At 40.7% G+C, this 141,651-nt stretch overlaps 11 protein-coding genes across 32 annotated transcripts in view; 5 read left to right on the top strand and 6 right to left on the bottom strand.

The window, feature by feature from the left end:
* Nucleotides 1-60,018: 60,018 nt before the first annotated feature.
* pnn (pinin, desmosome associated protein) lies at nt 60,019-64,760 on the bottom strand. Its single transcript, XM_026999937.3, has 9 exons — nt 64,601-64,760; nt 63,813-63,884; nt 63,656-63,724; nt 63,422-63,497; nt 62,833-62,927; nt 62,646-62,721; nt 62,332-62,487; nt 62,025-62,163; nt 60,019-61,874 (listed from the first exon to the last, which is right to left on the bottom strand). Exons 1-9 carry the CDS (start codon nt 64,711-64,713, stop codon nt 60,646-60,648), a joined length of 2,025 nt encoding a protein of 674 aa, XP_026855738.3. The 5' UTR covers nt 64,714-64,760; the 3' UTR covers nt 60,019-60,645.
* Nucleotides 64,761-65,148: 388 nt separating this feature from the next.
* Nucleotides 65,149-67,930, bottom strand: gemin2 (gem (nuclear organelle) associated protein 2). Of its 2 annotated transcripts, none has more exons than XM_081722324.1 (10): nt 67,653-67,930; nt 67,391-67,475; nt 67,226-67,315; nt 66,862-66,921; nt 66,660-66,773; nt 66,446-66,490; nt 66,284-66,352; nt 66,094-66,204; nt 65,528-65,586; nt 65,149-65,225 (listed from the first exon to the last, which is right to left on the bottom strand). In XM_081722324.1, the coding sequence occupies exons 1-10, from the start codon at nt 67,769-67,771 to the stop codon at nt 65,216-65,218; spliced, it is 762 nt and encodes a 253-aa protein (XP_081578450.1). In that variant the 5' UTR covers nt 67,772-67,930; the 3' UTR covers nt 65,149-65,215. The 2 variants fall into 2 exon arrangements, with proteins under 2 accessions (XP_081578450.1, XP_026855717.2); XM_026999916.3 differs by having other exon boundaries at nt 65,149-65,430; nt 67,653-67,928.
* An 854-nt stretch (nt 67,931-68,784) lies between these two features.
* Nucleotides 68,785-90,042, top strand: mia2 (MIA SH3 domain ER export factor 2). 3 transcript variants are annotated; one of them, XM_081721729.1, is made up of 29 exons: nt 68,785-68,991; nt 69,423-69,556; nt 69,712-69,804; nt 69,913-73,246; nt 73,460-73,786; nt 74,065-74,165; nt 75,692-75,823; nt 75,967-75,988; nt 76,079-76,167; nt 76,268-76,339; nt 76,470-76,580; nt 76,757-76,828; nt 76,935-77,039; nt 77,138-77,260; nt 77,416-77,518; nt 77,604-77,650; nt 77,735-77,825; nt 79,755-79,893; nt 80,160-80,261; nt 80,459-80,519; nt 80,638-80,673; nt 81,075-81,142; nt 81,279-81,361; nt 81,975-82,109; nt 84,244-84,366; nt 85,365-85,478; nt 85,719-85,768; nt 85,889-86,078; nt 89,375-90,042. In XM_081721729.1, exons 1-29 carry the CDS (start codon nt 68,886-68,888, stop codon nt 89,587-89,589), a joined length of 6,378 nt encoding a protein of 2,125 aa, XP_081577855.1. In that variant the 5' UTR covers nt 68,785-68,885; the 3' UTR covers nt 89,590-90,042. The 3 variants fall into 3 exon arrangements, with proteins under 3 accessions (XP_081577855.1, XP_081577854.1, XP_081577856.1); XM_081721728.1 differs by having other exon boundaries at nt 85,719-85,774; XM_081721730.1 differs by having other exon boundaries at nt 68,796-68,991; nt 69,913-70,015; nt 85,719-85,774.
* On the bottom strand, nt 77,611-97,527 carry fbxo33 (F-box protein 33). Of its 4 annotated transcripts, XR_004776783.2 has the most exons (5): nt 97,025-97,527; nt 96,121-96,228; nt 95,160-95,827; nt 94,206-94,950; nt 77,611-77,746 (listed from the first exon to the last, which is right to left on the bottom strand). XR_004776783.2 is itself a non-coding variant. In XM_081721732.1 (4 exons), the coding sequence occupies exons 1-4, from the start codon at nt 97,414-97,416 to the stop codon at nt 77,655-77,657; spliced, it is 1,260 nt and encodes a 419-aa protein (XP_081577858.1). In that variant the 5' UTR covers nt 97,417-97,527; the 3' UTR covers nt 77,612-77,654. The 4 variants fall into 4 exon arrangements, 3 of the variants coding, with proteins under 3 accessions (XP_081577858.1, XP_026855684.2, XP_081577857.1); XM_081721732.1 differs by lacking the exon at nt 94,206-94,950 and having other exon boundaries at nt 77,612-77,746; XM_026999883.3 differs by lacking the exon at nt 77,611-77,746 and having other exon boundaries at nt 90,392-94,950.
* A 674-nt stretch (nt 97,528-98,201) lies between these two features.
* fam177a1 (family with sequence similarity 177 member A1) lies at nt 98,202-101,049 on the top strand. The gene is made up of 5 exons (XM_026999885.3): nt 98,202-98,342; nt 98,836-99,018; nt 99,109-99,175; nt 99,757-99,854; nt 99,995-101,049. Exons 1-5 carry the CDS (start codon nt 98,274-98,276, stop codon nt 100,193-100,195), a joined length of 618 nt encoding a protein of 205 aa, XP_026855686.1. The 5' UTR covers nt 98,202-98,273; the 3' UTR covers nt 100,196-101,049.
* Nucleotides 100,653-106,234, bottom strand: ppp2r3c (protein phosphatase 2, regulatory subunit B'', gamma). Of its 3 annotated transcripts, none has more exons than XM_081721733.1 (13): nt 106,095-106,234; nt 105,613-105,737; nt 105,279-105,383; nt 104,997-105,109; nt 104,745-104,842; nt 104,498-104,595; nt 104,240-104,372; nt 104,034-104,089; nt 103,811-103,886; nt 103,564-103,700; nt 102,893-103,030; nt 102,512-102,571; nt 100,653-101,300 (listed from the first exon to the last, which is right to left on the bottom strand). In XM_081721733.1, the coding sequence occupies exons 1-13, from the start codon at nt 106,159-106,161 to the stop codon at nt 101,109-101,111; spliced, it is 1,398 nt and encodes a 465-aa protein (XP_081577859.1). In that variant the 5' UTR covers nt 106,162-106,234; the 3' UTR covers nt 100,653-101,108. The 3 variants fall into 3 exon arrangements, with proteins under 3 accessions (XP_081577859.1, XP_026855685.1, XP_081577860.1); XM_026999884.3 differs by having other exon boundaries at nt 104,525-104,595; XM_081721734.1 differs by lacking the exons at nt 103,564-103,700; nt 103,811-103,886.
* A 25-nt stretch (nt 106,235-106,259) lies between these two features.
* On the top strand, nt 106,260-117,075 carry prorp (protein only RNase P catalytic subunit). The gene is made up of 7 exons (XM_026999882.3): nt 106,260-107,675; nt 107,757-107,804; nt 107,903-108,035; nt 113,328-113,435; nt 116,265-116,413; nt 116,564-116,759; nt 116,865-117,075. The coding sequence occupies exons 1-7, from the start codon at nt 106,708-106,710 to the stop codon at nt 116,994-116,996; spliced, it is 1,734 nt and encodes a 577-aa protein (XP_026855683.2). The 5' UTR covers nt 106,260-106,707; the 3' UTR covers nt 116,997-117,075.
* A 3,621-nt stretch (nt 117,076-120,696) lies between these two features.
* Nucleotides 120,697-125,549, top strand: psma6a (proteasome 20S subunit alpha 6a). 2 transcript variants are annotated; one of them, XM_081721736.1, is made up of 7 exons: nt 120,697-120,870; nt 121,657-121,706; nt 121,954-122,035; nt 122,160-122,315; nt 124,696-124,874; nt 124,978-125,072; nt 125,331-125,549. In XM_081721736.1, exons 1-7 carry the CDS (start codon nt 120,795-120,797, stop codon nt 125,386-125,388), a joined length of 696 nt encoding a protein of 231 aa, XP_081577862.1. In that variant the 5' UTR covers nt 120,697-120,794; the 3' UTR covers nt 125,389-125,549. The 2 variants fall into 2 exon arrangements, with proteins under 2 accessions (XP_081577862.1, XP_026855720.1); XM_026999919.3 differs by having other exon boundaries at nt 120,698-120,870; nt 121,612-121,706.
* Nucleotides 125,550-127,170: 1,621 nt separating this feature from the next.
* Nucleotides 127,171-129,654, bottom strand: nfkbiab (nuclear factor of kappa light polypeptide gene enhancer in B-cells inhibitor, alpha b). The gene is made up of 6 exons (XM_026999938.3): nt 129,366-129,654; nt 128,610-128,715; nt 128,308-128,515; nt 128,127-128,215; nt 127,744-128,010; nt 127,171-127,639 (listed from the first exon to the last, which is right to left on the bottom strand). The coding sequence occupies exons 1-6, from the start codon at nt 129,608-129,610 to the stop codon at nt 127,604-127,606; spliced, it is 951 nt and encodes a 316-aa protein (XP_026855739.2). The 5' UTR covers nt 129,611-129,654; the 3' UTR covers nt 127,171-127,603.
* A 6,029-nt stretch (nt 129,655-135,683) lies between these two features.
* insm2 (insulinoma-associated 2) lies at nt 135,684-138,551 on the top strand. Its single transcript, XM_026999931.3, has one exon. It carries the CDS (start codon nt 136,343-136,345, stop codon nt 137,972-137,974), a length of 1,632 nt encoding a protein of 543 aa, XP_026855732.2. The 5' UTR covers nt 135,684-136,342; the 3' UTR covers nt 137,975-138,551.
* A 1,991-nt stretch (nt 138,552-140,542) lies between these two features.
* Nucleotides 140,543-141,651, bottom strand: part of ralgapa1 (Ral GTPase activating protein catalytic subunit alpha 1) — a 51,989-nt gene continuing 50,880 nt past the window's right edge. For 10 of the 13 annotated variants that reach the window (XM_081721047.1, XM_081721051.1, XM_081721048.1 and 7 more), the window contains one exon: nt 140,543-141,324. In XM_081721047.1, the coding sequence (XP_081577173.1) occupies nt 141,179-141,324 (146 nt within the window). In that variant the 3' untranslated portion in view covers nt 140,543-141,178. The remainder of the gene's footprint in view (nt 141,325-141,651) is intronic. The other 3 variants (XM_081721049.1, XM_035532519.2, XM_035532522.2) reach the window with 1 other exon arrangement.

Raw genomic sequence — 141,651 nt, 5'->3', positions numbered from 1 at the left:
TTTGGGTGAGGGGAATTGGAAGTTCTCCTCCTGTTTAGCTGCCTTCCACTGATTAATGTGGACACCAGCAGAGGTCACACAAAGTATCTTGTGGAATAACTGGTACAATCCAGCAGAGGAATTGCTTACTGGAAAGCAGGAATTGCAATTTGTGTATTATTAGTGTATTATGCTATGGCTTTAACCTAATGTCTATATAGCTCGAAAACAGTGAGAATTAATTATCCGGGCACGGGGGGATATGAGATTGGAGGGGGTCATTGACTCCCCCTGTATATTTCTTTGAGTAACCTGCCACCTCCTGGTCCATGTCAGCCCCCTCTGCAACCACTGATGATAGTTAGCATGAAAGATCCTTCCAAATAGTTTTATGTTCAAGGTCATTATCTGTTTATAAAAACTAACTCTGAAATAAGGCAGGTTAGACCCTTAGACCCAGATGCATATGAAAAGAATATACTTACAGAATGAAGAGTGACAAAGCACACAAGCTTTTCAGTAAACAATCCTTAGTGACTGACACTTAAAAAAAGGCTCCTTAGTGCAAATAGATTTCCTGTACTGAATGACTTGCCTTATTTTTATAACAAGATCTCAGAGAATGAAAAGCAATGTGAAGAATCTGAAGAACACCTATAACTGCTCCACACAATTTCAAAATGATGCCACCTATACTACTCATGCACACCTAAACTACTAAATCATAATTAGATGCTGATGTATTTCTTCCACTTGGTTGTCATGCAGGACCTAAGAGGTTACTGATGTACTTTCATTTTTGATTTATGTTTTGTAAGAGTTGTTCAAACTTATGATGAAATGCTGAGGACTCTCCAGCTCACTGTTATCATCTCATATTTGCACAGTGAAGTGATTCTCAGGATAGAAGTGTGTGGTAATTATTCTGGGTGAGTGGCAATTATTTTTCCATTCTTAGCAAACATTGTCTGCACCACTGCAGATGTGCAAAGAGTGACAGGTAACATCATTCATATGTCTCCTGCTCTTGAACCCATACTGAGTACAGCTATTCTAACCGTTCAGGAGCACATCTTTAAAGGCAGTAGCATTCACCACGTTCACTGCAGTTTCCAATTCATCACAGAGAGAGAGAGAAAACAGCCTGTGTGCTAATTCATCTTTGATGGAAGGCAAGACAAAGACGGGTTTGTAGCACCTCGAAAAGGGCAGCCTCTCTGGCTGGCATTCATACCCATTCTGTCTCCGAGCCCACGCCACATGCACACTTAATTTATGCTACTGAGATTGCGCGCCATTTTGGGAGGCACAGTGAGGTTTTTGTCTCGCAAATCAGCCTGTGTGAGAAGTGACAGGACAGTCAAGACAGACTGACTGGTGGCATGCACAGGAGTATACAGCAAGTGCAGGAGACAGGAAGTGGGCTTCCCCTGATAAGCAGAAAATTCAACCAGAGAAATGTTGCTTTCCAGCAGCTACGGCAGACGTTCATATCTCTGCTAGTCATAAAGATCTGGAAAGCACGCCAAGGGAAAGAGGTTATGCAGCGTCTTTCCTGTTTCTGAAGACTAGGCTGGCTGCTTTCTTGTTTCTGTTCATTCCTGGTATATGATGTCCTAAAGCAAAGCCTAGCCACCATGTCATGAACCTTCTCCTTTTGTTGATCCAGGTTAAGTTGCAAAGTTAATTTTTACAACAGAAGAAAAAAAAAATCAATATCTCAACTGCACGTGAATGATCGATAAATCAGAGGAGAGTAGGAGGCCATGTCAACCAAGAAGAGGTATCCCTGAACCGAGGAGAATGGAGCCTATGACACCACTTATCATGTACTTAAAATGTCATAACATCTCTATGCCAGTAGTTTCTCATCGCTTCACACCACCAAACCTAAATGGCTGTCACATGACCTTAATAAGTTTCACAGGTGTGAATCATCCCCTAAAGTTTAAATGTCAGGGAATATCTCCCCACTTAATTTGAAATGATGACCTTGAGTGGTGAAACATCTTCAATGTCCTTGAGGTTATATTACAAAGTGAGATTTCCTGACTTACTAATAGCAAACATGTCAATTAACTGGATGACTAGTACATTCAGGGACAGATCATATATTTTTGGGTTATTTGATGCTATCACATAAAACCTGCAAAAGTCAGCACTTGCATAATAATGAAATAATAATAATAACAATAATAACAACTGTTTTTAAATTTTCTGAAGGCATAGTCATTATAACAAAGCCTGCTAAATTTACTGTAACACTTTATTGGCTTCCAAATAAAACACCATATTTGGAAATAAGGAACAAATACAAAAATATAGGGGTTTTAAAATGTCACATGAAAATAAACCCATTGTTCTTATGGGAAGCACTTTGAATTCGGATTGTATATGAAAAGGACTACACAAATAAACTTGCCGTGCTTTGACTTATATGAGGACCTGACTTTTTCTTATGGTGTTTCCTGTTTGAGGGCATAACTTAGTTTTAATAGCCATCAGATAGGCTCTTCCTAGCTACAAACAAAGAGCAATGAAAAATACATGGGCAGGTTAAGGCCTTTGTATGTGTTTAAGCAGAGCCCTCGGTTGTGAAGCTCTGACCTCACCCTTGCTAAATCTGATCAACTTCCTTTTTGAACTGTAATATTTTACAGCAGACATAGGTGTTGATAATAGTACAATGTGATGGTACGTAGCCAATATTTCATACCTGCAAAGGTAAAATTCTGCGGGCGCTATACTGCCTCAGCACAAGGTGAATAGCACTGGCACATCCAGGACAATCGCACACCCCCCCCTCCCCCTCCCTCAGTCGCAGCCTGGGGGGGTCTGCTCTCTGTAAACCTGAGAGAACTATTACTCACACTACCTGTATATTGAAGTCTGGGAGGTGATCATGTATGTGCGATAATGAGAAGGCCCCTTTGTGTAGACTCCCTGAAGTCAAGAGAACCATACCTAAGACGGCTATAGAGGCAGATCTCATTGTAAAATCCTTGTATTAAATCTTTAATATGAGATTACTCATGTGGATAATGAAATTAGCTTTTAAAGCTTTGTTGTTTGGGAAGTTTTAAAGGGTAACCAGACACAGAATGAACCATAAATTAATTCTTTTTAATTTAATGTAACAAAGGATGGTTAATAAAATGCCCTGGTGCAACAGAAAAATGTGAAATTGTGAATTATTAAATGGCTTACAGATCATTTTTAATTGTGAATTTTCTTTGTACTTTCTTTCAAGTCACGTGTGAAAGAAAAATTTGGTGTTAGAGCAGTACATTGTCATATATATATATATATCAGAAGAACATTCCAGGTGAGTAAATGTGTAACAGTGTACTGTAGTAAGAGATCTTTAAAAAGGGATGCAGTCTCACCATCCTGGATGATGATGGTCAACAATGCATCTACTCTCTGAACCCTCTGAACTGTAAAACAGGAGCAAAGGCATCATCTATGACTTCCTTAGGAAACCAACAGTTCGGAATTTTTTCACACATTTAAATACTTTTCTGGAGGTTCTAAGACTTCAGTGCATTTGCAGTGACAATGAAGACTTCCTCCACAAAAGTATGAATCCTCCAGGATGATGCAGAGACCACAATCTCTTTAAGGATCCTCCACTTACTTAACTCCTACAGGCAAGACAAAAACATTAAAGGCATGTTCATCAAGAGTAAGATAAATGACCATTTAGATAACAACTGTGGTGCTGTAGCCTGCAAACACTCTGGATGTGCTACATGTACATTTAACACAGCCACTAAAATAACTGGCACAAAAGGTTCAGTTTTAATCACCAGTTCTTCCTCATGCATTACTGCAGGAGTCTGCTGTTTTACTTGCAAGAGATGTAATCAGTTTTACATTGGAGAAACCAAGAGAATGCTTGCTGATTTTTTTAACCTTTGGACCATTGTTTCCAGTGGGAAGGCATTGTAATACTAATGGATACTGCATTAATGACATATCTGTTCGCATTTCAAGTTGTTGCAATGGCAGCAATGAAATTAGGAAATCCAAACAAAAATAACTGATCTATACTCTTGTAACTTTAGAACCCCATGGAACGAATGCTATGATTTAAACATCTACTTTTCATATATAAACTAGTTCGTCCATGGGATGCACTGTTGATCAAAAAACTGATTATGTCAGGTGTCGATTATGTGAAAAAGGTACAGCAAGCAAAAAGCATCAATACAAATGCAAAATTCCTTAACCTCTCAGCTGCTTAATATGGAAAATGTATGACAACATATAAAGGAGGAAAAAGTCAATGTTTAAAGATCACGCATCGCGCATAGCATTGCTATAAATACCGCAATGTTCATAATTCTCTGCCCAAAAGCAAAATTTCTCATGAAAGGCAATATGAAAGAGATACATTAGTAAGGAGGAGAGAATCTCTGAATTTAATGTTTTTTATCAGGGTTTCCAGCCTCTGATGTGTAGTGCATTTTTCTTGAAACTATCAAAGAGATGACCAGTAAATCAAAAAGGACTATTTCATTACGTGTGGTAATAAGAACAAAGGAATTCTTAAATATTCTATTTTGTAGCTTTTAAAAGAATGTACTGTGCTGAGGAAAGATCTTTGAAAACCTTTGTATTTTAATTGTTTTAAATGTATATTTTGCCCAAATATTTCCTCTTGCTTGCATTGCATAAGGCATCCACATTTTGCCATATATACTCATAAAACTCATGAAACAAAACTAATATGGTTGAAACTTTGCTGTTTGCAAAAATTTGTTTTGCTTCAATCATTGCACACAACCATATGTGAACACACACTCCCTGGCAACTGAATTCAAAACTTCCAAACAGTCGCTGATATTAGCTAAGCTTGTCAAGCATGCAGTGCTAATGTTATTTGTCAATCAGTGCAAATGAAGGAGAGAGAGAGAACAGCTGGACATGGAGGACCACCTGCTGCCAAGTCACTTATGGCATATTTAAAGAGTGATCTGTCTTCCATTCAATAACCTACAACCACACATCTTGATGATGTGGGGAGCTGTCTGCAACAAATTAGTGCTGACTGAACCAACCGGGCCTTGGAGGACAGTACACTGCTAAACAGAAGTGCCCTTCTACCTACTACTGGTCATTTTTAAAGAAACAATTTAGTAAATAAGGCAAAGCAGCTAGCCACATCTAATAAATTAATTTCTCAAAACATTTACTGCGTTTATTGTAAAAACTAAGAATATAAAATCATCATCACAACAAACATCTTAGCAAGGTCAACCTTATCAGACTGCAACTGAAGTTATAACAGGGAGTCAGAGCCAAACGACCCAGACAACTGATAGCTCCTCTACAGGAACAGCTGTCTCAAGGAAAGGATTAGCCCCACTAGACTAAAAACTCATTAACACAATTTACAAATTTATCGACTGAACTGACAATATCTAATGATTATTGTAAAAGGTTGGATGGAATTATAGTTTCCCCTGAAAACAAGAATGCACGGTCGAGAGGGTAATTAGAGGTCTCTTTCATCCATTAGCCTAGCACTGCTCCCACATGGGTTTTACATGGTGAGTGTAATTTGCAGAAACCCTTCTGGCAGATAGTTAGGTGAAAGTGGGCCATCACACTACAGCAGGGGAAAAACCTCTATCTACCAAGGTTATGTAGATTTTTGAGGTGGCTTAACTTAGGGTCAAAAACGCATAGATACAAATGGGCCAACCTTGTTCATAACATTTCATAAAAATTGGCTTGTGCATTGGCCTATGAAATAGTGAAGACTTATTTAATGAAGACCATTTGTCTGTGATCAGTAAAATGATATGGATGTCACATATGAGCTCTGACTATGGCATCCTGTCTATTTTTTAAAACCATGTGAGATTATACATACATTAATTATTTTCTCAGTGTGAGAACTGCATGGGATATGTGAGATTACACTAAAACAACCTTTTGTCACTGTCTGTAACCAAATAGAGTTTTATAACATTTCTGGAAGGTGCTTAGAAGGTTACCAGTAAGAATCTCAGACAGGTTAATGGAGAATTTGCTCCATTGCAAATTGTGCTTTATGGATGTTGTACTCATTACAGGCAGCAGGAGGGTAAAGGCTTTAGCTATGAGGGGCCTTGAAGGGGCCGTCTTGCCATTGTCATTGTTCCGGTCATTACCAATGATTTGATCCTTTCATGCAATTCACACCATCTACGTATTTCACAGCTAGTGAACGTGCTTGCAGGGAATAAGATTGTGCCGACTCCTGCAGAGATGCCCTTCTTCATCACGGTGCTGTAACGAAAGCAACCAGCCAGTGCCAAAGCCAGGCACAGCAAGATCATCAAGATATAGACCATCACAAGGTGCCATACGTGAAAGATCAATTGGTGCCTAAGGAGTTGCATGGTATGAATCTATGCATTTCCTCTCTGAAAGCAAACAGTATGAGCTGTACATTGTAACCCCATGGGGGTTCTGAAAATGTGTTGTTTTTGAAATGAAACAGGGTAATTATTTGTAATAAGAGCCCATTCCAATTAGAAGGATACCATGAGCTGCACAGCCCTGCAGGGCACACAGTGCAGATTCATTATCATGCAGTCTTACCAATTAAAGGCAGTTGCTGATTACAACATTTCTGTTAGTTACTCCAGTATGAAGCCCTGTTTTCCACTGTGCCTTGCCCAATATGTTGCTTAACCCAGAACATACACCTTATTGCCAATAGATAATGAGCTCAGGCTCATCCAGCTTCAGCACTGGCTGCCCAGGATCTATTTAACAGACACAGAGGTCAGCAACGAGTGGTGGGGTGATCGCATTGCTATTGCACACCTCATGGCCAGCTGGGAGTATGCCTCCAGAGTGAACTGTCAGTACCACAGTGCCTGTAATGTGGAGCAGTCAGCCTGAGCTGGGATTACACTACAAGCAAACAGGCAGCTCCTTTCCCTCACCGCATGGCGTGAGAGCTATCATCCGCCAACCTACACACTGCCCACAGAGATATTCAGACAGTACAATCCATCTGTGAACCACTATTAGCACTGTTAGAATTAAGAGCAGGATATGTTAACCCTCTGGCCTATGTGCAGGTGTTTTGGCAAATGAATACAGTTATTAATAGTTCTACAAAATTATCAATGGCTTCACACAGCTATTAATATGTCCATAGAGTTGTCAGTAAATCATTACTGTCTGACAGAAATGTTAACAGGCTTCATGTGGATGAATGTTTGTAGATGAAATGAAACATCCAAGTTCGGCACAGGCAGCAGGATTCCAGTGTTGAGGGAGTTTGTTAGGAAGAATCGATGAGGTGTTGTCAAAACAGGCAGCAGCTCAAAAAAACAGGAAAACAAGGTAATCATAGGCATATATCCATATCCAGAACCACCACAGGTGAAAGGTCAGAACCAGCTGGAATAGACAGAACAAGTAAAACCCAACAACATGAACCATCCAAAGTATGTGGATAACCTTGCGAATTATGGAGTTTAGGTGTTTCAGTCACACCCATTGCTAACAGGTCTATAACATCAAGAACATATCCATAACACTGAAATTAGAATGGGCCATACTGAAAAGCAAAATGACTTTAAACATATCAGTTTAATAGGATATCACCTTTGCCACATGTCAGTTTGTGTTTCAGTTCACCCTGCTAATCCAGCCCCAGTCAACTGTAAGTGGTTTTATTGTGAAATGGAAGTGTATAGGAGTATAGCTCAGCCATGAAGTAGTAGACCATGCAAACTCACAGTGCAGGACCATCAAGTGCTGAAGTGTGTAGCAGAAAAAAAATTGCCTGTCCTCTGTTGCATCATTCATTACAGACTTCCAAACTGCCGTAGCAGTATTAGCACATGAACTGTGCACCAAGAGCTTCATGAAATGGGTTTCCATGACTGAGCAGCTGCACACAAGCCTGAGATCACAATGCCATGCGTCGGCTGGAGTGGTGTATAGCACACCGCCACTGGACTCCGGAACAGTGGAAATAAGTTCTCTGGAGTGATGAATCATGATTCTCTAACTGGCAGTCTGATAGACAAAACTGATTTTGGCAGATGCCAGGTGAATGTTAGCTGCTGAAATGCATAGTGCCAATACTAAAGTTTAGCAGAAGAAGGATAATGGTTTGGGGCTATTTTTCTGGGTTTCCTAAGTTCTAGTGAAGGATAATGTTAATGGTACAGCATATAAACACATTATAGACAATAATATGCTTCCACATTTGTGGTATTATATAATATTTTGGGAAGGCCATTTCTAATCAATGACTGTGCTCCTTTGTATAAAATGAGGTCCATAAAGACCTGGTTTGATGAGTGTGTTGTGGAGGACCTCTACACAGAGCCCTGACCTCACGTCCACTGAACACCTTTGAAATGAACTAGAATGCTAATTGTAAGTCAGGCCTTGTAGTGAAATGCTCTTTTGACTGAATGGGCACAAATTCTTATAAATATACTCCACAATCTTGTGAAAAGCTTTCCTTGAAGGTTGTTGAAGGCAACTCAGAACACAACCTCTCCTGTGGGGGACTGGGGTTCCAGCCCCTACCTGAGCAAGTACACTAATATACAAATAAGGCTCCTAGCACTATATAATAAAACATATTAGAGTCCTTCATCAAGACTCCCATTACTATGTACTAAAACAAATAAGAGTCCTTGGGTAAGTCTCCTAACACTATATACTAAAACATCTCTGGCATGATTGAAAGTGTAAGTTGCACTGAACAAGAGTGTCTGTCAAATACAAATGGATATCCTACAAGCTCATATAGGTGTGATGGTCAGATGTGCACATTCTTTTGGCTATATAGTGTAAAAAACACAAACATGCATCATAGTGTGAGAATAAGCAGGTATTACTGAATATAGACAGGAAATACAGAGTATAGTCAGGCACTAATGAGCATTGTTAAGATCATGTCTAGTTAGGGTCTGTGACAGAAAAGAAAGCAACGGTATGAGATCTGCAATCGTGTGGGAATAGTGAATGAGCAAAAGATGAATCAGAACAGACTCAGAGGTGGTATAGTGAACTGTTGTATATAAATCATAATAATGATGAAATATTAGTGTACAAGTAACAGTACAGTGGCAGATGTCATATGGGCCAACACCAAAAAAGAAACCCCACAAACAAATATAAAGAAAACTGACTAACCAAGGTGTCTTTCAAGGAGTACATTACCCATAAGCCCCCTGTTCGTTCCCAATCGCCAGATAATTAGTCTCACCTGTATCCCATCATACTATTGTGTCTGTGTATATAAACCCCCCATTGTTAATTTTGCCTTTGTTAAGTCTTGTTTGCCTGGGTAGCATTTTGGATTATTATCTCATGTTTTCTCTGGTTATGCTGATCCTTGCCTGTATTGTTGAATTACCCTTTTTGCTTGTTCCCCTTCAGATTTTGCCTTATTGGACTGACTTTGGTTGTTTACTACTACCTGTTTTTGACCATGACTTGGATTGCCTTTATCAGATTAAAATACTCTGTTTTTCTGCATTCAACTCTGTCTCTGTTCATCAAATGTTACACAAGGAGAGACTACATAACCTATTTTATAAATCTTTTTTTTTTAAGAGAAAAACCAAAAAATATACACTTCCCTAATTCCATTGCCTCAAAACAAAGATAAACCCAAACTATAAAGCAGCAATCCACCTTACCCAAGGTGTGGAGTAAGAAAAAAGAAACACAATCAACAGACACCAATAACATAAGCAACAGCTCAATGTAGGGCAATCTAAACTCAAAGCCAAAACAGACTAACAGAACACTAACAGAACAATAAAGAGGAGTCAAAAGGATAACACAAGCTTGACTCACAAAAGTGAGAACGAAGCGCCAGCTGACAAAAAGCATCATTGGGATCCTTTATAGTTGCTGTAAGGTGTCGCAGGCGATTGTTGTCATCACTGGTGATAAAAAAAACATCATCACAGGGAAGAGCAGGAGAAGCAGGAGGCTGAAATTGAGGAGAGAAAGAAACACAGACAGGTACTACTGACTATAGACAGGCAGTACTGACTATATACAGGCATTACTGAGTATAGACAAGCAGTAATGAGTATAAACAAGCAGTACTGAATATAGACTGACACTACTGAGTATTACAAGCAGCCCTGGGGGTTGGGGGAGGGCGGGAGAGTTGGGGTGTTGTAGCTTCCCCTAGGATAGCCATAGCTCCGCTTAGCACCCACAAGAATTTTCTGTGGTTTATTTAAAATTTTGAATGTTTAGTGTGTGAATACAATAATTTATCATTAGAAAATATACTAGACTAATATACATAAAGCCAACACAGATGATCTGATTTAGCCAATGGGTGCAGCACGCACTGAACCTTTGAACTTTACTTTCATGTGCTGTTAGCCACAGCACAGTTTTTTGCAGCTCAGCTTGAGCAATATCATAATGGATCGCTTTTTCTTCATAAATGTCCACATTATATTCAGAGTTGTGTTTACGTAGGCTGACTTGTGAACCTTATATTTTATTCTATGAGATGAATATCTCACTTTGTGTTTAACACAGAATGGCATTTTAACTGTCATGGAGCAGTTACATTTCACATTTACATTTTCGGCATTTAGCAGACACTCTTATCCAGAGCGACTTACAAAAGTGCTTTGTCATCTACTCATAGAATGTATCCTAGCCAGTACAGTAGGTTAGAATTCAAAATACTTTTGAATTAGAGTACTGCTGAAATACAGTAATCAATGCTGGTACATAGAAGAAGTGCACAATAAGCACACGCTCTATATCAGTCAACGGTAAGAGCAACAAACAATACCAAACAATAAGTACTAGAGTTTCAGTTGCTCAACACAGATACAGGATCAATGGTCATATAAATATTCCACAAATAGATAAGTCTTCAGTCTGCATTTGAAGACTGCAAGGGACTTTGCTGTTCACACCACCAGTGGAATTTCATTCCACCATCTGGGAGTCAGGACAAAGAATAGTCTCCATGCTTGTCTTCCATGAGATTGAAGCATGGTGTTTCAAGCCAAGCCACACATGAGGTTCGAAGTACTCCAGGTACAGATCAGGCTTTCACCATTGTCATCATGTATGGAGGGACTGGTCCATTTTTGGCTTTGTAGGCGAGCATCAAGGTTTTAAATCTGATGTAGGCAGCTACTGGAAGTTAATGAAGGGAACGCAGAAGTCGGGTGATATGCGTGAACTTTGGAAGATTGAAGACTAGTCGTGCTGCTGCATTCTGAATCAGTTGTAGAGGTCTGATGACCTGTAGAGGAAAACCAGCAAGTAGAGACTTGCAGTAGTCTAGCTTTGAGATGACAAGAGACTGCACAAGTACCTGGATTGCTTCCTGTGAGAGAAAAGGCAAAATCCTTCATATGTCATGAAGTAGAAAGCTGCAACACTGGGTCAGGATTGGAATATGAGTTGAGAATGACAACTGTTTATCTAAAGTTATGCCTAGGCTATGAGTAGTTTCAGCTGGTGATGCTAGAGAGTTCTCAAAAGAAGCTGTGAGAAACTGTGAGAAACTGGTTGCTGCATATGTGCACACATGTGTAGGGGGTGCTGCAATAGACATTAAACTGTAGTGAATGCAACAGGCACATTAATAGGAAACCATATTCAGAGCACCCTTCTGAAAAGTCAAGAAACCCCATATCACCAAATACCTGGCACCGCCCCTGTTCAGAATAGACAGGTACTACTGACTATAGACAGTCAATACATAGTATAGGCAGGTACTACTGAGTATAGAGAGGTACTACTGAGTCCTGAATGGGCAGCAGGTGTGAGAGAAACCAAGCATGGAATTTGTCTCTTTCCCAGAGAACATTCCGTGTGTTCCTAAAAATGTTGCACAATGTAAATAACACAAGCCATATGAACAGAAAAGCACTCAACAGATTTAAACCTAAATTATTCTGGCAAGCCCAAACTCCAGCCCACAGGACCTGACGGTATTACCAATGTGACTGTTCCTTGTTAATGAAATTTCAGCAGGTGGACTTTCTCACCTCAGCCTTAGAAACTGCGCCCAGGATTGGAGGTAATCTACAGGAAAATACCTGCCAGGTACCAGCAAAGTACAAAAGCCATTATTACACGACTTGTTATCATTATCTAAAAGATGGATGCAGGCCCAGTTGTTCAAGGCTATCCTTTCTGTGAGTGACAGAACCCTGCCATTATGAGCTGAATCCCTTTAATAATGAGTGCCTCTTTTTTCAGAATTGGGATTAAAAATGATTTATGACTGTTGCAAAGAGAAAGGTTAAAATATCACAATTAAGGGAGCTGACTTGCAAACGCTAAGGATAGCAATATAGTACTGAAGTGAATGTCTAGACATTTTTACTGACTGTAGCCCCCAAACAAAAATGCAACACCATTTTACTGAACTTTTTGTGGGACCAGCAACAGCAATGCAAAGTGACATATCCAGTTAACATAAAACAACAAAAACCACAACCAAATATGTAACTAACATAAAGAATGGCTCCCAAATAGCAGGACCCAAGTTTGAATCCTAACGATGTAATAGCCATCGTTGCCTAGACGAACTGAAGCACAGCTGGTTCCTGTTCTCAGAGTGGTTCCTGCTCTCTTCCATGTGGACCTCCAGCGGTGCAGTCCAGTTCTGTCAGTGTGGCATGGTGGATCCCCAACACTGGGCAGCACTGCTAGAGGTCCACATGGAGGTCAGAACTCTCTGCTCCATATACAGATAAGGAGAGGGTTGGAGAGGTTGACCACTTACATTTTGGAGATAAGTTGGGAAGAGTCAATGAATAAATAAATACATAAAAGTAAGGATGCTTGGTAATCCTTACACATACTGAGTCATTGATGTTATGGTTCAAAAGTGCTTCAAGGGTTTCAAGAGCTGCACCAACCACACAGAGAGTGCATAATTCTTACCCAGTGCTGTGTGCACCTGTGTAAGTGCTGTCTTGTTAATCAGGTTTAAAAAATGTTTCATCAATATCAAAATGCTTGGCTTACTCTGTATCTCGCCCAATGTTAAGAATGCTACTCGGTCCAGCTTCCACCATCAGTAGGCCACAAAACACTGGTACATTCATCCATGTTCTCCTGAGTGCCAGAGAGTAGCCTGTCCTGATCAAACGAGTGCCTGAGAAAAGTGGAAATTCATTCCTGTGGGCAAGATGGAGGGCCCCTGCTGAGTGCTGCACATCTCTGCATGAAAGGAATTCTGCTGAAGTGAGGAGAGCCTCAGTCACCCAGCAAGGTCAGAATCATTTACGAATCCCCTCCGCGGGACATCTGATTTGTGCATGCTCAATAAACATGCTTTATGCAAAAATGGAAGTCTGTGTGAATGGTGGCATAGGGAAAAGTAAACTGAAAGAATGAGGAAACCGAACCAGTCAAATAATTGTAGCAAATCTAAAACAATAAAGGAATGTAAGTATCTCAGCAAATATGGTCTGGTGAAATATTTAAAAATATTGCGAAATAGAGGTCCGCAGGAATTTACAAAACCTTTTAAAAAGCTTTTTCTCATATTGCTCTTGCTGATAACGTTTTGAAGGCTTGCTGTGACATACATAGCCTATAGCTTGCTGTGATAAACTGCTGCAAATACAAGAAACAGTCACATTCATTTTTATCTTTAGCACTTCTACATGTTCATTCCACCTCTCCCTGGGCATACTAATGCTCCTTGTTTATTGATGTATAGATGCATTCTGTTCCTATGTGCATATAAGCACATAATATAAATGCCCATTTTTATTGCTTATATGTACATCTATGGGGATCCAGGACACACAGGAAGCTGGACAGTTTTTTTTTTCTTTTTTTCTTTTCATAGCTTGCTGTGAGGATGTTTCATAAAGACAATGCCTCTCACTCTCTAATCTTGTTTCCTGTGTGAGAGAGAAAAATTTCAATCAGCTCTACTCCCAATTTCCCTCCATGTTGAATGCGCACCTGCAACTGCTTTGAAATACATGAGCATACATGATGTACGTATTAACCAAAGAAAAAGGAATGCATGTCCATGTGTGTGTGTTTGTGTGTGTGTGCCAAAATGTGGGGTTTACTTGCCTGTGAGCATGATGTACTGCTGTTAAAACAATCCTGCGGACTTTGCTGTACCCAGCAGTACATTTCATAAACTGTGTAGAGCAGTAAAGTCAGAGGTTGCGTGATATAATGTTGTTCTACATTCTTCCTCTGTTGAGTTTGTTCTTGTGAAAGGGAAGTCGTCGCAAAGCCACTCTATGTGCAGGCTCAAAACGAGCTCGATTTGCACACTGTCATCTCTCCTGGAAAACAGGAATAAATTATTCAAAATTAGTCACTTCTTCAAGAAGTGGTATGTCCTTGAGCTTCACGTTTTGAAGGGTTTCCTTGTTTGGATTTTTAAAGACAATTAGATGTGATTTTCAATAATTAATGTCTACGAAAACAACATCTCCCATTACATCTCAGCGTCATAGCCCTCACCTCCAGTCTTGCGCAGTTAGATGAGTCAATTCCAGCCCACAGATATTAATGCAAACCACATATGCAGAGAGAAAAACAAAAATATAAGAGAAGCAACAGAAAAAGCAGAGATCTGTAGTAAAACAGTCCTAACAAACAAGCAGGAACTCTCTAAATCCACAGCCTCCCACAGAGATCGGTCAATAAACCTGTGGTATTTAAACAATTATAATGTCCTTGAGGGCCACAAGAAACACGTTCAATGCCGATGGTATTGATTATGCCAAACATTATAACAGAGATGGAGGCTGCGTGCCTGATGGGTTTATAGCTACGTATATCTCTTCCCTCTGGGGAGGTGCATGATCTGAATGTGGGGGGAGAGGAATCCAGTGAAATCCTCCAGCCCTCTCTGGATTGTCTTTTCTAATGAACAGAAGATCACCCAGATCTTTGCAATGCATCCTTGGACTGTGGAGAAAATTGAGATCTTATAATTATGGTTTATACCACCTACTGAGGGCAGTCATCCTGTGTTAGCATGACTCAGGGTAACCGTGAAAATATGTTTACGGTATCAAAACTACATGTGCTGCTTAAGATGTGTCATACTTGTGTTGTCACATAATGATTTTGGTGCCATGTGAGTCATTTCCAGGTCATCAGAAGAGAGCAATCTGCCATTAGACATTACTGAGTGATTCATGGTAAGTTCATTACTAATAAAAGGCTGTTCATCTACTGTACACTTAGAACTACCAGACATCGCAGTTACACACTGATCATCTTAAATACATTACTTAATTTTCAATCTATTATTTTTTAGAACCAAATTGTTATGAGTATGGCAACAAACCATACATTTTCAGGGGTATAAGGGGGTATAAGGGAGTAAGAACTGATATTAGGGGGTAGAAGGGGCAGAAGGAGCAGAAGGGATACACGGGGCAGATGAGGCAGAAGGGTTAGATAGAGTAGAAGGAGTAGAAAGGGTAGTAAAAGGAGTAGCTGTGGTAGAGGGTTTAAAATGGGCAGATAGGATAGAAGTGTGTAAGAAGGGCAAACGGGGTAGAAGTGTGTAAGAAGGGGCAGGAGCGGTAAAAAGGGCAGAAGGGATAGAAGGCGTACAAGGATCTTTAAAGCATTAATGTTGGTCATCAGCACTGTAACACATAAACTGCCATTAATATGTTATTTTATCCATGCATTTGTTTAGATACTGTTCACTGGGTTACAGTTTCGATAAGAGCTTTTGATACCTTTTATTAGCTTTATTTACCTGATACTTTTATTCAAAGCAGTTTACAATCATGACTAAGTACAACTTGAGCAACAGAGTGCTAAGGGGTCCAACAATGGCAACTAAGCAGTGGTAAGGCTTGAACCCACAACCTTCCAATTACAAGTAAAGGACCTTAACCACTGAGCTATAACTGCTGAAACAAAAACAAGGTATTTAAAACTCTTATTGTGCAATCTTCTTTTATTACACTTATTACACTACTTTATTCCAATCCAGTGGCTTCATTTAATACAAATAATTTGCTGTTGCTTCCCAAGGGCACTGCTATGGTGATCTCTCACCCCTCAAGTAGTGGCTCTCTCTCATGCTGACTCACTCTATTAATGGACAGCCAGGAACTCCCAGATATTATCACAGGATGAGAGATTTCACTATATGCATGTTTTCTCTATATTTCTAACCCAACTAATATTTTAATGTGGTAGTCAGTTTGATATCAGCACATAGTAAAGTTTCAGGATTCAAAATTGATTTGGTGCCCATCAAATATCTCACAAAAAAATCCCATTTCTCCATTTAGAACAGGGTAGACAATCTATTTTATGCTAATTACCTAATAAAAAAAAGAATAAATCAGGACTTCTGTGATTAGTCTCCTCTGTCTTGGTTAGAATAAGTGTCATAAAAATAAATGTATGTACATAGATTAATTCACCACTTCTCACCCACACTCATCTAGACCAGACCTTCTTAAAAGGTTAAATACCTACATTAGCATTAAATATGTATTTATGAAATAAATAAATAAACTCTTTAATTTCACAACTCAACAAACTAAAGACGATCATCTAATTTGCAGTTTGAAAACATGCTCATGCAAGTACATTAAACATAACCTACAAATCACTGAAGATAAATATCACTGAGGACTTATTTCCATTGTGACCCTCATAGTTTATTATTGGTCAGCCAATTAAATTAAGTAAATGACTCTGTAAAGGCATGACGTCTTTATTGATTGTTACTGAATTCTCTACTTTCAGAATACTAATCTTTTGAAATAGCTCATATCAGGCAAACCTGCTTTATTTACCAAGGTAACCACATTTTCATGTCATGAAATAAAAATTTTAATTTCACACTGACGTGAATAATTTTCACATTGAAGAAAAACCTGAACCGATTCAGGTATGTTCACGATAAGAACCTCAGGTAGAAAATAATACCACCTATTCAAGTTATGGTTTATCGTGTTATAACTGGTCTGAGAACAAGACATGTGAAAAAAGCCTGGGCATGGCACATTTCAGCACAATGAGTGCATGCTGTTCCCTGAAAGCACCTCCTTCACCACCTCCATCAGCACCTTCATCAACACCTCCAACAGCACCTCCATCACCATCCACATACAGGAACAAAACCATTCCCCCTAGCATACATATATTTGGTATTCATCAGATCTCTCAAGATATGCCACTAATGTGCTTTAAATGCAAAATCTCTCCCAGGGTGCAGAGATACAAGTCTGTTTAAGAAACGTGCATGCTGTTACTAAAATCTGAAGTAGGACTCTAATTGTCAATGTCAGTCCTTAACTGAACTAAATGCTAGAATGTACCAGGCTAAGAAAAAGTATGCTCTGCTCTGGTCATTCCCAGAGGTTTTTGACATGTGGGCAGGGACATCTGCTCTCTTACCCTTTAAAAAATCTACATACCAGGGCCAAACTGACTCACTGATAAAGAGGGGGGTCATTTATCTTTGCCTTTTATGCATCTTGCAAAATCACTACCGTTTCCTTTATAATGGGGTAAAGGTTCCTATCATTCAACACATGCTTTTGTGAATATTTGCAATTCTGAAAAGCAATAATAATATATCTAAAGCTGTCACAGGAAGTAGAAGGTAAATTAAGAAAATTGTGGATGAAGGTCTTAAAGTGATGATCCCAAACTTAACACAGCTCTTACAAGAAGTTAACTTAACACAGCTCTTACAAGAAGTTAAATCATCTAAAGAAATTGGGGAAAATTAATTAATTAATTATGTAAACTACATAATGTTTAAAACCTAATACTTATTTAGTTCAGTGAGTAGAGCTGACTATGCTCCACATGTATGCAAATAGTGTCACGGTACGGCCCCTGCCCCCTGAAACGTATCTGTGTGTGTGTGTGTGTGTGTGTGTGTGTGTGTGTGTGTGTGTGTGTGTGTGTGTGTGTGTGTGTGCGCGTGTGTGTGTGTGTGTGTGTGTTCGTCTGGGTCCACTGGGTCCGCTGGGTCCTTCGACCCCTACCTGGAATAATATAAGGGCTACATGGAGTATGGGAAGCATAGCAACGTCAGTCTGCGGTCAGACAAGGGGTCCGATTGTGAGGAGGACCCTGCAATAGAAGTGGAGGAGGTCCCTCATGGGGATCTTCTCTCTCAAAGCGATATTACAGGTTCCAAGAATGATGAGCCCCCAGCACCCAAGGCTCTGCCCAGGGCATGCCACCCCGGAGCAAGCAAGCTGCTCCAGGTGACTTGGAAGGAGGTATCGTTGCGAGAGGAGGTCACTCCTCCCCCTAAGGCGAACAGCCCCAGGGCGCATGCGCCTACACCTAAGCCTCGTAGAGGCAAAAAGGCAGCAGCACCAGTGCCTGCTCCAGAAAAGGACAATAAATCCGGTGCACTTCCCGAGACGCATGCGCCAAAACCAGAACAGCCGCCGCTACCCAAGAGGGCGAAGGACAATCCCCCCGAGGCTAGTCGGTCTCCAGCTGATGACTGGGGGACTGGTGTTAAATGTGATTTAGATTGACATTAGATTGCCAGCAGTTTTCTCTATGGAAATTTGATCTAATCAAGCTACAACTTGTGCTTGTTAATGGATTCCGTCGGTTTTGTGAAAGCACCCTTTTTTCTGTGGCTCTGTTTTCAGGACAATGAAGAAACAGAAGACAATGCAGGAAACCGGGAAGTAGACTTCGGACGTATCTCCGCACCCTCAGCAGTGAGATGTCCTTATAAAGAAAAAGAGAGTGCTACTGCCACACACTAGGAGTCTGCAGGTCAGTCTCCCTGTGGCGTGGGTTAACTCTCTGACCTTTCTGCCACAACAAAGTCATTATACATACCACTTTTCAGTAAATAAGCACTCCCTACGAAGCAATTGTGAAGACCAGACAATAAGCATACAGCTGTAAGATGTCTTAGATTTACTTTTTTGTGCTTTTTCCTCACACTTTTATAACACTGAACTGAATCTATACCTCACTGCTTCCATTAAAATCCCTTCACTTGTATTAATTTCACTGGCCCATATTTATCATCAGCTCAATGAGCATCTCAGTTGTACTCATGTAAACAGGATGTACTCATTTAAACAGAAAATAGGAACTGAATCAGAATGTAGCCTAGAATAAAGATCTCAGAAAAAGCCATGAAACTTTCTAAAGTTCCGTAATGCTGAACCTGCCTCATTTGTCATAGGTTTAATGTTCAGATGACCTAGTTTATGGTTTAACCTAGTAAATGTGAGCAGATTGGATACTTTAGTCTTGGAAATCTATAACACTATAGCTGATTCTTCACTTTGGGTAGTGAGTACTGAAGCATTATTCACACTGAGTAAATCTAAAAAGTTGAGACTCTTATGAGTCTAAGGTAACACAGAATTTATTAGAATGATTCCATCCAATCAATTACACATTACATTTGTTTAGATTTTGTAATGAGGCAATACACATCATATTGGAAATAACAGACATGCAGACTAGAAAAAATGTGAATGTTACATAATAGACAGAGAGAGAGAAAGAGAGAGAGAGAGAGAGAGAGAGAGAGAGAGAGAGAGAGAGAGAGAGAGAGAGAGTAAGCCCAAGGGAGAGGTTTCTCCAAACCTAAGTCCTCAGTCCACCAGCTCTGTACTAGCTCCAGTCTCAGCTTCACTCCAACTGTCCTCCAAAGCCCTTCACCTCATCATGAGAACCAAGACTTCTTAGAGCAGAGTTTATATTTATTTATACACTTATATTTATCCATGTTCCCCTGAAAGCAGACAAAAGGTCACAGTAGACTATAACTAATTATTCAGAACTAACTGTTTTATAACAGCACATTGTGTGCAGAGAAGACAACTGCAGATGTGCACACAACCACAAAGCAATACAGTAGTCTTTTATGGTTTTTGAAATGATTAATAAAGACAATAACTAAAGAAGATAACAAATCCAATCTTATTGTATTCTGTGTCTCCAAAGAACTTAATGGTTTTTATTCAAGTGAGTATGAAGCCTGTGGTGTCATATTCAAATGCCTCAGTGGGAGGACTATGAATAAAATCCAACAGTGGCCGCAGCATTTAACAAGGCATTTCAATTTTGTTTTTCAGAAGCATTATTAAATTACATACATTTCTGCCTAGTTGGACATTCAGGCTCCAAATTATATGATCCACTGATATGTTTGTTATTAGTTTTAACTTCGCTCCAGGTGTATTGGTTTGTTTGGGTTTTTTATGTGATTGTCCCTTTGTGTCGCCCTGCCTGTAATTTCCGTCTTTTTCCATGCTAATCTGAGCATGAGGAATGTCTGCAGGGGAGACTGAGAGTTTTGCTGCCTTGTCTCAAAAAAACACCCCCAGTCTGATATCTGTCATTCATTAAAAGTCAGTTTTTGTAAATGTTACGGGTGAAGTAGGAAGTTTGGTTGAGGGGTTGCAGGAGGGAGCGTTGGAGATGAGTAATGGAGAGGTGACAGCAATGGCTGTATGGTATGACCCGCTTTTGACCTGTTAAGGTCCTCTTCACCTGCCACCATCTCTGCTCATTGTAAAGCAATGCAAACTATCAACTTTTCCCAAACAAAACTTCCTTCAGCTGCCGCTTCGTGCAGAAAATCACCTGCTGGGCCTCTTTTTCTGCTTGAGGAATTTCTCTGGCAAAGACATTTAGGGGTTTTCAGCAGTTAGAATCCTTGGTGAATACATGATGTGCAGGCTGGTGATGGTATCGAGAGAGACAGCTCCGTCACTGGACAGCGTCAGCTCTGTTCGGTAGAACAGCTGCCAGGAGATGCACAGTTTGCCTTATCATTTCTAAATCAGCATTTTTTCTCCATAACATGCTCAGGAAGCCTTGATTCACTCTGTTACACACTTTATAAATGTGGCTTGCCAAATGTTTTGCAAACAGGCCATTAAAAAGTATTTCAAAATCCCAGTAAAGATCACTGAAAACATTAACACGCTTTTTGGTATAACAAAGAATTAGAACTATCATTGCCATGGTGGAAATGCATCTTGCTTTGGAACCAATGAGGCAAACATTCCAATGAATCAAATGCATTAATTTACCTTCCCATCTTATATACTGTTTTATTTACTGTCTGAGAGTGAGAATATTCGGGTCATGAAGACCTACTGTATCGTATGGTATGTGTGGTGTCACTTCCTCATGCTGGGATTAATACCCTGTAGTGTTATAAATTCTTGCTAATCAAAACAGGTCAGCTTCATAACTGTGGTTGCCAAAGACTTAAAAACAAAAGCATTAACTCTTAGATGTGTTTAGTCAGTATAGTCCAGCTAATTTCTGTTTTACATTAAATTCCAAATAATCTAACATGATGTCATTTAACTCAAAATCATGTCTTACAAACAGCTTTAAAATGTCTTTCAAAAATATTTGTCTATTTGTCTAAATATATCTGTCTATTTTCAAATGGTGCCTCTCAAACATGCTTTCAAACAAGCTAACAAATGAACATTGCATATGAGCTGTCAGAGTGATAGCATCTGCTGTGCGTTAGTGGGGCTTTAAATAATATAGTGCCTGCCAGGAGCCAGGGGAACTGAAACCTGTCACTGGATGGAAACAGTAGAACATTAACTAGCTCTGATTTTTATTCTCAGTTCTCTCTGAATGTAATGGAGAGGTCCCACCCGGGTGCCTTCGGAAGCGCAACATGCTTTTCTCAACAAAGAGTACTTCATTTCTGCATCTACTTTTTGTTCTTGTTTCCTTAACCTTCAGCTTGTCTGGTTAAGCAAACAGTTAAATTGGAATTGAAGCTGTGAGGGGCTTGTATAACTTACCATAGTCCTTATACATGTTATTACAGAGACTGCTACTGTGAAATGGTGCTCTACTTATGCGTAAAATTGCATCGCTGTACTGCATGGAATATGAGCATAATGGTTTGATAGTGGGCCAGTTTGTGTATATTTGTGTCTCATTTATTAAATAGTACAAAATATTAAGATTAAATAGTAGATCAACGGCTGAAGCCTAATCCTCCTCCCCTGACTGACAGCACAGACTTGATACAATAAACAGTGGAGGCAAGAAGCAAAGGCTGAGTAGAGGGAATTTTATTGAGGGCAAATCTAGATACATAGTTCGTAGAACGGTCTACAGTCAAAAAGACACAGTCAAAGAAACAGAACCGGAAAAATACTACACAAAAATACTAAGCAGGATAACAGGCAGGGAACACTGTAACACTGGGAGATAGAAGATAACGCGGAAACATGGAGCAATTTAACGTGCAACAATGAACAGCAACAATGACCAGAAAAGAAAAGGTATAAATACACAAAGGAATTACAAGACAACAAGGAACTGCTGGGCACAATCAAGGTGGGGCAATACACTGAAAAAGAAAGCAGAACCAGGAGCTAAACATAAACAAAGGCCACAAGGTAAACCATGATGCCAGGGAAGGGGAATCGTGACAATTGTATCTTAAAGAATAGCAGTTTCGAGGTCTATGTGAATAGCAGTTTCGAGGTCCATGTCAAATTTGCAGGTAATATTTCATCATCTCCAGAAATGCTCAAAGTAAAATTCATTGGAATAATTTGACTGTAAACAAATTTTAGTAAAGTAGTAAAGTTTCACTGACACAATCAAAGTGGATATCCTTAATATCACAGTGTTTTCTCTTCAGTAGGAGCTCAAAGCACATATATGTTCAGGGATGGGGCAAGAAGCCTAACACAACAGCACAGTGTCAGAGCCACCCAATGTACTCTCACTTTTTCTCATATAATTTCTGTTATTTCTGGAATATTTCAGTAAAATTAGCCATGATCTCTTTGATGGTGGTAGAAATACTGAAATGGACAGCAGTAAGAGATACGGATAAAATGTCAGCAGTCGGCTCTGTTTCACTGGTTAGAATTTATTCCTCGTGGCCTCTTAAAGGAATAGTCTGAATAGTCATTTCAACTAAAGGTGTTAGCAAAATTATGTAATTTGCAAAATACTAATTGGTGACCATTCACTTTCAACAATTTTTTAGCAACATTGTTATGTTTGCAATCAATTCCCTTAATACTTTTGAATATAGCAATTCTACCCCTTTCCTAATTATATGTACAGACCTATGGTTGACCAACTGACTGTCATTAATCTTTTTGTCTACAGTATTGTGACACTGAATTAGGTTAATTAGGCAATAGCAGACCATAAAGACTGAGTGTAATAAGACTAAAGCAATTGTAATAATAAAATGAAATCTGCTATATGCTGTAAATAATAATACTGTAAAGAGTGAACAAGTGTAATAAAAGACCATAAATACTGAGTGTAATAAAAGACTGTAAAGAGTGAGTGTAATAAAAGACCATAAATACTGAGTGTAATAAAAAACTGTAAAGGGTGAGTGTAATAAAATGAAATCTGCTAAATGTTGCAAATAATAAAAGACTGTAAAGAATATGTGTAATAATAGATTGTAAAGAGTAAGTGTAATAATAAAAGACTGTAAAGAGTAAATGTAATAATAAAAGACTGTAAAGAGTGAGTGTAATAATAAAAGACTGTAAAGAGTGAGTGTATATTTTGGTCCACTAGACAGGTCAGAGGAGCAGTGAGGTATCTGTGTATGACTGTGATTTTATGTGATGACTCTAGACAGCCCAAGACTCTTCAGTCATGGTTCAGAGGACACTGCTCAAGAAAAATGCTCTTCTACACTAGCATCTGTTGGTGTAAGCTATTGCACCAAGTGCAGCTATGTGTGCCTGTGTTGTATGAGAAGTGGGGTGGTGTTTTCCTTAGAATATCTGATGTGGCTACGTCCCCTCACAGGTCTCCAAGCCCTTGGATTCTGTACAAGTCTAACAGTGCACGGTATACATCAGACAATGCTCGGCATCATAATGTTATCAGGGAATGTTAAATGTAAAAAGGTTGGTTTTGATTAGATGCAAAATGCTTCAGGACTGGTTTGTGCCAATCATTTAATCAGTCAGTTTTGTTGATGTCGACATCGAACAAATCACTCAAGTTATGATTTTAAACTACATATTTACACATAACATTGGTGGAACATCTTGTCATCACCAAACCTGAAATGAAGCGCCATCTCAGACGTAACTATCAGTAACTTATCAGTCACTGTGTTACTGCATTACACTTGATTATATTACCATTTATTTCAATGGACTGATCTCGGTCAATGTTCATTTCCTCCTGCCAAATCAGTGTAAATAAACTGATCATGTAATTTAATGTTTCAGTGTGCAGCTATTTTTTGAGCAGCGGTTCTGTTTGCTGAGCATGTGAACGTTAAATGCTTTCTTGGGGACCTTTTGACAAACGAATTGTATTCATTTGATAGTTTTTTCACCTTTAACATCGCTCATATATTACTAAGGAACGTTTCCTCATTAGTAGGCAAAAGACATCCAAACACACCCACTTCATAAACCCTCCAGCTACACCACTATATTGTGCTCATCTGGGTATCTTGGTCGTATTGAATCTGAATTCAATCAGCAAGAGTTTCTATTCAAAGAATTGATCTCTCTTTTTTAAATGGTGGACTATGGTGACATAAATGACCCAAACAATAGAGATCGGAAAGAAAGGAAGCAGGTGTAAATAACACATGACACTGAATGGGAAGGGCAAGACCTTGGGTGAATTAAGCATCTCAGCAAAGCAATCGCACACTAATGGGCCCTATTCCCATGACGCCTCTGCTGTTTGGTCTATGTGAACTGAAAGGAATGAATTGATTGGCTGTAATAAATTGCCCCTTAATCTCCTCAGCCCTCCGTGAGTCAGAGGAACTGAGATATGCCGTCATTTCGCTGCAACTCGCACCAAACCAGGATAGCGGCTGGAGGGTTTTGATTGGATGGGATTAGATTAGATTCCTGTGTGAATTAAACTGCCCATCAGTCAATTATATAATACTGGCTGTTTGCTGCCCTTCTTATCTCACCACTTTAGGGCTTGTGGAGGGAAGTAATTGGAATGGCTTTGGGAGTGTGCAGTCATAGCCTCCCCATCTCAAAGTATGCCCCAAAGCCACAGATGCATATCTCATTGGCATTGTTCCCATACATATTTATCAATGGGAAATAATGTCTGCCACATCCACAGCATGGTCACTCTGTGTGGTCTCCTTTCTCAGCCTCAGTTCCATGGTTTAGCCATTTAACGAAAGTGCTCAGTCCTCCTCTTGGACCAGCGCACTGATTGGGGACTGAACAGGAGGCTTTTAATTATGCTTGCTCTGAATATTCATATAAAAAAAAATGTGTTGTTTCTTTTCTGGCAATAAAAGTACTTATATTTCTTTTTCTTTTTTTTTGTGACAGTGGACAATTTGCATTGGAAAGGACAGTTTTGGCCAAAGCCAATTCTGGTCCTCCTTGGAGGTCCTCCTTGGAGGATTTCCATAGAAGCATTCTAGTGCAAACTTTATTTCAATGGCATACTTGCACCGTTTCCCCTTGTGTAAAGTCTGCTCCTAGCATTACTATATTTCATGCAATGAATCCTCATTGTGGAATGTTTTACATTTGAGAACAACTCCTGAAGGTCCACTTTATATTATAGTTTATATTAAGCAGCTGAAAGAATCAAATGAATTAAACGTAGGCGGACGCTCATCTGGGAATGAGCAGGAAGGGAGCTGGAGAACATAGATGAGCTCTTAAATCAGAATCAGATCCATGCCCTTTGGTAACGACAAGTGACGGACGAATCCGCTTGATTCCAGCCCACTTTAGAGGAAGATGCTAGGTGGCCTTCCTGCTGACCCATCTGAAAACAGGAACTGTGTGATGAACTCCATAGTTGTGTAATGAGTGAAAGGAGATTATGTGGATGTATCTGATAATCCAGATTAGAGATCAGGAATTACAAAAATATCCCTAAAACTAATTTGAAATTGGTGTAGCCTTGTAAACCATAGGAACAGTCTATACATCATGAATAATTATGATAAACAGAAGTTGTGAGCTAGGAATCTTAGCTATGTTAAAGATAACAGAAGGACGGCAAGCATTAATCCTAGCCTGGGAGGTTTTGCATGGTTAGTCAGGAAACACAAAGATGTGAAGCGGATGGTGCTTAGAGGACTTGGAAACAAAAAGACTTTCAAGCTAAATATGTATGTAACAAAAGCAGATAAACATTGAGATAAGAGTCCTGAATGGATCGTGTGATGTTCTATCAGGCTAACGAAGGTAGTGTCCTATCACAGTCAGCCTGAAGGATCAGTCAAGGCGCCCACACATTGTTGCCTTTGTAAATAAACAAACAATTATTGGTCATCCTAGGAGGGAGAGGTCCAATCAGATCCCACGATCTTTACAGCTTTCCAAGGCTCTGCCAAGGCAGACGAGAAATACAGAGTGACATGAAGATATTTGACTAACAAATGCGCACACACATACATGTATCGCAGATGGTCTCTCTCGTACCAGATGTGAGAGGTTGGCAAGACAGATGGACAGCAATTTGCAAAGAAGTGTATCTTGGGATATTTTGCGTCTAGTCTTTTCTCATCTTCCTGAAGTGGGATGAAGCTGCAACTCCATGCAGAGCACTGGTCCAGTGTCATGTCTCTAACATTCTGACAGATCTTCCACTTATCACTTATCTCCTCAAAATGTCTCCCAAGTTCTGAAAACAGCCATTCATTCTGGAAGAATTATAGATCTGAGCCCATTAGCCTGCAACTATTTTCTCAGCTTGTTTAGTTGGAGAGGTCAGCTCTGGAGTAAATGGCGATAATTTTAGTGCTGTCCCTCCCGCTCCTGCCGAACTTTTGAGGAGGTGAGACAGCCCTTCATAAAATGTCTTAAACATATGGCTGAATATGTCACCAACAGCCTAAAATATTGACCCAGGTTGAGCCTGCCACTCTTATTAGATGCCGGACATAACTGAGAATGTTCTATTTTTTTATTTCAGAGATGAAAAGGTGACAGAAAAATACCATTATTGATATTTATTATTACTATTACACAGACCTTTGGCTGTTTAGGTGGGTAAACTGATAAATGAAAAACAGCATTGTCCACTTCCTCTGACAGACAGCCATACCATCTCTCACTCTGTCGCATATGTCCCTAATGCAACACCTTAAATGAATCTGCTATTCCCCTCCCTCTGATTTTCTTATTTACTTCACCCTGCTGGATCTCTCCCTTATATTTATAAAGATCGAACAAGCAAACAAGTCAGATGTACGATGATAACCCTAAGGCATATGAGACAGAGGATATCATGGATGCTTTCACATTATACTTTTATGAATTACAGACAGAACACGTAACCAAAACATTGACTTTTCAGCCATACTGGCATATCAGTGAGCTCCAGAGGTTCCAGGCTATTGTCTCAGTTCTGACTGCCCCTAACAGGTGGAGTGCTGAACATGATAAAGGCTGGGTTTTTTTTATCTAATCTGCTCACAAATCATATCTCTGTTTGTGCAATACGGTCAGGCATGACAGGGTTTTTATTTTTAGGTGCTTTCATCACTCTTCCACTGTTTCTCAGTGTTAATTTCTTTTTATGCATTTGCACCAATGCTGAAGGAAATGTGACCTTTATCATTTCTCTAAGACTTGACACAAATACAATATACACTGACATCTCTTCTAACAATGTGGGCCCTAAAAGAAGTCATCGAAAGAAGACAATTGATTCAAGGAGAGATGAGATTGATTGGTGCTGTTTAAAGGTTTTTTTTTTTTACTATACGCTAAAGAAGACATTGGAAAAGGTCCAGTATGATCACTTACACTTTGTGCTTGTGAACTGAACCTTTTATATTTTATGGGTCATTATTATCTGAAAGCTGTGCTATTCTGAATGCCCTTGACCCTGTGAAATGAACCGAAATGACTAAATCAAGGTGTCTATCATCATTAGCTCTCTGCTGTATATATTTTTTTTATTTTTAAAGCTTTTTAGGAAATATTTTAGTATTGATGCAGTATTGCTTTTAGTCACATATGTCCTAGGATATAGTACTGCTGTTAGTCATAAATGTCCAGAGATAGGTAGAATAGCCTAAAACTGTACTCAAGTAAAAGTACTGTTACTTTAAAATAATAATTACTCAAGTAGGAGTAAAAAATAGTCCTTTTAGTTATTACTTAAGCAACAGTAAGAAAGTATCTGTTAAAAAAACTACTCAAGTACTGAGTTAGTTCATCAGAACTCATTTAATAACACCAGGCAGCAATATATATAAAGAGTGAGGCAAGTCCTGCAAAGTCATTTGAATGGGAGGAGTAGGACTCAGGCTATCATCACTTATGCTTTGCCAGTCATCAGATACCCCAATTGCATAATAAGCAAGCTTAAGAAGGAGATAGAAGCAACTGACATCTAGACAAGGAAACTTCTCACAATGCATGGAGGGTTTCATCCCAAAACCAGCACTCTGAGACTGTACGTTAAGAGGACTAGTGAGCATCAGAGCCACTATCCAGGACGAATCAACCAAGATCCAGGAGTACACCAGGATGATGGCCCCAAGTAATGAAGTGCTTAGTGAGAACCTCAGACTGCAGTCTACTGGAAGTGGCCGATATGGAAAAATCTCACCAATAGCTGGAAGAGGCTGGATTGAAAGACAGAATGGAGGCACTGATCATAGAAACACATGAACAAGCTCTAAATACAAGCTCAGTAGAGACAGGGCTCTACCACACAAGGTAGGACCCCAGATGCAGGCTGTGCAAAGATGACCCTGAGACAATCCAGCACATACCAGTGGGATGCAAGATGCTAGCAGGCAGAACATACATGGAACGCCATAACCAAGTGGCTGGTATAGTATACAGAAACGTCTGTGCCAAGTACAGGCTGGAAGTTCTGAGGTCAATGTAGGATACACCCTGAAAGGTAGTGGAGAACGATGCTAAGATCCTGTGGGACTTCCAGATACAGACAGACAAAATGGCAATGGCTAACCAACCAGACATAGTAGTGATGGATAAACAGCACATGAGGGCCATAGTGATAGATGTAGCAAACCCAAGTGATAGCAACATCAGGAACAAGGAACATGAAAAGCTTGAGAAATACCATGAGCTGAAAGAAGAGCTGGAAAAGATGAAGAATGTGAAGGCAACAGTAGTTCCTGAAGCAATTGGAGCATTAGGGGCTGTGACCCGTCAACTGGGATGGCTCCAGCAGATTCCCGGAACAACATCTGAGATCTCTATCCAGAAGAGTGCAGCTAAGATACTACGCAGGATCCTCAATCTCTGTTTTAAAGATATTTCTCTCTAAGCATCGATTTTAAATGAAATTTACAATAACTATATATTACTTATTCATGATTAAGGCTGTTATTACATATAAATTGTGTACAATCTTGCACAGGTTTAAGAATTTCATGAATATTTGGCCTCAGGAGCATCCCTTTTCAGTGTCCAGTAGTAGTCTGCAAACTCAGAGGGGCTCCACATTCCTTGGTAAGGATTTTCCGTAGGCCTACTATACATAATGATAGGTATAATTTGTAATAAACTATTTATTCTAAGTAGACAGCTAAAAGCACTTTGGTAGATCACATCTTCTAAATGTCATACATGCAATTGTAAAATATAATTGTGAAAAAATGTGAAAACATATTTGGATTCAGCATACAAAAATACACAATAGACAGCTGTTTTTTAATTTTTTGCTCTGAGTCTTTATCCTACTTAGTTTGTGTGTTCTGTTTAAGCTACATGAGTTTTTTATATTTGTTAAATATTGTGTGTATAACATTAGCCACAAGCATCACATTGGATTTGGTGATCACTATGTGATTAGTTCAATTAGTGGGAATATTCTGAGCTCTTGCCAAAGGTAACTTACTAGACATTTTACTGTTCTTTCTATTTAACTTGCAATTAGCCAGAGCTTGGAAAATGTGCTTGTTCACTGTTCATTATGTAGATCTACTGTCCAGTTGTCTAACTTGAAGCAAAGTGGTGGCACTCAGTGATGATCTTTACGAATTTCATTAACCATCTCACACTTGACACGTGGTGACATACAAAATGTAAAAATTATTTTTAAACTGTTAACAGGAGGAACGTTGACGAATATATTGCAATAAAAGTACATTTTTGACCTTGCAAAGATACTTGAGTAAGAGTAAAAAGTACCCTCTATTAATACAACTCTTAAAAGTAGCTCAAAAAGTTACTTAAGTAAATGTAATGGAGTAAATGTAATGCATTTCTACCCACCTTTGTATGTGTCCTATTATAAAGCACTGCTGTCAGTCATATTTGTCATACTGCTGTTAGTCCTGAGTCTGTATTGTTGCAATATGGTATTCTGTCAGCTGCAGAAATTACATGACTTTTAAATGTCCAAAAGTTAGAGGATCCTCATAATATTAAATCTTAATCATGAAGACACTACTATATTGTGGAACTAGAATAGCTTTCATTATTATGTCTTGACCAATATGCTAAAATGCCAGGATCTGACTTCGTGTCATGGTGGTATGATGTGTGGATTTTGCAAATGTGATGAAAAAGAACAGAGAGCAGAAAATACCTTCCTTGTGTAGCCAAAAGGTCAAAATGCACCACAGAAAACCTTGGGCTGCCACAGTGGGTAATTATATCAAATGAATCTTTTCACTTGGTTAACAGCGATCCTCTTCTGGGACATGCAGTAGGAGCCTGCTGTGCTCTGGGTATGACTGAAATAAATAGGGTTCTACACTTTTAAAAATTGAAGTAGATTGAAATCTACTTGGTGCATTTGAAAAGAATTAGTATGCTCCTGTCAACCATGAAAGACATCCCATTCATAAATGGGGCATCAGGATGAGCTTACGCCAAGCAAATCTCTCCTACCCCGGAAGACTGGGAAGACTCTGGAGTCTGTGTAGGAGCTTGGAGTCTATGCGTAGTCTTTGAGTTCAAGACTGCAGGCTTGCTGTGTTAAGAGGAGAGTTATACAGCAGGATATACAGTAGAGGGGATCGTAACAGGTCAGTGACCTCTGCTGGACATATTAAGTTGCCCCACAGAAGCCCCCACAGAAGCCATTCTGCCCCCACAGAAGCCATTAACTGACATCAAACTACCTTCACTGACAAGCACAGCTCACAAGTCCTTCTAAGCATCTGGTTTTAATATCTGGATATGGACTATGTAGTCACGTACAATAGTACAATAGACACTGTGTTTTTCTTCATTTTTGTCACCTTGTGATGTGACATAATGAACTGTTTTATGCAGGAAACAATAAAGGCCTCAGTTAACAGAATTAACTTTCCAAGAATGCCCAATAACAAGTGTGTGGCAGAAATTGAATAATGTGAATTTTCTGACTTTAACAAATCCTGACTAATGCAATCAGGGTCACTGTTTAAGTTGCATAATTGCCCTCTCTTTAAATTTTCACATTTTTTACATGACTGTCCTTACATTGGCGAGAGTTTTCACATTCTGCCTTTTATTATTTGCGCATGTGTGTGTGTGTGTGTGGGTGTGTGTGTGTGTGTGTGTGTGTGTGTGTGTGTGTGCACGTGTATATACGGCTGTCAGCAGCATACCTCTGTTCTATATTTGCACTCTCTGTCATTTACACTCCTCAAGGCTGATAATGAGGAAGGGAGCAATGGCCCCATGCTGTCACATGCTCAAAGTAAATAACCCTTTGAGTATGTGTGTGTATATGGTAGGGGAGCTGAAGGCCACATGTGTCATGACGGATGGTCCCAGTCCCTGACAGAACAACAGTCCGCCTGCAGCCCTCCTCTCTGGGTGTAGCTGCTTACCTCGCCAGCGTTTCTGTTATGGATCATTGCGTGCTTCCAAACCTGAGCTGTCCACGTAAGCCCCCAGCTATTGTCCCATGCAATTTCTCTCCAGTTGCAGCAGCAGCACCACCAGTCTTCCTCGTGTGTGTCTCTGACTCAGAGTGTGGTAATACCTATCTAATTATGAAGTTGTTTTGTAATTAATTTGCGGTAAACAGCTCACACAATTAGGCAGGGAGTCTGTCCCTCCAGTCTCAGGGGAGAAACAGAAGCTGAGCTGGCCTGTTTCATGTCTGCTTTCAGATCTGCATCTGCCTGACAGTTTTTCTCTCAGAATGCATTTACTCCTCGTGATTTCTTAGGCACAAGAACATCAAGAATTTAGGGGAAAGTCCAAAATTTGTGTAGTATTGTGATCAATACAAAATCAGTGCAAAATCAATGCAATATCACATCGTGTTATCAGAGTTTCACAAGTTGTGCACCAGCTTCAGGACCATGGACAGTGGTATTGTTTCTGCATCTACTGTAACAGCACCGATTTACTGGCAGAATCATTTGTGCTTTCATATTCAGCTTGAAATACCTTAAGGATTTAAGAAGTTCAACCACCACATATGGTGTGTGGCACTGTAAAAAACTGTAATAGTCCAGTTAAAATAGATATGAATCCATGTCCATTTTATACAACCTGAGTGATGAGTTGAAAAGAATGATTTCTTTCTGAATAACAAGCCAAATGTCAAGACAGTCCAACAGGCTTGACCATTGCATGATTGTTGCCTCAGCATTTGTAGAGATGTATCTGACAAATCTGGCTTTATAACTTCCCACAACCACCTTTTGAAGTCTCTGAGTTTAGTCCAGTCTGTGTATACCCCCTGTCTCCAGTTCCAGGGTCATATTCTCAGCTAGACACTAAAATAAGAATAAAGTGTATTCTTTTAAGTCTTGTTTTGGCTCTCACCACTCCAGTTTATGGATATTGGACTAGTTTTAGTATTCCATCTCCAAAAGCCTTCTGGAGAGAGAGGCCCCCAGCGGGATAAATTACTGTTGAGGCAAATGAGAGAGTTTTCATTATAAAGCCCTACTGTCAGCATGTACTGCCTCTGACAGGAGCCAGCCCCAGACTGTGGGCAGTAAAACAAAACAACAACAAAAAAAAACATAACCATAAACAGGGTGAGAAAAACTCTGCCAACCCAGTGCCCCTCACAACGCCTAGCCAGGCCCTTTATGCTGGCAGCAGAGAAAAAATAAGCATCTTTACAGCAGCTAACGCCCAACCAGCAGATGCACATTGGAACCACTGGCTTTTTTGTATATACAACAATGCATATTTTCCTTAATAAAGCAAAACTTTCTGAAAGAATGTTGTATGGAACAGAAAGGTATGAGATTGATATTTTAATCTAATTAGAGACAGAGAATGCGAGAGAGGGCCCGAAAGGGGGAAAGAGAGTGGGAGAGAGATTAACAGAGCTATTGAACTGAGAAAAAGAAAGTGCAAAGTAGCACGCCAGGCATAATGTGAGCAGAGAGAGGAAAAAGAAAAAGTAAGATACTGAGACAGAGCATAAAATTTAAATAGTGTTGCATACAGTCCCCTTAATAGTAAACCAAGGATCCAAGCTAATAGAGACATTTGTGCCTTTTATGCCAGGGGCTTTCCTCTTCAGCCTGACATGTGCAAGCACGTTTAGATGAGCTGGCAACCCAGCCCTGTCAGTAACAGCCCATTTAAACCAATTTCCATGATAGTGATTGTATGTACAGCACCAGATGAGCATCCCCATTCTATTTGTGTGTGTGTGTGTGTGTGTGTGTGTGTGTGTGTGCTCTGCCTTTGGTTAGAGAAGAGTTTAGGGATATCTTAGCTTTGTTTACCAATTAGAAGACAGTGGAATTGTGTGTGTGTATGGGGGCTATGGCTAGTGAAAATGTTAACAGCCCACATGTCTGGTTTACTGTGTCATCTGTCATCAGTAATCACAGGCATTTCTCCCAGCTTTTATCATCAATCTCGTGCAGAATCAGACTCAGTGCTTCACCGACTCAGTTAGGAAGAGATCAAAGAGAAATATAAAAATTGAGGCAACCTTCACATCTAGTGCTTTTTAGAACTTGCACTAGTTAAAGACTTGCATGCAGTCTTTTAAGATTTGTGTAAATGTTAGTTATTGAGTTGCTTCATGTATTTGACTCTGCCAGAATCAATCATAAATCCCCAAAAATGTTAAATTGTCACACCTTTTGGTCATTAACCTTTGACATGAACTAGGGCATGAGTGTACAGTAAGAGTTAAAAGCAAAACAATAAAAACATTAAAAATAAAAAACAGTAAGAGTCAAAATCTTTCTGTCTTTGGTTAGCATGTATCACAAAGCATATCTTCACCACTGTCAAAGTCACTTTTTATCAGGGTTTCAAATTCCATAAGACTGTATATTTGGGTCTGGAGATATTCCTCCATTCTGTATCTCTGCTCTTTACTCTGCCCTCCTAATAACGCATTTGTTCTATTTCCTGTTTGTTCTGTGTTTCATGTTTGTTCTGTGTTTTGCTGTCTCACTGTCTCTTGAGCATCTGTTTGACATGCATATAAACCATTATATTCAGGGGTGCAATACATGGACACCTTCACCCAAGAGGTTCCTGCTCTGTGGCACTTGTGAGTAGTGTTTGTTTGTTTTCATTTACCCATATTCCCATTCTGGCCCTGAAAAAGCAGTCTACACCACCTCACAACCACTGGTTGAACAAATCTCATACATTTGTATGGTATCTTCTCCTGCCAGACGGACCATATGAATGCATTTAACACCTGTGCTAATAGGTGGAGAGTAAATAAAGCACTGTTTGGCTGCCCTCCATTCACTGCCACTCTCTGAACCCAGTCAAATGACATGAGGTCATACAGCCACAGGGCTCTGACAGTGATTGAGCATTGCATGTTCTTTATTACTTTATTATTAAGCTTTGCATGTTCTTTATTACTTTACTTTGAGTTTCAGTGATATGCCACTTCATTATAACGGTGTGTTTTTATTCATAACATTACCAACTGCTTAGACCTAAGGAAGCCACTCTTCATACATAAACAATGTGAAAAACTAATGAATGAAGCTCACCTAGACCCACACAGTGATGAGGATTAGATACTAATACTACTTCCAAGACTCTATGGTGCTGCCAGAGAAGGAGTGAGCGCCACTATCCGCAAGGGCTGAGCACCAGGAAGAGGCTGGTAAATGCAAGCAGGTCCAAAGGCCACAGCTATGGATGCACAGAGCATGTTTATCTTTGTCGTTTGGAGAAAAAACACACACACAAACACAGGCAGCGCAGACGGGAGGGAGCCACCGTTAGACAAATGTCTAGGTAAAGGAAGCAGTGTCATGTTCCTGTGAGCACAGAAGTGAAAAGTTGTCAAAGTTCAGTGAAAACTTTCAGGCTTCATCTCCCAGGAATGTAGTTTGTTTTTTTTTTTCAAAAAGAAGATTATTTTCTCTTCTTTCCCCCCTACAGTTATATACATCTCTGTAACAAAATATGCTATCAGTGCCAACTGCATGAGGCAACCGCCACTGATGCAGTACTCAGTAATACTAGCAGAAGTGCAAGGACAATCAGTGTAGCTCAAAAAATCTCCAGATAAGACTGTGGAATTCTGTGCTAAACCATTTTAATTTGCATATTTGCATATCATTTAAGTACTTAACATCTGGGCTAGCATTAAGAGTCAGTGCCCACCCCCAACCCCATTTGCTTACTCAGTAAAACACTTTTTGTGTGAATAGCAGCTTTGCTCTTGGGATTCATGTCCCCATTGCCAGCTGTTTATGTTCCATGAACAGGATCTGCAAGGCTGCCACAGTGCCATAGAGTAAAACCTCAGCAAAACTCAGCACTCTTTCCACACTGCTGCAAAGACCACCAAGCATTTGTCAACAGTGTGCAATAGAAATTAAAAAAAATAATAATATCTATGACTGACTTATCCCAGCATTTTGCTTTTTCTTATCATTTAAATAAGGCCCTGGCCTATGGCAGGGTGGACAGAATGGCTCACAGAACAGTGCAGCAAATTAAGACCCACCAGCAATTGATACTGCATAGATTTATTGGCTTTGTATTAGTATAAACAGTTTTCAAGTTTGACGTTTCTAAGACATTAGCTGTGTTTTTTCCCTTCTTGAATAGAGAACAACAAAATAGCTTCAGGATGTGCTTACTAGTCTTTTATTATTTACATTTAATTTTTGCAATACCACATCAAAGGTCGAAAATAAACTTGACATACTTCAAAATTTACAATTCAAATGTATCCACTGTGCTGAATACTGGGGAGCACTGTGGGCAGTAGCTTTCCTCTCACTTTTTAAACATTTCTAAATACACCCATTTTTATAGTCTAAAATCATACACATGTCCATTTTAGAAATATAGTTTGAATATAATAATAATAATAATTATTATTATTGTTGTTGTTGTTGTTGTTCAAATTCAGTGAAAAAGTACTTTAAGGTCCAGCTATTTTAGTTTATTGAACAAAACGTTTGTTGCTCAGAGTACTTATAAAATCTTACTTTTACTGCCCTCGGTTATACATTTTGGGATTGATATACCTGGTTGTACGTGTCTATATATATATATATGGTTTATTGTGTGTATATATAACATGGATGAATGTATTTGTATGTTTTTGTATGCATATATAACATGTTTCAGAGAGGCTTGATGTAACATGTTTGATTGTCACTTAGGAACGACTGCTAAACTGTGACTGGTGGGGGGAAAAGTGAACTTGTTCCAATGACTAAATAGCAGAGAAGCCCAACAGGTTCATCTCTCCCTTGTTGGTAAGAGGTGCACCAGTCAAATGGACAGCTGCACAGTTGCATACACAGATCAGCAATTAGTGGACCATTCTTACCATGGAGAGTGGCTCAGCACTGCATTGGGGGTCAGAGGTCAGGAAGATGTTGCTGCTGGTCAGAGGATACCTGTGTAGGAATAGCTTTATGAATGTATGCATCACAATATGTGAAGACTTTGGCCAGGGCCAACCAGCAGAAAATATTCAATGGCGTGACCAAGGGGTGGCAAAAACACTAAGATATAATTAAAAAGTAAAAAATGCACAAACCCAGCTATTTAAAACATTAAAACATATTTGCTTCACAAACCTGTATATTTTGTCTCTGTATGTGCATTCTTCTCCACAGTGTGCAGCAAGAATTATGTTTTGTGGAGGATTATGAAGTCCATTCAAGTTAACAGCATTTTATGTGTTTTCAAATGAACTGAGAAAGATTAATTAGGATAAAAGTCAATGAAAGGTTTTGTACACCTGTTCTGTTCAATCATCCAGGAGTGGTGCAAATGAGTTAACCACGCAGGGCACATCCTAGTTAACGGTTCGGCATTGCAGCGCAGGTTTCAATGGTTATGAAATAAAATGTTTAGAGCCACACCTGGGTGGCCAGAAATTTCCAAGGGGTTGCCATGGCGCCCCTGCAATGAACCACAATAATCCACAGCAATACCAGAACTGTGAGCACAGAACAACAGCAGAGCAACAGAAGAAAGCTCTGTGACTCTCTACTAGAATTCCACAATGAGCTGCCACATGGTTTAGCACTATCCTCAGAGACTGTTAAGGAATGAACACACTTCCATGAACCAAATGTCCTTTTGGCAATGAACAACACACATCAACTAAAGGGGAATCCAAAGTCAGGCTGAAAAAGGCTTTTCTCATCTGCCCTGCAGACTTGTTGCTGCAGAAAAAGCAGCTCTGAGCCTCATGCCAAAGTTAGCTTTGCTATAGTACTTCCACATAGATTTGCATCCTGACAAGAACAAAACCACGATGTATGCTGGTATGGTATGCTTTTATATTATATATATATATATTTATATATATATATATATATATATATATATATATATATATACCTTATGCTTCAGTAATCCAGTAATCCTAAAGAGCAGACTCATAGCAGACTCTCAATCCTGTCCACAGCAAGACCACATTTTTGTTGTGTTCCAACCACCAACAAACCTTAACCAGGTGATCAAGAGTTAAGCATTCATTACTATGCTGATGTGTATGAAGAGACTGAACAGAATGGCTTTCAGTTATTATAAGTAACGATAATGAATTTAGACAGCTATGTTCTGAATCTTCTCTAAGTAAAAAAAACATAATATTTAACTTGAAACTGTTTTCATCTGTATTTCTTTTACAACATATAATCCTTTTTTTTTTCTTGCTTGGTACTATTGCAATAAGAATTAAATACTGCAATGGTGAATGGCAAAACAAAGCCCAGTGTTTGTTGGTGTGTGTGTGTAGTGATGTGGAGGAGTATTAGACAGAACACCCCATGATCCTGATCACTCTTATGAGAAAAAAATTCCTCAGGGCCTGGTGTAATGGAAAGACGGAAGAAGTAGACAAGTGTGTATGTGTGTATGCATGTGTGTGTTCAAACATATGGAAATCACAGTGGGGAGTGTGTGTGTGTATGTGTGTGTGTGTGTTGAGAGAAAGATTCTGATAAGGATGTGAGATGGCTAGAGGAGGACTATGACCCCTGGCTGAAACCTGAAGACAGTGACCTTTCACCTTGCACAGCCTGGTTGTTATGGACCATCATGCCACTACTGTCAATCAAAAACTTCCCTCCTCCAACAACCTCCAACAGAGCCCACACAACACCATCCTCTACAATCACTAACACACTTTATCTGTATCCACAACAAAACAAGCAAACCAAACCAGACTCATACCCTAGTATCTGATGGAATGAACTCAACTCAAGGCCAATAACCGTCTCTCTGAGACAAATAGGAGGCCAACTGAAACAGAGTAACATATTTTAGCAGTCAGATGGCTGATGAGAAAACTCTTCTCACCGTTGCCTGCGGTCCAGGTCTATGGTTGCTGCTTGATCAGACAGAGATGGTTCACACCAGATTCAGATGTCTCAAAGGCAACTCTTGTTCTAATCAAGACATGAAATGCTTTGAAAAGCTAGTCAGAGACTTCATCACCTCTTCACTGCCAGCCTCCATGGACCCACTGCAGTTTGCATACCGCCACACCTGCTCCACTGATGACGCAATTGCACATCTGCTCCACACCACACTGACCCACCTGGACAAAGGGAGGGGTAATTATGTTAAAATGCTGTTTGTCGACCACAGTTCAGCATTTAACACTATCATCCCCTCCCTACTGACTACTAAGTTGGAGGATCTAGGACTGCATACATCCCTGTGCGACTGGATCTCCAACTTCCTTCAGACAGACCATAATCAGTACGGGTGGGCAACTGTGCCTCATCCACCCTCACCCTCAGCACTGGAGCTCCTCAGGGTTGTGTCCTAAGCCCGCTGCTCTACTCACTGTACACCTACGACTGCACAGCCACTTCCAGCTCCATCATCACTGTCAAGTTTGCTGACGATACCGTCGTCATGGGCCTGATCTCGGACAACGATAAGAGGGCCTGCCTGGAGGAGATTAAACACCTGGAAAACTGGTGCCAGGGAAATAATCTCCTCCTAAACGTCAGCAAGATAAAGGAGCTGATTGTGGACTGCAGCAAGAAGCAGGAGCGGCACTACCAACCTGTGAGGATCAGTGGAACCACGGTAGAGAGAGTAGACAGTTTCAGGTACCTTGGAGTTCACATCTCGCAGGACTTGTCCTGGTCCCGCCACACCAACTCCCTGGCAAAGAAGGCTCGTCAGCGTCTTTACTACCTCAGACACCTAAGAGACTTCAGACTGCCCTCCAAGGTACTGCGGAACTTCTACACCTGCACTATCGAGAGCATCCTCACGGGGAACATCACAGTCTGGTTTGGGAAAAGCACCAAGCAGGACAGACAAGCAGTCCAGAGGATCGTGTGTTCAGACCTGCAGACCATCTATTACAAGCGGTGCCAGACCAAGGCCAGGAGGATTGTGAAGGACCTCACCCATTCCAGCAATAGGATCTTCTATCTGTTGAGTTCAGGGAAGCGTTTTCACTCCCTGAAGACCAATACAGAGAGACTGAAGAGGAGCTTCTTCCCACAGGCCAATCGGGCCCTGAATCAGGGCAACTGATACACTGCAGGGACCACCACCACCATGTGACTGTAAATCTGTAAATTTGTAAACTGCAATTGTACGTTGTGTACATACACATACATCCATATATTCATTGTACATTGTGTATATATACATATTATACATATACTGTACATACATTGTTATATATTTTTTGTATTTTTGTATATATATATATTTCCTTATGCACCCCTGTTTCTTTCCTCAGTTTGGACAGAGCACTCACAAAACCATTTCACTGCGAGTTATACCGTGTATGACTATGTACGTGACAAATAAAATAAACTTGAAACTTGAAAGTTGAAATCTTTATTCCATCTCTCCAGATATTCTTCTGATAAATGAATGTTATATTATATTTTATATATCTAGGAAAAGTTAAGCCTGATGAGCCTACGTTTCTGATATATGGTGCATGGAAATAGCTGTGGAGCTTGTGAGGAATTTGTTGGTTCTCAGCTCTGCATGTCATGTGCATATGCGCGCATGCATGTACACCAATTTTAGCATCACATAGCTAAAGCTAACACTATTACAGATAGACCAGCTTCACTGAAGCAGAGTTTCCTGAAAGGGGGTCATAAATTGTTAATATGATCACTGATGCACTTTCTAGTTGGAGTTTGAGTATGAGAGTGGCTAATGGTTTATCAAATAGTCATTTCAACCAGTATCAGCCCAGAAGAATACCTAAACAGCAGAGAGGAACCCAGCTCAAATGGCTAAATATCCACACACAATCATCCATCACTCTGTACCTAGTGAATGTGTTTACATATGCTCTACCATTTGTTCAGCACAAAGACAAATGGCACATCAAGAGTGTGATGGTGTACTTAAACTATGCCAAAATGGCAGCAAACAAGCTGCTTGCATGCCATGCATGTCCCAAAAGACTATAGCTACAACAGTTTCAAGAAGCATGGGGTATTTAAGAAATCCTGGGCTCAGAAACATGGTAGTCACCTGAAAACATCATGGTGTTTTAGTGAGAACTGCTCAGAGGAGACCCAAATCATTACATCTCTGTAACTTCACAGCCAGAGGATTAGCCAAGTCAGATGAAGATACCAGCATCAAAGATTAATCACCTTCCAACTCCCAGCAATGATTCACCCTTGGGACAAGATGAGATGAGACGAGACGAGACAGGAGAAACAAAAACCTTACTCTCATTATTAACCTTATTCTTGTTATCTCAAGATGTGCATCTTGACCTAAAATGAAAAGCGGAACCCTTTTAATCCCATCAGCCCTGTCCCTTAGGAGAACCAGCTATACCTTTTAACTCTCATTGCCAGGTCTCACCGCTGAGATGTGCGGTAGGTGTGTTAGAGCTTCCCTGAGATGTGGGCTGCGATGCAGACTGACTGCTGGCCAGCAGCCAATAACAGGGAACAGCGTCTGTGTATGGTGAGTTCAGTATTTCCATTTCCATTTGGTTTGTCCCTCTGCCTGTCTTCTTGCCTCTGCTGAGGAAGTATAAGCCTTTTAACTTTCAAAAAGCCAGCTTTTGTGTAAAAGAAAAACAGAAATCATTAATATTGCATTTTTTCTGCAGGTGCTCTTATAATAAAAGCCTCATCACCAGTTTTTACCTTTTGTCTGTCTATGAGGGAGACTCAGTGCATGAGTGTACCTGAGAGAGAGCGCATGAGAGAGAGAAAAAGGGGAAAAGAGAAAGAGAGGAAAGGAAAGAGTGAGACAGAGATATAGAGCAAGAGAGCGCGAGAGATTAATGCTATATATTAAGACCTTCATATCTCAGTTTGCCGAGAGCAGAAATGTAGCAAACCTGACATGGAAGAACAACAGTGACCCCTGGAGTTTGAAAGCAGAACCATGGACTACCCTGCCAACCTTATCTGAATATAAAAGAGGAGTGCTAAAATTAGCTTTTTGTTACCCAGATATCTTTAACATACATTTACCATGTCATTTGCAGCCTCTGCCAGGTCTTAAAAAAACACAACCCTCTATTCTGGCCAAAACCTACTGTACTGTGTTGCCACTCGATTCAATGGACCTACTGATATGATATCAACCCTCAGTTTTTGGATAGAGTTTACACCAAAGAAAATATCATCTTCATTTGTACGCACAGTCACATATAAGAAATGACCATTTCAAACATATCTCCCTCTTGATCTTTTCCAGTCTCCTTTATTTTGCCTCATAATCTAATGATTCTGCTAATTGCTCAAGGAAATCCTGAGCAATGCTAAAACATGTCCAGACATGTTTGTGTTATTAAGTAACATTTCAAGTCAAACTATAATCCCAGGAGTAAATGCCAAGATCCCAAACTGGCTTCTTTTTTTATTCAAACACCATTAACATATTATTAGACAGGTTAACAGAGGCTTTGACCAAAGACCTTACATCACTGAGTTTGATACAAAAGCCTGAAATAGTCCAAAACAGATTCCTGGGATGTGAATGGTGAATTGAATAACGAACAGAGAGCTTAAGTGTAACCAGAGAAAGCTCCCATCAACCACTGAGACTTAGCAGTGCTGGTGCCCAAGAGCTGCAGAGCTCAGTCCTCTCTAGGACTTTGAAAAGGAAGTAGATATACTTTAACCCATTTGATCCAGAAGAGACATACATTTTTAACCAGTGTGGTTCTTCCTTTACTATTTTTGGCAAACATGCTTGTGATAGTAGTGTAACAACATTGTGGTGGTAATATGTAAGAAGTCTTTGAGCTATCAGAGTGAAGCCATCGCTGGAATTTCACACTATCTTAATGTAGAATCTGTTGGTTCTTGTCAGATCTTAGCAAGATTTACGAAGAGCATGCCGCATGTTAATATGTCTGACTGGTATATACAGTTAAGCAATACAGGAACAGGCCTTTATAAGAAACATGCTCTGAGGTGACCAAATTCACCTGGAAATCAAGAATAATGACAGGTTAACCTGGGCCATAGACCGAGTTGGTGCGCTATGAACAGTATAACAAAAACCTCATGGAAACCCTGTGTGGGTTTCAGGGTGAGACCAACTGTAACACTCACAGCCATCACCCCTCCCACTCATGATGCCCTTTATCTGGTCACCAGAGAGGTGTAAATTGATTCACAGTTGTTGACAGTGTAATTATGGATTTCCAGCCGCCAGTGTGGGTGACGGAGAGAGTGGGGGTCAGACAGCCTCCTCTCGCAGTGGCCAGGTCAGCACTATCACAGAACAGGGAGGCAGACGGGGGCGGAGAGCAGACAGAAACTGGACCGCAGGGGCAATTAAGCAGGCTAGCCCCCCGTCCGGGGAAATGAGAACATTACTCATGAAACACGCCTGCTGGCCTGGTGTACACCACATGGATATTACAGCACATATAAGAGCGTGCTCCATTCACAGCAGCTGAGAGGCAGTGTTAATGGACGCCCAGGCCAAAGTGATTAAGGCATTTCAAAGAGGGTATAAAAGCTAATGCTTTTAGTTTGGTGCTACTGGGGATGTAAGAAACTCCATATGTGTTTCATGCAATGAGAACAGACAGAATAAATGAAAGCTACAATTAATGGCATAATACTCATCATCTGCCTGATAGGAGAGCTATCATAATTAACCCAGTGCAATGCTAAAAATAGGTGATCCTGGTATATTGAGGCTAAATACAGCCCCACACAAATTGACTATGAAGTATCTTACCCTCATGCTGTCAGTAACAAATTTATGACTGTAATTAACACAGAAGTCTGTGGCAACTGTGCTCGATGGACCAGCCTGCATTCCTACAGTTGTGCAGTTGGCTGTGTCTGTTTTGTCTACTCCAAATGTGCACATTTTATCCTCAACATACATCAGGTGCCTTTTACACAGGTTTTAGATGTCTTCCTATAATCCCCAAATCATTAGGCTAAAAACAGCCAAAAAAAGCTTAAAATTGTAACAATACTGAATTATGGCTATAATGAAAATGCAGAGACGTGATTCAGACACAAATAGTGGTCATTAGCAGTACAGTCTCAGCCACAGTAATAAATGCAATTCTCTCAGTGTGCATACAAAAACTCCAGCTGTACTACTTCTGAAAGGCCCATGGCGGAGAAGAGCGATACAGCAGTCGTCTGCTGCTTGCCCCTTCATAACCACAGAGTGGGTCTTTCCAATTACTGAATATCGCCCTCCTCGTGATTTTGATTTTGTCAAGCGGGATGCCTGCAGAGAGAGGCCACAGGGAAGCAAATTCGGACAAACTCATCTCATAATCAGCCTCAATCAGCCTTTCCCTCTATAACACTCCCAAACTTTACAGTGCCTGTCCATGAGCAATATAAGCAACTTAATATAGTCTATTAATATATTCATTTCTTACTATTTTACTATTTTGCTATATTTAAAATGCCACAAGCTGAAATAAAGGATCTCTGCATTATTGAAACTCTTCATCACATTGTGTAGGTGCCATTTTAAAATGAGGGCGGTGTTTTAACTGATAATCTGTTAGCAAAGCCATCTGGAGCTTCCCTTTCACTTCACTCAAAAAGTCTTATGCACAACTTCTGCATCTCTGGCCTAGCCCCATTTCTCTCTTTTTTTTCTTGCAGTTTCTTTCTTTCTGCCAAGCAGAGAAGCCAGGACTCTAGAGGAACCGGAGGCCTTGACACATCTGCTCAGATATCTTTCCCCATGAGACCTGTCCGCGTTCAGAGTTCAGCCACAGTGGGAATGAGGGATGATGGGCCTTATTGAAATCGCTACCTATTCCTTCTTTCTGTTTCTTCTTTCTCTTTCTCTGTCTCTCTCTCTCTCTCTCTTTTTTTTCTTTCTCAGTTTCTGCAAAATTCTTGCTCCACAGCCTTGACAGAGATAGTGCCCTGTTTCACACAAAAAATGTTTTATACATATATATATATATATATATATATAAAACGTTATATATATATATATATATATATATATATATATATATATATATATATATATATATATATATATATAAGTTGGGGGGGAAAAAAAGCTTTGTGAAGGTATTCAAGGTTAAATGGGGGGGGGGGATTCTTTTTGTTACCAAGTAAGTCTTAACAAGGACTTAAATAAATAACAAAAAGATGTTCACTTTACATCAGTCAGCAAAATAAAAAACCTTAGGTTCATCAGAGGCTAGTGGAGGTCTTAAACTTCCCATTCCGTATGCAGATGGAGGAGGAAAAGTCAAGGAAGAGGTCATTTGAGAAGCGTTAATTGACTGCGGAGGCAGGGGTGTTTGCCTCGGCCTCGTTACAGGCACATCAGAGGAAGGAAGCTTGAACATGCCTCACGCTGCTAACTTAATTACCCATCTTAATTAACGTGTCCTCTACTCTAACGACGTCCAGGGGAGAGTAACTCTTAGTCGTCGGTTCTGCTCTGGCTGCAGCTCTTCCGCAGGACAGTGCCATGGGATGTTTGTTTCCATGTCTGACTCCCAATTCTGAATGGAATAAGGGTCACTGTGTTGGACCTGACTGCCATGAAAAAAAACCACATCACTGCCATCCTACTTTGCAGCAGCAAGACTGGGAAGTCAACTTCTCACATTACAGTAATCAAACTCCTCCAAAATTGCCACTGTGCTTTTATAATCAGAAAATGAATATTGCACTTGAATTATTTAGTTCTGTTTTCATTTGTCATACGTGTATGTACATACAAGACCTCTTTAAGTTCCACAACACCATACATATTCTCTCATTAAATAAACATAAACAATAAAAATTATTTAAATGATTTTTAAATGATGACTGATGCTAACACTCTGCATCTGAGCTTTGTAAGTGCTGATGGAGTGAGTGGTGCTCCGTTCACAACAGATGCAAAGTCTGATGGAACAAGCGCAATTCAGCACACTGTGACCTCCTGTCATTCCATGCCATTCTGCATGACAAAAAGAGCAGAGACTTGCAGACCAGAAAAAAACACCCCATATGTGTGAAGCACAGCCTAGCTGGCAGCCCCAAAGGCGACAGCCCCAAAGCCGACAGCACCCAGCTGCTAGAGAGGGAGGGCATCACGTGGATGCTGAGCCTTTAGACCAAGATGGGAGAAAAAGGCATCTTGACAACTCCTGGATCTGAGGCTACACCTATTTATGACCATTTTGCTTGTGATCAGTGGCACCATTACATTCCGTAAAAGGTTGATAAAATCAGAGTCAGCCAGCAGAGCAGAGTCTGCAGTTACAAGAAGAGCAAGAACCAGATCATGTCTCTTCATCACCCTTCCTCATCCTCAACAGAGACAGAGAAGACCAGAGTCCTCAGCTTGGAGAGTGGTGTCTGACAGTATTAATCTTTGGCAGTATTAACTCCTTAAACTCCAGACATATATTCTGTTATTGTTATTAAAGTATATGATTCAGTAACTGAATTATTCATCAACTAATATGGAAGGTATGTATAAGCATAAAGGTCACGAATCTGGACCCATAGATAAATCCTTGCAGTGTGGGAAGTTAAACCCCATGTTATATTAAAAATAGCTATAGAAGTGGACAGCAGAGAAGCAGACAGCTGGTGTAAGCTGTGAAAAAGCTTATATCACAATGAGCAGTTTTAGAGTTTTGATGACTTCAGTGGCAAGCTGCCCACTAGCCTGAACTCCACAAAGCGGCCAGCATTTCAGGTGATAAAATGCAGATGATGTACGTGTGTGGTAGATAGCACGCCACTAAATCAAGGTGCAAAGGGGTTATATGCTGAAAGATTGCATACCAAAGCAACCTGCCACTACGGGAGAACACAGCCTCACTTCAGGGAGTGGGTTAGTGGTACCGTATTCCACTATAAAGCAACCCTTTACACAAAGATTTCATTATAAACCGTACACTACAGACACTGCTGCGTGTATCTGAAAAAAAAATTTCCTCAAAAGGAGCCTGATTCCTGAAGGTGATGTGCCTTTTCATTTACAATTTTGACTTACACCAGAGGGTGCATGCTTCCTGTATACAGTGTCATGAGTGTATTTAGTCAATTATCATGACATGCAAAAAAGATGCAACAGATATATGTTCCACCTCCACATGGGCAGGATTCCCAGGTTGGATAATATCTCCTTCTTTTTAATCAAGGCCTCACAGACATCAGCATTTTCACCAGCTCCAATGTATGCAATCACATTTGATAATTACAGTTCAAGTGGAGAGCAGAGAGCTGTTGGTTCAGACAGGCACAGCATGGCCATGACCTTGTGGACACCGGCGAACTGAATGTCAGAACACCAATTTTTGGCTTTCTCCATAAAATGTACACATCTGTTTATAAAAAAGAACTAAGATTGGTTTAGGGCATTCATCTGTGTCTTTATTAATTTTCTTAACATGTTCCCTGTGTGTTTCTTTTGAACTCAAGAAACGGATTAAACTTCTATCACATAATTTAAAACTTGTTTAACACATAAAACATATGAAACACTATTTTATTTATTTATTTATTTATTTTGCTTTACCATTTAATATTCTTGATCTATCCTTGCAAAATGTTCAATTCAATATTTGGTTGTGGGTGGGCAAAACAGCTTTAGAGAGTTTTACAATCTCTTCTAGATTCACTGGAATTATATTTGAAATACCAGAAGGTTGTTTTTTAAGAACATTTTTTAAAGTCATTGAACATTGAAATGTAAATTTGGTCCACTTGCCAAAATGTGTTTGGCATCTGCAGATCAGTGCACACCATCTGCAAACCATAGGCCAGTTGTGCTGATCAGATCGGTTTCTTTCTCTCGAGCTCACGAGCGTCCATTTAATGATCAATTTACTGTCCTCCCTCAGCCAGCTGTGTTGTGCACTGTCCCGCTTTAACACCAGGTGGTAAAACACTGTGAAACTGATAAGCAAGGTGAGCGACAGGCAGACCATCCCCAAATCAGGACACCAAACTGAGCGTGGCCATCCGTCCCCTGAGGTGAGAGGAAACTCGTTTGAACACACACATCACACACCATACCGTGCAGATCTCAGATCAGCAGTAAATGGGATTTGGTCTGTTCTGAAAGGCCACTCTGACAGACCCCTGCATTTGTCTCTCTTCACACTGGGTAAATATCCATGTTCAGCTGATATGCTCAAGACCAGGAAATGATCCATTAATTCTTGGACTGAAAACACCAAAGAAGTTATTATAACTTATACTCATGCCACTGCTTTTAGGACACTGTGCATCTGACTAACTAATGTTAGATCCCAGCTTATATCTTTTGTTAAAGTAATAAAGTTTATATGAATCTGGGTTTACCTAGACTCTTACCAGCTAATATCTACTCAATAATTATAATTAAAATGTTTTTTGGAAGGTGGGGAGGGTGTCAACCAAAAAAAAAGTGTATGTGTGTGTTGGGGGGAGGGGGGTTGTGTTGGAAGTGTTCACATGTTCCCAATTGCAGATAACTATCTTTCAGCTCAGCTGGGAAACTTCAACCAGTGTTTGGATTTGTGGAATTTCACTGCAACCCCTGGTTTTTCTAGGTTGTTGAACAAGATCAATGGATCCAAAGAGTGTTTACACATCTGTAAAAGCTGCAAGAAGCTGGAAGAGATGTTTGGGTTACAGCCATCGCACCTTGCAGGGGAAGAGACTTATTTATCTATCTGAGACACCAGAACACATGACCTACAGCAGTGGAGATGAATGGATCAGCATGACGCGGTACAATCAATACTCCCCTGCCTAAAGAAATGTAACACACCTTTAATCTGCTATGTTACAACTGAGTTTCCTTTTATTTAAAGGCAACAGTTCACTAGTACAATGCTATAAAATATTATTCTAGATGTGGATCAGAACTATGTTTTGACTTTATAGGGTTAATTACAGGGGGGAAGGGTTATATGGGTAATTTAGTTCATCCTAAATTGGACATCTCTATAAGCAAAAATATTTGACCTTATTAATGCCAAGGAAATGATTGCATCACTGCTTGAGATAAATATTGGTCTACATGGTCAAACTTAGGGTTTGTTTATCATTTATCATTTATATGCTTTTCAAAAGTCCCAGAGGGGCACTGTCAACTTATTAATTCTCCCACAAGCCCTCTAGGGAAATCAGTGCCTACCACATTTGCACACTTCACATGGCTCTTCTTCACTAAGGGCCAGTAGTCACTACATAAGCAAGACATTACTGCAGTATATACAAACTGAATACATATTAATTAATGTAGCAGTAATACAGCTGTTTTAGATTTATTGCTGTTTACTCCAAAACCAGCTTGTGCTAGCTGCTTTTTTGACAGGGGTCATGTTACTAGAGATTCTTCTTTATTTTATTCGTTTATTCGTGACTTCTGTTCTATTATTTTATACAGACATTCATGTGACTATCAAGACTCAGTCTCTATCAAGACTTTTTCTCTATCTGTCTCTTTCAAGACTCTGTCTCTATCAAGACTCTGTTTCTATGTCTCTATAAAGGCTCTGTCTCCATCAAGACTGTCTCTATTTGTCTCTATCAAGACTCTATCTCTATCTGTATCTATCACGCCTCTAATGCACATTTGACATCTGAATAGAATTGCTGATGCATGCAAAAGTACAAGGTCAATATTCCCAACTTAAAAGAGTACAGATTGTACGCAACTTGGATAAGAAACAAAGTTAGGCCCCACTGGTAATAACACCAACAGCCAAGAAACTGCAAAAAACGAAAGCAACAGTCAATCTAGCCTGGGGCAACTGTGTTAAGTTGGCAATCGTGCACATTATCACGAGTAGATGTTCCAAAAACCAAATTTCTCCATCAGTGCATATTGCATAGCCAGCACAAACCCAAAGGGAGACCCAACATACACAACTCCCACTGGTTCTGGCTGCTTTATTTCGAACAGGCATCCATATATTTTCTCAGTCAAGCTGGCATAAGTATAAACATACAAATATTCACAGTAGGAGTCTGCAAAGCAGCTGGGCAGAATACATTATGCATTTTTGCAGAATGAATCAAAATTCTGAGAGACAAATGGGTTCAACGCAACATAATGATTGTCAACAGGACTGGAGAGGGAGGAGAGACATAAACAGTTGCTAATGCCTCCAACTGTATTGCAGCACCAACCAGTACACATAAACAGTCACCTACACACACACATAGAAAGAGACCCATAGTCAGAGAGCTTAATCTGTTAAACTGATTCAAATCACCATCAATATTCCTATTTCTCTTAATTGTTCGTGCTCATTCAGTCCTTCACTATGTTTTCTCTCTCTGTAAAACAGGCCCATTTCCTGATAGCCTGGAGTCTCTTGTGTTTTCATTAAAGAGGATCACGGGCCCTCATGCTGAGTGGCCCACATGAGATGCTGTATCAGAGCAGAGCTTCCTGCTACACTTGTTATACTGGCAATGTGTGAAAGTAGGGCTTCCAGTCACTGCCCACCATGGCACGAGATCTTCCAACTCCGTCTCTCCAAGACATATGCAGTAAAACAGGTCAAACCTCCCCATGCTTACAGTCCTCCCACACTGCAGGAAAGTGTGGTGTGAGAGGATCAAATATGCCCTGATTACTGAGGCACAGACGGCACACTACAGTGTGATGTTGACTAAGTGTTCTCTTTATTAGCTATATCTACCCTACAACATTACCCAACAGGCTTCCATATATTTATATATTTTCCAGTCAACTGTAACCACTGCTGGCCCCATTAATATACTCTGAAGTCAGCGGAATATCTAAACAGAGACGTATACCCTCTGTGTACTGTGTTAACCTTTATTGGACTCTTTCATAAGTGGCCTGGTTTTGACCAAAGGGCAAGGGTCAGTTAGATGTATTTATTATACATTTACACTATTATAATGACTGACCCACAACCTCCACCCACCCTCCACCTTTGACCCAAAGCCTGTGGCTTTTGCTAAATAACTTGATCTGTTGTGCAGATAAGGTCAGGGACCGGGTCGGATCAGATAAGGCCAGGGACAGCCAGACCCACAGTACCACACACCATCTTGGCAGATGTGCAACTAATGTGATTTTACTCAATTTTTACTATTTGCAGGAATAAAGACTGTCTCTGTGTTTTTGTATAGGAAGTCAATTAGAGGACACACACAAGCAGCAGGATAAAGAGCCTAGTTCTGCTAGGTTTAGTATTTTCTCTGCTACACCATGGCCAGATCAGCATAAGAAAGCCATGAGATTAGCTGATGAGCTGACTCATCTGGTTCAACACTGGGGGCATATTAAATGTGTATGAAAAACCCAGGAAGTGCTATTTTGCAAAAATATTTTTTAAATGTTTGATTTGTGGTTATAGCAGTGAGAAGCTTTTCAAGTTTGGTCCACTGAACTTGGCGGAACTTTCATATGTACATAAATTTCATCAAATCACCACAGGCACAGTTCACTGGTTAAGGAGGCCAAGAGAATTGATGAGCTGAGCGGCTACTAATTATATGAGAAAATATACACAGGACAAAAATAAAAATATGAATGTTCTATTTGCTCTTCGGCATTAAATTCAATTGGAATTCAGTACTGCAGGTACTGACTCAAAAGAAGTCTGCTACACATCATGTATATAGTATACTCACTCATAAGCAAAGAAGACCTCCATATCAGCCATAAAGAACCTATTAAATCTTTTTCCTTTGAAGTGTGAATGAAAGTGATACATTTTAGCACAAGAGTACTGTGAATAAATTCTGGAGACATTTTGTTAGCCTACTAATTTCTCTTAATCAAGTTAATTAAAAAGCGACTAATGCGTAACTGTGCTGTTAGAGTAAAATGATGCCTTGAGTCTGTATGGGTCGGTGTGTGAAGGAGAAGGTGAGGTGGAAGCAAAATAATGCAATTGTTCATGGGGGAAATGACAAGACTGTGCATAACGGCACATGGGTGAGAACTTGGAACCCTAATTATCATTCAGCACTTAGACGGGCACTCATTTCACACTTCATTATCAACGCCACGGTAGGTATCACTTTACATCCTGCCCCCTTCACTGGCAATCTCTTCTATCTCAGGCTACACAGGCTGACCTTTTAACTGCAAACTGCATAGAGACAAAGTTTCTGTGTTTCAATGCCACATATGACTAATAGCTTTTGTATCATTCTGCTGTCTCTACCTTACACGCAGGCAGGATATGTGTCCCCCAAAGAGTTCCATAGTGAGTTGCCACTTTCCACGGTTAATTACAAAGGAGCATTTGAGACCATCTCCTTGTGTACACATGCATGCACAGCACAGGTCACAGGAGACAGAGGGACAGATGCCTTGTTTTGTTTCCTCCCATGCTGAAAATTGATGTTTGCTGGGGTTTTTTTGTTTTTTTTTTTAAAGAGATCAGACTCAGAGAAAGTGTGGGGGAGGGAGAAAGAGAGAGACAGACAGACAGAGAGAGAGAGAGAATCCCTTATCACCACTGCTAGTGCACAAAAACCCACAGTTCTGGCCAGACCCCCGTTTCTCAAACATCTGCTATGTGGGAGTACAGGGAGGGCTGTCGTGGCACGGCATTAAAGCTTAATGCGGTTGCCTCTTTTAATGCCGACGTGATGGACAGCTCCTACCCTTCCATGCGCTGCCATCTCCCTAACTCATTGATTCATCTCTCAGTCTCTCTCCCCTCTCAGTGCCACCAGCATTAGAAACACTGAGCAGCCTGATCTGGTTCATCTCTGTTCGTTTTGTAGCTACAGCGTACAATCAGATGGATTATCTCCAGATTAAAAGCAGTCGCAGGCTAAACTCGGGCTATAGGCGGAGATAAAGGGCGAGCAGGTTCACCTGCGTCTTGCTGGCTGGAGTGAGCACATGAGAGAGATGAGGAACAGAGGTCACAGGGGTCAGAGAGAGCTCGGAGCAGGGCGTTATCAAACGAGCCAGGGCTGTCCATTACAGCTCGTGTAGTAAATTTCTATTTGAACCCAGAAGAGCAGCTAAGGCCACCTATCATAAAGTAGATTATGAGTTCAGCAGATTAGACTGTATTTATATATTAATTTGACTTAATTTACTCTCAGATCTACGGAAAGACTTTGGTTTGGGTTTGTCTTTTACTGAGCTCTTTTTTATATGGAAATAATGGAATGCATTGAACAGTAATGGTTATTCAGAGACTTCCAGCTGATATTTTTGTCTTTATTACTGTGTGTAAAATACTTTTATGCAAAAGATTATATATATATATATATATATATATATATATATATATATATATATATATATATATATATATATATATATATATAAAAATCTTTTGCATAAAAGTGTTTTACACACAGTGTAATGTACAGGAGCAAATACAACTAACTCCACTCCTGACCATGCATGGTACACTCTGAACCAGTATCTCCTTCACATCAAGAGAGAGGACATATACCTGCTGAATTAGGACACCAGCCCAAGTGCCTCTTTTCCAACGTGGGAGGGTGGAGGGGATTTTTCACCTTGTGACAGGTAAGCAATTAAAGCAGCAGCCGGCGCAGGCCGCATCTGTAATGGCAGCTCGGTAAGAGCGGGGCCGAAGAACGAGGAGAGTAATGTAATTAGACGAGGAGAATTGCATTCTTGTCAGAAGGAGTCGTCTCTGCCCCTCTCGCTCTCCCATCCGGAGACGCTGATTTATCGGAGAGGCGGTTGGAGTAACAAAGCGGCGACAGACAGCAAGCGCTAGTTTTGTTGAGTTATATGGGCAGGAAGGCCGTGGTATAACCAAGCAGACGTTCTTTTTTCCGGTCTCTGTGACTCCTTGTGCAGTCGTGAAGCTGTCAAGCTGCCCGCTGGCTTTCCATGCAGCGGTTAGGAAAGTTTTACGACCAGAGTCCTCCGTCCTGGGGAACCGACACCACGAAGCCAACAGCAAACCGACCAAGAGGTAGTGCACATTCATCAAAAATGTTGTGTTGCTGTTGGGTGTGATTATGCTTGGTAAATTCAATCATTGCAGAATTGCTGTTCAAAAACCTTAATGAGTGAAAATGGCAATAGAAATGATAAACCTAAAAGCAGGTCATACTGTCTCAGCCAAAGAAGCAGAATGAGCTTAACCGACACTTAAAAACCTCAGCGGTGGCGCGTGCACGCGCGTGTCTGTGTGATTTATAACCTTAACGGAGGACGGGTTGCCATGGTTACTGTAGTTATCTCTTTGATGGGAGCTGGATGACTGCAAGCCCGGCGCGCAGGAATAAACCTCACCTGAGGCTTAGCCCTGTTTAAAAATAGAAACGGTCGAATTAGCGTCCGCATGCACACCGAAGGGAGCCAGGAACTGCAGTAGGTCCGTGCCTTATCTTTGATGACATGCTACCTCGGACACTCGTGAAGGCGCAGGTGTTTGTTTTAAAAAAAAAACAAAAAAACGTTATTTCAGCATAGCTAAGGCATCTAGAGAGAAAGCTGGAGCAGTTATCAAACATATGGCCTGCAATGCTCCATCCATCATGACCGCCGCAACACTAAGGCGTTGGACCACTTTTTTTTGTTGTTTTTGTGCGCATTTTGCATAATTTGCATGTATTCTTCAGTAAAACATTGTGGTCATTTTTAAAACACTTTCAATGCACTGAAAAGCATATTCACACTGACATTATTCAGCCCAAGACATAGTACAAATATGTGTCCCATCACAGGCTTATCAACTAATCTTTCTATATATCTACACACACAAATCACAGAACACAACCCCTCTGACAAAAAAAACACATCTATACATACTAAGACACTTTGTACAGACTATGCTCTTAACCTAATGCATTTATCAACCATCACAGTGTATGATGCTTGAAATACATGTCTTCAATAAGGATGTCAGCTATCTAGCACTGATCTTAGAATAACTGTCAAGTCTACAAATAGCAGTGAACAACAAGCTAGCAACATTGCTTTTGAAATCATATGTAAACCAGATTTCAGCGTACAGCTCAGGGAGAAATACTGAAACAGGAGCTATCTGTAACACAAGTGTAGAGTGAAGCCTTTATCTCTATATCTTTGTGTGCCTATTCACAGCCAGTTAATTTCAACAAAACACTTCTAAGAGCTTTCAGCAAAATGTGGAGGGGTAAAAACTGCACTCTAAGAGCAAACAACAGAACTGCTCCTTCACTAGCATTACAGCACTTAAGTGTAACGCTGGCTCAGTCTGACTCCAGAGAGGGAAGTCCAGGGTCTCTGATGCAGGTTGAGCGCAAGATGAAGTGTTCTCTCCCTCAGTCCCTTTACATAGGTACATGCAGGACCAGTACACACTGCACATGGCCAAGCACATCAGCCATAGAGGCTAAAAGCCTCTGGGTGGGGCCTGTGGTGTGGGACCTGTCAAACAACCAATGAAGCAATCACAGCCCCTCCCCCCTTTTCACAGGACTCTGTACAAGAGAGGGCCATAAGCACTGACCCATTTTAGCTGGACACTAAACAAAAGGGGAAATTTATGTCTCTTTGTCCTGCCCAAGCAAATAGTCGTGGGGGGGCGGCGGGTAATTCTCTAGGCTACATTTCCTCTAGTTCCTCTCTAGGTGGTGGATATCAGTCAAACAGAAGAGTTATCCCTCTCTGTGGAGTCTGCTCAACCTTGGTGCTGTTCCAAGCATTGCGAACATTGCAATGCAATTAAGCAAAGAAATAAAATGTCTTTACAAAACCTTTCCTTCTTAATTGAGTTACATCTCAAACATTTAAAGAAGTCAGTTTGTGCAAAAGCAAAAGTTGTCTGTCATTTTCACAGAAACCTATCCAGATCAATATGATGCTTCAATTCTAATGAATAATTTGCCCTTAACATCATTAGTCATCAAGTGGAGAAGTACCACACTCTCGGGCTAGCGGTGGTGACTGGGTTCCAGGGCCTTATCATGAAACGCTGGCCCAATCTGCTTCAGAGTGCTGGAAACTGAGCCGCACGCTCGCTGCACATGCGCTGTTGCCATGGCACCACAGGTGACGTCGGAAACTGAGTGGTGCAGTTCAAGGCAACTGAAGGAGGCAGTCTACAGAGGAGACAGTCAGGCAGCGCATTACACACAGAGATATGCGCCACCTAGCAGTAGTTTACAGCTCCTGTTTTAAAACTTTGCAAGGTTATTTGATTTTATTACCAAAATCTGGATTTTTATTCCATTGATAAAGCACATATTACAAACCTAAGCACATCTAGAGAATGCCAGAAAAAGCTGATCGTTCATTTGGAAGTGTATGTATCAGTATTCACTGTTAACATAGATGTTCTGATAATGTATAGAGAAAAGTAAGCAGGTCTTTGTCCTAATATTTATATAGTTGGTTATGGAAGTATTAGGACAAACACATCTATAACCTACCGAGGGCAGTTGGGTCTCCATTTTGCTTTAAAGCATGTCTATCAGGAAAATACAGCCTGAGAATAGCTGTGTCTATGATGCAGAAGTCTTTAATGTGGAGGTTAGTGTGTCGATTGAATGTTCTTACCTGCTGCCTACACCTGGCCAAATTTGGGCCACTTGGGTCAAAGTACAATCCTCAAAGTAATTATGAACAGAACATGAAGTTCATTGAGTTTGTGAAGTCCCGGGTGTTGGCTGTAAGCTCAATTAGCTTTGTAATGTTTAGAAACCATAAAACATAAAAGCCAGTGGCTTCAGCTCTGTATCAAAACGAATGAATGTTATTGATTTTTAAAGAGCAACACAAGCTTAGATTTGGTTGACACTTTGTGAGGAAGCCTACAGTCTTAATAAACACAGCGCACGTTTCCTCAGACCTTTGAAGATGCAGGAAAACCCGTTCAATGCACATGAAAATGGAACCCACTCCACACAAGGCCAAGCCCCCCCAACTCACAGAAGCCCAGTTGATTTCCAGTGTGCTTCGGTCCTTACCATATGTTTAGCTTCATCGTTTAAAGGACAAATTGTTTAATAGACCCAGCTGACACATATTAGCTCAACTTTATCAGTGATAAAGACAGTTAAGGCAGTGTTGAAGGACAGGCATGCGAGTGCCCACACACACCCACAAGCTGACAGGTGGGAGTCCCTGCATTCATTAAGTGCTGCAAGAATCTTTTTGCCTTCGAGCTTTCTTGGGAAGAATCTCTACCGATCTGAGATATTCTTGTTTACGTGCACTGGAAAAGGCTGACCACTGACAAGGCAACGTAACACACACCAAAACCAACAGCCAATATGAGGGACACTTCCATGCCCATCTCTCCAATCTCCATCTCTATATCTTTTTAAAGTTCACCAGTAGATTTATATGAATTCTGATTGCATAATTAAACAAGCTGACTATCTTGTAGTAATAAGACAATGGCTCATTTGACCATGCTCCAGCACTTACTGCCAAGAGGAAAACCTATTTGGCTTACTGACAGTCTGTCTGTACTCACAGCAGCCAGTCTGGGTTTAAATGGTTTTGAGCAGGTTTATAGACCATGCCAAAAAACTCATTGTCCTTGTTCTACCCTTTTGGCTGGTTTTTCCATGCAGAGATTGAGTTCCATCTTAGACTAAATTACACTGACTTTGGGCAGATTCTCCACCGAATGCCCTTTTTAAGTCTGGGACAATGCTTCATCCATCTTCAGGAGACAGAGCCTTAATGCACAGTAAAAACGTCTAGTACGGCAGCGCCCATAGAAACGTGAACCAGTACAACACTCCTGGGCCGTAAGGTGACCCAGACTACCTAAAACCTCCCAGGCATAGCTAGTCGAGCCCAAAAATATTAATCATCCAACATTAGACAACTGCAGCAAGCAGGAGCCTAATTCTTTTTCTGCCTGCAACCGCCCCTCCCCTGACCCAGTCCTCGTCCTCTCAGGCAGTCTTCCAGGCCTGTAACCCGGAGTTGTTTATTTAGCACCTTTCCTCTGGCAGGCGATCAATAAAAGAGCTTCATCATCCTGCCTCGTCAGAGATGCACAGCGCTAATGAGGCAAAGAACAGCTGAGTGCTCACTTTCCTCTGAGCTACTCAGAGCAAAGGGGGCACTGCTCTTGGGTACACACAGAGGACAGGGTGAAACTCGCAGGACAGACACTCTCACACGGACATAAACCGCCACCACACAGAAGAGACTAAAGACTATAGACTTGAAACTCTCATTAATGATTTTCGTGTGTCTAGACCTTTTCATAGAGCTACACCTCTCAAGCCTCACAGTGTCCCTTTGAGGCTCCAGCAGCTTCTTAATGTGAACTAAAATTCCTTCTAAACGAAGCAGGCCTGCTATAGAGGGACAAGCTGACCTCAGAGCTGAGCAGCAAATCTAGTCTGAAGGGAAACATGACCATCACTCACGAATTCCCTCATGGTTAAATAAATAAATAAACTGGGGGGAAAAAATAATAATGCACTCTACAGGTTTGAGCAAAGCTTTTTCACAGATGAAGTCAGCTGATGCGGAGCAGCCCATCTTATCATAGGCGCTAGTGCCATCTTGTGGCCAGCAATGGAACTTGGAATTTCAAAGAAATTTTGACACTTAAGGACTTTCATGAAAGGTCATTCTAATCTTGCATTTAGAGCACACAATTCCTGCATTTTCATTGTAATGTAATGATACCTTTCATAACCATTTTTCAACAGTCTATCAGGATATTTTTTGACTTATTTGTTTAAAATGTGAACATTTTGAAAGTAAATATCAACTGTGACCCTATCATACACGCGTGCATAACATTTATATGGAACAGCTATTTCTGGAACACAGTACAATCCAGCACACAGTCAGGCCCATATCAAATAACTCCTGAAGACATTTATAACAGTTAAGGAATTCTTACAAGTTAGCTAGTTAACACCATGTGCTATTCATACATTTGCTAAGGTATATATTGGTTGCCATACAATGCAGTGCCCATAGAAAATCATCATACACTATCAAAATCCTCGCCTTTCGTCACATACTATGAAAATGAAAATAAATGGTCCGATTTCTTTCCAGCTGTGCTTACACAGTATAGCCTTCATCATCAAAGTGACAATTACTCCTTTAAAAATCAAATAAATTAGGATCCAATTAGTAAAATACCTGGTTTGGATAAGTAACCAGCCCCTTGAAGTAATCATTTTAAACTTGCACAGGTACTAATCATGGCCCTAATCACACACACACACACACACACACACACACACACACACACACAATTGGCCCACACCCAAGATCAATTGTAGTGGTTTTAATTATATCAATACAACCTGCTGTTTCTTAAGGATTCCACTACTTGTAGTACATGGTAACACACAAAAAAGATACAAAATAAATATCACCATGGGTGGAAACTTGCTTTCAAAAGCACTCTGTGAAAAGGTTGTGGATTAGGACACAAAAAGATTTCTGTGGCTTTAACCATCCCTCTGAACACTGTTCAGAGAATTATCAAGAAGTGGAAAGGGTATAGCACCACGAACACCTCGCCAAGATCTAGACGTCCCTCCAAACTGGATGCCCGAGCCAGGACGTTGCTCAGGGAATCTCCCAAGGGGCCAATGGCAACTTTGAAGGACCTACAAGTCTGTATGGCTGAGGTTTGTCAGTCTGCACACGTGCCAACAATCTCAAAAGCTTTACAAAGAGCTGGTCTGTACGACAGGGTGGTAAGAAAAAAAGCCACTCCTGAAGACATGCCATACCATTTACACTTCTCCAAAACGCTTTTGGAAGATTCTAATGTCAAATGGCAAAAGCTTTTATGCCCAGGACTGATGGACTTAACTCCAAGCCGTATGTTTGGCAAAAAACAAAAACTCAGTACAACCCTAGATACACCGCACCTACCGTGAAGCTACCATTTGACTCAACTATATTCTGCAAAGAGGAATGGGCAAATAGCCCCCAATCTAGGTGTGTAAAGATGAGACAGACCCAGACTGATGGCTTTAATTAAAGCAAAAAGGTGCCTCGCCTAAATCAGGGGACTGATGACTTTTCCAACCATTACACCACTTTTCCTTTTTAAAATTAAATTTTCAGAACCGTCTCCTTTTGTCTCATTACTTGAAAGAGGCTAAATGTGTAAATAAAGCTGGAGAAAGATATTTGAGTTTTGATGCAAAACAAAGTGACTTTCAAAAGGTGCATGAAGATTTTCTATTAGGCACCTAAAATTACATGAGCTTGTTTTAGCATGTACAGTATTCTGGGTGCAACGCATCAATATCCAGAACCTTCATCAACAGTACAATGAGATGAGGCAAAACGACGATTCTTTCACAGTAGAAGAGACACATATTCAAGAGTATTGAATCAATGCAGTCACCAAAAATAAGTCATGAGAAAGAATTCTTTACTTTTTGTTTTTTTAATTTAATATGCCGACAAGAAGTTTATGCTTCATTTATACAAAAAGTCTACAGCTCTCTCAAATAACAGGCCTGTTTACACTTTACTCGCAAAAGCAGGAGCCTGGCATTTACAGAAAGGTAAATGCATATCGGCACTGCACAGCTAGGCAAAGAAAAAAAAGTTACTACTCTACAGCATGACAGTGACAAATGACAATACTGAAGCCAAAACACTTATGTTCAGTATTAGCAACACATCTTGGTCATCCTCACGTTTGCCTCCAGCAATCTGGGAGTCAAAGTTTGAAAGAGTATAGCACTGAAATATATAGCATGGTGCATCACTTAAAATCAGACTGTAGAAAATCTAAAAATTATGAGTGAAAGGTCAGGAAGGAAAAAAATAAATCAGATGGGAAAAAGCAGCATGGATTCAGAGTGAAATTTAAAAACCTGTTTGAGCAAGAGGAATCAAGAAAGCCAGCTTAAGGCAATTTTTACCTCCAATAGCACTGCTATTCCCCAAAAACATACACACACCATTCCCTTCTGGCTCCAATGGCCTCACTTTTAGGATAAGAAACAAACAAGCCCTGCATGCCTTCTTCTTAACGTCGCTTTTCCTTCCGGTCAGGTTTGCGGTCCCGCTCACTCCGCGATGACCTCTTGCCTGATCTGTTGCCCTCGGAAGTCGTTCTCTTCCTGTCCGATTTGGAGCCCTTGTCTTTGGAGCCTTTGCCCTCGCGCCCGCTGTTCTTGGGCGTCTTGCGAGTGCGGTCTCCACCGCTCTTCTTGCGCTCCCGCTCTGTGTCCCTGCGTCGGCGCTCGCGGTTACGCCCGTGGCCGTCCCTATCGCGGCTGCGAGAGCGGGAGCTGGATGACGAGGACGAGGAACCCGAGGAGCTGCTGCGGCTGCTGGAGCCACTGGAGGAGGAGCTGGAGCCACTGGAGGAAGAGCTGGAGGAGGAGCTAGAGGAGGAGCTACTGCTGCTACGGCTACGCTTGGCCTTGGCTTTGGTCCGAGCACCGGCCTCTTCCCCATCCTCCTCCGGCCCCTTCGAGGGGGCCTTAGCTTCTGGTGGCTGAGCTCCGGGCTCCTGGCTCGGCTCCTGAGGGATGGCTTCTTCTTCTGGTGTCTGGTGGCCAAGGTGGGGCTCAAGAGCGCCATCTGGCGTCATGGTGGTTGGCTCAACTACAGAGGGCGCGGATGTTTCCGGCTCAGGCTCTTTGCACTCAGTCGTCTGGGCTTCTGTGTGGTTTTCTGAGGTCCGCTGGGATTCGGGGACGGCATCCTGAGGAGCTTCCTTCCCTGCCTCATTCTCTTCCTCCCTAATGTCATTGCCTTCCTCATCTACTGCTGCTGCTTCTGGACCCTTCTCCTGCCGCTGTCCCTGCGCTGCCTGAACTTCTGACTCCATCACTACCGCTGTAACCTCCACCTTCTCCTCTACCCCCTTATCCTCCACTCCTGCCATTTCCTCCTCTTCCTCGTTTTCCTCTCCACCCTCTGCCTTGCCCTCGGCCTGCTCCTTCACCTCTTCCTCCTGCTCCACCACCTCACTCTCCCTAACCTCTGAGCTCTCTTCCCTCTCCTCTCCCTCCTCCTCTCCTGCCTCTTCCTCTTCCTCCTCCTCCTCCTCCTCCTCGTCCACATCATGTCGGTTACCTGTCAGCCTTACTCTCTGCTTACCCTCTTCTTCATCTTCCTTCTTCGGATCTTCAGCCCGGCTGGCGTCCTCCACTGCCCTGTCGCCAGCCCGCAGGAACTGCCGCCGGGGCCGAGCCTCCATCTTGTTCAAGTGCTCGGCAAAAGCCTGACGCCTCTCTTCCAACATGGCTAAAAGATGCGAACAGTCAAGCGTCATCCAACTTAATAGAACATCACTACATTTGACAAGCACTGAAGCAAAAAAAAAAAAGTGTCAAAAACTAAACTACTAGCAATTAAACACACAGTTGCAACTGTAACCTAAAACAGAACACTTACTGTTCATTTTTTTCTGAGATTCTTCCAGGAGTTTCTGGGTGGCTGAACACATGCGACCAGGCAGGTAAAAGATAGGAGGTTTGGTCTTGGTACGAATGAACTTTATAATCTTGGCATTGTGGGCATTCCACTCCTCTTGCTGAAACAGTAACAACCCACATTTGTTTAAAAAAAAAAAAAAAAAAGTAAAACTGTTGCTATGGCAAAAGTATCTCGCCCATGGACAGACTAGATGATACATCTGAGAAGTTATGGTGATGACGTTGGCTGAGGAACGAGAAACGGTATGAGAGTGCGAGAAGCGTACCAGCTGGGCCAGCTCCACTTTATGCTCCAAGAGACGCAGTTCTGTCTGCTTGGCGCGTCGCTCCTCAAACAACTCCCGCCTCTCGCTCTCCACTTTCTTACGCTCTTGTTCTGCCTGGACCTCCAGTTTCTGTTCAATTTCCTGCCGTCTTTTCAGCTATAAAAGGGACAAAGGCAACAAAACCCAGGTTTACAAAACTGAAAGACTTTATGGTCTTGTTGCAGCTAGCCTGGGACCAATGTAAGGCTGTTACTCCAGTTCTCCAATTCTGACTATTTTTAAAGCATTTAATACTTCAGAATGGAAAGCCATACCTTCTCTGTGGACACCGTAGACTCCTGCTTAAATTTCTGTAACGTTCCCATCAACAGGCCAAACATGCGGCGATTTCTGAAAAAGTTAATTTTACGTCGGGTCAACAAAACCGTGACTAAAACATACATGCAGTTCCTGTAGTGTAAAATAGTTACGTAATACAAAATAAAAGCAATAAAATACTACCTTTGTTTCCCCTTCTCATCCATGGTCTGATCTTGAATAAGATCTCGACGCGTGCGTTCTTTGGAGGTAGCCACTACAGATGACTGCAACGCTGGCTACAAGCAGACAAGAGGGGTTGTGTTATACTTGTGCAGTTATGATAAAGGCTGTTCTGTTCCAACATGCCCATTCACACAGACCACAAGAGTTTAATAAATGCTCAAATCCACTCCAAGTGGTCAGTGAGCAGAGAGCCACCCCTCTCCACCAGATAGCAGTTTCTCACCTAACCACATCACAGTACACAATTCTGCACAGCATGCAGCCAATGGAACAAATGTTATCTATACTACCATACTAAAGAAACACACACAACATGCACACTAAAAACATGACAGTAATAGCAACTTGCTACATAGTAAAAAATTTCACACACAATATATAGTTACATTTCCGAGTTTGTATAACCAAGCCAACTGACAGCATATAAAGTGCTTGCTGACAAGTTAGCCTTGTTAGAATAGTCCTGAGCATTTGACTGAGGGTTTCTGAATGCCTTCTCCATACTCATTTGGCAAATATTTGTTCATTATTAAGTCGGCTCACTTACCTTTTTGACATCGTCATCATCCTCAGCGTCGCTGTCATGCCGCGAGTCTCTCCGGGCTCTCTGATCCCCCGCCAGCCTGACAAACATTTCCAGTGAGAAAATGACATTAGACCAGACATAAGATACATAAACTACCAAAAAGGGCAGTGGGGGGCTTGGTGCACCATGCAATACTACACAAACAGTACCACTATAACACTTCTGACAATAGCCTCAACCATCAATGCAGAATACCTTAAGAGTGCTCCTTCAATATCCCTCTGTTTGGCTGGGGGTCCTCCGCTACCATCAGAGAGTCCACGCCTACAAAGAGAAACGGGGCATTTCAGTATAAACCTCTAAGAGAGTCTACATTTTACTGTTTTTTTAAGAAACAAAAATAATGATTTACCTCAGCAAATTGATTCCCCGCCCTCTACCTCCACCTGGGCCTGTGAGAGAAAGCCGTCTGGTCTGACCCGGTCTGGAAAAACAAGACCATGAAAATATACGGTAAATCCTATTGGAGAGAGACTGCATTGTGCAACTACTTACAGTCGTTTTCAATAAACAGGCTCAAAACTCCTCACATTACAAAATAAGTTTTTCTCGTTTAGTAAAACAAAAACAAACCCGGAAACCCCGTGATGTATGATTAGCCAGTTAACTACCAAGGAAAGTTAGTTGTACTTCCCTCACCGTGTAGCACAAATTAGCAACACCCTTCGCTAGCTATCTTAACCCTGTACTGTTTAGTCGTTCAAAGATCCACTGTAAAGGTTTGGGAAAGACCATGCTCCTTGCTGAAACAACAGGTTTTCACGGGCAACGGCGATTTTATTACAATATCAGTTCATTGTGGATGAACCTATCTTATATAGATAAATTTGCTTCTTAGCTATACTGGCTAGCGTGTGCTAAAATAACCACCTCACAAGATAGCCGAGATTATTGAGATTTAGGGGAAATGAGCTAAGTGAGTAAATCAAAAGCGTATTCATTTTAGCATACACTTACGCATATTCTGGTACAACGCAACGGTAGCCAGATTTTTGGTGTTAACATATGTACTGATACGCGCTATATTAGCTTAGCTTGGTTACCCACACGCCCTCTCATAGCCGAGGCCGAGCTCGGCCTGGCCACGCTGCTGCACAGCGGCGGTAGCAGTGGTGACAAACAGCTTCATCTTAGCCGTACCGTAATTCATTTGGGTCCCTGCCGGTTAATTTCCTTATGTTTTCGTCCACATTTTTCAAACTCTCCTTAGCTTTTTCGAGCTGATCTTGCAAAGTTCGCACAGCCACCGCCATCTTATTAGCTGCCCACCTAACTGCATGCACACTTGGCTGCGTGGTTTTAATATTTATGGGCGCTCAACGAGTCTCCAAATTGGCACTTACGTTGACCAATGGGAGTCCGTGTTACTTACGTTAACCAATGGGTGTCCCTGTTACGCTTTCGTTAACCAACAGGTATCCGTTACTTTGTCGGGTGGGTCAAAAGAACGCCATTTTCAATAAGTAAATGAATAATAATAAAAGTTGAATGCTTTCTAGCTACGAATTTAAGGTAAATTAACTAAATAGTCTAAGGCAGGATTACAATATTTTACATTCCGTATATAAATATGAGGCAATCAATGCGAAAAACAAAATATTTTCCCTCAACATTTAAAATATACATGTAATAATGGATCTATAACATGTTGACTTATGTCAAGGAAGTAAGAGACAAATGAACATCTATTGGTTAAAATATTTTTTATTTTACTATACATTCAATACTTTTACATCAAGTCATCACAAATATTCATCATTTTTCACTGGGGAAAAATTAAACAAATTGAAGGAAAAATGAAGAGACATTAATTAAAGGAGTTCTTCAGACTAGAACATAATAATCACAAGCATCTTTTTGGGGCCATATAAAGTGATACAAATATGATCACACTGCACAGGGGAAAAAAGTAATTTACAAAAGGTTTCCTTCTTCAGTCTTTGTCAGCCAAATCATTTTGTTCGAAATACCTTTAAAACACATTTTTTTTACTTAAATATCTGTCCATGTATATATTTCATAAAGTAAAGGGTTGGTGTGACATGCAGTGATATTTGTGACAATTACCTTGCAACTATGCATATCATCAAGTTAAGTGCTGACAACCTCTCATCATCTTTATTTTCCTGCAAGAGGCCAAACATTTAATGTCTAACTGACACTTAGATGTTGTTAAAAGGAATGAAGGGGGAAAGGGATACAAAAAAAGAGCAAGGAGAAGTTATAATGGGTGGAGGAGTATTTACCAGGTTAGCAAGGAGAAGGTATAATGGGTGGAGGAGTGTTTACCAGGTTAGAAAAGAAAAGGTGTAATGGGTGGAGGAGCGTTTGCCAGGTTAGCAAAGAGAAGTTATAATGGGTGGAGGAGCGTTTGCCAGGTTAGCAAAGAGAAGTTATAATGGGTGGAGGAGTGTTTACCAGGTTAGCAAAGAGAAGTTATAATGGGTGGAGGAGTGTTTACCAGGTTAGCAAGGAGAAGGTATAATGGGTGGAGGAGTGTTTACCAGGTTAGCAAGGAGAAGGTGTAATGCGTGGAGGAGTGTTTACCAGGTTAGCAAAGAGAATGTGTAATGGGTGGAGGAGTGTTTACCAGGTTAGCAAAGAGACGGTGTAATGGGTGAAGGAGTGTTTACCAGGTTAGCTCGTACTGCAGAGCATCGCCTTGCCAGTTGTCTGATAAGTGAATGTGCTTCAGGGAGAAGAGGTTTCTCCAGGCATGCAAGTAATGCATACAGCCATCTGCCCTGTGGAGGCAGACATTAAAATCGGCATTTACCTCTCTGTAAATTGTTATTTAAATGGCAGGAGTTTAACTGCACTTACCAACTGTGGAACAAAGTCATTCTCCTCAAACCAGTTGATCAAGTACTCAAGCACAGCAGATATGGTGGACTATATAATAAAATGAACAAAAGAGGTTACTGGACATAGAATTATAGAATTATCAATGAAGTTTTAAACCCACTGAAGCTGCAGCTCATTTACCTGATTGAGCTTGCTCATAATGCTAAGGAAAGGAGGAAAGCCAATCTGACAAAACAAATCAGGAGAGAACAATCAGTGCTGAAATCATTACATGGTTTATGAATTCAGAGACAAATCTGCTCGAAATATATAGACCCTAAAAAAAATATGACCACATATGATTTGCTTGTACTATGAGATTTTTATGGGACAGAGAAAAAGAGTTTACTCATACCTTCACATAATCAAGTCCTGGGTTCCCTATGTCTCTTTCAGTTGATGTAATGTTTAAAAAAACCTTTTCACCCAGGCAAAACTTTTTCCACCCATCTTCATCATCTGGTTTGGGCTGTGGGCAAATGGGAGATTTTAAAGGCTTTCCATGCTATTACAGAACATCCCTTAATTTCAGAATAAATTTCAGAATATGGTCTTACCATGACAACATTGTCATCCAGAAATTGAACTTTCCAGTGTTGTCTGTTCTTGGTGACACTCTGAAACAGCACTGACAGGACTGAACAACTTATCCAAAACAAAACAACTGGTTGGAAAGAATACTGAAAACTGGTTAAACTTTCATAACCACAACCACATAGGGATAATATGATAATGCCACATATTACATTGCTCACAGTAACCAACTACTATGTGACCATTAATGCCCACAATTTCTTAATACAGCTGGCATCTCTAGCATTAATGTATATTACTGATAACCAGAATCCAGGTCCAACTAGAAGACCAGTGCGTTTCGCAAAATGCTCATTAAAATAATTTACCCAGCCAGTGCCCAACTACCTGTCTCACTTCGGAGAAGCTGCTGACTTGCTGCTGTTGCCATTTCAGGCTGGGTGAAAAACCCTGGGGCGCAGCCCGGCAACCTGTGAACTGTGCGAACACTTCCGATTACCCTTTATTACGCAGCAGCATGGCTGTTGTTCTAAGACTGTCCTGTGTACTTACAGAAATGTTTACAGACTGTTTTTTTCTCAATTTCTTTGGATCAATTTGTGCTACCACGACATCAGGGCAAAGTGATGCTTCCAATCTATAATAAAAGAGAGAGGAAAGGGCACCATATAGCGTTATATACACGTTAGAGTAACTAACTATGATCATGCTCAGCGCTTGCGTTAAATGTGGTAAATATAGCTAGCCAGCTAACTCACGACACAAGTTAAAATTTCTAAAATTGCATGACTGGTGTGCTCATAGTTTCACTTACTGTACATATCTGAGATATTCCTGAGGATTTCTTGGTGGTTCGTTCACATCATATTCTTCTTCAGTGCAGGGCTCTACTGGCAAAAGCCTGGGCATCAACTCTTCCACGTCTGATTTCATGTTTGGATTTTACGTAAATTATATGACTAACTCCTTATGCTATTATTTCTTTGTGTTTTTTATTCGCATGCTCTTTGCAATTTAGTTTTCCACTTTATATCGAAATCCCTCCATTTTACAAACAACGTAAATGGTGACGATTAACAGCCGCGACCGTTACTATGGTATTTGTCTTCTTCTTTTCAGACGATCTAAGCTCATCATTCCTTTGTCACCACCTACTGTTCTGAGCGCAACATAACAATCGTTTTGAAAGCAGTAGCCAATTGTACAAATAGTCCAGTTTCTCATGCATGACAAATGTATTAACATATTTTTCGATATTTGATCGACCTGTTTCCTCCATATAGTGTTGTACACTATTAGTTTTTATTGGACTGTAGCTTTCCCAATCTGGGGGATTTAATTTTCTGCCCCTCCAAAAAGAACTTCAGACTAGGACTTTTGATCTGTTATTATCTACTCAGTGCAAAATGCTTAGCTGGATGGTAATGATATCATTTCAGTTGTGAGACTTTTCTTAACCCCTGAAAGTACAGGTTCGGTTAAATGGTTTGCCTATCCAACCCTGCGTGTAATATTATCTGTGTTATGCTTGTGTGCTCAGTCACTTAGATTGGGAGTAGCCATCACATATTTTTCTTGTTAAAAGATCCCAGATGACAAAACATTTTAACTTATTTTCCTTCTTTACTCTCATTTACTTGTTTGCATTTTGTTTGTTTGTTCATTATATGGTTGCCAAAGTCTTTAAAACACTTTAGTGACTGTCATGTCTTACTATGTATAAAAAATAATTTGAAATAAGATGAAAAAATTAATGCAAATGAAATTAAATCCATGTGTGGAATGAAATCTGTGCGCTCATCAGTCTGGTCTTGCAATGTCCTATCATTTTCTGACAAGACTTGTACCTGTGTTAATGATTTACTGTCAGTAACCTCTAATCCAGTCAAACTGTGATTATGGGTGTCATTCTCTGCCATGAGTAGAGCAGTAATGTGTGCTTTTGCTGTTTCTCTGTCTGCTGTTCCTCCATATTGTGCATTTTATTACAAAATGTGTGTCCTAGGAAGGAACTCGTGAGATAAAGGAATCCTCTGTTTACTCCGCCATGGCTTCTGCACGTATCATCTTAGTTCAGCTCATCCTTGGTTTTGCCCACCAGGGCTGGGGATTAATGTCTGACTATAAAAAATGTGGAGACCATTTATGTGAAAGTAAGATCTTTTTATTATTATTTTTTGATTGCACTCAGAGATTTTACACTTCAGTTCTTTTCTAAAATTAATTCAAAATAAATCTTTTTGCCATATTGATGGTGTTCAGCAGTTATACTAATTATTTAATGATTGTTTTGATTTAGAATGTTTATTTAGTATATTGCACAGAAAGATAATGAAGTAAGGACTTTGTGTCACAAGGTTCAAGTTCACTTTTAATTCTGTTATATTCTCTGGGTGGTATACACATTATGTGTGTTTATCTCTCGGTACACGTCTTCTTTTAATTCTATTATATTCTCAGAGAAGTGTTCGCATTGTCTGCTTTTATGTTTAGGTACATGTGTTATTTTAATTCTATTATATTCTCAGGGTGGTGTTCATACTGTGTGCATTTATCTTGGGTGCATGTGTTTTTTTTTTCTAAGGCATGATGAGTCGAGTGCAGGCATTAAGAGACTATCAAGTGCAAGACTGCAGATTTTTGAAGTTTAAAAAAGGAGACATGATCGTTGTTTACCACAAACTTTCTGGACGCAGAAGTGATCTTTGGGCTGGGAGTGTAAGTTTTCTTTTATTTCACCATTTGTTTGATTAACTGAAGCATGTTATCTAGTGCAAAGTGAATTTGTTGCATTTGTAACAAAAATACAGTCTCAGTTCAGCTTCTTCTACTAGTTTTTATTTTGTTGTTCTTTTTCTATTCTTTTTATGTAGTTGGGAAAGCTGTTTGGCTATTTCCCCAAAGATGCTGTCAAAATTGATCAACTTTTTGTTGATGAAAAAAAAGAAATACAGATTCCCACTCAGGTAATGTTTCATGTTTGATGTCTAAGTCTAAGTGAATACAAGCACAAACAGCCTTACTCATGCATCACTCACTATGCTACTTTATCACTGATATACATTACTTTTCAGAATTATGACTTCTACTGCACTGATGGATTTCCTTCAGTAATTGACAGAGATTATGATGAGGTGGATGATCAAGAAGATCACTCTGCAACATCTCGAGAATTAGGTAACAGTGACGTTGATGATCCAGTCTCAGAATCAACTGAAACAAAATACAGTACCCAAAATGAGGAGACCAGCCACAGGGCCACTCAAGATCCTTCTAGAAAAGATCCTATGAAAACCAAAAAAAGTGAAAGTGAATCTGACCCAATCACTTCTGTTGATGAATGGTTTAGCAATAGTAAACAAAGTCACAATGAACCACAAGATGGAAGCAGTGATCAGGAGTCTTTCAAAAGTAGGAAACTGACTTTGGACCCTAATGGAAACCAATTGAAAGAGGAAAGTAAAACAAAAATGTTTGAGTGGATTGGAGATGAACTGACAAATGTTTTTGGATTTGGACAAAAGGATTTAAAGGCTAATAACAAAGATATACCTAAGGATATGACAGAAAACATTGATTCTCTGATTAAAGAGTCTCGCTCCTGGCTGGATTTAGGCATAAAGGACATTTTAGGCTTTGGAAAGGGAGATATTTCAGACACATCGGAAGCAAAGGACATGGATGTTCTCAAGGATCATCATGATATTGCACCCAGTGAGTCTTTAGATATGACTGAGGATTTTCAGAATAACAAGCATCTGCTAAGTCAGGGTGAGAAACAGGAGGTCTCTAGTCTGAGACTAGAAAATGAGGAAGGCACACCTGACATGGATGCTAAAAATGAGAAAACTAGTGACAGGGACACAGGTTGGTATGGCAGTATGTATTATAGGATTGCAAGCTTTTATGGAGACACTCCAGATAAGACCGATATAAGTAAAGATGGTAGAAGAGACAGACATTTGTCAGAAGCAGACAGCGAAAGACTAACTACAAGCAGACAGCCCATAGATGACACAGGTGTTCAAGACGTAGACACATTGTCAGAGTCCATGTTCTCTGTTGATCACCTGTCAGCAGTGTTTGATGGTCTAAAATCACAATTTCAGTTAGATACAGCTGAAGATAAAGAAGTAAAGAATAATGAAGAAGAGACTTCAGAACAGACAGATCCAGGTAAGGAAGTCCTTGCTGAATACCAAAATGATAAAAATGAAAAAAGTAATGATGACAATGATGACCTTAATGTTAGTTTCAGTCCAATAGATGTGAGAAGTGACATGCAGTCACTGCCTGACCAAAAACTCACTTTTGAAGGTAGCTCTCTATCTGATAATGTCAGTCAGTCAGATAACTCCTCCCAGGAACCTTACATGCAGAGTGATGATACACAAGAAAGCAAAGACCCAGAAACTGCTGAAGAAAAGGTTGCTGATGAAGGCATACAAACCCAGATAAGCAAAGCTTTTATTGTGGAGAGTTCGCTAGGTCACACAGAGCAGGCAGATGAGGAAATGTCTACTGACACCAACAAGCAGCACACAGATGCAGGTGAACATATTGTGACAGACATTAACACGGGCCATGTGACTGATATTCACTTTGATGATGCAGGCACATCAAGACATTCGGACAGTCACAGAGAAAATAAATTTCTCTCTAATGGAGCAACAGGTGCAGATACAGTCAGCAAACTCAATGCTGAATCCAGCACATTTGACACAAGTGCAGACCGTACAAGCGCATCTCACTCAAACCTCTCAGACGATCAGGGTGATGATGTCACATCAGTGCACAGTAGTGATGAGAGTGAAAAGGAGAGCCCAGGGCTTTCAGATTTGGCAGAACCTGACAAGTTGGCTGAGTTGTTAGAAAAGCGCTCGGAGGGAGAGAACAAAAAAAGCATAAATATTCACAGTAAGAGTAGAACAGTCATGGAAACCAGCAAGGAGACATTCACGATCAGACAGGTCGAGAGCGTAATAGCAAAAGATGACAACGTGTTGGTTTCCACCACACTCGAAACATCAAAAAGCCACAGTGATGACACAAATGTAAATAAGGGCAATTATCGCAGGGCACTTACAAACAGAAAACAACATGTGCAAACTGAGACTGTGTCACATTCAGCTCTTAATATGACTGACATTAGAGAGAGGCGTGACGAGAGTTTTTTGTACGAATCTGACAAAAATAAGAATGAAGCCAACCAAACCACAGCATTATCTAAGATAACTGATGCAATTATGCCATGGGCCAACAGTGGTGAAGGGTCCAGAGCAGACCACACAGAGTGTGCTGGTGAAAAGGAAGATATGGATGTAGTTCTGGAGGAGCTGAATTCTGACAGTGCCTACAGTTCAGAAGACCCTCTTAGGTCCTTGCCGCCTCCTGAGGGGGAGGTTGAAACTAAACAGCAACAGGAGTTAGAGTGTGAGAGTGATCCTGATGACACTGAACAGGAATACAGTATGCCTGGAAAAATGGCAAATGGAATATTAAGCCTAGCAGAAAGTCAGCCAATGGAAACAAAAGAGGAAATCCTATCAAGCGACAGCACTGCCACTGAACATTCTAGTGATCCTGGAGAACATATAATCTTATCCAAGGACACTAATGATGATCACATTGCCTTTGGCATTAGTCAAGATAGCACTGAAAACCTCACCACATATGAAGAAAGTGACTCCACTAATGGTTGGCCTTCGGAAATGGAAACCCAGCAGGTGTCTGAGCATACAGAATCAGTGCGAAGTGCCAGTGAAGGGGCGGACACATTTGATCATAATGACAGCACTGAACTAAAAGTGGAAACTAGCAGATCACATACTACTGAGGAAAAAATAAACGATGAAAGCTTCGTAACAGACGAGCCAATAACAATCAGTAAGGTAGAACTGAATGCTGTGGAGAAAAACAGTTTAAGTGTTTCTCAAGGACAATGCTTATATGGTCACACTGCAACAGAATCCATGGAAAAAGAGGATCAGACATCTTCAGACTTTGATGTTGATATCCAAAATACACTTTCTGTTTCCAAATCAGCACAGGAGCCTCAGATGCCTTTTAGTAAAATGTACCTGAATTTACAAACTCATCTGACTGAGGAGAATATAAAGGATATTTTGGGGCTCTTTGGTGGACACACGTTAGCATGGCTGGACCACAACCTTGGAAGTTCTGAAAAGTATGGAACATGTCAAGATAATGAAGATCTTGCTAGGCTTAGGGACTTTGAACAAACATTGGAATATTATATGAAAATAGGAACCAGAAACCAAGAAGTCACAAGTCCAGTTGTTGAGAATAATATGTACGCATTACTACAAAAAATAGATGACCTTTTATCTACTTTAAGAAAGAAGTTTATTCCTGTGATAGCAGATGGCAGTGTAGATAAAGGCCCAGGTACTAATCACACACATTTATTTATTTATTATTATTATTTTGAGAAATGCATTCTATTTCTACATGAAAACTATAATATCAGCTGAGAATAGTATACAGTATATATTATATAATATACCAGCAATGGTAGCAGACATGACTACAATTTTTATTGTTTTGGTTTTGCTTTCTTCTCTTTTTCTATTTTTTTTACTTTAACATATGTCTTTACAGGTCATGGTCAGAATGAGTGTGACAGTGAAGGCTGTGTCATTCTAAACGAGGACACAGCAGTCACAGAGCAAAACACTGAAAACGTCAATCAAATGGAAAACGGCTCTCATATGAATGGCATTAAGGACCTAAGATGTAATTCCTCTTATAACCACCATGTGTCTGAAGAGGTAGATGATGGTGATCCAGTAGAGCAGGAGCCCCAGACCGGGGAGGGAGATGCTACAGAGATGGACTGGACGACTTCTACAAGCAGGACAGCCACATCTTATTCAGACAACAGTATTGTGGCCCAGGTGCATATGGAACCTGAGGAATCCCAGAATGGTAATTGTTAGGATAGTGTTTGATTCATTATTATGTTTGATAGCTCTTTTTAACACATTGAGCGTCTCATCTTGAGAATACTTATATATAGTTACTCATTGTCACATTCATTAAGATATACAAAAGCAGGAACCAATTCCATACCAGTACTCCCATTTTCAAGTTTCATAAGAAATAATCTCAGTAATCTGTGTCTTCCTGAGTCTTCGCTGTCCAGAACCATGACCCACACAGTGTTTTTGTTGACTCTGTAGTATTTTTTGCTTTGCTTTTGACAGGAGTACTACATCGATACTCAGCGTTTGTTGTTGACGTCACATCTGATGTTCTGACATATATTGCGAAGGAAAGCGCACATCTCAAAGACTTTATATATGAGGTACGAGTGGAGGCTGCCGACTGGCTGCTATTTTAGACAGATTTAACTGTTTTAAAGTAGTATTCTTTGTACACTTTGCATGTCATCATAGACGTTTCAAGGCATAAGTTGTGTCAGTTGGAGGGAGATAATGTTATATAATGTCAGTTGCTGAATTTTGGAATGGGCATTGATGAAGATCAAAAGGTGAGTAGAAATAGCGACTTTCTGGTTTCGAGTAAGTAGTTTACCATGTCACGAAAAATCGGTTTTATAAGGGACATGCAAAGCCACGTATTAATAGTAAAGAAGCTTTTCCACCAACGACTTAAGAAAAAACAAAGTATTTTACATTTAGACCAAACGTCTGTGTATACTGCATTAATGAGAAGAATAATATGTTTTTATTATAATGGGAATTTGAACAGTGTCACTTTAAACCTCACTAAAGAACACTGTGGCGTTCTGTAATTGGTGACGTGTTGAATGAACCATATAACATGTAGGGGTGCACGGACTCCTTAATATTCAGGCAGAGTAAAGGAAATGGCTTCAGTGATTTTCAAGACTTGAAATTGAAATTGGTATCGAATATTTCTATTATAATAATACGTGGTACAATAAATAATGCCACTAATGTTATTTCCAAAAAATCTACTAGATTTTAATATGAACGCATCCCCCTTAGATGTGATGTAGTTCGCTTCCTCCCAGCGCAATGCGCTTGCCGCTATGGAGTGGTGACAGATTGTCGGATATTGATAAATAAATAGAAGTGTGGTGTAACAACAAAGCAGTTAACAGGTTGTAATAATGGCAGACGAATATAAGGGGGAATCGGTCGTCACAGAGGCGACTGATATTAAAGGAACTGCGAAGATTTACTACACTCTCGCATTGGAGAAGATTAGAGATGTATGTGCCAACTCTGATTAAATGACTAGGTTAGCTAACAGTAACGGGCTATCTAGCCGTCAGCTAATGCTAGCTAGTTAGATGTTTACTTTCTGTGTTGCATTTTAGTCCGATTAGTCAGATAAAAAGCGAGTGTAAATAAACTTTTAATATAGTGTTTGTAGCTACATCTCACTCGTATTCCAGCTCGTTAAGTTTGGTTCCGAACTATAGCTGAGTACATCCTCAGTAATATTTGATTTACGTGTAGTTAACCTAGCTAACCTAGCGAGCTAATCTTTTTATCGTTGCCGGTTGGTCTTTGACTTGCCTGTAAATAACATGAGTGAGCGAGCTAGCTTATCTACCTAGGTTACACATAATGGTTCACTAAACCACAAAAGCTATTTATCTCAGACCTATGTTTTAGCTATTGGCTAGCTCGCTGAAGGTAGGCTGTACAGGTTATTGTGGCATGTATTCTTAAATATCCAAAGGACTGTACTGTTTAGGGAGAGAGAGAGAGTGAAAAGAGAAGTGTTGTGAAATCTTTTATTGATGAATAATTTTTATATGAGGTTCTGCAGCACCGTTTGTCTTCCTGTTTTTATATAGAGAGACTAACTTTCTGTCTCGTGGATGTGTTGCCTTAGGTTGTATCATCACTTCCTGATGATATCCGACCGGGTGCTGACCTTTATGGGTTGCCTTGGGAAGCTGTGCTTTTCACTGCCTTGTTAGGATTATTCACAGTACTCATCTTCAGCTGTAGGTTCATCCACTCAGTAAGTTAACACTGGCCTGCTAAGCGTTACAGTCTACCTGTAATGAATCAGTTTCCTTTTCTTTCAGTTCCACAGACTTTTTTTGTTATCATTCATTTGTAATGTGCAGGTGAACGTTGACACATTTTCTTCTTTCTCTACAGATTAAAAGTAGACTGTATGCAAGTGAGTGATCCTCTTCACCTTTTTTCTGGTACAAGTAATGTCAGCACTCAGCTCTGGATGAATCAGTGTCATTCTCTGGTTCGTTTCTAGGTAAAGAGAGGAGAATGGGACAGACAGTGACAGAGCTTCTGGAGGAAAAGTGTAAAGTGCTGAATACACTGAGTGAGTGCAAACACAAGGTGGGTTGACTTGTCATCTGGTCTTCAAACACATTTTCATCTTGCATCTGTCAAAAATATGGTGTCACTTAGGAACATGTGATGTGTGCTTGCTCACCAGTTTGAAAAACTAGAAACTGCACTGCAGAATGGGGGACTTTCAGCTCAGGCTTCAGAGAGAGAAAATTTGGAGGTATAGGGTTCATTCTATTACTCATAATAATTATTACTTTGCTATACTTTGGGGGTCACATCACACCTTGGTTTTCATCTTATAAAGGAATTCCTTTGTCTGTTGTGCTGTTCTGATCCTGCCCTTGAAGGCAATGTCTAAGAACCTTGAGCAGTCTAATGCTGAAATGAAAAGTGAAATAGAGAGACTCCAGGCGGAGCTGGCTAGCCAAAGCAAGTTCCGAAAACAACAAGAAGAGCAGGTACTGTAGCTACTCTTACTGTACAAACTTACAAGGATTAATGATTGTGCATTGACTCAAGGTGAACCGAATAGAGCTTCAGGATTCTAAGTTCCACTATTAAAGAACTGTGGCATTTAGTGATTTGCTCTTTGACCTCTTTTGAATTAACAGTCTGCTCTTTTTGTGCTTTCCAGCTTGAAGAACTTGAAGAGACTTTAAAAAGCCTGGAGGAGGAGTCTAAGGAACGCAAGTCACAGTTAGAGCAGGTAAGATATGTGTATAGTATTGATGTATTTATCAGAGAAAAGCCAGATTCTTCTATATTGCCATCATTGGACAAACTAAATTAATCACTAATTCCTCTGTTGACAGGATAAGACTACACTTAAAATCTATGAAATTAATACAGAGAGGCTACAGAAGAAACTACAGGCCACCAAAGAGGAGAACACGATGTTACTAGAGAGCAAAGCCCAGGTGTGTATGTGTGTGCGTGCATGCGTGCGTGTGTGTCTGTCTGTCTATCTGTCTGTCAGCATCTGTGTCTGTATAGTTTATTGTCTTCCTCTGCGCAGCTCGTGCAGGAAGCAGAGGGCTGGGGAGAGCGACTGGGTGAGTTAGAAGAGGAGATGAGGATGTGTAAGAGCTCACATGCTGGGATGCTAGAAGACTGCTCAAACAAAGACGAACGCATAAAGGTAGAGAAACTCATCAGTGTCATGTTTATAACATTACTGACAGTTCCATAGCAACTCCGCAGGCCCCTAAAGAGTCCTGTACTTCTCATTATTTTTCTCACGCACACTCCCTCCTTTCCTTTCTCACACTTTCCCATTTTTTTCTCCACTATCAGTCACTAACAGAGTGCCTTTTGAAGATGAGAGACTGGGATTCAGATGAGGAGAACACTGTGGATGCTAGTAATGGCACTGCTGAATCGCAGCATTCCCATTCAGGTGCGACTGCTTCGTTTTCATTCTCTCAATCAGAGTCCACTGTGTAGTTTTTGAGTTTCACTGTGCTGTTGCCTTGTTCTTGCAGATATCCACCAGAAGCAGAAAGTCCAGCAGCTCATTTTTGCAGCTAAGGTAGTCATCCTTTGTGCTTCACAGGCCTGAGAAGCTCTAGCTGCCAAATGGTGCACATGTGCACACATTCTCTTCTCCCCACAGATGAGTGCAGACCTGAAAGCCATAGAGGAAGATAAGAACAGAGTGTTTGCCAAGCTTGCAGATGAAATTAAAGCCAAAGATGATCTTCAAGGTATAACCTCCCTTGCACTTTTGTAATGGTTTAAGTAGCTGGAAGTGGGTGACATGTTCTCATGCCAGCAAGCATTGAAAAATATATACTCCAGCTGCATACATTTGTAGAATGCAGCTTTTCTCCTCTTATAAAGTATGACATAATGATGATGATGATGATGATGATGATAATAAGTTTAATTATATAGCACCTTTGACAGATTCAAGGTCGCTTTACAATGACAAAGATGGAGAGGGGGGAAAAAGACATTAATTGACACAATCAACACATTAATTAACAATTACAAATAGGAAGAGAATTTATGAGAAATGTTGAGAAAAGAGGTATGTTTTAAGTTGTGATTTGAAAGAGGAAAGTGAGGAGCAGAGACGGAGAGATTGAGGTAAAGTGTTCCAGTATTTTTGGGCCATGACATTAAAGGATCTGCCTCCCACAGAGACCGGTCTAAACTTGTGAATGGAGAGGAGACCTGCATCAGAAGACCAAAGTATATGTGTGGGACAGTACGAATGTGGGAGTTCAGCTAGGTAGAGAGGTGCAAGGTCGTGCAGAGCTTTGAATGTATGGAGGAGGATTTTATACTGAATGTGTTCAGGGACGGGGAGCCAGTGTAACTGATGTAGACTAGGGGTGATGTGGGCTGAATTCTCATGGCTGAATTTTGGATATATTGAAGTGAGCGGATGGTTTTGTTTGGGATAACAATGAAGAGAGAGTTACAGTAGCGAAGATGGGAGGTGACAAAGGTGTGAGCCAGGGTCTCAGTGTCTTGTTTGGAGAGTATGGGCCTAAGCCTAGCGATATTACAGAGGTTAAAAAAGGCGTTTTTGACCAGTGACTTGACGTGGGGTTCAAAAGGGAGTGAGAAGTCAAAAAGTACACCAAGGTTCCTAACTGTGGATGAGGATTTGATCAAGACTACGTCCAAATTTAATTTAAAAATGGCGAAATTTGAGATTTTGGACTTTAGGCCAATAAGTAGACATTTTTGTCAGAGTTTAGTTTTAATAAGTTCATTTTCATCCACTGCTTGAGATCTTGGATACAAGAGAGTAAAACAGGAGGTGGTAGGGTAGTGTTAGCCTTGGTGTTAAAATTAAATCTGAGTGTCATCAGCATAACAGTGGAAGTGAAGACCGTACCTGCAGATAATCTGACCAAAGGGTAGTTTAAAGATAATGAGCAGTAGAGGGCCAAGGACTGATCCTTGAGGAACACCTTCAGTAACATTATCAGTGTGGAATTTGTGTTTACCAAAAACAACAAAATGTGTTCTATTTGAAATATTGGACATCAACCATTCAAGAAGCATACTAGTAATTCCAGTGGTTGAGAAGCAGGCAATGAGTATGTTATAATTTACTGTGTCAAATGTGGCACTTAAATCTAGAAGGAGGAGAATACTCAGGTCACCAGAATAAGTAGAGAGAAAAAGATCATTGAGAAGACATAAGAGTGCAGTGCATAGGATGGAAATCAGATTGGAAAGGTCAGATAGAGCCCGTGTATTTAACAAAGACCGCAGCTGTGAGGCTACTTTTCTTCATACCTTGGCCAGAAAGGGGAAATTGGAAATGGGCCAGTAATTATCAAGAAGTGCAGCGTTTAGTCGTGTTTTTTTAGAAATGGGATTGATAGCTGAGATTTTGAGTTTGGCAGGAACATAACCTGAAGTAAGGGATGCATTAATGAGATGACAGATGGAAGCAGAAATAGCAGAAGAACACTTTTTAAGAAGAGGTAATAACATGATATCATGAGGCCTTATTTATCTCTATGATATCAGTTCATAGTAATGATGACAAACAAATGACCGCTAAGAATTACAGTTCTTTATTTCTGGGGAAAATCGGTTTTGTGTGTTTAGTGTTGGGGTATCTGTAAGGAGAGTTTTGGGTTAAGCTCTTCCTCCTCTTCCTCTTTTAGAGGGGATTGAGCAGCTCCAGAGGGAGAAGGAGTCCCTGGAGTCTGAGAGCTCCATGTACACCAGTGAGATCCAGAAACTTCAGCAGAAACTCCAGATCATGACTGAAATGTACCAGGAGAATGAACTCAAACTACACAGGTTACAAATGTCTCATTCATCTTTTCCACCACTGGCTATGGTGACTGCAGATTAGACCTACTTTTATGAAAAAGAGATAACATTAGGTTGCTGTTTAAAATGTAGTATAGTGTAGGACTTTGTTTAACTAGTGTCCATAAAGCTCCCTTAATCATCAGCTACTGATCAGATTCACTGCCAGCTAGTATCATTTTGTGTGTTACATCAGCACATCAACTGTGAGAAATGAATGATCAGCTGAAATGTTTCTGTTTATCTCCGATTAGGATGTTAACAGTGGAGGAGCGGGAACGCTCCCAAAAAGAGGAAAAGCTTTCAAAGGCTGGGAAAAAGATTAGCCTCGCTGCCGAGGAGTTAAACAATTACAGGTTTGTATCACTATCTTCATACAAACCAGCTAAAGAAGCTTACCCTTTTAGCACAGAACATTTTGAGAATGGGGTTCTGATATTATTTCACTAAGAAGCTTTTTTGGCAAAAAGCTTTAGCAAGGAAGTTTGATAACTCAAGTCGAACAAAAGAGAAACCTCACATGTGACACTCAAATGCCTCTGCTGTCATATAGACAAAGAGCCAAAGACCTGGAAGAGGAGCTAGAGAAGACAAACCAGGCCTACAAAAACCAGGTGACTTAAATTCTGTGGACTGGTGCTGTGATCGCCACTCCCTGAATTAAGCTTCTCAGTGATTTTTTTTTGTTTTGTTTTTGTGTTTGTTTGTTTTTGTTTCTTTATTTTGTTTCAGATTGCTGCTCATGAGAAGAAAGCCCATGATAACTGGGTGAGTGCTGGCTGCTGCTATCATGTCTGCCCCTGTCCTTTGGACTACAGTGCATGTTCTCGTTCTGTAATCTCTTAAGAGTATAGTAGATCATGTTCTTGTTCTGCAGTCTGTTATGGCTACAGTAGTTTCTTTTTCTCATTCTGTAATCTTTTGTGGCTACAGTAGGATCGTTTATTCATTCCGTAAACTCTTGTGGCTACAGTAGGATCGTTTACTCATTCCAGAAACTTTTGTGGCTACAGTAGGATTGTGTATTCCTTCTGTAATCTCTTACGGCTACAGTAGGATTGTGTTCTTGTGGCTACAGTAAGATTTTGTTCCCATTCTATAATCTCTTGTGGCTACAGTGAGATCATGTACTCATTTTGTAATTTCTGTGCTTATTCTGTAATCTGCAGCTGGCTGCACGGGCTGCAGACAGAGACCTCACTGATGTCAAGAGAGAGAATGCATTGCTCCGGCAGAGGTGATGCAAAACACAGGGGACCAGTCACTTCTGAATACTGAAAGCATGGTGTTTAAATAGCAGTTCCACCTCTCGCAGTCTTTAGCGTAAAATTTGATATTAGGATTATTCATATTTCATCTGTGTTTGTGTGCAGACTGACTGACTCCCTGTTTAAACTGGAGCTCTTAGAGAAAGACCCATATGCACGAGACGCTCCTGCCAGACCACTGTTTAGAGGTCAGTCATGCTAAACTCTGGTTAAGATATGGATGTGCTGGGCGCTTTCTTCGGGGGGGGAGGGTTTTGTGTGTCTGATGGGCAGACAGGTGTGTCTGTGTGTATATATGGACAGACTGATGTTGTGATGTATGGAGATGGTGTGTTTTTGGTGTTGTGCTGTATTCATCATCTTTCACCATGGGGATGGGTTGTTTTTGGTGTTGGGATGGTATGTTACAGCACAACACCAAAAACACACTTTTGTGCCAATCATACCTTTTGGAATTATGGGCAAAAAGCTAAAGCTTAGTCTAATCAGACCACATTTGTTACATACGGTTTTGGGAAACTGGAGGTGTCTTTGTGCAGAATTTAGAACTGTATTTGGGGGTAATAAGGGTTAAGTTAAACTGATGACAGGCGTATAGTATTGTACCATGTATTTTTTATTTAATTTTTTTAGCCTGAAATGTTTCTGAATTTCACATTAAAGGTGGGAAATGTTCTCACATGATTAATTATTTTTACATTCAAAAACCCTGCCATTTTGGCAGGAATGTGTACACGTTTTATACCCAATGAAATACATTTGATATTTAATACATGCTTGTGTTTGATTTGCTAACTCCAGGTGAGAGGTCTCCATATGGGCCCTCCCCCCTCGGCCGACCGCCCTCTGAAACTAGGGCCTTCTTGTCACCCCCCACGCTAATGGATGGACCCCCTCGACTATCTCCACAGCCTCCCCTGGTTCCCTGTGGTAGAGGTGACACATTATAGCCTGGTTTAGTCAAAAAGCATTACCTGGTTGTAGGGCTGGCGTATACATTATATATTAGCAATTTGAAAATTAATGAACATCAAAATGTCACCATATCAAAATATTTCCCAGTCTTTGCCATGATGTCTTCCCTGAGGTTTATTAGTATTCTTATTCACCTCTCCTAGTAGTACATTTTAAGGCATTTATCATCAGGACTGTCATTGTGACCCTGTGCTCCTAAGGACATGGACTTATAACCTTGGTATTGTTGCCACCTTGTTCTCTGTGCCTACTGTCCTCTAGGTGGGCTACTGGAGCATGTAGCTGTTGTATCAAAATAAGTTTGTTCTGCAACAGCAGGAGGGACCACGGGTCATTAAAAGGCCCATACCAGTAAACCACGAGATATACTGTATGTCATATTATGCACAATGCATTGTCAGAAACTGCATTGTGCTAGAGATAAGGCCAATGACTGAAATAATGCTGGTATTATATTGTATTAGATTGTACTATGCAGTCCATGTTAGGGAAACAATATCAGAAGGCAGAGCTTGGTTTACCAACAGCAAGATCATAGGTTCACTTCCCAGGGACCACATTTACTATTTGTAAATATGTGTCTCTCTGGATAAGAACCAAATGCTGAAAGTGTAAATATAATGTTACATAACAAATGAGGCAGAAGGCATGAAGTACTTCCATTTGAAACAATGGACAGAAAATGGACATCAGCATTATGCTGTTTTTACTTGTATAAATCATTAATGCCTACTGTAGATGGCACTACTGTAGACTATAGTACTGTAGGCATTAATGAAATTTACAAAGACAGTAGTGCTAGTGGGCAGTAGTGATTGGAGACAGTAGTGCTAGTGGGCAGTAGTGATTGGAGACAGTAGTGCTTTAAACCATAGTCCTTGTAGGCAATAGTCCTTGTAGCAGTACAGCTATAGGCAGTAGTGTTAATGATAATAGAGCTATTTCTCACAGCCAAAAAAAGAGTAAGCTTCCATGGTTTAACAACAGGCTTAACATGAACATAATCACAAACATGTTCAGCGCCGCACCTACTACTTTAAAATGCTATTTTAAAAACATAAAGCAACACTGAAGCCGACAAGCAACACCTATTTGAGTTCCCGAACGAGTTTCAGTTTTGGCATGTCTGAACCTAAAAGGCATTTTTAATTTTGGATTTAAGTGTAAAACTCATGTAACTGCTGCGAGAGTCCTGTGTGTAACTGCTGTAAGGTCAGACTCTTGTTTGCAACTGTTGTGAAATGAGAGTCTTATGTGTAACTTGCTTCGAGAGTCCTCTTTCTTCACCACGTCTCTGTTTAACAGGATATATGATGTACCAAGTGTAGCATTATATGGTTTGACGAACTTGTTTAACAAGTGACAGTAAATACTACATTTCAGAGGTACGGGAAATAGACACAAGGACAACTGAATGCTCAGAGCAAAAAAAATATTTGCTAGCAGCTACTAGACTACAATTTTAGGTCACCTCTACAGTATAGGAACTCCCTTATAAAGTAAGTTGCTCCAAAAATATTTTTTCAGGTAAAGGCAAGGCTGGTTTCAATCATATTACATCCTGATGTTAATATCACACTAGTGCCAATGTTAATTTCAAAAAGATACATATAGGCTCTATATACTGGTGAAACAATATAGATATGATAATAAAGTATACCAAATTCTTGCCTATATTGCCCACTCCAACCTCAGTGATGCTTGATTCTAAGGTTTTGGGAGTCATTATCTGCATTTCATGTTGCATGTTTATTTTAACAAGTTGGCTTTGTAGTGCAAAATAATGTGGATATCATTCTAGAGGGCTACAGGATGTAAATGCATAATAAGTTGCAAATAAGTTGTGTGATATTACCTAGACATTCCAACATTTAGAAGCCCTCCAGAATTGGTGCATTGTCTAGTTTGCGCTGTTAGTATGCTGCATTTGTACATCACTCATGAACTCATTTTGACATTTTGCTCGCTGTCTCTCTCCACTCTTGAACCCTTCATTCATCCAAACCTCCATTATTGCTTCACTTCTCTTTCCCCTCCCTCTCTCTCTGTCTCTGTCTCTCTCCTGCTGTCACTTTTTTCCTGTCATATTGCCCAGCATCCCGAGGCCAGTTGGAGCCCCCTGGTGGTGGGCAAGAGTGTGAGAGGAGTGGCCCTCACTCTGATAGCGGCTCATTGTCTCCCACCTGGGAGAGAGAGCGCAGGGGCCCCGCCCCTCCAGGTACAGTGATCAGCCTACTGCTATTGCTCCCCTGTCACATGCTGGTCCCCCAGAAAATCACTAAAGGCTGCTGTACCTTGCAAAACTTACAACTTAGATTTATAGAACTGGCTGGACAAATCCCGATCTCACTCAAAGTGCTTTGTTTTAGTCCCTCACTGAAAAAGAGTCCAGTGAACTTTGCAAAGTTGCCTATTAGTTGGAAAATTCCCTTTTGCTGATCATAATCCAAACTCACGACATCCAATCAGCTGACTTCCACACCTATGATCAGATAAGTGTGGACCATAACTGTGGATATCAGCTGGTTAGTTTGGATTATGACTTGCTAGCATCAGTCAATCTATAATGTAATTTTATATAGCTGTGGTCAGTCTCAGTGTGTAGTATGTTGTGGTTTGATGGCCAGAATCCTGTGGGGAAGTCAGTCATTCAGGAGGCCAACTCGCTGACGAAACGGTGAGACAGAAATGATGTGGACTTTCCCCTCCTCTGGGTTGGGAGCTGTCCTTCAACCCACAGGCCCTGGCTGCAGTGGACTGCTGGACAACACGCTCCACACACAACAGCTACCAGGGGAATTCTGCCAGGCAGCAGAGTCTCAAAAACACAGGCTTTACACATGTTTACGTTTTCCCTGCTTTAATACACCTCAGCCCATCTCGGCGTAGGTTAAGCCAGCAAGCTGAGCGGAGTGTGTTAGGTGAAGGAAAAAGCAATACTGAACAGATGATTGGATCTCCCAGGCTGGAGCTGTCAGCCCACAGCATCACAGTTTGGGCTTTGTGGGGGGCGGATAGCAGGTGGCATCACTGTATTTTTGAACGTCACCCTTATATTTTTAGCACCTAAACACCAACAGTGCTTGTAGGTGTTAGACACAATGCATCGCTATCAGGTCATGGTTCAGCATTTTTGGTTTGTGCGTTGTGAACTGGATGCCATGTTGAAAGATGCTTGACGTGTTATTAACACGTGTGATGTTATACGTATGGAAGGTCCCCATCCTACAGATCCAGCAATGGCATACAGGAGGCCCCTACCCGGACCCTTTCCCATGGGCCCCCCACGACCCCCTGGGCCTCCTGAAGCCTACTTTGCCAATAAATCTGGTAAGTTATTTTCTAGTCATTATGTCACGTGTTTTTCCCTAAGGCTCACTAAAATGTTATTTGGCAGTTAAAAAAAGTTGTTTATTAAACTCTGGCTAAATAAAGCAGAAAATCAGTAGCATTACCACAGCATGAATGGGTTCTTTTTCTGTCAGTCCTTAGAGACTGATTTTAAAAACCAAACAGCTGAACAGTGCACAAGATGACTTATGGCTTTTTTCTGCTCTTGTTTATCTACAGACGTATTTCTGGGAAATAGCTCAGGTCCCAGTGAGAAAGACAGCCAGGATGTAAATGTACCTCTAAATATGCACAGAACACCTGCATCACCTAATCTTTTTTAAATTCACCAGACAATCCAGTTAGGTCTGTAGGCATCTTGATGCAGTGTATAATCTGTTTGTTTACAGAGTCTGTATCCGATGCTTGGAGACATGAGGTTGCCCCCTGATGCTGTTATGAGAATGGGCCCTCCGCCAGACCCCCATGGAATGGGACTGGCCCCTCCCATGGACCCCAGAGAGCCCCGTTTCCCACGCAGGGTCCCCTACGGCCCCCAAGACTTCTTCCCTCGGGGACCTGTTGGGCCACCACTAGGCAGTAAGTGGATGCTGATATTTCTCATCAACCTCAAGAAGATTCATTCATATTCACTCCGATTGTAGTACATTAATGTATATGTGTGTGTCAGTATAAGTGCACAGTGTGAAATGGACAAACCTAAAGGCAGACAGAGATGCAAGATGAATTAGAGCTTTACATTATATTGTAATATAGGGTGGGTTGTGGTAGATAAACATCGTATATTGCAGACTGATCAATATACATTTTGTCATGAAAACGTGAGAGGTGACATGGAAAGATGCAATACAATGCTCTAGATGTTGTTTTGTTTTTTTTCTCTTCCAAAATGCACATCAGCAAAAAGCAAGCAATCTAAGTTGTTTGTGTGCTGAACACTGATTTGCCTCTGATGTGGGACTTTTTTCTGTGACATGTATAAACTGTCAGCGACTGGAAAATCGAGGCTAAAATCATATGAATTCGGCAAGGCTGCACTACCAGAGAGGAGGCGGATGATTACTAATTTGTTCGAGAGCAGGAAGAGGAATGCAGCAGCTGCTCAAAGGAAAGCGGCTAAAGTGGGAAGATTTTGAGAAGTAAAAGATAGGCTGGCGAGAATTATGGGTCCTAAGTCGCATCAAATTTAGCACTGGAGCTACCTCTGATGTTAATCCAACTCCCCAAAACCTTAGTCAGTGGGTAGGTTAAGATATGTGCTGGAGCTGGTACTTTGAGGCACAGTTTTTATTAGACTGCAGTTAGTCTGTCACAGGGCTGTTATATTTACATTCATGGAATTTAGGTGACGCTTTTATCCAAAGTGACTTACAATTATGACTGAGTACAACTTGAGCAATTGAGGGTTAAGGGTCTTGCTCAGGGGCCCAACAGTGGCAACTTGGCAGTGGTGGGCCTTAAATCCACAATCTTCCGATTACAAGTCAAGTACCTTAACCACTGAGCTACCACTGCCCCTGTTATACATGGAGGTATAATCAGGTGCTTAAATCCTTGGCCTGATTGTTGAATAGTAGACACATAAAGGTTAATTGTCTTTCAGGTAGAAACAGTAGTTAGGATTGTGAAGGAAGGGCATAGAGTCAGTGGTCAGACACAAGTTACCAGTGGCAGTAGATGGGATAAAGCATGAGACTGGAAAGTGGTATAGGATGCAGGTAGGCAACTTCAGGTGTCACAGCATGTATTTGTTGCATTTGGAAGGGTGTTGCATGATGTTGCATTTCGTGGGGGAGCAAATAGTTTATTTTATTGAGCTAACAATTATATCTGAGGATGTATTTGAGGAAGCTTTTGAAAGAAAGAAAAGCTGAGACATGCAGACCTGGTGGCTGACGTGAGGCAACGTTGTTGTTGTTAGGCACCTATTAAGGTCAATACAGAGAGGCCATTCGTGCTTGCGCGAATTCTAACGCGAAGCATAGTTGTACCGTTTTCTACTGAACAGTACGTATATTTTAGTCATGTGTGAGAAATATATATGTGTAAGTTTTCTGATGACAATACATGGTTGTATATGTTATTTTACAATAAGAGCAGAAATGTTTTGTATTGAGCGGGATTCAAACCAAACATTTCTTAACCACCATAGTGAATTTACCGTTGCTCTACCGAAGCTGTGTATGAAACGTGCGAGCCAGATAAACTTACCGTGCCTTGCAGTCATCATGTTGGTTATTCTCAATATTGTACAAGCTTTCTGTAGTTGTGAGGGTTGGTGCTTCCAATGAAATACGTGTCATTACCAAGACAATAGGCACTAATCACTTCACAGAAGGGAAGTGGGCATTTGGTTGCTTGGTTTGCCTTAGGAAGATTTTCATAGCATTAGTCATTCTAGTGTTAATTCACCGAAACAATGGAGAAGAATGGTGCCTATTTGAGAACCCCAGTGAAAAGTCTGTGAACCACCTCCAAGGTGTTTTATCTGTTGTTACGGTAAGTGCATTTAATGGGAGGGGGAAGGTTAGCTAGGCCATTATGTAATACCTGATGTCGTGGCTCATGGAAGGAACATCATGAGTACTGAATGTGTCATTGTCAGCGCCAACTGACCTTTCTAAGAATATTTGTTCTAAAAGTATGCATGATAACTATTTTTATCAGGAGTGTTATGAGGGTAGTAGGAGAATGCGTCTATCAGTCCAACTTCTTATAATTTATCCTATACAATCTATAAACTACTTTATATTGAATAAGATGCAAATTACTATCGTCACTGAGAGTGGTTTACATATTTGGGTCCAGAAGTCAGTGCTAGGAGACATCACAAGATATTTTTCCCATTTTGATGTTGGAAGTGAAATGGTATTGTCCATTGTGGCAAGACGTTAAAGACTTGATCATTTCTTATTATTTTATTTATGCTTCAATTAATTTGAACAGATGAAGATGATGGGTTTTAATATTTATTTTGGACTTCAATACAGGTTTGATTTATATATATTATAAATATTGAATGCTCTGAAATTCCAGACCAGATCATCAAATGAACTACAGGTGCCATCCTGAAAACATGATGTGCAGTCTTTATAGTGAAGTTAATGTTGAGCTCTTAAGTAGAAAGTTTTAGTTGTGCCAAGATTATAGTACATCTGCATGTTGTCAAAGAGCAGTTGATAATCATTTGATAATTTTCCTCCAAGCCATCAGAGCTGTTATGACTGTACATGTGCAAATGTGTGGTAGATTAGAATAATTCTGTTTCTAACCATGAATACTATTTTAGTTTGCGGTGTATCGATATGTTGTCATTTACTTGCCAAATAGAATATGTGAAAGCTGGAGACTTTCAACTTTTTTGAAGTGTAGTTTGGTTCTCATTTTTCCAGTAAAATTTTTACTGCTGCATAACACAGTGAACCATCTAGTGGGTGTTTGAATGGGGATCATGTTGAATAAGTAATTTAGTTTTAGAAGGACTGACATTGTTACAGTTGCTTTTCTGCTAAGTGTGGGTATGTCCAAGTGTTGGGTGTGTCCACAAATCTGAAGACCTGTGTTAAGTGTTAAGGGGACCTTTCTAGCTATGCATTAATTTCTATACTTGTGATTTTCCATGGCAATCTGGTATGTTCCTTTCTTTAAATGTATTGCTAAACAATACCAAAGGAAATTTAGAAATTGCTCTCAATTTATGGTCTGTATGTTGATGATTTTAACATTTTTGCATCTTATAAAATGATAATGGTTCATATGTAAACTAGTGGTTATCTTCAATGTGTTTTCAAAGCTCAGAATGACTCCCAGGTTGTTTCTGCTTATTGAAATTTTGGAAGTAAATTACAATAAGCAGTGTTTTATTTTTGGCCCAGTGCGAGGAATGCCACCTCCTGGAATGTTTCCCAGAGCTCTGCTGCCTCACCCCATGGGGTATCCACCACTAAGACCTCTATCAGATGGCTTTCTGCCTGGACCCCCTCCAAGACCTCCACCTGACAGTTCTTTACGAGGGCCACCTCCGAGACCTTCTCCACCGGGAAGTGAACAGCCATCCGAACAGCCCCCCTCTCCACACAATGTCATTTGAACAAGCTCTCAATCTGTTCTTTACCCTCCCTAGAGTTTGCATATTGTGCGACGCTTCCTGTTGTACCGAGAGCTGTTTCCTCTAACACAGTCTTTGTGGTCATGTGACTTCTTGTTAAACAAAGTCACATTTCTTTGGCGAGCTGATGCTATGACAGGGAAGCTACAGAGTATGATGCACAATTATGATAAGAGGAAAAATGATTTTGCATAGGTTCTATTGTGGGTTCAAAAAATGTGAACAGTGGTTGCCCATGCAGGTATGTAGATATAGGTGAGAAGAGACTCAGTCTTAATTCCAGAGAACACTGGCAAACATTTGCAGGTGCTTGTGTTTACTGTAGTGGTATTTAATAACATCTTTTTAACTTTACCAGTTATTTAAAGTATGACATGTATATACAGGAATTGTATCAATACAATATTGTGAATAAAGAAATGTATATACATTGGCCCCCCAACTCTCACAATCTTTCTCTTTGTAGCATTACAGGTTATTATTCATCATTTTGAATAGTTCTGCTGTAATGTGATTCTCCAGAACTGTCCTTCGAGTTTGCATATCAATGGTTCATTTTGATGACCATCTGTGCCTTAAGGAAGAGTGGCTTGACTAGTGTACAGGTAGATGTTGAGCTTAATAGAGGTCTGGCACTTGAATGAAGTGAAAAGTTTTCTAGAAAACTTTTCACTTCATTCATTTCCTGCCTTTCAACTTAACCATCAGAACCAGGAAACAAAGTGAAAATTTAAAATAAGATATTTAGTTTCTAAACCATCTAAGAAAATGTCTACAGACCATGTTCCTTTTTTCTTAATGCTTTTATTTACCGATTAAAAGAAAATGCATTCGTTCAACATTGATTCAAAATAACAATCAGGCTGGTTCATCCAACACGTCAGTTACATTTGTCCTAAGTTTTTACTTCATGGTGGAACCTCAGATCACTTTTCTAATCAATAAAACCTCCCCCCACCTGGCATGTCTGCACCTGTGCCAGAGGATGTCCTGTTTGTAGATGTACATATAAAATCCAAAGCTATGTACTCACTGGAGACAAAGTAGAGTGAACACACCTGCCAAAAAATTAAACATTTAAGATGGTAAAACCATTTTTGCAAAAACAACGCTTAGAAACTTTTTCCATGTTCATATATAGAACCCAAACGCATGGCATAAAAGTACACATATTGATTTTATATATTATATTAATATATAAGATCTCCATATGCACTGTAAGGTATCTTATTTATCTCCAATTACATTTATATGGTAAGCAGCTTGGTCTTAGCACTGCTTGTGCCCCATGATGGCCACTTTATTGCAAACTGTCCTGATTTTAAACAAATGCACAACATTCGTACCACTTAGAACTGGGGCCTGTTGGCCAGTCTCATAGAGACCATGTCTGTGCCCACGGTCGCCCCTGAAACTGAATTGGCTTCCGAAGAATCAAGATCTTAAAATAACAACAATAATAATAATAATAATGATAATAATAAGGCCAAGTATAATTGCAAGTCATTTTTCATTTATGAGTGACTGAAAAAAATGTCAACCACTGGATCATATGCATTCCACTTGCATAGTTTTTGACTTTGTTGTAATGTGAGCCAGTTGTGAAGAGAGTGAGGGGAGAGGAGACCTGTCACCAGCCTTGTTGTTCAACATACAGTGGTCGTCTGGCTTAAGCCACCTAGTAGAGAAGTTAACCATATACCCTGTAAACCAATCAGCAGCCTCTACCACTGCTTAGGTCACACTTAAGACAACAAGTGCGTCTCCTCCCCCCGCCCCCATCCTCCCAATCCATCCCATCCTCCCCATCCAGCTGGCATGAGGTCATTGAGCAGTAAGGTTACTATAAAAGCTCACTGAGCTAACACAGGCCACGGTTTAATCACCTCTCAGACAGGCCTCAGAGCAGCCCACTGTAGTTACAGTTTTCTTATTTACTACAACAGAGATTTGGATTGTGAATGCATATAACACTTCCAAAATTAAACATTACCCACCCACATCTCCAAAATAAAGGAAAAAAAAAAACATGTCTGGGATCCAACTGAGTTGTAACTGACTGGTCTACTCACTTCAGAACAACAAAGATCCTCCTTATGCACAAGCACAAGTGAGGGAGACAAATCACACCTACTATGTCTCCTACAATTAAAAGATTTTACCTAAAGACCAGCTGGCTGCTGATGCTAGGATCCCACTTCAATCCCCCCCTGCCTGAAAAGAATAAAAGAGTAAAAAAATAGTCATTTCATGCAGACATTTGGCCATTTTAGTTTGTTTTTATCTCCCCAGTGGAATGTTCCTTACACGTCTCATAGCAGCTTAGAGTAGGTCTGATAGAACCAACCTTGATTTTTTCAATAGTTAAATTACATTCACTCTTCACAGTGAAACAGGTGCATTATAAGAGAGCTCTACTGCTGTTGACCAAAACCACAGCACAGCTGTGGCTAGCACATGGCCAAACCTCCCTTTCTTCAAATCCATTCATCTCTACTAGTAGCTGTATGAACAGAATAGTAGTAGTAAATCTCAGATGGCCCTGCCTCTGCCAGCATGCGGGCACTTCGTTAAGGTTGCATTTCCGTTCTCTTTGGCAGATGACACGGATGCGCCGACTGAAGTCAAATCCAGTGACTCGGTAAAGATTTCTCGTATGGAAACTTTCGTGGTTAGAGGCCTGAGCTATTGGACTCCTCCACCATTTAACTGACGGTAACCCTGAGTAAGGCTATTTCCTGTTCACTGCAGAGAAAGTGGTACGCCTCTGGAACACAAACCTCCTCCTAGGATACACGCACTCTTTGAAACAGACTTTTACATGAGTACACAGAAAGCATAAAAAGAAAAAGAACACACACTTTGCTATGTCATAGTAACACCTGTCTGTTGCTACACTAGACATGACAGTGTTGACCAGAGAGACACAAATGCTGTGGGTTTGAAAAATGAAAGCTATTCTGAGTATAGGCACAGCATGAACATCTGTGTATCTTAACTGACCAACAGAATTGTCTCCCTCTGACACCAGTCCCTACCCACTTTGTTCAGTTAAAAAAAAACAAAAAAACAAAAAAAAAAAACCCCAAAAAATACAATATTACATTTTCAAATATAGAATAATCTTATCTAGATCATTTTTGGTGTAGTACTAAAATAGAAATGGGCATTTCAAAAACGCATCAGAATCCCACTCTGGCATGCATTTTAATAAGTATTCCTTTAGCTGCATCTTTGTTTCTCATGCACACACTGCAGTTAAGCTCACCTACAGAGGCACGTTACATGCAGGCTGCTCTGAGCTGGCAGATCTCATTGGTTTGATTGCTTTTCAGCTTTTTAGACTTTTTTGGATAGCGGATGAGGTTCTACAAGATCTGATGTTGCTAAGATAATGGCTCAGATCTCCTGACCTGCATATGAAGATTGTTTACTGTAACTGCTTGAGCTGTGACAGCCAAGCATAAAAACAGGTCTTCCAGGAAGGATGGTTTGTGGCTACAGTTTCAAACCTGATTTTACCATGTACATCAACCGAAGGATAGGAGATTCCTCAACTTTACAGATAAAAACCATGAGATTTTACCTGCTAATAATGCTTGTGTCCTGCCAGATTGCATTTCTGTCTGACTATTGCTGCATCAAGCATGAGAAAATAAGATATGCTTTCAAAAGGAGAAGCTTGCAGAGAAACATCACCACCTTTAGGACAACTGTTGTTCAACATTCATTCATGCTAAGCAAGCAACCACACCAGTTTCCTTTCACTAGGAGCTTTAAAATGGCAAACAGAACAGAAAGAGCCAAGTAAAAGCATATAGCAGACAAACTTGAGAGAAAAATAAATAAAAACAAAATTACCTGTAAAGCACATACGTTTGGAAGAGCTATTTTCATAAAGAAAGAACACACAACCATTCCATCTTGCCTATTAAGCGCAGACTAGGAACAAACAGCTCGAAGAAAAGCCTTTACTGGAAAAGAGCCAGAAGGACAGGAATCCTGAGATATGGAAAAAAATAGCAACTGCCCGTTACCACCCAACACTCTGCAGGGCTGCTAACTAGGACCTCCTGATACTTACATGACACCGTTCATACAGGTCTACATAGGAATAATGCACTAGATGACTGCTGGTCTAGAACAGGCAATATTAATGGTGAACTGACTGAATCCAGGACTATAATAAACGAGTGTGTGGGGGGGTTCCAAGGCAACTGTGACTCAAGTGAAACGGATTAAACCGAGTGAATAGCTGATTGTTCTCATTCATCCTCCTCACCACCATCATCTTCAAGGTTGTGGTGTTTGTGCCTACCTGAGACAGACTGAGGGGATTGGAGACAGAGCTCTAGAATTTGTGCTGCAGGGTACTCAGCAGACAGGGCTTTTGTAGCGCCAGTCTGGAAGCCTCAGCTATTGGTTTCACCAATCGCAGAAGTGTGTCCACTTCCAGGTTGAGGAAAAACAAGTGGGATCTTTATCCCTAATAACACCATCTTAAATCATCATCATTATCATCGTTCCTCAACAATGACAACATATTCAAATAACAATTAGGAATTGATGAACAAAGAGGAAGGCTGCAGGGTTCTAACCAATGGCCATCAGCCGTGTCCCTCGGCTGGAAGACTAATATCCCTATAGAAGATCGACAAATCTGCGGGATTCTGTCATAGCCAGGATGGAGCAACTGATACTCTGAGGTAACTCCACACTCTCTAAGAGAAAACAACACAGAAACAGGCGAACAAAGCAAACTACTCCATACAACTCTTAAGCTAGCTGTGTAAAAAGCCCCTCTCCACCATTCACTCGATTAGCTACTAAACCAATACCCGACTATACTTTTCCCATTGATAAGCAGGATATATAGATAGATATAAATATAGAGCTAATACTGGTTAAGCACAGCACATACAAAGGATTAATTCACACTACAAGGAAAAACAAAATCCGCCTCCCCCCAAAAAATGTAAAATGCAACAGAGCCCATTGGGTGGGATATCATCAAACACCACGTGGGAGAAGTGCAGAGGAATAGGCCCCAACAGGTCTATGCAGGCCCTGTCAGGTTTACACAGGCCCCGCTGAAGGTCTGCACTTCACGGTGAAAGTGGTGGGTGGGCTCATTTAGGACCGCGCTGTTGTCCATGGAGAGATGCCAGACACGGCCCAGCCCCTGAGAGACTTCCTTAACCAGATTGTGGACAGGGTCGCCTTCGATGCACTCAGACTGCTCTGGGTCAAAGTCGATGCTCTCCTCCGACACGGACAGCACTCTGAGGTTGGACCCACGCAAGCGAGAAATGGCAACTAGGTTGTGGGACCACACTGTGTAACCTGCGCACAACAGGTGGAACTCTCAAAGTGAAACAGCACAAAGAGAGAACTCCTATATAGATGTATGTGTCATGCGTGTCATACTGTGTTTTCCCTTAAAGAAGTTGGATACAATAATAGTAAATGTATGTGGATTAACTATGTTGAAACTATGTCTTAAAAATCTTTCCAACTATGTTGAAAAGTGCAGCGCAAAATTTTCCACTCACCATGGATAATCAGAACCGCGAGATGAATACAGCGCCAGGCCAGAAGCACCAGTGGGTCCTCGTTTCGGTTGATGCTCAGGTCGGGGAAGCTGGCGTCGTCCCTCATCAAGACAAAGTGGGTGAGGGTTTTGCAGTACTGCAGCGAGATGAGCTCAAGGACACCGTCCGTCACCAGCGTGTTGTAGCTGTCCAGGTGGAGGCGCTCCAGAGGCAAACTGGGCTTCAGCACCCGCAGCAGGTCCTGGCTGCACACATCCAGGGCCATCAGGTAGACACGGAGGCCAGCGCTGCGCCGTACAAGGACCTTCAGATCGTCTTCGCTGGCAGTGCCATCCAGTGGCTTGCCCTCCAGAGCGGCACCGTCGAGCAGCAGAGAGAGACGATGGAGAGGCACACGGTTGTTGTCCGCAAGCAGCCGGCATATGACGGAGGTGAAGTCACAGAAGTCGAGAGAGAGGGAGCGCAGGTGAACAAGACGCTCAAGCTCGATTGAGCTCACCAGGCTGGGAAGCTGGTTGTCCAGCAGACTGAGGTGCTCCAGAGTTTCAGCGCTGGGGTTGGACAGGGATGAGAGGGAGCAAGGGGTCACGACGCCAAGCATAAAGGAAGAGGACAGCCACTTCAGCTGCCTGCTGTTCGACAGGATCTCCTCAAACAGCTGCTGGATCCTGAGAGTTGGGGGTGGGGGAGAGAATCTAGGGGTTATTGGAAGCTTTTTACTATGAAGTCTGGTGATAAGACTGCCCTTCAGGATTCCATAGCATTTTGTAAATCTGCTGTATGAATAGAATGAACTGCTGTTAGTTCATTCACAAAGTTGATAAACGCGGAAAATCTACTGAACCCATGTAGAAAATCTAATTGGAGATGTGAACTAGGTTCGAAAAATAAAACACTAGCTGAAAACATTTCAAAATACTTCTGATAATGGCCATCATGATAAAAAGTAACCACAACTTACTCTTTTTTCTTGCCTCCTTGGTCGACCTGGCTGAGGTAAGAGCTGTCGAAGATGCTGTCGTCGTGAAGAATGCACGTATCCCCACGCAGACTCAGCTTCTGGAGATTTCTGTTCAAAAAAACAGAATTTGCCAAATCAGTTTTGGTTGCAGGTTACACACCGTGCATAAACCCTGTTAAGAGATAGCTTCCGCGACTTCTTTAAAACAAATAAGGAAGAGATATATTTAGCAGTAGCACAAAAAAACCTTACATAACTATCTTAGCTAGACAATGTCAAATATTTTTTATTTGTCGGCATATTAGGTTACTTGCTTTGCCATCTGTCGAAAGGTTTCCAACTTGTTAAATGGGGTAACTACAGCCTCGAATATACTAGCTACATAGGTATGCCAAATAATGCTTAATTTACATGGTAATTTTGCTGGAACACTAGCTAATACAGACAAGAGTTTACCGTGTGAAAGTTACGTTACGGAATAACAGCCGCTTCTGAGACCACTAGCTTCAAAAACCTAGCTAGCTAGCTAGCCTACTACCGTCTATGTAAACTCAAAGCATTGGCTTGCTAGCTTAGCGTTAGCTTAGCTATATTTGTGGAGTCAAATAATAAGAATCAGCCGACATCGTTCGCAAACTGTTCGTAATTTGCATCAAATGTGGTAAAGTCTTTTAATGACAGGTTTTTAAAATATGCTCTTAAACATAGCCCTGATCTCACCGCGGAGCAAGTGTGGGCACTCGTACATCACAGAAGCCATGACAGTTACATAACGGCAGGGTTTTGTTTATGAGCCCATCTGGCTATAATGGAGGAATACAGCCTGTAGCATACAATGGCAACACAAAATGGAAAATGGGCAAACACACTAAAATGAATATTGAAAACTGTTAGAACTCCCTACCTGTTATTACGAAGACTGCCAAGTACACACAACACCTGGTCGAGATATGTGGTTACTGCATCTCTCCAGCGCTCAGGAAACTGTGGGTCGCCTTCGACAGACTCCGTCTGTAAAGGGCTCAGGTATCCGTCAACAGAGGCAAACTCCAGCTCCAGCACAAACGAGCCGAATCTCCGCATGAGAAATTCTAACCTCTGCGTCTCCTCGGATCCAGATCCGCCGCGGACACTCAACTTGAGCTCCGTCCACAGTGCGGGGTAGAACAGACACTCCCTCCATCGAGAGCAGACGGCAGAGGCCCGCAGTTTATCCCGGTCGGACAAGAAAGAAAAGATGTGGACGATAAGCTCGTTCGGTAACGCCAAGGCTCCGACACTGCCGCACAGAGCCATGGCAGACCGTTGCCAAACAACTAGCTATGTTTTGAAATGGTGGGAGCGATTATATCCGTTATACGACTCCCAGTTTCCCCTCCAGCCCGACAGCCGCCCCTGCCCTGCTTAGATGAAAACAAACCGCGCTGGAGCAGCCTTGCTTTCAACACTGGATCATTCCACCTCTTTGTCGTTATAGGGGCCAATACAACACGTTGAGCCGTGTGGTTTATATATTCAAAATAACACTAACGTTTAAGTGCTTTGTCTTGAACTGTAGTCCTTGTGCATGGGAGACAGAATGACTAGTAATTGTATATTTTACGCATTGTTCGCTTAGTAAACCGTTCGTTGGAACGATCTCTCCTCGGGTTTTTTTTTTTTTGCCATACCCCTGAGGGAGAGTACCCGTAGAGGGAATCAATGCTCTGAGCCTTTTGCACCGTGAAAACATTTTCATCAGACCAGACAAGAAGACAATGACAAAATACATACAAAATATCTGTGTTGTATTTGTTGCGGTATGCTTTAAAATGAACACTGGTTTAAATGTCCCTGTTCGCTCTATGCAAAAAGTTACTATGTTACCATGTAATATGTTTGTAATTTCATTTTTGAACATTTGTGCTTTTACACTTTCTTTTTTATTAGTGTTATTCTTACTCTTATTATGAGCACGTGTAACACGGGGGCTGCTGCGCAAAGACAGTTAAGCACTGTATTGCAAAAACGTTTTTAATCACTGGGTAAATGTCGAATTGTCATTTCCTCTTTTTTTGTATTCGAATAAATCGCGTCCCTTCCGGTATGCCTGTTAACAGGAAGTGAGCAGCACATCACGTAACTAGCAACTATCAAAACAGGCCGAGAAAGAGATGGCAGCGCTGTCACTGTATCTCACAAACGTTAGTGTCTCTTTAGGACAGCCAATGGACTCGGAGAAAGTAAGTAGCTAACCAGCTAACGTGTATTAAGTTGATTCTTAGCTACGTTTACTAACTATAATGTGTACCATTAGTTTAGGGGACAGCTAGCTAGAGAACCTGGTTGTTTTCTTGTCCAGAATAGCATCTGTTAGCTAGCTATGCTAACAGGTTAGCCTGCTGCTGAATTTGGGCAAGATTTCTATCTCTATCTATCTATCTATCTATCTATCTATCTATCTATCTATCTATCTATCTATCTATATATATATATATATATATATATATATATATATATATATATATATATATATATATATATATATAGATAGATAGAAATATTTATTTATTTATAAGTGGGCAGTTTCCTTGTAATGCTGGCATAAGTGCTGGCAGCCTTCGATAATATGAAAACTGCACGTCACTTGTTGGGTCACTTTAGGCTTTAGGCAGTATAACTAGCTAAAATATGTTTTTCTATGCTCATATGGTAACTCGGATGTTGGCGATTTAGAGTTCTGGTGTGGTGAAGGACTTTGAGAATGTGGAGCTCGGCGATACTGGGAAGAAGCAGAAAGTGCCCCGCAGAACCATCTACTTTGCAAGCGGTGAAACAATGGAAGAATATAGCACAGATGAGGAAGATGAAGAAGAGGAAGAACAAAAGAAAAACAGCGCTATGAGCACAGTTGATCCGGTGGGTTTGTATTGCCTGTCTTTTGTAGGGTCTCAGTTTTCCTACTTTAACTTAATCTAAACGAATTTTTGTCTTCATATTTGACTCTAGTCGAAGTTGACTTGGGGCCCATATTTTTGGTTCCACATGTGGAGAGTTGCCACATCCACCATTTCAGGTAACACTGATGTGTACTATGCAGTCTCATGTAAAATATGCTCAATATAAATTGGCTCAGATGTGTACATAAATGTAGTATAAATATACTTTTTTTTTTTTTTTTTTTACAGTTCCTGAACTTGTGCTTTCAGAACTCTTAAAAAGCATGATATTTGTCACTGGATGGAAGAATCTGTAATTTTCTATTCCATCTAGAGCATCTTGAAGCCAAAGCAATGTTGCATTAGTTTAATTAATAGTTTGGGTGTATTTGTATTATTGGGTTTGTTTATGTATAATACATTTATGCAGGTGATATAACTTATTATTAATAATAATAATTAAATTATTACTATTGTTATTAATAATGTTTTTAATAATTAATAATAACTTAATAATAATAATAATATAGGGTAGCAGCTTGTATATGTAGTGGTGGAACTGTGCAAAGCCTTCAACTCAAAGGTGCTGGCATGAGATAAACAAGAGAGATGGCACACTTAAGTCAGCAACATCTACATTGAGAGGAAAAGTGAAGAAAATATAATTTTAATTTTTTTAAATAGCAAATGTTACACCCTATTTGTTGGTTGGTTTCAGTCTGTGATTACCTTGGAGAGAAAATGGCGTCGCTCCTTGGTATTACCTCACCAAAATATCAGTATGCCATTGACGAGTACTACAGGATGAAAAAGGAGGTATGAACAAGGCATGGGTTTTCACCGTATGAATACTGCAACTTTAGTATTCACATCCTGACTTGTGCTCCTTTCTGCGTTGGCTTTTTTGGGGGGGGGGGCTGTCTGGTTTATCTTTCTCTTCCTCATCCAATCCTCAGGAGGAAGAGGAGGAGGAGGAAAACCGCCTGTCTGAAGATGCTCAGCATCGCTTTGATGAGCAGCACAGTAAGGAGAGTGTGCAGGCCACAGTGGAGCAGCCTGAAGCCACCGCCTCCTTTGTAAATGTGACTTTTGAGCTTGAACAGGAGCCACACACGACCCCTGACTCCAACAAAATGCCTGCCCCCCTTCCATCCTAGAGCTCTACATTAAAATGACAGTGTACATTTCTGTATTTACAGGGCTAAGTCATATCACTTCTTCACTTGTAATGTTGTATTTCACTAAGGGTTGAAATGTGAACAGAAAGAGCTTGTTTGTAATTCAAATTGCTCATGGATTTTTATTTATTTTTTTTTAAACTAAGAGCACTCCTTTTATTTTCCTTAAAAAAAAAACTTGTATGAATTCATACATAAAATAATACTTGGGCAGAAATACCCAACTCGAGTCTAATTCTATTATCTAGTGTTTGTCAGATCTTGTACCTTTTTGAAGACAAGAAAATGCTGTTTACACTCTGAAGTACAGCTGCTGTGCAGGTCAAACTACAGCGCTTTATCATAAATTGAGAGGTCTTTGTAATTTTGCTGAACCAAACCATTGTGTGAGAAACTGCAAAGGCTGCATCCTGACTTCACCATGATCATCGAAGGCTACACAAAGAACAGATGAGTCTTTATTCTCTGTTTCTGCAAATGAACTACAACAATGTTTTTCAGTACACATTTCCTGGCTTGTGTGCCAGTCCTTTATAGTGTATTATTTTACCCTCTGCTAGTGTGATCAGGAACAATTAGCTAGGGATTTTTCCTCACAACCTTCTTTTAAATTGTAGGTAAAACTAGCTGTGTTAAATACATGTTATGTGCACAGGACACAAAAAGGAAAGAAGATACTAAATCTAACTGCTTTAACCTTTTTACACCTCTCAAAAATCATGTTACTTTGAAAATATGTATAATTTATGTATAGATACTAAAAAAACTATGACATGTGAGGGAAAAGCCATTTTTTTGTATATAATATCTGTTAATAAACTTTTGAACATGGATTGTTTGTTCTTGTGTGTTGTGTGCATAGGCAACTGGTTTTTCTAGGAGGTAATAAGTGTCACGTGTCCTCTAAATCAGCTGTGGTGCCATCATTCTCATTGGTAACCAGCACTTCTCTGTTCTCATATGTCCAGAAACCGTTCAGGTCGATAAGGATACTTGTAACTGTGTCCCCCTGTCCACTGTTGACCAGGTCCTGGAGTGTAATCTTGTATGGATCTTTGGGCTTCACCATGTCAAAGATTTCATCCTGTACCCACAAGACAATAAATACCATTTGTGTGTTGATGTACACCACAATATACACATCTGCCAGTTCATTATGCACACCTGTCTAGTAGCATGTTTGCACCTCCTTTGGCCTTCAGAACATGAATTTGCCTGGCATGGATTCTAAGAGATGCATAAATGACCAACTTGTACAGTGTAAAGTGGATGGTTGCACACTGTAACCAGTCCTTTCTGCTTCAACAGGGCTGAGAACCAGGGTCTGTGTAGGTCCCTGAAGAGATTAAGATCTGCATTCAAATTAATGTAACCATTCAGTGACAATGTGCGGCACGGTGCGTTATGATGCCGAAAGTGCCCAGTGGAGTGTGGATGAACTGTAGCCATAAATAAATGGATTCAGACACTCATTTAGACATTCTCAGTGGGCAGTAATATATGCAAGAAAAACCTCCACCGCTAGCCTCTATGTTAAACCCAGACAGCATAGCTACATGTACTCATGTAACTTGAGCCAAATACTGATCTTTCCATCAGTGTGACAAACAAAAAAAAACCTAGATTAGCCCATTTTTAATGCTCCTGTGTGCTGTTTTTCTTGTTTTCGCTGACAACATCCACCAGCTGAAATGGCCTTTAACTGCTGTGCCTCGTTCAATGATGCGATAAGCAGTGCATTTAGAGATGGCTTCTTGCTTACCAGTGTTGATCAGAGATGTGATATGCATGGTTTTGGTCTTTAGGTTGGTTCCCACGATTTTCACCACTGTCCATTGACCCCCGTGACCCACAAACTGATTTTGCCCCCAGAATCACAGATCCCTGATAGATGTTTGCTTTTTGCCTCCTTTTCAATAAATCATTGAAACATCTGTGCGTGCAAAGCACAGGATGACCACTACTTAGTAGATGCTACAGCAACTATAATGCCACATGCAGAGTCACTGAGGTCACTTGTTTTGCCCATTACCACACACATCGGAACACCAATAGACTCTAGGAGTATTAGCTTGCCTGGGTTGTATTAAAGATTGAAATCACATTATGTACACTCAGACCAGTAGTACAATTCATGTGTGTGGGTGTGACTAATAAACTCACAGTAACCATGAATTTTAAAGCTCGCAAACTCAAAACAACATCAAGATATGTCCTACAGGTTGTGATATTTATGTACTGGCATGTACAATTCCCAGGAATAAACATTATTCACAAAAAGTCACAGTCACAAACCTTGACATCCTGAAAAGACACTGGCTCTTGTCCATGGATCTTCATCTGTTCCTGAATGGCCTAAGCACATACACACATGCACAAGGCATAAATTCCCCAGAGAGCACACCTATTGTCATACTGATAAATATGCAAATCGCTTTGGATAAGACCACCTGCCAAATGTTTAAAAGTCTAATTCACTAACTTAGCATTTGCACATCACATCAAACCTCAAACAAATAAGATGGACTGTATGAGTGATTTACTGATTCAACATGTCTGATATGTTTAATTCCTTGCCATGTTTATAAACTTTATAAAAAGAGACTGTTGAATCTTTGCTGGTAAAATGTTTATGCCAGTTCAAGGACAATATTTTGCCCCAAAAGTTCTTCCTACCCTGAAAAAGTAATTGAGAGCGAAGACGTTGAGGTAGCCTTTGTTGTCCATGTCCAGGAGCTTGAAGATGTACTGCAGGGCAGCTGGCTCCTTCCTGTTCTCCAGAGCCAGCACAAAGTCCAAGTATGTCTTATAGTCCTGAGGCAGGACCGATTCCATTACACACAAAAAAGAGAGAAGAACAAACACACTAGTCTCTCATATTATAAAATCAAACTTTAAACAATTTCTCTTTAGTATCCTAAAGCTAAACATATATTTGGCTAAATGAAAGAAACCTATAATACACTTACACCAATGGAACCTGTAGTTCAGATTTCATTGCTTGATAATAGAGCTGCACTATTTGGATCAGACTTATATTATACTCTGCTAATGCCTTGTGATGTTACCTCCCTTTCAATAGTGCAAATAAGAGTGAGGCTAATAGCACCCTCAAGTGGAGAACTGTCTGCCTGATAAACATGCATGAACTACAATCCAAGTCGATATGATACTTTACATCAAAATGTGCACCAGAAAATGCTTGATATTATATGGTTAAATACTGGCCTGTTATCATTATGTAATGATTATGTAACGATAATGAGAATTGTGCATTCATATTGGTATCGGTAATATTGTAAATCCATCTACACTGTTGTTCTCTGTTCTTCAAGATAAGTGTTTACCATTTCACCATCATAGGTCAGGCATTCCTGATAGACCCGGTCTAGGAAAACACTGGTCAAGGTGCCAGTTCCGTATCGAGACAGCTCTTCTTTGCTGAGCATCCCATTGTGATCCTTGTCAAGGTTGAGGTATTGACCTGAACATCAAGATAACAAATATACTACCTAAAAGATTAAAGCCAAAAAATTCTGACTGACATTTTGACATCAGTACGTCAAATAAAATAGAAATTACTGGGCAGCTGACCATAAACCCGAAGGGCAGAAGGAGCAGAGAACCAGTTAGACTCCTGACTCTCCTTTGATAATTCTTCGTCTCTGAGCTGCAAATCAGTTCGACATTGTAGGAGAACAGGAAATCTTTAGGTCTTCAGTTATTGCTCTGTGACCTCCAAAGTATATTTTGGAGACTGCAGTATACAGATTTTTGATTAGTGTTGGGAAGCATTACTTCAAGAGCATATACTAACCTCAAGCAGATCGTCAAGGAAACTACAAGCCAAGATGTCCTGAATTTTAATTTTCCCTAAGGAGTAAAACAAAACATGCTAAATGTGAGGGAGGAATTAGGTGCAGAAAGAGAATAAATATGTTTTCATTTAACATATCTGTTTAAAAAAGAACTCAAATAATTAAAATAGACTGAATGAACAATTTACAACTGCAGAAGACCTACCTGTTCGGAGAGGGTCGAGGAAGAAGAAGAATTTGCGAACAGCAGTGCAGACATAAAAGGAGTAGAAAGATTTCTCCAAGCCATCGAGCTGTGGGAGAGTGGGAATTAACTCCAGAATGTAGTTCTCCAAGTCCTTAAGAAAGTAAAACAGGGAACATTAGGCCACATGGACACTGAGCGGCATTCCAACTTGCATCTGCACTGTTCTCCAAATAGGATTAAAGGATATAATGTTTTGAAGACTGCACTAGGGTCTACCTCTGAGCCCAAAATGAGGTTGCTTACAGATTCACGGAGATAACCCTGCCCCGCCACATCGTACAAGCTCAGTCCAATCCTCGTCTGGTGTAGCCAAACTGACAGGAGAACCAAAGAAGAGCTCTCACAGCGTGCCTCATCAGAAATGGCTTTTCCTTTACATTTTAACTAAATCAAGCACCATAATGAACTATCCCTGAATGATCTACAAAAAAGTAGTATCAGAGTTTGTGGAATAAATTATCACCTTTTCTCATGACATAATTAAAGAACTGCATAATTGATATGCGGCCATATGGGTCATTGTGAAGCAGCTTGGCATAGACTCTGGCAGTGAAGAACAGCCTGAGAGACAAACCAGAGAGATGGGGGAGCCTTCCTGAGTAATTTATGAATCATTCATGGCAATGTCATGTAAGACAAGTTTAACATTAATAAATGCAATGTAAAATGCTAGACAGATGGAAGATGACACAGCTGCTCTCTGCTCTCCACTTACTTGCATTTGGTACCTGCTTTCTCCCCGACCTTTAGGAAACTGTCATAACTGATCATTGCTTCGTCACCTGTGGTAGGCGGCACTTGATGCTTATCAAGAAGAAACCACAAATTCTGTGGAAAAATACAACTTTGTTTTTTTAATTTTATTTTGTAGTGTGTTTTAAATATAGTCTTAATGGTAGTATACAGTAACACAACTGGATTTAGATTCATTCTATTAATCAGTATAAAATGATGGAAGATTGATCAAATGATAAGAGAATACAGGCCACTTTCGTACTTGCAACTCCTCATTGTCAAGGAGTTCCCGGCTCTTCCTCTGTAGAAACACAGCTCTTGACTCTTCCCTTAGTTTCTGCAGCAGAACTTCATCTTCTGCAGGAAGCTGTCAAGAAAGGTCACCAAGTTTGAAATGCTGCAAGTTTTTGACTCCCTCTCTTACTGGTGTGGGACGTGTCACAAATATAAGTCTAAAATACCAACAGAAACACTAACTATATACCGAGTAGAGATTGACTACTGTATATGTGAATGCTTAAAAAAAATCCGTACTACTTAAACAGTTGTTCATCATGTCCTGCAATTCATAACTTTTATGGCTCATGGTTACTCACTCTGTAGTAGAACCGTGGGATGTGTTTGAACGTGTTGTCTTGGTTTCCACCTCCCTTCCATTCAGAATAATACTTCGTAAAGAGCTCCGTTTCCTCGGCTTTTTTCTCGTCTTCGGTTCTGTTGTCTGTGAGACAGGGTTGCCTTTGAAATTCACATATAACGACGCCGATAAACAGCTGAACAAGTCTGCAACATTGACTACACCGACTTGGGTATAGGTACTTTATTTTAACTTTGGCGTTAACTAAGTCAAACCGCCACCCAGACAAGTTCACTTTTGTAAGCTTGTCAAGCAAAATTATCCTCGGTCTGATATATAAATATCACAGTAACAATGACTAGCCACTGTCAAATTAAACGTTCCCCACTTGTTTGAAAGTTTGTGATTAGAACAGATATCCTAAGTAGCTAGCATAGCATAGCATAGCATAGCATAGCATATGACCATTATAGCCTGAGGTAGGTTAGATGGCTATCGAACCTGAGTGAGTGGAGGCAAGGCGTCTTTTTAAAATGTCTTTCCAGTGTGCAGTTTTGTCGCTTGTCATAGCTGCAGTTTAGCTGGAAACAAATTCCCGTGAACACGCATGAGAGAAATCCAATCTGTATTTTATTCCTAAACGCCAGACGGTTGGCCAACTATTAACAACTCCGAGTTTGTCGCAGACAAATGACGTTTCGACAAGCGACTGTGAAACCTACATGAGGGAGGTTGATAGCTGTGAGCTTTCCTATATGTTCTCACTAAATGTGTTAACAATCAACTTAAAATTATTTAAGAGAAGTGGGTAGACTCGTTACTGAAGCAGACTACATATTTGTAATGAGAGTGTCAAGTTTGTTTATCTAGCATAGCTAGTTATGCTTGCTAGCTAGTACTAGATGAAAGGTTAAAACCTGTTTAGAAACATTAGGCTTGTTGTTTTGTTTTTTTTAACTAACCATACTGTTTGAGATCGGTTGTTATTTGGCAGTTTGAAAAACTTTGTAGTAAAAGTACATGCCAGGATTGTTGCAATTGTGAATCTACAATAGGGCAGGGATATCTGCAGAAATATTTGCTAAACAAGTTAGTTTGGATACTCGTTGGCGAGATGCGGTGGAAACTCTTTGTGATAACTAATTTAAGGACTGTGCGACCATTCCTTGGACATGTTACTTATAGCCGCCATTCGCTTAGTGTTGTGCAACAGAACAAACAGCCAAATATTCAACTTTACTGCACAAAGGGAGAGAGAATTCTGTTTGATGCAGGCGGCAAAGATGCGAAATTAAAAGACTTCACTTTCAGAGAGAGACCACCTTTCCGAAAATCAGTGTTTGCTGCTGGCACTGCCAAAAGAACAGCTGATTTTTTTAAGAGACAGTCGGGAGTAGAGAATGAGCAAAATGAGAATGGCTTTGTCAGAAGCAGGGTGTCCTTTATAGCAGACATCCCTGAACAGCCACTGACTGCTTCAAAATGGAGGACCCTGAAAGAGAACTCTCCCAAACCAGAGCGCTTTGAGCTGAGAATGATGGAGGCACTGCTGGCTGCTGGGGCAGATCTTGGCATTGCCAAATCTCTTCTGACCTATGTTGCTATGGAGACTGGGAGCCTGCCCTATGAACTGCTGCTGAGGTATCTCACCTTTTGCGTTTCCGGGGGCTACCACTCCGAAGTGTCAGACACCTACGACATCATGAAGAACTGCTTTAAGAATTTGGACACTGGTGCTTACACCTTACTGATGAAAGGTTTTAGTAAAACTGAGCACTGGAGGGAGGCCTTGGTCTTGCTGGAGGATATGAAGAAATTTTTCATGCCCTCACCTCGTAACTATGGTGACGCTATTGCCGGGGCTGTGCTCCATGGCGACAGAGAGATGGGTTGGACACTTTATAGTGAACTTCTGGAACTGGGTCTGACTCCCAGACAGGACACATGGCAGTGCCTGTTTGAGAGTGCCACTAATCGACACGACCACAAAGACAAACTCTTAGCCATCCTGTCCTACATGAGAGAGAACCAGGTCTTTCCAGAGAAGCCACTGGCCAGAAGCATCAAAGTGTGGTTTGAAAGGTAAACTCCTATTGTTCCCCCTGTTCACAGTGCTTAAAGAATACATAATCTAGTGGGATTGCTTATTTCACCTTGTTACAGTTTACCAGATGAAAAGTGGAAAGGGAGTTTCTCCTCTGTGGATCCAAGGTATGTCACATAGATTCTACAGGAAATAAGATAATTATAGGTTTATGACAAGGTCATGCTTAAGTATGCATCTGTTTGTGTTGGCTGATGTTGCACAGAGGACAGTGCCGGAGTTGCCAGGCAAATTTAGAGTCAATTCGTCTGACGGAGGAGGAATATGCCCAGCTAAAACACAGCGTGATGGCAGATGTGATTGAAGGCAGGGATGTATTCAAGAAGACCACTCCAGAGGTTGGCATCCTTCCTAACCCACCTTTACATCTCGTATGTCAGAGAACGTTCACCAGTCCTCATCGATTTCTTTCCATGCCATGTATTTGCATCACTCACCACTAGATGGTGGAAGTGTTCCAGGATTTGTACTTGCCCAATAGAGGAGATTCTTCTTCAGGCAGAAATAATTTTACTAGTTTGCCCACTTATGTTCAATTGAATATTACAGATAGCTTCACACATTTATTTATATGAAACGGAAAAGGATTTTATAGATTAAAAAACAGAAATATTTAATGTATTGGCATCTCAGGCCACATGACAAATGTACCTTGTAAAACTAGCTTTTTGATTGCCTTTGACAATATGCACATTCTCACAAAGATGTGCTTTGGAGTGCTTAAATGTCTTTTTTTTTCTAAAACTGAAGGAGCACCAGGCTGTGTGCTGTCTTATTTGTTCCAACACCACAGAATTATCATGCCCAGAGTTGTATTCTGCCTCTGACTTTTCTGGGCTTTTAAACTTGGTTGAGCTTCCTATTTAGATGCTAGTGTTATGCAGAAGGTTTTTTTTGTTTTTTTTCAGGGCACAGAGTTATAGATGTAAATAGCAAGTAGCCCTGCAGTGGAGCTGTTTACTGCCACATTTAGATGAGACAGGGGCTTTCCAGCATATGTTCTTCAGTGGGTCTGCATGTCTCTTAGTTTAGCATTCAGATTAAAGCATCCCTCTTTAGTAGATATTCTGCACGTGATGTCACAAGGCTCGTTGGTTTTCTGAAGATCCCACTGCCAGTGAGAACAGACTGCTGACACCACCAACGTGCTGAGGAACTGTTTGGCATCAGTGTTCCACCGTCACCTCTTAAAAGGACATTTTCCACACATGCTTCAGTCCATTTTGCTAGAAATAATTTTGAATTTGGTAGCAAGAATGACATGGCTGTAATGAGATATTTATATATGCCTGCTATTGTTGGGCCATTTGCAGTCATAAAATGGAGCACAAAGGGGTTTCACATTACAGCTGTTAAAGCCTCTCACACGAGTGATGATGGAAAGTCCCAGCAGTCTGTCTGTGCGGACTATTACCCCCCCCCCTCCCCCCCCCACAGCACTTTGCGAAGTGAAAGCAGCACAGGACACTTTAGACGCCCCCAGTCAGATCTGCAGATGCTCAGGCACACATTCATACACACACACTGTTTCTTTTCAGTCATTCTCAGTATTTCACATCTTTCACAGAAGGTCAGGAAAAGGTGCCCTTTGTTGATTCTATCAAGATTAAGATTAAAGGTTTTTCGTGTTTGCCTTTGGAAGTAGTGTCAGAATTTAATTGTTTAATTGAAAATTTAAATGGGCAGTTTGGAATGTTGTTGGGACTTTTTTTTTAAAACTGGGATTGTACATTGGGTTCTGGGTGCAGGGAATACCAGACTTTTCAGGTTTGCACAGAAGAAAGGGGAAACCTGCTCTTCCTGTTTGGGGGGGGAAGGGCAGATTCTTAATCTGGTAAAGTACAGTAGGTGTCTCATAAGTGGTCATACCCAGGGCTGCAATGGGAGTTTTTCATGAACTCCACTTTTCCAGACGTGGCATGCTTGGTTTTACTAAAGTTCACATTATCTAGGGGTTGCTCTTTTCATTCTCTCCTGGGGGTGTACCGTGAAGTTTAATTCACGCATTAGCAAGCCAACTGGTTTCGTTTAAGGTAGTCTTGTGCTGAACACTAAGTAGCTGTTTACTGCCGCGTCGTCCTGCCTTAAGTTATACTGAAAGCTTGCTTACTAATCTATGAATCCGCCTCTGTAGTGTGTCCCACTCACTTATACACACACTGAGAGTTGAAGAGCTCCGCCGATCACCTTTTATCACAATGTGTGCCGGAGAGGTACGCCTCCCATATGAAATGTTCCAGCCAGACTGCCTTCCTGGTCATAGACATGGCCCCCCATCTTATTCAGAGAATAAAATGTTCTCTGAAACCCATACTCATTAGCAAACATGCATTCTTTAATTCTATTAATTAAATATCAAGAGGAAGGTTTGTGTCAGGCTTGGCTGGGTTCTGTTCATTTCAAAATAAATGCAAAGCTCATTTATTGTTCTGCAGAACAGATATGAGCAAGGGCTGCTTTTATGCTCCTGTGGTAGGCAGAGAAGCTGGGAGCTGTGAAGCTGGATTCACATAGCTTAGAGTTACAGCTGCATGCAGAAAATGGGAAGAAAAAAATGTATTGTTTGCAGCATTGAACTGATCAAGGTTGTTAATTAGATTTAAAAAGGAGTCGTGCAATTCTTGACATGCCACAGTGGGTAAGATGGCTGTGTGAAGGACTTTTGGTTATAATGCTCACAAAACCCTCACATGTCACGTTCCCAGGGAAGTCAGAGCCCCCAGGAGATCTTCTGTCCTGGTCATCATTTCTACACACGTTTGGTGGCCATTTTCATTCTGGTATTTGTCTGTGGTTGTTATGAAGGTGCTCTGTCTGCTCTTGTATCAGCTGGGAACCCGCGAAGGCCAGCACAGCACAGGACACATGTGACCTTCTGACTCCAGGCAGTGCAGGACATGTCAGGCCTCCTGACTGGTGGGGAATCCCCAGTCTCTTTGTTCCCACTGTGCTTTAAGGTTTCCATGAGAACAGATGCAGACCAGCCATCTGCAAGAACAGAAAGCCTTCTGAGCAGCAACCTTGGCAGCCCACGTGCTGTAATTCCTGCTGTTCACCCAGAGCGCCTTAACCTTGTGTTGATGTCACTGTGTGTTCGCCATAAATGAGCATAGCGCTGCTGTTTCTTCAGCTCAGCAGTGAGGGTGTGTGAGCTGCTTTTATGCATGCATCAGGCACTGCAGTTCTTCTCAATTAAGTCCTGAATACACTGCATTGAAAACGTGCATGTTCAAAGCTCAAAACAATGTATCAATAGGCACTTCATCCACCCAGAGCAGAGAGGAATTCCCCCAAATCTTCTACACCACCCCCCCTCTCTGTATTGCACCCCTGCACATCACACACAGTTTTCACCCACTCAGTAACATAGCACATGATATGCCTCTCTCTCTCTCTCTCTCTCTCTCTCTCTCTCTCTGTCTCTGTCTGACATGCATGCATGCACACAGACACACATACTCACTATGCATCCAAGTTATTGCAGTTCAACACATTCCTTCCCCAATATAATAAGAGGCAGACTTCTGAGTGGAATTGATGTTTTTCCACAGTGTGGAGGGGAGAGGGGTTGATTGGCAATGTTAAAGGCATGTCTTGCAACCTCTGCAGCAGAGACATAACTGAAAGTGGGGTTCTCCAGCCATCCCTGGCTTCCACAAACACTTGTGGTTTTTGATAAACACACAGCATTTTGTTCCTCAGTTCATGATGCACGTCTGACCACATTATACTGTTGCAGCCTCAAGGGACAAAGATAGGACTCCTTTCAAAGAATAGTGCTGTACCAAACGACACATGCAATAGTGTGAGAAAGTGCCACTATTCCATTGGTTCTGATTTTTTGCTCCAGCCCAATTTTAACACTGTTCTGTTTTGCCACAGAGGTTAACGCCTATAAGAACACACATGTCAGAATTCAGTGACCCAGAGTCTGGGCTCATGTGGAGTGACTGCCTCATACCTTCTGTTAGTCCAGGCCACTGCTGCATGTAGTGTGGTTTCAATGGTGTTGCAAGAGTAAGCATTCATAAATTGCATGGCGTGAGTAAGAGGCTTCTGATTAACAGCCCTGTGCAACCGGGTGACCAAGGGCTGAAAGGTGAGGGTGGGGCCTTTTTGTGTCTGGTCCGTCTGGAACTGTTTGGATGTTCTGTTGGCCAGAATTTCTGGACACCTTCCAGCATCTTATTTAAACAGTAAAAAAGAGAAGGACCTCCTCCATGACCCAAGTCTTGATGGTCTCATGTTTATGCTCGTGTTTGTGGTCCAAATCTCATGTTTATACTCTTGTTTTTCTGAACACATCCTTACTATTGATGTGAACACCAGCTATATAGATGCATGTGTGGATTATCTAAAAGGCCAATATAGAGAAGGCACAAAGTCCAAATCTATAATACAAGGACAAGAGAAGGCTGTTGTTCATCTGTACATAAGGTGAAATGTGCCTTGAACATCTTTGCACGCCAAGTTCATCATGGGATTAAGGTTTTATGGATTAGGAATTAGGTTTATGTTCTTGCTACTTTTTAGATGGGTTTATTCAGACCTTTGGGATTATGTATTAAATCGGTTAGCACATGCTATGTCAGTAAGTTGCACAGTGATTGGACCGTAATCAGTTTAGCGCAGTGATTGGACCCTGATCGATTTATTATCTAGACAGTGCAGTTCTAGTCTGTCTCACTTTGCTTCAGCAAAATAACTGTCCATGTAAACATCAGTGAATCAAGCCATAGTGTCAGATTCCATGGTTTTTATTATGGAACTCTAGATGAAAGGTCTCTATTCATGTTGGTGTGGCCCAGCATAAGATAATAAAGGCCTCGTTTAGATAGGCAGTTCAGTCTGTTTTTTGTATATGTATATATTTTATACATTTATGTGTTTCAATTTTTTACTTGTTCAAAGTGTGTTCAGATGTTTTCCTTGCGATCTGGACCACATCTGAAACAGCTGTTTCCACAGGTCAAGTAATACTGGTGTAGATTCACAAGTAGAAACTAAAATTGTCAATTTTTCATTCTCCCCTGCTGACTTAAACAGACCCCAACATCCTTTAAAATGACCTTTAGAACTCGAATACAGAAACTACTGCAAACAGAAACTATCCACAAAACAACACTGAAATTTCCAGCCCAGAAGGATTGTGTCTCGTACTTACAAAGTCATGCTATGAAATCAGCTTACTTTACAAAAAGACTGGTTAAAGAAAGTGTGATTTCTTCATGGACTTTTTTTCACAACAGGATTTGTAAAATTGTGGCTTTTTCTTTATTTGATTAAAACATCATTGCCTGAATTTTAAAATTATTATATCCTAAAATTGAATTAACTGAATTAAGGCTAATTAATTTTAAAGTTATTACAATAATTTTAAAAGACCCTTAGTTAACACACGTAGAGAGATTTGCAACGTTTCAAATAGTTGCAAAGCATTCACAAAGTGTTTCCTCACAGCTGTCTACTTGGTCAAGTGTGAAATGATTTAATACACAAAACAAGTCCTCTTAGCCATTGCAGACCCCAGATCGTTAGCATGTACTAACGTTAGCAGCTGTGTGACGAGTCTGCCATGTCTCTTAGCCGTTCCGCATCTCTGACTGAGGCTTGCTGTTTCCTACGTGCAGGAGCTGGAGATCTTTAAGGCCTTCGTGAAGAAGAGGCCCGCCTTTGACGTTGTCATCGATGGCCTGAACATGGCCCACGTTGCACCCAAGTGCTCAAAATCTGAGACAGTAAGTACTAAGCATGTTGATCTCTCCTTCCAGAGGGTCCCTGACGCAGGGGTGAGCACTAATCTAGGATTCCAGGACATCCAAAGTTTCAGGTAGTAAACTGTAAATGTTGCAGTGTAAGACTGCTAACACTGGACTTGTGTCTTTACTTGGACGCTGTTGTAATAAATATCTTATGAAGGCCAGGAATGTTGGTTCAGCAGTGAGATGCTTGGCATAGTCCTTGTATGTATTCAGGTTCACTAATTTCACCACAGGAACGAATGTTTGAAGTTCCTTACATTCATAGATTCAGCAAGAGCTTATACTATAATGTTGTCTTTTCTGGAATGGTCTTGTTTCAGTGCAACACTGAATTCAGGATTTTACATTCTGGCATGCTGTTCTGGCATTGTCAGAACACCACCCGGCTGGTTTCCCCATTCTGAGCCAGTAACATTGTACACCAGGGGGCGATATTGAGTTTGTGGCCATTTATTTTTGAAAACTTTACAGAACAGAACCAAAATGCCATTTTTTTCCACTAACCCTGTTAAGACCACCCAGCTGAATAAAACCCCAAATTAGTCACAGGCGAGAAAGGGAAAAGCCTGATATCCTGAACAACATGCATCTTTGGCTATTTTGTATTTAATTTTGCTGCAGTATGCTTCTTTAACTGGTTCTTAGCTTCAGATAGTGTGGTATATTTAGCTGTGTTATTCCCCCTCTCCCACTTAACACCACATTAGTTGTACTCACCAGGCCATGGGGCGACCGCAGCAGTGGAGGGGGGGTGAGCCAACGTTTATGCCTCTCTGGGTCATTAGGGTTTTAAAGTGAAATGTCAACTCTTAATCATCACTTATGTCAAACTGAGACATACAGTCCCAAAAATGGGTGAGTGTATATCGATAATGCTAGCAGAAATTAGAGTAAACGGGTAGCGGTTATAGCGATTCAGCTGGTAGTTCCATCACAGCAACACTTAAATACATGTATGAGATTTGGTTCACATCAGCACTCCCATCACAGCCTCTTTTGTTTCTTCCTTTTCGTCTGCCCACACGTCAGTAGCTGTCGGCTTCACCTTGAGTCTCTCAACTTGTCAGTGAAACTCTGATCCTGACGCACCACAGACCCACAGAGGGGACATCATGCATTTCCATACGATTTCAGCATTTTAAGTCATGCACTGGCCAGCTTACTCGCGTTTATTTACAGGAGTAACTTTTGCCCCAGCAATTTATTAACTCTGACACGCATATCTGCAGGAGCCCAATCCAAAGGATCTTCTCCTGTGTAGGGTTTTTCTGGAATAAGATGTATTATTTTTACAACTGCCCATCTTTTATAACTGTCCTGAGTGTGCAGTTTCTGAGTCAGAAAAAGGCTATTTGCATGATTTAAGGATTTTAAAACTAATACTGTTCCTGGACTCTTACTGTGACCAGTGTTAGAACTATAACCGGAATGTGCAGTATGGAAGCCAGCTTCTTTCATTTGCCTATAAGAACCACACCTTAACTGGGAAGCTTAAATGTGAAAGGAATGCAAACTAATTCTGAAGAGTAAAGGGAAAAGATAAGAAAAGATCTGGAGTTGCATCAGGAAAGGTTCCTACAAGGTGTGGGTTAAAGTTTACTCGTTAAACAGGCTGGTCTGCAGGGCATGGTGCTTTCCACCCCAGCGTCAGCTCCACAGTCCACTTCCTTATGATGAATTAGCAGAAATGATAACAGCAGCTGGTCTGCCATCAGCAGCTCTCTGTGAGCGAAAGAAGAGGAAGGACAGCCTTATTTGTTCAGGTGATCCCATCTGACTTTCCTTTCCATGTTGAAAGCTTCACGTGTTGTATGATTAACATTTAACATAATTGGCCTTTATCATCACTGGAGACTTTAACCTTAAAGGTGTGGTCAGTTAAGCAGGGGACCCTTACTGAAAATAGAATATTCTATTAAGCCTGACAGAATATTAGACAAATTATTATGAGGAAAAAAAGGTTAGAAATGTATTTGTTAGAAATGTGGAGAACAGCTTGTTAGAATGGTTGTAAATTTAAGATTTCTGGAGTAAATATTAGATCCTGGTGGAAAGGTCAAATGATTTGTTCACAGTGCAACTATTATGTCCACACTATCATACTGTGATCAAGCAAAATTCCCAACTCTTCTAGCATTATTTGGTATGTATTCTGAATGTTATTCTAGAGGTACTTGAACACTGCATATTGCTGTGTGTGCAGTATTCCCTCCATCTTGAGAAAATGATCTAAAGAAGGGGTCTGTAGCTCCGTAAATCTTAAGTGACTGATGTTGCTATTCATAACTCCAGGAAAGAGGAGACAAACCACACAGATAATTATTTTGATTCATGGCCAAAACATGCAAGGAAGTTCTTAAATTCAAATCTGCTCCTCACAACATTCTTTGGGTATTCTTAGCACAGTATTCTTAGTTCAAACTTGGAAACAACAAAGCATTTTCTCAACTTGCGCATTTGCCTTTTGTTGACTCTCAATGTAGGAAAGACTACTTCCTATGCAACAGGAAACTTCCCCTCCATACTGTCTGTGGGTGAGACAAAAGTAGGTTAAAACCCAAGTTAGGATTTATCATTTCCCTTCAGCTAATGAGCAGTGGGTTTCGCACTCATCAGCCATGCCAAGGGAAATTCCTCTCAGACAAGAAGATGAATGATGTGGCACTGATGAGCTTAATGAATGAACACTTTTCATTGAGAACAAACAACGCATTTTCAATTAAAAATGCCTTGTTTTCATCTGAGGCGAATCACCAAAGGGATCAGTTATTAAAAGGTCACTTAGAGCGAGTTGTGCTCCTGTAGTTGCTAGCAGTGGTCACCGAGCTGGAAGAAAAGGGCCTGAACATCTTGGTCCTGGGCCGGAAACACATGTTGCATCCCTCTCGCAACTGGAACAAACATGAAATGAACCAGATCAAAAAGAAGGCCCATTGCTTCTTCACTGAGAACATGTGAGTGAAACATTCATGCGTGCACACTCACACATTTACAGCAGTTTCCAATATCCATATCACTCTCTTCAACTTATGATGCTATTTCGTAGACATGGTCCAGCTGTTCCAAGAGAGTGAGCCATTTCACTTTTTTTCGTTCTTTCTCAGCTCTGAAGATGACCCTTTCCTGCTATATGCTGCCTTGCATTCCGGGAACCAATGTAATTTTGTGAGTCGTGATCTGATGAGGGACCACAAGGCTTGCCTCTATGACAGCACCACCAGACGCCTCTTCTTCAAGTGGCAGCGTGGGCACCAGCTGGTAGCCAGTGAATATATCCCTAGAAAACGGGTTCACTTTCAGGTGGGTGTAGACGCAAACCCACAAAGAGGAAGAAAACATTTAAACATACTATGATTTCATTTTAAGGACTCAATGTTGTGGCTTTTGTTGTTCCTTGTTTTTCAGAGGACATCCGTCTATGATACAATAGTCCAGACCATGGGCACTTCTTGGCATATTCCTTATGATGAGGAAGGTGGAATTAGAAGCACATATGAAGTGCCCCAGAAGTGGTTATGTCTTAATAAAGAACATTAAGGATTTTTGCTTCTCACATATGATGGTTGAAATTGACTGCATTGACTACACAGAACAATAAAGATTTGATTTTACAAGAGCAGCCTAGTTCTGTGGTGCACAGTTAGAATTTTCTCCATCATATGATTGATATAAAATCTTAACTTTTAATATATAAAATTATATTATATAATATATAATTAATATTTTTAATACTATAATATAAATGTATTGTGGCTAGGATAATCTAAAAGCATACTTAAAAACATTGTTACTTCAAATAATGTTCACTTCAAATACTTGAAGTAATGGTTAAATTAAAGATAAAAGCAGTGTATGAAACTTGAGTAGAAGTTAACAAAATAAAAATTATGCTGTCACCACCAGAATGTTATGAAATTAGTAACTGTGAATTAATAAAATCATAAAAAGTGCAAAAGGTTCAAATCCATAAATTGACTAAGTCTAGCTAAATAAATGTTAAGAGTTGCTTGGCATAAATAAGAACTACAATATTAAAGTATGGTGGCAGAGTCAAAAATGGATCTATAAATTGTCAGAGAAATGTACTTTTACACTCATAGTTTTAGTAGTTCTGTACAGCTGATAAGCTTTACCTAAATTTTACCTTTAAGCAAGTAAAAGTAGGAAAAATATTACTAGTCTAAATAGGCAAAATATATAAGTAAAATATAGGCCTACACCAGGGTAATCAAATGTCCTATAAAACTCAAGTGAAGCCATCCGTTCCAGGGGACCCGTTTTAAGGCATTGGATTGCATCTGTAACTTTTTCAAGTGTAATCGCAATGTTCTTTTTGTGATCTACTAAGCACATTTGTTTTGGGGACAGACTGTACAAACTGACAAATAGAGTCCTCATTACATTTTTATATTCATATAGCTTGGAACAATAGCTAACTATTTCCCCTTTGATCATCTGTAATACTACTGTCAATATTTAATCTCTGAATCGTGCTATTTTTGCCATGAGAATTTTCTAAACAACAGATGTAGGCTGTGTTTTGTTCGACCTGCTCCAACCATCTACTCCTAGATCTTACAAATTCTCCTTCAGCCTTGGCCTTATAGAAGTCATTCAATTTACTTTGAAATGTTAACAAATCTAATCTCACGGTCTGTGAGAATTAATGGGTTTTCTTATGTAAGTGTGGAAATTTGTGAAATAATAATACCTTTCATCATGTCTTGTCATATGAGCCAAGAAATTTCAATATGCCATGAAAAACTGCTGCTTTGTTTTAGAAGTTCCTAATTACTGTCAAAACGTCTGTCATCAGACCCTTGCACCAAAAATGCTGTATGAGACCTCAAATTTTTCAATTACCACTTGTCTTCAAAATTGAGTTATTTAGTTTTTAGTATGAGCCTAGCCCTTTAGTCACATTAGCAAGGCCTAACATAATCAGAAGTGACCTATAGCTTTGTGGTCTGTCAAAGGAGTAGTAAAAATATGCACATTGACTGTGTGCATCCAAACAATTCGAAACCAGGCAGAAGTCAATAAGTAACACATGTTCTGCACTTTACTCTAGGTATACTCCATTTTTCAACCAGGTTCAATCTGAGCATGATACGAATTAAATTAGAGGCAGATTAATGACCTACAAGAGGAGGCCATCTAATAAATCATTTAGTGTTATATTTGTGAGAGGTCAGAGGAAAATTTCCAGTCTAGTTTAAACTGACATGAAAATGAATTCGTGTCTTTTTTTATTGCAATGTTTCCCCGAATATACTATTGGTCATTATATTTGTCACTCCTCATTTCCCCTGCCTAACTGGCAATTTTAAGACAACTAAAAGCCTGCATGCCAAGTCAAACATAAATTACAGGTGGAAAACACCCATTTTGGCTTGCTGAAAGGGTGCCATGTCTAGATGGGTGGGCCACAACCGTCGAAATCCATTACGTATTCCACTCCTATCAGCAAAGATAAACGATCTGAGACTACAATGGACAAACGGCATGGTGTGGGGAGTGTTTATTGGCCACACCTCCGTACCAACCAAGCACCGCTGGAATGGCCTAATATTGTTGCTGGACATGTGCATTCCTTTATGGACACAATTTATTCATCTTATCCGAGGCGCACCTACTTCCAGCATGATGTGTCATCTCATAAAGCACAAATCATACAATCATGGCAACATGGATCAAAATCCTAAAAGTATGTTTACAACATGCTACAAAAAAAAAACATCTTTGTCAGTCACGTGTGCGATGTCTGACACCATTTTGGAGGTTATATCTACAATAAACGGTACAGTAAACACTAGTTTAAACTAGTTTTCAAGTAACTCATTAAGTCAGAAGTCTGGAGAAGCAGAAGCAACCCGTACCAAGAATACCATACCGAGACAAACTTTGCAAGTAGATGTCAACTTTGTTATATGGCACCATTCCCCCCGACATAATTTATTACAGAAGGATAAACCACACAATGTAACTTTTTAACATCTTAACACGACATTTCTGCAACCCTTTTACCTGGGTGTTTTTGTTTACTGAACAACAAATCAACCAACTCATAGATGTAACACCAACTGCTTTAAAAGAAAGAAAAACAGCACTCTTTATGAACTCTGAAAATCCAGAGAGCAAACAAATAAGAACAAAAGTGATGTTTTTGCATCTAGCTGCTGCAAATCATTTGCTCCTCGTTAGTCAGCAATCTTCTCCACTGCCTGTCCACTGAGTTCAAGATTTAAAACTCTTGATGCTCGCGTACAAAGCAAAAAATGGACCAGGTCCTCCATACATAGTGTGGAGTACGTGGATCGGCTTGAAACACTATTCTCTGTCCTGGCTCACAGATGATGGAACAAACTTCCTCTGGTCCCTTGCAGTCTTCAAACGCAGAACAAAGACTTATATATTTGTGGAATATTTAGAATGCCCATCGATCCTGCACCTGTTGGATAACCGAACGTACAGTTTGATACTGTCTGTTATTGCACTTCTCGTTGTCCGAGATAGCGCTTATATGTGTTTAGCACTTCTAGGCATCAGCATTGATCCCTGTATTTCAACAGTATTCTAGTGCAAAGGTGTCTTGAACTCAAATCGTCTGTACTGACAATGACTGACATTTTCTGAGTAAATGCCAAAGTACTTTTGTTAAGTCGCTGTGGATAAAAACGTCTGCTAAATGCTGAAAATGTAAATGTCCATAGCCTTTTTATCCAAGTTGGAATCCTAAGAAATCTGGTCGTGTGGTTAACCATTATGCCTTACCTGTCGTGGGATTTATTGTTTAGTGTACACAATAGGCGTCGCAGAGAAAATGCTCAAGAGTTGACTAAACACCAGAGAGCCTTGACCACAGAAAACCTTCAAACATCAGAGATCCTTGACCACAGAAAACCTCCAACCATCAGAGAGCCTTAACCAAAGAAAACCTCCAAACATCACAGATCATTGATCACAGAAAACCTCCAACTGTCGATTAAACCCAAAATAACTTCGGCTGACGGCATCTGTCAAAGACCGAATGTTGCTGTTCTAAGTGCAAAGCAGGTTAGTACTTTCTAACAAAGTGGTCTGTGGACAATATCTGTAAAGAATAGACTTATTTTTAAATATCTGATGGTCAAGTTCGACATTTTCTATCTTCGATGTCATCTTATTAATCATTTTAGCTAATACAGCCTGGCTGTAAACGCGTCTCTACACGAGACCTGGATGTGAATCTAACATCCTGCGCTACTACTTCCGGAGTCGTATGCGGTTAATGGATGTGGTGCTCTTGTTTACAAACTTCCTTTTTAAAATTTGAATATATAGCTACTCTTTGCAATGTCGCGGGGTTCGAGTGCAGGATTTGACCGCCATATCACCATCTTTTCTCCGGAGGGAAGACTCTATCAAGTTGGTGGGTATTTTTGGAACATAGGTTAAAACTCTCACGAAGAAACCGAAAGCACTCCTAAATGCCCAGTCACTGGCCCTCGTTAGCGCTCGCTAGCCTCGTCCACTATTACCTTATGTTAGCTAACGCTAGTTTGACTGTAGCACTGATGCTGTTCAAGTTTGTATTCAAATATAGCATCGTTTTATGCCGCTGTTGTTTTTCTTTGCGCGTTTCTGTTGATGGACGTTAGCAAGCTCACCAGGTATGTTACTTAGCTAGCTAGCTAGCTAGCTAGCTAGATGCTATACTTGTCATCACAACAACCTAATTAGTTATGGCTGAGAGAATTAGTTATTCTAGCTAGGGTTAGTTTAGTTGACGGTTAAACTGATGATGGTTCTTAACTAACGCTAAATAGCTATACGCTACAAATGTGACTTTACCTGCGGGTTTTGACTGGCAGTGTAAACGGTACAGTAACTGCTCCACGCCTTTTCGCAAGCTAGCTACGTATCTCTTGCTTGCAGTTTGAAGCGATGTCCTTACGTCTGTTCTAATCACATATAGATATATTTTTACGGTTCATTCCCGTCGGGTGTCTACTATGAACAAACAGGCGAGTTCAGGGATAACTGTACTGGTTCAGATTAATTTACTGTAGCGTTACAATATCTGTTCCCTCCAACCAGGTCTCTACTAGAAAAAAAACAGTAACCTAAGTGTTCAGCGTCTCTATTTCGAAATGTAAAACTTTTTCCACAGAATATGCTTTCAAGGCTATTAACCAAGGTGGCCTTACTTCAGTAGCTGTTCGTGGGAAGAACTGTGCAGTTGTTGTCACTCAAAAGAAAGTACCAGTAAGTAAAAAGTCTATTTGTAGATGAGATTTGTAGATATTTCTGTGTGTGACTTTTTTTTTTAATTTTTTTTTTTTTAGATCTTTTCTGGGATAAACGTTTTAGTTGTAGCATGTCCAATGTGCATAACCCCATACATGCTACAGTTCTCATTGCATGAAAAATGTTTGCCTTGTAGAGATACATTACTTGTTGTTGTTTTTTAAGGCACCTGTTGCTACAGTGATATCTGTTTTTCATTCCTCAGGACAAACTACTTGATGCATCCACTGTTACTCACTTATTCCGAATAACGGAGAACATCGGTTGTGTGATGACTGGGATGACCGGTGAGATCTTTTATCATTTTTTCACTACAAGCCTACCATGGCTGTGATTCCACAAAGCTTTCACTTGTTTAGATGTACAGTATACTTCACTTCATGCGTCCTGTTTGTGCATGCACGTGTGAAGCTGACAGCAGATCTCAGGTCCAGAGGGCTCGATATGAAGCGGCAAACTGGAAATACAAATATGGCTATGAGATTCCCGTGGACATGCTGTGTAAGAGAATTGCGGATATCTCTCAAGTCTACACCCAGAATGCAGAGATGAGGCCACTGGGTTGCTGTAAGTCCTCATGAGTTTGTAAGAAATAGTTCAAGTGGAAAAACTCATTCATCTGTAAACGTTTACATAATGTATAAAGGAACAACAAATGTTTAAAGAGTTTAGCCATTTTTGTATGTTTACTCTTGTTTTGATGCACACATTTGCTTGTCTGTGTCAATATAGCTATAGATCCTTGTAATGCACACAGAACTGAACAGTTACATTAATTATTCATACAAATTACAAAGTTGTACAGTGGTCTGATCTTCAACTAAATCCTAATAACGGGTTTTCTGTCCAAGTTTTTGTGATTTTTTTTTTTTGCGAAAAATATCCAAATATCGCATAAGATTTTAATGCTAGGATGAGGTGGAAAAGTCAGAATATCACTAGAATCAAAATTTGAAAACGAGTGATGGAAAGGGTTTTTTTTTGGAAAAAAAATGACGATGTATCAAGCTGAAAAGCCAAATTAAATCTCTCCATTTTGCTTGTTTCAGTGCCGCCCCTAATCACGGGAGACTGCATCATCTAATAACCATAACCTTCAAATAACCATAGTGGATGGAAACACAACTTGATTCTAAATTTTTCTGCTGAAATTTTGTAAAATGCGTAAAACATTTGCAAAACATTTGGATGGAAACCTGGTTAATAGATTAACTAGATAAACTAATAGCACACAAAACAGTTGAGTTTCTTATCAATATGGATTGTGTTCTTTAGACATTCACAGTTCAGGATAAGAAAATCTATGTGAACCCTTGTATTTAATAACTTATGGAACTTTCTTTGGAAGAAATAACCTCCCCCATACATTTCTTATAGCTCCTGATCAGACTAGTGCAGGGGCTAGGAGCACTTTCAGAATCTTTCTCTTTAGCAGAAGTTAATTAATATTTCTGGGCCACCTTGCATGAACAGCTCTATTCATTGTCATGCCACAATGTTAGAACTTGGTTGAGGTCTGGACTCTGGACCATCCTATAAAATTTAAGTTGTTTTTTTGTTGTTATTTGTGATATAAAGAATATGTTCAAAGCTACAGGCAAGTAATGTCACCAGTGAAAAGAGAGGAGTGTGCTGTTTAGAGACAGAATGGATGGTCCACATATTTTTTGCTTTCTGGAAATTAAAATGTGCTTCTATTTGTTGGACTGTCGTGGACTCCTTTATAAAAAGATGCTATTTGGTACCAAGTTTCAAATATGAAGGACAAGTTGTGATACTGAATATGCTTCAGGTTTTAAAAAAGACAATATCAGTTTTAATTACTATCTCACAGCCCTAGCAAGGACACAGTTTTAGTTTTTATTTCCAGCCTGAGACACACCACACTACACCTAGGTTTCTAAATTCTTCCTCTGAATTCTCAGACCAGGACCACCTATCACAGGCTAATATAATTATTATTATTATTTATACTATTTGGAATTCATTGTCCCTTCTATGATGGCAATCTGTCCAGGCTTCTGGGGCATATAAACAGCCTCAAGCCAAATGCTCCACCCACTACACTTCATGGCTAATTTTGATGTTGGCGTGCAGTGCTTCCAGACATAGTGTTGCATGTTTTTGCTAGAGTTTCACTTTTCCCTCTTTGATGACAAGTCTTTTGTGAGGTGCTTCCATAAACACCTTTCTTGTTCAGTAATTCTTAGCGTGAACACGTGAGCCTTTTGGCGAGTTCCAATTCCTGCGGAACCTTTGCTGCTTCATCACCATCATCCTCACCTCCTTCAGAAGTACCTGTTGAGCTTTTGCTGTGGCACTTTGCCAGGTTTCCTCCATTTGCATACAGTTTGTTGCATTGTGCCGTGAACACCCAATCCTCTGATATTTCTTTTCATCTGGGCATGGTTCACTTAAACAACTGTTTCTTTAGGAGAGTACACTGTGTATTTTAAGCAGGGTCTTTGCATGGGGAGGGCACCTCCATCCCAGTTCTCCAAGTTTATCTTATTGGAGCCTCTGCCTTTAAGTTTTTGGAGAGGTCTTTAGCCTAAACTTTGAGTGCCTTTTCAGCCTGGTCTTTGAAATGTATGTATATAATAAGTGAACAACATGATGTGCTCAGTGTTGATAAGAAGGCACGGTTGTTTGTGTGTTTTTATTGTCTAAATTGTGACTTGGCTGAAGATCAGACCAGATTTTAATAATAATAATAATCATCATCATCATTAAGAAGAAGAAGAACAATAATAATAATAATAATAATAATAATGGTAATTCCAAAGAGTCCGCAAATGTTTTTTGGAACTATGCACACCCATGTATGTTTTTATGTATATTTTTATATCTTAGGATGACTATACATATACATTTAAAGCAGGTGGAGTAACATATATATAATATATGGTATGTTTTAGACACCAGTGTTTTGTAACCCCTTTGGTAGGTATGATTGTGCTCGGAGTGGATGAGGAATGTGGTGCTCAGGTTTATAAGTGTGACCCTGCCGGTTACTACTGCGGCTTCAAAGCCACTGCCGCAGGGGTCAAGCAAACAGAGGCTACCAGCTTCCTGGAGAAGAAGGTTAAGAAGAAATTAGATTGGACCTTTGAGCAGACAGTAGAGGTAGGTCACCCTGGGGGATGCAGACGTACAGTTTACCTTAACCCCGCCTGAGCTGCAGATGTTATGTTATGAGAAAAGCTGATTTTGTTTTGTGATCCCGCAGACTGCAATAAGTTGTCTGTCCACTGTTCTGTCCATTGACTTCAAGCCATCAGAGCTGGAGGTGGGGGTGGTTACCACAGAGGAGCCAAGATTCAGGTGAGTGAAGGTTCAGTGGCGGCTAAATGGAACAGGAAATTGTTCTCGTATACCATTTTACTCTCTGGGGAACCACAAAACCAGCTTCAGTAAGACTACACACATAATCAGGCTTTTACCTTTCATGCATTTTTGCTGTGACCTAGTTATAATGTTTATTGAGGAAGGCTCTGTATATCATTGAGGTGTGTTGAATTGAAATTACTGGGAGACATTTGAACTGCATAATGTTTGGTTGTTCTCTCTCTCTCTCATCAGAATTTTGTCTGAGTCTGAGATTGATACCCATCTTGTGGCCCTCTCTGAGCGAGACTGAGAATAAACAGCTCTCAGCATGAGAGCATTATTTGTGAACACGATTGTAGGAAGCACTACAACATATCCTCAGTATTCAGGTCAACTGCTCAAAGTCGCTGCTTCATGCTGTTTATTTTTGCTTTTTTGTGCAACACTTCAATAAAATGGACTTGTTTTTGACGATGTAGTTTCCTTTTTTCATAAATTGTCCTTTTGAATGATGTTATAACTTTGTATTAATGTATTAATTGTAAACTTTGTTTAATGCCCTTGTGAAAAAATTCCATCATGTGTAAATAAATATTCCCAACTCACTGTGGATGCAAAAACAATTTAAACATACTGGCTTTCAAAATCAGACTGTTTTACATTATATATCAGCGTGGCCTTTTCTGAGGAGTTGTTATTGCAGCAAAATGCAACTTCCTGTTTTGCTCGTTCAGTCAGTCAGCTGACACTTCTCCCACGCTTAAAGTCTGCAGAGCCTTACAATTAAAACAGTCTAAATAGAGCCTTTCTGTTTTTTGCTGTGGCTCTTGTTACTTTGCAAATACATCCACAAAAGTGTATTTTGAAAAGGGACTAGAACACTGCAAGAAGTTAGCGTAACAGACCAGCAGACCTGTGTGTCAGCATTATGTAATTTTCTTGCCAGTACATCTACTTGTAGTGTTCTCATGTTCCCTTTTTTATCTATATGTATTTGAAGACTGGACTTCTCTGGTTCTTTTTTGTCTTAAGATCTAAATGAACGCTGTCCTATATACAAGCTGCAGATTCCCCTGTATTCAGTGTATTTGCATAAAGTCAGCTCTCAGGTCTTGGCCCCATTCCCCTGTCAAAAGCCACACAAGAGCTTCGGAGTTTCCAACTGCTGGCCAGATATCGCATCGCGCTGAATCAAGGGAGCTTCTTATATGCACCCTGGGACTCCACTCCATCACAGGCTGCTTGTGCCTGAGCCAGCTTCAGTGCTTCAGAGACGAGCATTATGACTGTCATTTACGTGCCTCTGGGTTTCTGAGAGCCCCGAAAAAGTTGGCAGCGCTGTGACAAAAAGACACGAGACTGCGGTACAGCCCCCTTGTGTACTCTCAGGTTTGTATTCAAATTAGGAAAACCACACATTGACTTTGTCTGCGCTTACTGTAAAAAGAAAATCAGTCGAGTGGAAGGGAGATAACAGATATCAGGATAGCATGATAAGATAAATTTTACTATGGTGATGCTGTGTGTTTAAACAAATCATTAAATATTGTGAAGTGTGAATGGAATTTTGGATTTGAGGCAACCTTGAGAACGAAACAGGCATTCTTAAACCTAATTTAAATAAATATTTGTATATGCTCATTTCTTGCCTCATGTAGAAACCAAATATATTTTTGATTGTGCAGAAACCTAAAAACTAACAGATACAAGACTTCCTCTTTGAATGGTCATATGACAGTCGCTTACAAGAAAATGGTGGAACAATTCTGTTTATTTTCTATAGCTATGGGAAAATGGTTGACTAATAATTTGTCACATTCACATTCAAAGAACAGCTCCATACAGTTCCATGAAGGCTTCTATGGTTGGAATCCGGGAAGCTATGACTCTAATGGGGAATTTTCAGCATTGCCCGTCTAGTCTGAGTAACTGCCCCCCCTGCCTTTTCAGGAAATTCCAGTGTACTCAGCTGATGGAAGCCTGAGTATAAGGTTCCTATTACAAACCCTTCTATTACAAACTCTTCTCAACCACAAGAAAAGCATGCACACCCCATTCCGCCCCAGACAGAAGTAAATAGGAACACCACGTATTGCGCTTTTCATGGTTTTAATTTACTGCAACCTTTTGGGATTGCCCCACAAAAGAAAAACTATTTAGTTTTATTTATTCTCAAATGTCTGTACACATTTACATTATAAAAATAGATCTGTCTCTATACAAAATAGGTAACACCTTAGTACAACAGCGCTGCAGGTAAGCACTTCTGCAGGCATTTCAGTCTGTTGTGAAGTGCCAACAGGGCATCTGCCCGCTCTAGTGTTCTCTGGCCCTTTCTGCCTGACATGCTTAAACAGCTTTCCCATCTCTTGTTGGCATGGCGACTCTGGCCTTCTCCCAGTGGGGGCTTGATTCCCAAGAGACCTGTGTTCATGTGACCACCTTGCTCCTGGTTGCTGTTACTAGGAGAACATGATTCTCTGCTCGGCTTCACACTGGAACTCTCCAAACCACCGACCACTTCCCTATTTCTGCCCCATCATTTTTATATCATCATATATCTGTTAAAGGGCAAAAAAAACAGTGTTAGGATCTGGTAATCTGAAAACGTGCAACAGCAACTGAGAGGCTGAACAGAGGATCTCTACAGCCAGACCACACACACCTCTTCATCAGACAGCTCTTCATCCTTGTAGTCATCTTCGCTGTCCTCAGACTCACTATCTGGGAGCTCTCGGAGGTCGTTCGCAGTAAGATCGAACAGGATCTTCTGAATGTCAGTGTTCTGACGCCCGTAAGTCAGGTGGTACGCTGTATGACCCCCGTACGTCACGCTGTTCACGTCGGCCCCTCTGTTCACCAGGAGCCTCACCAGCTCAGAGTTCTGCAGGTCCACCGCCAGGTGGAGAGCCGTCCTGCCATTACACTGCTCCTGATGAGACATGTGAGGAAGATGGTTAAGTTCCGCTCCATCCCCAAAGCTGGTTTACATGAAGATATACAAAACATAAATAAAGGGGGAAAAAATATGAAGGCTGTGAAACCCACCTGTGCATTGATATCTGCGCCAAGGGAGATAAGGTTCTCCACCAATGAGAGATAACCATGGATGGAAACCAGGTGTAAGCATTTCTGACCTGAAACAAGATACCAGTGATGAGATCCAAGAGATCATGCACAGAGCTGGAATGTTCTCACGCTAGCTGGAGAAGCTCCAGGCAGTACTTACCACTGTAGTTGGGAGTGTGCAGGACGGCCGGGAGATGCTCTTGGCAGTTCTGGGTGAGGAGGCTAAAGCAGGAAAGGGAGCCTGTTCTGCAGGCTATGTGGAGGGCTGTGTTGCCGTTGTTATCCACTAACGTGGGGTCACAGCCCGCCTCCAACAGCCTCTCCACCACTAGTGGCTGCTCAGTCACCACGGCCAGGTGTAACGCTGTCTGTATTGGGGGAAAGGGGTGATGATGCAAGATGCTCAGTAACATTTGGGAGAAAAGCATCACTGTCGTAATTGAATATGTGTGTTTGTTTTACCTGTCTTTGGTAGTTTTGCTTGTTGAGAAAGGGGTCACTGACTGACATTTCAATTATCCTCACTGCAGCGTCTTGGGCTTCGTGAATAATGGCGAGGTGTAGAAACCTTTAAAAAGAACCAAGAGACAAACGCGTAAACATGCAGCCGAGCAAGTAGGTGGGAGTTATATGCGGGGAAAATCAAAAGCAACAAGCAACCCACCGCCGTGCACGCACGCACGTACGCACGCACGTACGCACGTAAGCACGCAAACACTTTTCTTTTTCTTTCTATGTTTCTTACGCAGTCCTATTCTTCCTGGGACGAGCATGCGCTCAACGCTTTGGCGTAACGCAGTTTCTGATTCCTGGCAGGCCGCCCGGGACTTTCCCAGCCCGGGCGGCTCTGCAGCGCCGCCCACACCGACGCCAGGCCAGAGTACAGTCCGTCCTGATGCTTCCTTTTGTTTACCTAAAACCATTTCGATTGTAATCGCGCCGAACGCCTTTGGCTAACTCTGGTATGTGGACTGCAGTCTGTACCTCTGCACTAAATCTGCATTATATCATAAAATTATTTACGAAATATGCATTCTGTGAAGGATTTTTTTTTTTTAGCAATTAACAAAGGTCCCATTACTTAAACAGTTAAAACTGCTGCTTATTTTCCCGAGCAATGAACGTGCAAACGGTAACATCGTGTCATTTTAAACCACTTTCTGTGCATAAACGTGCATGTACGAGCGCCAGCTGAATTCCAAAGTGAAAAACGCTTACGTGTCTCCGTCCTCGGTAACTTCATGTTTCCACGGCTCGCAGCACTCCTCACGCGCTCGGGGAGCGCAGTCCACGCGCAGTCGCCCGATGTCACGCGCCACCTCCGCGTACTCGTCTTCTTTAAGGGAATCCAACCCGCTGTCGAGGCGATCTTCGTTGCTGGACGGCGCTTTCCCAGATTTGGGTCCGCGATCGTCAACGCCGTAATCCACGGAGCTGGTCCCGCTGCTTTGATAAAACTCCATCTTGTTTCGGAAGTCTGACCTACTGGTGATCGGCGCACGGATGCGCGAGCGTTAAAGCTCGCTCGGAGGAGGTGGAGCTCGTGCTGGGTGGGGGATTTCCACATGTGATTGACGCCTCGACTGTGTCTACAGGGAATTTATCCAGGACTTTGGGGAAATTTCTCCACTTAATCAAGCAGGCGGCAGTATCAGTGCTGTTAATGCTAAAAACCCTTTCTTCCCCCCTGATTTAAAACATTCCAAAATCCAGTTATGCCTGATCTGAGCTGCTTTAAATATAGTTATATATAGTGCGCTTCCAAACCTCTCCTGCAAACAATTTTTTTTGTGCTGCATAATGCTAACACTACAATAGTTTTGCATCATAACAAATAAAAATAAATGTTATCACAAAGAGGGAAAATGACCTATTCGTGCTGGAAGGCGTGCTTACTATATGTGCTGGGTAGATTATAAAAAAGAAGAGGAAGTACTATATGATGTACTATATGATGTACATATTCACCCAAACAAATAAATATTTATCAGTATTAAGGTTACTGGTCCCCAAACGGCAGTGTTTCCCTATACTTCTGTACGCGGGGAAACTCCGCTATGAGTTCCAGACTGTGTGTAACAGTGTGCTAAGAGTGGATTGTTTCTAAGGAAACACGGAAAACCTGTTTGCACAAGAAGGCATTGAGGCACAAGTATACACACCAGAGCAAACGCTTCAGAAGCATAACTACCATAGCAGCCGGAGCTATGCCTGGCAAGCAGAGCGGTTACGCCATATGAGTGATTTGCATTGGGTTTCAACGTAAAGCAGTGGGACATATCTACTCAACCAAAAACAATATCACTATGTTAAAAAAACGAGCAACAACTTTGCAGAATAATGCTGAAGTGATGTTTAAACAAATTGTAACATGAATTGCAACACACAATTTTTAGAATAGACTGAAAAATGCACTATAAGTGGCTCTGAAACTGTAGGTAATTGTCATGCACTTTTAAAAAAGGAAGTTCTGCCTCCTTTAATCTGATATGGCAAACTTTGTATGAAACATTTAGCAGTTACATGACCGAGTTGGCAAGGACATCCTAGCACATGAAGTCCTGGAACAGTAAGAACAGAAACTCTGGGCTGTGTTCCCCACCACGTTTACACCTATATGGTGGGGAAACAGTGGACTGACCAGTTTCTCAACTCTCTTCCTCTTTCCCCAACACAGAAAACTTCTCTCTCACACACACACATGCACACGCGCACACCCTTAACCATTCCCATGTTATTTGTTCTCAAAGCAGATAAAAGACTGTAAACATCCTTATATTAGAGTATTAGTGTAACAGCGTTGTGATTACATGCCATATGCCAGGTGAATTGCAGTGTGTTTAAGCTCACCTTGTAGTGTTTGCCTATTTGAGTGTATGTAATGTACTAACAGAGCTTAATCACAGCCTAGATGCATCCATCTTGTAAATCTATCCCATATAGTGTCATATATTGCCCTACAGTATCCTATAGTGTCCTGTAGTGCTACTGTGAATGTTTCATTGCAGTCTTTGATCACAGGCTTCATATATTGCTATTTTAAATGACATCATACATTATATAGATCAGGCTTATTTAACTCCTGTCTGAGACAGATTTCTGCTTCTTTAGTTTACTCCCTGCTCCAGTACACTTGATTCAGAACATTATCAGTATGAATCAAGTGTGATAGCAGAGTCCAGCCTCAATGCAAATACATGCAAATTGTACAATGGCCTGCAGTCAAGATGTTTGAAATTCCAACATGTCACAAGCATGACTGTATTAGTCATTTTGTTTAACTTTTTATTTTCATGTGTGATTAACAACTCAGCTGAGTCACGGTGAGCCAGGCCTTAGATGCTCAGGTGAGAGACAGGACACTCCCATCCTGGATTTCCCATATCTTACAGACACACACACACACACACACACACACACACACACACACACACACACACACACACACACACACACACACACACACACACACACACACACACACACACACACAGGTGTTCCTGGAACCCCTTAACAAGCTAATGTGAATGACTGTGAATGACTGGGCATTTTCACATGAAGTTAAATCTGACTTTAAATTACAAGCAGGAAAATGAGTATTTCTCGAACCTTTAGCTCGGTTCGCTGCAATCGTTTGACAGCTCTGTTGTCAGCGGTGGATCGTGAAAGCTGATTCGTGATCGCAGTGATCTGAACAGTCAGTGTCACGCTACTTTGCAGGTTTCAGTGAATTGTGTATGTTCCTGTGCACAGGGGACTCCTGAGACCAGGTCCACAGGTCGCGTGACTCACGTTGCCTGCAGTGAAGCGCGTGTGGAATGCAGGGCAAGCCTATAGATGAGTGGTGTTTCTTAAAGAACAGCTAAAGGTTACATTCCTTGGGCTTCCCTGCCTAGTTTTCACAAAATCATGAATATTTCTCTGTACATATAAAATATGTATTTAACTTAATTTTAACTAGAACAAGGGATTGAATGATTGTGTTGTGGTAAAATTATACAATTGTTGTATATTAGTCGTTGTATAGTATAGTAATTCACACATGCATAGTTGTTCCAGTAGTTCATGTGTATAGGCATCCAAAATCTGAAATTATTATTTTTTTCTTAGAATGTCCCCATTCCTATTGTATCAGCCAAAATTTTAACTGGCACAAAGTCGTATGTTATATGGCTAAACAGCTTTTTTCTCTTTGGATCAACTTCACCTACCTATGATGTTTTCTGCCGCTGATCAGCATTCAAGGAATGATATTGCCCTCTAGCGGTGGAAAATAAACACACACGCACACACACACCAGACCACACCTCGTGCCACTCCTGTCAGCTAAGAACAGGTAACTGAGGCTACAATTTGCACAGGTTCATCAGAATTGGACCATAGAAAATTAAAAAAAACATTGCCTGGTCTGATGAGTTTTAACTTCTGCTGTGATATTTGGATGGTAGGGTCAGAATGTGCTGTGAAGGAATAGCTAAGATTCTATGCAGATATGCAGGTCTCTGGTAGAGGAACTGAGCTAGACGGAAAAAGAAACCACCTTTAGAAGGGCAAGTGGGGAATTTATATATATATATATATATATATATATATATATATATATATACACACACACACACACACACACACACACACACACACACACACACTTGGACCTAGCACAAGTTTGTTTATTTTATTTTTTTTTACTATTTTCTACATTTAAAAAAACAGCAAAGGTATCAAACCTTATGTGATTATGCTGTGATAAACAAATATTGACTAACTTAGATTTTAGATTCTTCAAAGTAACTATCACTTTGATGGCAGCTTTGCACGTTCTTGGTGTTCTTAAAACCAGATTCACAAGGAAGCCTTCTATGATGCTTTTCCATCAGTTTTGAATATTCTCACATATGCAGAGTGTAAAGTTGAGCGGTAAGGAGGCGGACGCATGTGCTGAGAGGAGCGAGATTTAATAGGGGCAAATCCAAAATCAGAGTCATTAAGGCAGTCCAGGGTCACAGAGCCGAGACGGAGAGTACTGGAAAACATTACAAAACAAAAACATACGAAGGCTAACTAGGGAAGCAGGCTAGGAAACACGAAGGTTAAGATAAATACAAAGAAACAACCCTCAAACATTAATTCAAACCATGAAACAGCGAAACAAACAATGAGCAGCCACGACCAAGGCCCACAGCAGGGTTTAAATACATGAGCTAGAAACGAGGGACAGGTGTACCCAGTCAATGTGAGGACAAAACGAAACTATGGAACGGAACAAACACAAGACATGGAAAACGCGGAACATGGAAGGGACTGAGCGTGAAACAGAGCTCATGTAGGGTGAGGAACTAAAGTTCTAAAAGAAAACTCTGCTGCGGATGCAGCTAAAATTGTTCCTTTGTTTGTGTGTGTGTTTTGAAAAATTAATGCATATATAGGCTAACACCTTTCACAAATAATATTTGTCTTAAAAACAATCTTAAGCATGGTTCATCACATTAAAATGCCTTTATTACTATTAAAATCACACGTATGTGTGTGTGTGTGTGTGTGGGGGGGGGTGTTGCATATTTACTCTTATTAATGTTCTATGCTCTTTCTTTATTTCTTGTGAATTTCCCTGCCAAGATCAATAAAGTTCATCTTATACATATGTAAGTACGTTGATAGATAAAAGTAGACGAAAGGGTGACAGACATATAAACCGATACAGATAGATAGGCTGGTTTCATAGGCTGTATATAAGCCTTGCCAAACTGACATACACAAATAGTTTTTAATTTAAATATTTAAATAAACAGGAATTAATCCAAGATAGTTTCCTTCCCTTGAAAGCTGCACTTCACTGAATGCCCTGGGGATGGCGACAAAGTGAAACCTTTAAATGTAATAGCTTTTATTCTTCTAAAAATGTAACGTTTGGGCGACCTTTGTTTGGTGGTTAGGCTACATGAAAGTTTTAAGTGTACTGCAGAGTTATACTAGTGGCACGGACATTAATCAATAAATTATAATATGGAAAACTCTTTAATCCGATATATAGGCTATCGTAATTTTTAAAGTTACAGGTTACAAACAGGTAATGTATGGGCCCACTGGTTTTATAGCAATACACCTGTTAGTTCGGAATATGAGCCCTAGTTTAAAAGGTTTAAAAATGAATTAAGGAACAATCTGTCCAAGCAGGAGATGCCAAACTCTGGGAAAGAGCGCTGCTGGAGCTGTCCACCTCCCGCGGTGCTGAATTACCGAAGTCGGAGGAGCCAAACCATGAATCCAACCCCACACTTAATCATCATATAATGTTTAATCAACTCAGGCCCCCAATGGCGAATACACAGACAGACGCGAATATAGAAGATAATTGAATTATTATTCTATCTGATATTTCTACGAATTCCTATGACTCAGCAGACATATACAGACGACAGATTTAATAAGGAGACTAACAGCGTGTACATGGGATTTGAAGAGGAACTGCTAAAAGAAAGAAAATTATAATCACGAGTCATTTATTCAGTTGTTGCTGTGTTGACTAAATTTTCATGACAGTAGTGTTATTGATTTTGATGATAATTAAAACATTAGGCATAGCAACCAAAATAACAGAAACCTTCAACGGAAAATACATTGTGTGTTCATATTAGTTAATTCTCATCCTCATATGCCGGTCACATGAATGTCCTGCGACGCTTCCCAAACTACGAACCAAAGCGGATAATTGAATGCTAAACGGTGCCCCTCTCCACCTCTATCCGTGGAATAAAGGCGCGAAGCGACTCTGATCTCTTATCAGCATCCCCAGATTCGTCATCGCGCACTCCTGGCAGGTTATCGCTACGTTGGCGTGACCCCCAGCTCTCATATCTGTGCCTTGATTAGAACCTTCTGCCATGAGATCGGGACTGCTCTCACATGGGAAAAGAGGTAAACGATTTTCCCATCGCTGGAGCTGGTATTAAAATGCACATTTAACGGACACGTGTTTGGTTGTGAGTATCTACAACCTGTGAGGTCTTGTTTTGAGCACAGTCAGGCACACTCGCGTACATTTTAAGGATCAAATAAATTTTTTTTTGCCATGTATTAAAGTCGTTGTTAAGGTTTCCTTACGCTAGTTTTTTTTTTTTTTATTAATTATTTTATTTATTTTATTTTTTTTTACAAATTGAGATTAAAAAATATCAGAAGAAATCTGCCCTTCCCATGGGCCTATATCCTCCAGGCCTAAATGGAGCTGCAAAGTCGCTCACAGCGTGCAAAGCTTGTACGGTTGAAGCTCCGCTCGATTTCTTGCAACAGAGTTCTCATGGGAAAGATTTTAAAATGACAAAACAGCACTATGTTCGTAGATGAGGGAGAAGCCATACGCTTCACGATGAATTCACGGTCTCTTTGGAGGCGCTAGAAAAACAAACATGTCCCAGAAACTTCATGTATTAAAGCGTTTTTTAATAGTGATATCACAGAAGTCTCTTGCCATTGCGAGCAAGGCTTGTATTAAAGTAATTTCAATTTATAACGTCAAGCCTTACTACATTAGCGATTAAGTTTATGATAAACAAAGATTAAAGTGCGAATTCACGACGCTTATTCATAAATAAAACGGAATAAAACAGGAATGAACGGAATAATTATAAAAAGCCATTGCACGTACGCTTGATGTAGCCTTATAGGCTATTGATATTTGTTTCACTACTGATGTACAGAAAACATTTGAAATATACGTTTGTCATAGAGTTGAATCAGTCAGGGAGGAAAAGAAAAAGAATATTCAATTTGCTATTAGGCCTACAGGAATTCAATTATGGTCAAAGATATACATCAAAAAAGTAGACACGAAATGTCTGAATACAGTGTGAGTGGCACTGATGGGGGCAATATAAGGACCTCTACTCCTCAGAGACCTGATCATAAATATTCGGATGTGAGAAAACGCAATCTGGTGTCCATTAGCAATGAATCTGTAACTGGATATCCTCATTAACGGTAGCCACGCCCTCTTTGCTGTCAACGCTGATTGGGCAAAGCTTTGGCACTGACAGTGACTTCATAAAAAAAAAAAAAACTACTAAAGGCGTCCCAAAAGGATAAAAAAACAAACCACACACTGATGTGACAGTGTCCTGCAAATCTCCATCCAAGCTCTTCTCCTTCGGTCTTTTGCTGAAGGTGCCCGAAAGTGGACTTTCGTTGAAGACAAGAAGATGCCACGAGGATTTTTGGTAAAAAGGAGCAATAAACGCACCTCGGCGGCATCGTACAGAATACGGGATGAGGACAAGGAGTTGCTTAAAGCGGACCTACCGATACAAACTACAGACGGACCGACCAGGATGTTAGTTGAATACCCATATATGACAGCGGCTAACCCCATCGGAGAACCGTGGAAAAGCTCACCTGTAACAAGCGACCACGCAGGGCTGCGTGAAGACTCCGCGGACGTAGAGAGCGGGGCGAATGTCGCGGATTACGCAGAAAATTATGTAAGCAATCCAGAATTTATCAGATCCCCGTGCAGCGGTAATGACTCCTACAGTCCCACAAAGCCAGTCATCGTAGAGTTGAAGCAGTCCTTTTTTGATAGGTGCCTGAGTTCACCGGCAAGAGCAGAGTCGTTCCCTCTGAGTACGCCCGTGTCTTCCATTGAGCGGCTCCTCATGAGCCACGGGGAGCTGAAGTTTGACTCGCCCCTGCACCCTTACCCCCCATTTCAACAGAGTACAAAACGATCTTGTATAGAGTCAGACCGCAAGACCAAGCCACCAGCCAAAAAGCCCAAAGTTATTAGGAAACTTAACTTTGAAGACGAAGTCACTACTTCACCTGTCCTTGGGCTAAAGATAAAGAAAGAAAGCCCTGAACCAAAAGTGGCACCAACGTCGTCTGGGAGAAAGAAGCCACTGGGTGAGTTTATCTGTCAGCTCTGTAAAGAGGAGTACCCAGACCCCTTCTCTTTGGCACAGCACAAGTGCTCCAGGATTGTCCGCGTCGAGTACCGCTGTCCCGAGTGCGACAAAGTCTTCAGTTGTCCCGCAAATCTGGCGTCGCACCGCAGATGGCACAAACCTCGCAACATTACCAACGAGCCTCTGAGTGGTAAAGCGCCGCAGCACGGTGACAGTCTGCACGACAAGTCGTCGGTCGAAGGGAAGGAGAACTCGAGTAAGGCTCGAGTTAACGGTCAGCACCTCGTCACCCTGGATAGCGCCCAGTGCCTCCGGCCAACGGAAAGCACGCACGGAGAAGACCACCTTCGCAGAGGGTCACAGGAGGGTCCGCCGTCGCTGGATCAGCCGTATGCGTCTACAGAGAAATGTTATGAGCTGCACAGGACCTCGAATGACAACGCGCGGCTGTTTGAACGCTGCCCCGAGGCGAACGACTCCTCTCCCGCTGGATATCTGTCCTCTCCCGGCGGAGCGGAGGACGTGTACGGGTGCCACTACTGCGGCAAAAAGTTCAGAAGACAGGCATACTTGAGGAAACACCTCGCCGCACACGAAACCATAAAGGCTGTCCCGTATAACCACATAGAGAGCGGACAAATCACTTTTCCCTGCCATCTGTGCGGCGCGCATTTCCCCTCGGGGGAGATTCGTGATAAACATAAACTCTGGCACGCAGTAAGAGACGACATATTTGTGGGACCGGGGAAAACAGCGAGTGCATTAATGATACCAGACCTTAATCCGGGAGACCAGCAGGTATTTTCGTGTAAACACTGTCCGTCGACCTTTTTCAGCTCACCGGGTTTGACAAGGCATATCAACAAGTCTCACCCCACGGAGACGCGGCAGGTCATGTTGCTTCAAATGGCGGTCAGGCCGGGATGCTGATGCTTACGTTACCGAGCAACGGACCTGACAAACAGCCGACACTTATAGCCATGTTCATGGATTATGTGATAGTACAGAATAAGACGTGTTTAAGTGACTGTATCGACCCCAGCATGTGATTTTGTTTTAAATTCAGCCAATATGTTGTAGCCAATATTTTCTTCTTTATCCGCAAAGCTGATTAGATGAAGCGTCGTTAGCTTCGAGGTTATTGCAATGTCTGGTTTAATAATACCTAGATTATTTTGTTAGGAATAACCAATAGTTCATAATGCCTAACAAAAATATTTCGCAATTTGATACATTTCATAAAAATATCAAATATTTTGTGTCTGTAAATGAATGTAGCTCCCACAGAAATGTGTCATTAGACGCGCATCTTTTTAGGTCATATATGGTCGTGATCACCCTGTAGACTATAAGCTATTGGAAAAAAAAAGTAAGATTAAACAGAAAATGCCTAGAATTCATACAACAATGAGACGCCTATATGTATTGATATATCGTGTAATATTTATATTTTCATATGTAATCAAGACATTTCCAGCTGTCGTGGAAAAATCAAATGCAAAGCTCAATAAAGCTAATTCCCACTAATGGCTTTCAAATATACACTTATTTGACAATGTCCAGACAGTCCATAGCCAAATAACAGCTTAATGCACAGGGCCTGCCGATGGTCTCCTTTCAGAACCAACTCCTGTCGTTTGCGTGATAACATTTATCAGAAGCAATTATTATTTAAGGAGACTAAAGTGGAAGACACCCAGAGAACGCAGTCACGAAGTTGATGCGCAGTACAGATACCGTATATAGATTATACATTAAACATCACAATCAGAAGAACAGACAGCTATATGTGGTAAGAATATTTTTATTTTCTTGTTTAATTGCATGTCCACTCTTCTCCTTTGATATTCATTACAAATGTATATTACGGTATGACAATATTATAGGTTTGTGTACATACATGTGTGTTCTGTAGGTGTCATAACACATGCAGTTAGCACTGGCATCATGCAGCATTTGATCAGTAGAAACACACTAAATGTCTTGGTAAATGTTTCTGCATTCACTTTACAATATGTTCAGATTTCAGTTACTTGTGTGCAGGGTGTAGCTACAGATATATTCTGATGAACCTCTAGGGACGCATGACTGACATTCCACGAGCTTTTTCTGATAATGTTTTGAATTCTTCTGAAAACAAAAATGTAAAGTAATCCTGTAAGGTCTGGCTTCTGAAAAGTCATATTATATATATATATATATATATATATATATATATATATATATATATATATATATATATATATATATATATATATATAATATAATATAATATACATACATACATACATACATACATACATACACACACACACACACACACACACACACACACACACACACACACACACACACACACAACTCTGCAAAAGCAATTTGACCCTAACAAATGTCTCCAAACACAACAGTTTTAGTTTATGGTCTCTCACACAGCCGTTTACAAACATTCTTGTCTTGAGAGAGAGAGCAAAAACCTACAATAAAAAAGAAAAAAAAAACCAAAAAAAACCTACACACAAAACAAGCAAAAAAGTAGTAAAAAGATGATAAATAGAAATGCTTCCTGTGCTTCCCCTAAGCACCGTACTCTCAAGGCGGAGTTCCTGTGCTTGTTCAGCTTATATCCAGCCATAACCTTTCATCGCATTGCCCATTGCGTGATGACTCTCCAAAGCCGTCCTGCTGAGCCTTCGTGTCTGAGGAACTCGCAAGATGTTTGCAGGATGTTCTGCGCAGCCGGGCATCCTTGGCCGTGGCAGCCCACTGTCTGCTACGTTTCACAAGCTCAAATACTGCAGAAGTGTCTGTGGTGCTTGGCACTCTTCAGTGGGAGCCTGGGGCCGAAAGGGATGGCGTGAGAGCGCTGAAGTTGGCCTGACCTGGGCTCGCGTGCTCATGGTTGCTCAACGTGGCTTGAGGTCCATTTAAAACGTACATTTTGTTCCGTTTTGGGTTTTTTGGCTGGTTTAAATACTGTTAAATATGTACACAGACCATATACTGTTCATACACTATACACACATTAAATATGTATATATTTAATAATAATAATGTGTGTGTGTGTGTGTGTGTATGTATATATATATATATATATATATATATATATATATATGTATATATGTATATATGTATATATATATGTATATATATATATATATATATATATATATATATATATATATATATATATATCGAAAACGGTGGTTCTGTATAACAGAAGATAACGAAAAGATCAACGACATTCTAATAAGGTGAAAACAATTGATTTTACGATCAAGTGTGACCCATCTATCTTTATATCTATCTTTATATATATATATATATATCTATCTTTATATATATATATATATATATCTTTATATATATATATATATATATATATATATATATATATATATATATATATATAAATAAATATATTACACACACAAAGAAATAAAGGAGAACAGTAGTGTTGTGTGTCAAAATGCAGTAAAAACATCAGTTTCACTTAGTGTAATAAAAAAGAAAATAAAGAAAGAAAAACAATGTAACAGCAGGAAGTGGTTCAGTTTTACCACACATCTACATCACAATCAGGACTCATGTGGCCATCTGACAAAGAAAACCTCTCATCTGTACAGGTATAAAACACATTATCGATTATGCACCAGAAATCAGTATCAGTAAGTCTGTGGATCACCGTACGACCACTGGCACTTCCAGTGGGAGGAGATATTACCCTGCTCTGTGACAACACCAGAGTAACCACATAACCTCAGCAAAACAACGGCCACATTAGCGGACATCAAAAATACACATCTGCCATCTTTTCATGTAACTCGTACTGGTACACATAGAAGTCCTTTCAGAAAACTGTTTCCTCAGCGATCCCTGGCTCTCCGGTTAAGTTTTGAAAGGGAGGAGTCAGACTATACTGGGAGTGTGGTTGGTGCGAGGACAGCGGCTGTGGGCATGGTCCTGACAGCGTGATGGGGCTCTCTGAAGGGACGGCGAGCGATGTGGCGCGTCTTGCAGGAGCCTGCCGGCGCACGCGAGTGTGTATGTGGGTGTGTGTGCGCGGCGTGGTGGAGGACGGGGTCAGGTCTTGCGCGTGAGTGTGTGGGCGTGCGTGCGGCGTGGTGGAGGGTGGGGTCAGGTCTTGTTGGCCGACCCGGAGGATCGTCGAAGCTTCATGGACACGCGGCTCTTGCTAGCACGCGGCGACATTGGCGAGGCTAAGTCACTCACGTCTACCGCTGCCACGGGGGTTTCGGGCGGCTGGCTCTCGAGGCATGGGCCTGTGGGGGAGAGGGTGTTGGAAGAGGAGACAGCACAGCCATCAGCCCCCTGCCTACCCACTGCAGGCCTTTATAAAACACTGAGCCCCGGATGGCCTCAAGCCCCGCCTACACCCCGTGGGCTGCAGGGTCACCCTCACCCCACCAGGGCCACGCATTTATCAGACTGCAAAGCATTAACTAGTGTGTTATGTCAGTGGGATGGGAAGGTAGCAATAATTCATATAAAAGTTAAATTCAGGTGATTAAACACGCAATCATCTGTCTTTGGGTGCTCGGAATACAAGTCATGAATGCCATTCCATATTTATGTGGAAAGAGTAAATG

The sequence above is a fragment of the Electrophorus electricus genome, chromosome 10 (assembly GCF_041902795.1).
Source record: "Electrophorus electricus isolate QZ-2024a chromosome 10, ASM4190279v1, whole genome shotgun sequence".
NCBI classification, from domain to species: domain Eukaryota; kingdom Metazoa; phylum Chordata; class Actinopteri; order Gymnotiformes; family Gymnotidae; genus Electrophorus; species Electrophorus electricus.
Note: the sequence above shows the minus strand (reverse complement) of the source record. Positions and strands in the feature narration are given on the sequence as shown.

Coding starts and splice junctions, on each gene's coding strand:
- pnn (XM_026999937.3), bottom strand. CDS start 64,713: ATGGCGGTGGCTGTGCGAACTTTGCAAGATCAGCTCGAAAAAGCTAAG. Junction 63,885..64,600: donor AGGGACCCAAATGAATTACG/GTACGGCTAAGA, acceptor TTGTTTTTCCAG/ACCGGGTCAGACCAGACGGC. Junction 61,875..62,024: donor ATCTCAGAAAAAAATGAACA/GTAAGTGTTCTG, acceptor CGCATCTTTTAG/CCATGTTGGAAGAGAGGCGT.
- gemin2 (XM_026999916.3), bottom strand. CDS start 67,771: ATGAAATCAGACGTGGAAGAGTTGATGCCCAGGCTTTTGCCAGTAGAG. Junction 66,491..66,659: donor CAGGACTTGATTATGTGAAG/GTATGAGTAAAC, acceptor TTGTTTTGTCAG/ATTGGCTTTCCTCCTTTCCT. Junction 65,431..65,527: donor ATGATATGCATAGTTGCAAG/GTAATTGTCACA, acceptor TGTGTTTTAAAG/GTATTTCGAACAAAATGATT.
- mia2 (XM_081721728.1), top strand. CDS start 68,886: ATGGCTTCTGCACGTATCATCTTAGTTCAGCTCATCCTTGGTTTTGCC. Junction 75,824..75,966: donor GCTGTAGGTTCATCCACTCA/GTAAGTTAACAC, acceptor CTTTCTCTACAG/ATTAAAAGTAGACTGTATGC. Junction 85,775..85,888: donor AAGACAGCCAGGATGTAAAT/GTACCTCTAAAT, acceptor GTTTGTTTACAG/AGTCTGTATCCGATGCTTGG.
- fbxo33 (XM_026999883.3), bottom strand. CDS start 97,416: ATGGCTCTGTGCGGCAGTGTCGGAGCCTTGGCGTTACCGAACGAGCTT. Junction 96,229..97,024: donor GGCAGTCTTCGTAATAACAG/GTAGGGAGTTCT, acceptor TTTTTTGAACAG/AAATCTCCAGAAGCTGAGTC. Junction 94,951..95,159: donor CGCGGTTCTGATTATCCATG/GTGAGTGGAAAA, acceptor TGTTGTGCGCAG/GTTACACAGTGTGGTCCCAC.
- fam177a1 (XM_026999885.3), top strand. CDS start 98,274: ATGGCAGCGCTGTCACTGTATCTCACAAACGTTAGTGTCTCTTTAGGA. Junction 99,019..99,108: donor CTATGAGCACAGTTGATCCG/GTGGGTTTGTAT, acceptor ATTTGACTCTAG/TCGAAGTTGACTTGGGGCCC. Junction 99,176..99,756: donor TGCCACATCCACCATTTCAG/GTAACACTGATG, acceptor GGTTGGTTTCAG/TCTGTGATTACCTTGGAGAG.
- ppp2r3c (XM_081721733.1), bottom strand. CDS start 106,161: ATGACAAGCGACAAAACTGCACACTGGAAAGACATTTTAAAAAGACGC. Junction 104,596..104,744: donor TAATTATGTCATGAGAAAAG/GTGATAATTTAT, acceptor TTCTCCTGTCAG/TTTGGCTACACCAGACGAGG. Junction 102,572..102,892: donor CTCTCAATTACTTTTTCAGG/GTAGGAAGAACT, acceptor GTATGTGCTTAG/GCCATTCAGGAACAGATGAA.
- prorp (XM_026999882.3), top strand. CDS start 106,708: ATGCGGTGGAAACTCTTTGTGATAACTAATTTAAGGACTGTGCGACCA. Junction 113,436..116,264: donor AGTGCTCAAAATCTGAGACA/GTAAGTACTAAG, acceptor GTGCTCCTGTAG/TTGCTAGCAGTGGTCACCGA. Junction 116,760..116,864: donor GAAAACGGGTTCACTTTCAG/GTGGGTGTAGAC, acceptor CTTGTTTTTCAG/AGGACATCCGTCTATGATAC.
- psma6a (XM_026999919.3), top strand. CDS start 120,795: ATGTCGCGGGGTTCGAGTGCAGGATTTGACCGCCATATCACCATCTTT. Junction 121,707..121,953: donor TCACTCAAAAGAAAGTACCA/GTAAGTAAAAAG, acceptor TTCATTCCTCAG/GACAAACTACTTGATGCATC. Junction 124,875..124,977: donor CCTTTGAGCAGACAGTAGAG/GTAGGTCACCCT, acceptor GTGATCCCGCAG/ACTGCAATAAGTTGTCTGTC.
- nfkbiab (XM_026999938.3), bottom strand. CDS start 129,610: ATGGAGTTTTATCAAAGCAGCGGGACCAGCTCCGTGGATTACGGCGTT. Junction 128,716..129,365: donor GTTACCGAGGACGGAGACAC/GTAAGCGTTTTT, acceptor TTCTTTTTAAAG/GTTTCTACACCTCGCCATTA. Junction 127,640..127,743: donor AAGAGCTGTCTGATGAAGAG/GTGTGTGTGGTC, acceptor GCCCTTTAACAG/ATATATGATGATATAAAAAT.
- insm2 (XM_026999931.3), top strand. CDS start 136,343: ATGCCACGAGGATTTTTGGTAAAAAGGAGCAATAAACGCACCTCGGCG.